The sequence below is a fragment of the Gobio gobio genome, assembly GCF_949357685.1.
Source record: "Gobio gobio genome assembly, chromosome: 19".
NCBI classification, from domain to species: domain Eukaryota; kingdom Metazoa; phylum Chordata; class Actinopteri; order Cypriniformes; family Gobionidae; genus Gobio; species Gobio gobio.
Genome location: NC_137112.1, coordinates 8,861,160 through 8,983,055, shown reverse-complemented (window position 1 = coordinate 8,983,055; position 121,896 = coordinate 8,861,160). Strand labels below are relative to the sequence as shown.

Genomic DNA, 121,896 nt, shown 5'->3' with positions numbered 1-121,896 from the left:
TTACTTACTGATTAGTTAAGCTTGTTTCTATATTAGTTAATAGTAGTAGCTGAAGTGTTAATGTAGTACTACTCATTAGTCCTGCATTACTTCACCTATTAATGACAGACCATTATTCTAAAGTGTTATCGTTTGTATTTCGAAGATGAACGAAGATCTTACGTGTTTGTAACCACGCAAGGGTGAGTAATTCATGACAGATTTTTTTTTTTAAATTAGAAAAAAGGGGCACAAAATCACAAAACATTAATCATTACTTTTTTAATTGTTTTTATTTATATGAAGCATGTTCACTTTTTCTTTATTGTGTAAGTTCTGTTTGTAACAATCGAAAGGTCATGGGCTAAAGCTACAAAAAAATATAAGTAGCCTACTCTTATATTTTCTTATGATTTTGACATGAGAAGTAAACTAACATTGACTACTCATGTAACAAATTGATTGTTGTATTATCCAATGGCTTAAGGGGTCAGAAAAGGCAGTAATTACATATTATTTCAATTTTACTTTGTGCTTTAAAAGCCCAAACAATCTAAAGCAGTTTGGAAACACGACTTGCGTTAAATAAAATTACAAAATAAAACAAATAGTCTGAAAGTGAACGTACAGCACTTCAACCATATCTTTCATCTTTCATAGTGCTTTGTGTTCTATTTTTCATTTGTAAATGTTTGTTTAAACGATCATAAATCAAAGCTGCCCAACTTTTTCTGATACGCAGCCATATTATGGAACATTTTATAAAGATAAGACTATGAACAAAATTCTGTGCAACATACATTGAACCACATTAACAGTCAGAAAGCCCATTCTGTTGCATTACTTAAACAAAGGCACTGGAATAAGCACAAACCAGACAACTTCTCTATTTTTACACAGGTTTAACTCTCTTGTCGAATTAAATAGTTAGCTTCATGTAATGGTGCATCATCATTTTACCCATAATTGTAGTAACAGCTTAAAATCAAGGGTGATGAAGGCCGAAAATAATAGTAGTTTAATTTAAAAGTGACACGTGCTGATAGTTAAAGTACAAGAGACAAAGTTAAAAATTAGGTGGTGAACAAATATTTGGCGGTTTGGTAAGCAATAAGCAATAATTTGTCTATAATACTGATATGTTCATCTAATCGTCGCCTTATAAATGTTCTGCCTTTCGGTTAGAGAGCAATAGACTGTTTATTCACTCTGAAACGACTCCTTGTACCTTGTTTTCCCTTTTTCATCTAATGTGACAGAACCAGAACATAGCTGTCCATCCATGCATACGCACAAACTCATAAGCCGCCTGGACAGTTAATCTTTAACCCATCAGGTCCGATCCGGAGCAGAAAAAACAACACTCTCTTTCTTGCTGCAGTCTCTTTAAACCTCTTGAGCATCAGCCCTCTTCGTGACGTGAAGATGTAGCAGAGGCTCTTTGGGTCCTGTCCTTATCTCTGCCCTCTCTGAACCTGCTACAGAGAGCGGTGAAGGTGTTGTGGGTGTGAGACAGGAAGTAGAGAAGCTCAGTCATGTAGGGGTTGTTTAGGAGCTGCAGCAGGTCTCTATATGTTATGGCTGTGCGCAAACACACACATATGGATCCAGTCTGTGTCCCTACACCTCCTTCTCTCCAGAGCTTGTACATGAGGTTCGTCTCAGGTTCTCCTTCACTTTGATGAACTCCGGGGCGCTGCAGTTGCTGTCCTCCAGTCTGGCTTGCTCCTTCTCCAGCTAATGTACAAAAAAAGACAGATCTGTCAGATATTTAGCGCATATTTGGTTGGTGGTTTGCAGCTTAACAGGATATACATATGAAAGAGGGTTTAGTATGATAAGACCCCTGATATACAAGAAATACTAAAAGAGGATATTGACCCTCATTAGTCCAGGTCCGTATGAAATACTATGGTTTCTACCTCCTCTAGTTTCTGGTGTCTCTTGAGAAGCTCCTGTTCCAGTGGAGAGATCTTCCTCCTGGCTTCCTCCTCCTGCTTTCTCTGTTTTATCATCTGCTCTCTCTTCCTTTGCTCCAACACACGCTGCAGTTCGGGCTTAGTTTCCACACTAACACCTCTGAGTAGAAGTTATGAACAAGAAAGAACAGGGAAAAGAATTAATAGAATATAACAGAATAGAGCACATTTAAAAAGAGAACACAAAAGAAATGAGTACAATAGAAATTTGAGGAATTTTAATAGAATAAAATAAAACAAACAAAAATTAGAATTAGAATAGAAATTTAAATTGGAACAGAATATAAAACAACAGACTGTATCACAGTAGAATGCAAATAACAAAGATTAGAATACAACAAACAGCAAAGGAAAGGAATAACATTGGATAGAATAGAAAACAGCAAATGGAAATAAAAAGCTAATAAAAATAAGAATTAATAGATGGTAAAAAAACAACAAACAATATAATAGCAAATAGAATAAAAAAATAATAGAGTAGACAAAACAAATAGAAACAGAATAGAAAAAGGTTGAAAAACAAGAAAAACAAAACTGAGAATAGAATAGAGTACAATAGAATAGAATAGAATAGAATAGAATAGAATAGAATAGAATAGAATAGAATAGTAAAATAGAACGGAACAGGATGAGCAAAAATAATGAATAGAATACAGTATAATAGAATATCTCACATTTGAAAAGAGAAAACAATACAATACAAGAGAAATAAGAGGAAATTATATAGAATACAAGAATAAAATGAGAACAGAAAAGAAAACAATAGACCACAGTAGAATGTTAAAAAAACAAAGAGAAGAATACAACAAAAAGAGCAAAGGAAAGGTAAGGAAAGGAATAGAATAGAATAGAATAAAAACAGCAAATGATAACAAAGCAAATAAAAATAAGAATTAAAAGATGGTAAAAACAACAACAAACAATAGAATAGCAAATAGAATAAAAAATAATAGATTAGACAAAACAAATAGAAACAGAATAGAAAAAGGTTGAAAATTAAGAAAAACAAAACTGAGAATAGAATACAATAGAATAGAGTAGAATAGAATAGGATAGGATAGAATAGAATAGTATAAAAATAGAAAAAAGAACAGAACAGGAAGAGCAAAAAATAATTTATAGAATATAATAGAATATTTAAAAAGAGAAAACAATACAAGAGAAATCAGAGGCAAATAAAAATAAGAATTAATAGATGGTAAAAACAACAAAAAACAATAGAATAGCAAATAGAATAAAAAATAGAGTTAGAAAAGGAATAGAATTGAAACAGAATAGAAAAGGCAGAAAAACAAGAAAAAGACAACTGAGAATGGAACGGAACAGAATGAGCAAGAAAAACAATAAATAGAATACAACAGAATAGAGCGCATTTGAAAAGAGCACCAAAAAGAAAAGAATACAATAGAAATCAGTGGAAATTAGATTGGGATTAGAATAGAAATGAAAACGAGACCACAGTAGAATGTAAAAAACAGATCACAACAAACAGAGCAAAGGAACGAAATATAATAGAATAGAATAGAAATTAATATAATAGAAAACAGCTAATGAAAATAAGAATTAATAGATAGTAAAAACAGCAAAAAAAACAATAGAATAACAAACAGAGTAAAAAGAATAGAGTACACAAAACAAATAGAAACAGAATTTAGAAACGTAGAAAAAACAAGAAGGACAAAAAGGAGAATAGAATAGAATAGAAAACACATCATTAGCTGGTGCAGTCCATATTCATCCAGCAGGTGGCAGTATTGCCATGTTTAATCAGATTAATAAGCTGTGTAAAACTTGTCTGTATGTTTTTAATAAAAAAAAAGGTGAAAACAAAAATGTATTATTCATGTCTGGAAATCAGTTATAATGTAGCCTGTGAACATATGTAGAGCTGCTTTGACTGTAAAACGTGACAGAACATCCGTTCGTTTCCTGCTGTTCTTACACTTCATGTTGCCAGTGTTGTGACTTTCCATCTTAGTCATCATAGTCAAGGCCAATCCCATTTATAATGGGCTCATTGTGACAGACCTGACATCTGAATTGTGTGCTTGTTAGTCTATGTGAGTCTTCCATCAATTCTGACCAATGCTGCTCTCACAACTGTTTCTCAAGGTGCCAAGCTGCTGCTAACACACGTGATAATTATTAAATTTAGTGCCAGGACACACACACACACACACACACACACACACACACACACACACACACACACACACACACACACACACACACACACACACACACACACACACACACACACACACACACAGACTGATAATTAAATTACGTGTGAGCTTGTTCTCTCCACAGGGAGCTGGCGCCACGGGCGCTGAGAGGAGGGAAAGGGTGTGTGTGTGTGTATGGAGTTCAGCAGATGTGGGAGTCCCAATTAGCATCCGTGTTAATTTAGATGGTGTCCTTCAAGCTGAAGAGACAGCCACACAACAACAAGTAAACACAAGGGACGTTTAATGAAGATAACAAGAGAGACATCAGGCCCCCGGACAGCTCCTGAAAGCCCTCATAATAATAACATGCTGGTCGTTAGTCCTATCTCAGCTCTCAGCTATGAATAGTCACTCGCTGAACCTTGCTCGGATCGTTGGCATCGACCTGTTCCTGAAATGATCCATAGATGGTGTCTTTTTTCCTATCATGGCTAAAGGTGACATATGAGCCGAATTTGTCTCTCCCCTTTTAGTGTCTTCTTTTAGCATCACGTCTCCTGGCTTATTTTTTTCAGTGTTTAGTTTAACTTTTTTGTAAAGAGCTCTTCAACATCACTGCCACATAAAACGCTTATCTAGAGTAGGCTTGAGAAAGGAAGCACTGTTCTGAAAGTGACCTATTTCCTCTGCCACCCTTGCGCGCACTGTGCCACCTCTGATGCCCGCTGTTATCTGTGTGGATGTGAGATCCCCATCCCTTTCTCTCTCTTTTAATGTCCTCTACAGATTGACTGTCTTCTGTAGGGTCTCTCAGCACCAAAGAGGCAAAAGTGCCAACAGTAACTAAAAGATACTTGCTTAATGGCCGACACGGCACTGTGCCAGTAAGCTCTCTGTGGCCTAAAGTGTTTCATAGTGGTACAGAGTGCACACACTAACGAATGTGTCCACACAAACAAAGACTTTTTCTCTGTAATGAAAGCCTCTAATAAATAGGCCCTCCATTTATGCTCTCTGCAACGCCATCGGTTCCTATTAGTCTTAGCTGCATTAGTACTGCATTACATGTTGGTCAAAGTTATTGGTGTCCAATCCTGCGCCTAGAGGGCCTCCTTCCTGAGAATATTAGCGCCGGCAATTATTAAAGTGTTGGGGAAGCTATTCTAAAACTATAGCTTTTTTTGTTGTTGAAAAAATAGCTAAACTACCTTGATGATTCAACATGTTGGACAGACTACAACTCTTCCTCTTTTCCAATGAAAAATTCTGAACGTTACCATTCCGCAATCTGGGGTATGTTTTCCGAAAGCACCGTTAGCCAACTATGGTTGCGAGTTCCGCCATTTTAAGCATAATTCAGTGAGTTTCCCGAAACTATAGTTCCAACGAACATTCACAAACAGCAATGCAAAGTTGTGTGGTTGGAACGACGTCTCTCAAGCTGTGGTTAGAAGAATAGTTTCTTGTTTGCATGACATGTGGACTTATTAAATCCTTATCTTGAGCAAAATAAGCAAGCGGACATTCAGTACAATCGATATCTTTTATTTTGAATACACACAAATATAATTTACATCTTTTAGTTTGTCAAGAGATTTAAAGCACTGTTTGTAAAGGGTGCGCATGTGCGTATGTGCTCCAGTATGTAAGAACGAGCCTATGAATCTGGAAAAAGCTAAATAACTGAGAAAAATGAGAATTAGTTCTCAGATGCCATGTCATATTTATAGCAAAAAGATCTAGTATTAAAGGGATAGTTCAACCAAAAATGAAAATTAGCCCATGATTTACTCATCCTCAACCCATCCTAGGTGTATATTACATTCTTCTATACAATCGAATACACGACGAATACAATCAGAGTTATATAAAAAATGTCCTGGCTCTTCCAAGCTTTATAATGGCAGTGAATGACAGCCCAAAATTGGAAGACAGAAAAGTGCATTCATCCATTATATAAGTGCTTCACACGGCTCCAGGGGTTAATACAAGCCATGTGAAGTGAATCGATGGGATTGTGTAAGAAAAATATCCATATTTAAAACTTTCTATAGTACAATATCTAGCTTCCGCCAGACCGCCTTCCGTATTCAACTTGCGCAGAAAGTGTAACGCCTCTCGCAGTTCAAACCGCTTACACTACTTCCGACGTCATCGTCGCGTCAGTTACATTTTTTTTGCATAAATTGAATACAGGAGGCGGTCAAGGTGGTCGATTCGCTTCAGAAGGCCTTAATTAACCCCCGGAGCCGTGTGGAGCACTTTTATAATGGATGGATGAACTTTTTTGGGCTTCAAATTTTGGACTGCCATTCACTGCCATTATAAAGCTTGGATTAGCCAGGACATTTTTTTTATATAAGTCCCATTGTATTGGTCTGAAAGAAGAATGTTATATACACCTAGGATGGGTTGACGGTGAGTAAATCATGGGCTAATTAAAATTTTTGGCTAAACTATCCCTTTAATTCGATCTCAAACGGATAATTGAGAAATCAATTTTCCCTTGAGCTTTTGATATATAAAAGGTCATGGCAATATAATAATATCCTGTAAGTTCAGAGCTGAAAACTTCCTTGTTAGTCAAAGAAAAGCTTTTATTGACACCAGGCCCAGAAAACGATCAATCTCAGAATATGTCGACCCTTGATGTCATCGTGTGCTCCTGATTCTCCTGAACTCCTGAATCTGTAGCCCCGTGCCACTAACATGACATAGGCCTAACGCTACATAGAGCTAAACCGCATCGAATTTCTAAGCAGTAAACATACCACATAAGCTTCATTCGGATTCCAATATTATGAATGCATGGATGAACTTTAGTTTTAATGAATATCCGGCTCACGTGGGGAAGGCATTGCACGTCTGTTCCTTCATTTAACCATGGATTCGTTTGTAAACAAGAGACTGGATTTGCAGACAGGATGAGATTACATGAATGAATGAAGCAACACTAATGTGAGTAAAAAAGTTTTTTATATGTGACAGTATTGCATTGTTACAGATCGTATTGATTATGTGTACATGTCTAACTGAACATACCTTAGCACGCTGTCAAAGGCGGAAGAATCCTTTATTTGTGGTGTTGGTTCATTGCGATTCGGGATCAGACTCGGACATTTATGGGCCAGTGCTCGCAAAGCCCAACGTCCCGGGACTATGTGTTTTTTAGTCTGGCTACCAAAACGTAATCCTGGCCTGCCGACGGGCTATCTTAAATAGTGAAATTACATTCCTTTCTTGATGTGCGTTGTTCACTCTCTTGACTTGATATTTGAAGGGTACGTGCGGTTCGCGGTTATATTCACCTATCGAGCGGGCCAAGTAACGAAAATAAAAAAATAACATTCCAATTAATCATGGGTGAATGAGAGACGAATCATTGTGTTTGTTTGATAAAGACATTTTGCGAGCCCAGTGGGCGATTCATTCCGGTTGCCATTTCCCCTACCGGGGCGCTGAAGCTCATTAAATATGCAAAGCTTATCCAATCCTACCCGTGGGCGTTTACTTCCAAGTCTTCATTGCGGCACGCCCATAAAAACTGAGCGTTTCTTGAGAGAGCCTCAAAACCAGAGCAGAAAATAGCCTATTAATTATTCATTATGATGTTTTTGAATGTAAAAACCACGCAAACGTCATAAGTTGACCTAAGACAACAGTATAGAAAAATGTAAAAAGCCAGTTCATGACCCCTTTAAAAGAAGTTATTACTCCACCCCCTGTGGACATCATAAATCAACGTAGTTGAATGACAAGTTTGCGACAATACGGTTTCGGGAAACAATCATGACTAGCTGATTTCTTCAAAGATGCATCGTACTATGATAGTTAAGCAACGAGTTACTTCATTGTTTGGGAAACACACCCCTGACTTGTAATGAGGTATGGAATCATAAATCTCACTGTGTTCGTTCATTTGGCCAGAGCCAAACCTCCTGACTTGGGAGCCTGGTTTTTCTTTCTCCATTTCTGTTACTTAATGGAGTTTGGGGTTGCCACTGCCACCTGCTTGGCTTGTTTTGTTTAAAAGACACTTAATATTCAGTTATACTGTATTAGTGAAGTTCCTAAACGTAATTTCGGGTGGAGTGAACCCATATAATCTTTCAATAAACTGCCAGAGCATATAAGCAGCCATTCACCTTGCTCTGGCATCAGCTGTTTTGGCATCCCTCCACCTTCCCAACTCCACCAACATAATTTAGGCACCTTTTTACCATAATCATCATCTGTGCATTAGTAGTCCCATTAAGGGGTATATGTAAGCTTGAGTGGAAGCTGCTTCCTTGAGCTCCTCCCCTGCGGATAGCAAGCCAAATACGCTTAACCTTATTAGCTTAAAGAAGAGTATTCTAGGTTTCAGAAGGGTGCTCAGGAGTGGCCCCTTTGCAGTCCCTATCCGCCCTCAATGCATACAAGCTCCTGGCTTAATCTAAGCCAGGTCTGTGAAACCAGGCCATAGTATTCCCTTCACTTAAGCTTGGTACATACTCCGCAAGAACACAGAAATTTGTTTGTTTTCTCGAGGTGGCAAGAACAAGAACAAAGTTCGTTCTGGCCAGGACATTCCATACTTCACGAGAAAAGCAGGTGCTGAACATTTCCGTTTCTCTGCATTAACCCCACCCACTTTACATTTCTGACCAATCACACAATAGTTCTCGGACACCCACAAGAAAAAAGTTCTGTTCAGATGATGTGTCGAGAACAAGCTGCGAGAACTCCCAAACCAGGGCTGCGAGAGCAAAATGACGTCATTTTGTTCTTGCAGCCCTGGGAGCGAGAACTTTTTTCTCTGTTCTTGGGGAGTATGTAATGGCCTTTAGGGTGTGTTGACACTTGTAGTTTGGTTCGCTTGGTTTGTTTGGTCCAGAAAACATTTAGTCCTGGTCCGATTAGCATTCAGATTGGCATTTTTTTTAAATCACTGAACCAAAAGATACTGAACCTAAAGGCATAGGGATACTTTCACATCCTGATTGGTCGGCTTTCATGTTGTATTGCCTTTTTTTGAGACGGAACTTACAGGAAAAATGTGCTTGTTGTATGTACGTAGCCTGCATATGATGGTATTTTAACCAGCTGACAACTCGTGAAGAGCTACTTTGTAATCCCTTCGTCACACACAAACAAAGATTTGCTGCAAGGAAACACAGTTCTGATGCCTCTACTGAACTGTGATGGGTAAACTCACGACTATGACAAGAAAAACGATATGCGTGAGCATTCGGTCCTTTTAAGGTCTCATCTTCAGGTTTTTGGTTCGTTTACATGTCTTTGGTCAGAATTGCATTCATATATCATTCAAACAGCACCAGAGTTTGTTTGGTCCCGGTCCACTTGTTTTGTGTGCACCAGGGTTTAGATGGCAGCGTTCACACTTATTCAAATGAACCGCACTAACAGAGCAATCGCACCAGGGTTCGTTTTAACCGAACCAAACATGTCAAGTGTGAACACACCCTAAGAGGTCTCCCATCCATGAAATGACCAGGTTGAATCCTGCTTAGCTTCAGTTGGAAACAAGAGAACTGCACAAGGATATGCCACATTTAGTTCCAGTTGAATCAGAATGCCCATCTGCCAAATTCGGAATGTGATGTTTTATCGCAGTACAAATTAGCAATGCTACTTTTAGGCTACATACTGCTATGCACATACCATTTGCATGGATAACCAAAATCTGTGTACAGAACAAGATTAAGAAGAGGAGTGACAACAGTACGTAGCCACAATGTGTACGTGGTCTTAGTTAATTACTCTCAAATTCTGTAGTACACTATAGACCTGTTTCTGTCTAAAATCTCACAGCTGAAATTGACAATGCACTCTAGAGCACTCTAAGTTCTTGGGTTTGCTTTGTCACAGGATCTGCGGCATAAACAACAAAGCTCTATTGTCTTTAGATAAGTACTCATATCCCCTGTGTGAAAACACAGCGTGGGATGAGAACACTATATCTCTAATTGGCTGAGCCTTGCGTTCTTTAAATCTTAAACCTCCTAAAGTGTCTAGGAAAGAGAGGAATGAAAAGAGAGGGAAGGATAAAAGGGGCTCTGTTGCCACTCCTGAGGGCTTTAGACCCCTCTGCTCAGACAGAGAGAGTGTGTTCACCTTTACCACATTTACTGGTATTATAGAAGTGGGGGGTGGCATTGTAGTGTGCTGCTACCAAGCAACTGTGCAATGCTAATCCAAGTGCTAGCACAGACAGCATGGAATCTGAGGGGGGTGGAAAACTGAAGGCCCTCTGATTCAGTACTTGGGGAATTTGGTTTATTTTTTGCTTACCGATTTATTCTCGCTGAAAACATTTTAGATACACAATTGTATGTTAAAAGTTATAAGGGGGACCTATTATGCCCCTTTTCATAAGATGTAATATAAGTCTCAGGTGTCCCCAAAATAACAAAAAAAAAATCTAAATATCAATCAAAACCTGTCCAGATGTGCTGAGAAAGTAAGTAGCTAACTGGTGACCATCATTCCAGGACTGTACATGAATCTTTGTCCTGTCCAAAAACAGTCCATATCCTTGACTGCAAATTTACAAACCCTAAAATCAGAGGGAAAATAAGGTTGATGCGATTGTTGTTCAAACCCTAAGGTATCTCTAAACCTAAACCTAAACCTTTACACTAACTTACACTATCAACATGTCCTAATCTCCAACTCTGGTTGCCCATGGTTGTGCTGGTCTGAAAACGAGGTGTGTTCAGGCACATTGTTGGCGCGTTGCTATTTTGAAGTAACTGAAAATAACTGCACCATTGGCCAACAAAAACCTGGTCTAAAGTAAATGGCGCAACATTTTTTTGTTATTTAAAGAGTGCGTTAGTTATGTGCACCTATAGGCGGGTGCACAACGTACGTACACTCGCTTGTTACACACACAGGGACTATTCCACCATGTAAATCCACTCTGGTGCAAGCGCAGCTGGCTTTTAAAGGGAATGGGAGATGAGACTCTGATTGGTTAATTGCACATTACGCCCAAAACCCACCCATTACTTATTAATAGGATAGGGACAACCCTTTTAGACCAACCATTTGAATTCGGACACGCCCTAAGTGCACCTGCGCCATGCGCTTCAGACCATGCTCTTAGATCGTTAAAATAGGGCCATATCAGTCAAAGCTCAGCTTTAGGAGGATATTGACAAAGCATGTACTGCCCACTGACATGGTTTTGAAAGCTATTTATTAATAATTTTCACAATGCACATATGTAGATCGGAGAAAACGTCTCGGTTACGTATGTAACCCTCGTTCCCTGAGGAGGGAACGGAGACGTACGTTAGTGACTAACGAATGGGGGTTTCGCTTAGAAGCCAATCATCTTCATCGTGTTCAACAGCGCCCAATGGCAGTGCCAATGCCATGGGCATGCGGAATTTGCATGCGTAACTCCGCCCCACCTCGTGGGTATATAAGGAAGTACGCTGCGAACATCGCATTATGTTACTGCTGCAGGAGCCAAGACTGAACTCCTCGCGTTCCAGGCAGCACAGCTGACGTGGCTAAGGAAACGTACGTCTCCGTTCCCTCCTCAGGGAACGAGGGTTACATACGTAACCGAGACGTTCCCTTTCGTTCAGTCACTACGACGTACGTTAGTGACTAACGAATGGGGGATCCTATTCAACAACGCCACTCAGCTGTCATCCAGTGCCCTGCGTAAGTGTGAGATCCTGCCACTTAAGGCCCTAGGACTCCCACTTATCACAGGATTACCAAGGTACACTGGGAAGCATATCCCAGTGAGGGAATGCCAAGATGCCTACCGTAGGGAGGACTTAGAGAATACACATATGACCCGCTGAGGGTTGCATATGGAAGATCTCTAGGGTACCAGCCGAAGGTGGATTTTTAACCCTAGGGGTGGCAGGGACTTGCCAAGGGAAAGACACCTGCTCACTGAGGAGGCTTACGGTGGGAATACTCGTGTGGGGGTCGCCGGAGGGGAACCATGCACACGGAGCACCTGGCCGGACATGAGGGTCTGGGCTCGAAAGGGCAGACTGAACTGATGTCGGCGTCGACAGTGCTGGAGGAGCTCAGGGCTCTCGGGGAGCTCACCTGAGGAAAATATCGCACGTATCCAGTCATGGGAGTGGAATGGCGAGCAAGCGAAGACACCTGAGCCTGGCCCATTACCGGCCACCCGTAGGGGCGAGTACATAGTCGGACACTGGCTCCACTCAGAGATTGTAGAATCTGGCGAATGTGTTGGGTGTCGCCCAGCCTGCAGCTCTGCAGATGTCTGTTAGCGAGGCGCCATGCGCTAGAGCCCAAGAGGAGGCCACACTCCGGGTGGAGTGTGCCCTCACACCAAGGGGACATGGTCGGCCTTGCTGCTGGTATGCCAAAACAATGGTGTCCACTATCCAGTGAGACAGCCTCTGCTTTGAGAGAGCGCTTCCCTTCCGCTCTCCACCATAACAGACAAAGAGCTGGTCTGAGGTCCTGAAACACTGCGTCATGTCTACGTAGGCGCGGAGAGCGCGTACTGGACAGAGCAATGCCAAGGCTGGGTCTGCCTCCTCCAAAGGCAGCGCTTGCAGGTTCACCACCTGATCTCGGAACGGAGTGGTAGGAACCTTGGGCACATATCCGGGCCGGGGTCTCAGGATCACGTGAGAGTTAGCCGGCCCGAACTCAAGGCACGCTTCGTCAACCGAAAATGCTTGCAGGTCCCCGACCCTCTTAAGCGAGGCCAATGCGGTCAGCAGAGCCGTCTTCATAGACAAGAACTTAATCTCGGCCGACCGCAAAGGCTCAAAGGGAGGCCTCTGCAGAGCACTTAAGACTACTGAGAGGTCCCAAGAGGGAACGAGAGGAGAGCGAGGAGGATTCAGTCTCCTCGCCCCCCTCAGGAACCTGATGATCAGGTCGTGCTGACTTACCTTTTTGTCTCCCAGGAGATCGTGGTAGGCAGATATTGCGGCCACGTACACTTTCAGGGTGGAGGGAGACAGCCTTCGCTCCACCCCCTCCTGGAGAAACGATAGCACGGACCCGATCGGGCATTTCCAGGGGTCTTCTTGGCGGGAAGAGCACCATGTGACGAAGAGGTTCCACTTCAACGCGTAGAGACGTCGTGTAGACTCAGCTCTAGCGGAAGTGATGGTAGCGACCACCGCAGGTGGAAGGCTACTCAAACCTGCCGTGTCCCGTCCAGAAGCCACACGTGGAGCTTCCAGAACGCTGGACGCGGGTGCCAAAAGGTGCCCCGTCTCTGAGTCAGGAGGTCTGGTCTCAGAGGGATAGGCCAGGGAGGGGCTGTCGCAAGGAGTAAGAGTTCTGGGAACCAGGTCTGGCCGTGCCAAAGCGGGGCGACCAAGACGACCTGCTCCTTGTCCTCCCTGATCTTGCACAGTACCCGTGCAAGAAGGCTCACTGGGGGAAACGCATACTTGCGTAGCCCGGACGGCCAGCTGTGCGCCAGTGCATCCGTGCCGAGGGTGCCCTCGGTCAGGGAATAATACAGGGAGCAATGGGAAGAGTCCTGGGAGGCAAACAGATCTACCTGTGCGTCGCCGAACCGTTCCCATATCAGCTGGATGGTCTGGGGGTGGAGTCTCCACTCTCCGGGGAGAGGCTGAAACCGTGACAGCTCGTCGGCTGCACAGTTCAGGTCTCCAGGGATGTGGACAGCACGAAGGGACCTCAGGCGCTTCTGACTCCACAAAACGAGATGGCGGGCGAGTTGAGACATACGGTGGGAGCGTAGACCGCCCTGGTGGTTGATGTACGCTACTACGGCCGTGTCGTCTGTCCTGACTAGTACATGTTGACCCTTCAGCAACGCTCGGAAGCGGTGCAGGGCGAACCGTACTGCCAGCAACTCGAGGCAATTGACATGCAGAAGGCGCTGGGGTCCTATCCAGGAGCCCGTGGCTGCTTGTCCATTGCACATGGCACCCCAGCCCGTGGATGATGCATCTGTTGATACAACAAGATGCCTGGAAACTCGTTCTAAGGACACTCCGGTCCGTAGAAAACTGAGGTTCGACCACGGGGAGAGAGTCTGTAAGCAGGCCCGAGTCACTTGTACCCGGAGCGTGCCAGACCGCCATGCCCATCTCGGGACTCGATCGCGTAGCCCGTGCTGAAGCGGTCTCATATGAAGCAATCCGAGCGGCGTTACCGCGGCTGTAGATGCCATATGCCCCAGGAGCCTCTGAAACAGTTTCAGTGGAACCGCACTCTTGCCCTCGACTTGTCGAAGGGAAGTCAGCAGAGACTGCGCGCGCTCGCTCGAAAGCTGCGCGCACATGGCGACCGAGTCGATCCATACCGAGAAAAGAGATCCTCTGCGCGGGGCAAAGTTTGCTCTTCTCCCAGTTGACCCGAAGGCCCAGACGGGCTAGGTGATGGAGCACCAAATCTCTGTGTCCGCAAACCTGCTCTCGAGAGTGACCCAGTATGAGCCAGTCGTCGAGGTAATACAGGATGCGAACCCCGTGCTGCCGAAGGGGCGCAAGGGCTGCCTCGGCAATCTTCGTAAAGACGCGAGGGGACAGAGATAGCCCGAATGGTAGAACTGCGTACTGATATGCCCGCCCCTCGAAAGCAAACCGTAGGAACGGTCTGTGTCGAGGTAGAATGGAGACATGGAAGTAGGCGTCCTTCAGGTCGATCGCTGCAACCAATCGTCTGGACGAACGCATTCGAAAAGGCGTTTCGCTGTCAACATCTTGAACGGAAACCGGTGAAGGTAACGGTTCAAGACGCGCAGGTCCAGGATTGGCCGTAGCCCACCGGTCTTTTTGGGTACAATGAAGTACGGGCTGTAAAACCCGCAATTCATCTCGGCTGGAGGGACAGGTTCGATCGCACCCTTCGCCAGTAGGGTGGCAATCTCCGCTCGCATGACGGGGGCGTTGGCCCCGATCATGGTGGAACGGACTCCCCGGAAGCAGGGAGGAACCTGCGCGAACTGAATCGCGTAGCCGCGCCTGACGGTCCGCTCGACCCAGCGGAACAGCCCTGGAAGCTGAAGCCAGACATCCAGAAACTGCACCAGCGGGGTCATACGGTGTACAGACGTACCCGGTGTGGGCTTGCAGCGATGCAGCGTCACCGGCCCGGACATGGGAGGCTGTGGGGCGTCCCGGTGCGGGGGCACGGTTGACAGCTGCGTCCTGACAGAGGAGACCAGGGAAGGACCAGCGTTCCACTGGGGTCTGCTCTGCCAGGAGGCAGGCGACAGAGTGGGATGCGAGTGGCGGGACCCGTGGGTGGCGCGCACCGTCATCACCGGACTCTGTGGGCTCAGGGATGGGAGTGTTAATTCTTTCTTTGACCAACATAGGGTGCTGCTGACCCGGGGGCCAGCAGCTGAACAAAGGATTCTCCCCCGGCCCTCCACCGGGGGAAGGAGTGGTCCTGCTACCATCTCCTCGAAAGAATTTCCCATCCCTGAGCCGTCCGTCTCAGGAGCGCCGCTTGGCCTGGCGTTTAGCGGGGCGCGGGGCGGCCTGAGGGGACTTGGACGCCTTCCTACGGCTTCCTCCGCGACCCGGCCCGGGTGAAGGCTGCTGCTTGGACCGGGTGGGAGGGGCGGGAGCCTTAGGAGGGCGTCCTCGGCGTGGAGCAGACTGAGTTGACTGTGCCGGCGGCTGGGTGGAGGCAGCAGCTGGCTCAGCCACAGGTGACGCTCCTGGACCACATTTGTGGACATCACTTGACCCAGGGAGCGTGCGGTCACCTTCGTCGCCCGGAGAGCGAGGTCGGTGGCGGCACGCAGCTCATTTAAGAGCCCCGGATCAACTCCACCCTCGTGCATGTCCTTGAGGATCCTGGCCTGGTAGACCTGAAGGATCGCCATGGCATGCAGCGAAGCGGCAGCCTGCCCCGCGGCTCTGTGCGATTTCGACACCAAGGTTGATGTGAATCGACAGGCTTTGGAGGGGTGCTTAGGATCACCACGCCAGGTTGAAGCGCTCTGAGGACACAGTTGCATCGCAACAGAACGTTCAACTGGAGGGACCCCAGTGTACCCTTTAGCTGCCGCCCCATCGAGGACGGAGAAGGCGGAGGAAGTCAGTGAACGGTCACGGGAAGACAACGGGGACTTCCAGGACCGCGTGAGTTCCTCATGCAGCTCGGGAAAGAAAGGTATTGAGGGCAAGGACTGACGGGTGTCAGCGCGAGCCCCCAAAAACCAATCATCGAGCCTTGAGCGTTCGGGACAGGGTGGAGGGTTCCACTCGATCCCTAAACTCGCGGCTGCCCGAGACAACATGGCTGTCAGCTCTGGATCTGACTCGGGCAATGCTGGCACGCCCGAGGGCGGCAGCACAGCCGAGTCATCATCTCCAGAGGACTCGAGCCCACCTTGTGATGCGGTGATCGACATCGCATCCTCCTCCGGAGCGCCAAATGAGATGCGCGGGGGGGCCGGAGCCGGCCCCGCGATCTGCATCTGAACGCTCGCGGGTTGCAATGTGCAAGACGGGGGTGTGGCCCGAGGCATGAGCGTCGGGGCTTTGTTCCACACCGTAACCGTCAAGTCACCCTGACCACCAGCCGAAGTACTGGGCCTCTGGGACTCAGTAGATCGGGGTGTGGTAGAGGGGACTCTCACTTCAGAACGAAGGTCATGGAGTCTTGACCGCAACATTGCGATGGTCATGTTCCCGCAGTGAGAACATGACTCATCCGCGAACGCTGTCTGAGCATGCTGAAAGCCCAAACATACCAGACAGTGTTCGTGCCCATCAGAGGAGGAAAGCAACCGACCACACCCAGAAGTACACGGACGAGACATCCTGAAAAGGACGCGTCACGTGTAAGCTCTTTTATGAGAGGAAAGCCTCGCAGAGAACGCCGAAGCGCCCAGGGACCACACATCAGCTGTCTAGCGGACCACTGCGCAGATCAGCAGGCAGGCAGTATGATGATCACTGGAACGCGCCGTAACACCAACGCCTCTGGAAAGCTGCTCGTCTCGAAAGCTGTCGATGACTCAGATCAGGCTTGTAGGAGTGAAGAGATCCTCTTGGCTCCAAAGCAGAAACATAATGCGATGTTCGCAGCGTACTTCCTTATATACCCACGAGGTGGGGCGGAGTTACGCATGCAAATTCCGCATGCCCATGGCATTGGCACTGCCATTGGGCGCTGTTGAACACGATGAAGATGATTGGCTTCTAAGCGAAACCCCCATTCGTTAGTCACTAACGTACGTCGTAGTGACTGAACGAAAGGGAACTAAATTTTCTCGGGGGAACATGCCCCTGAACCCCCCTAACAACCTCACATTTGGGACCTCTGTGATAATAAAACCCTGCCTATGGCCCTGCCTATTGCTTGTAAGTAGTCAGTTAGCAGACACCTTTATCCAAAGTTACTTACAAAACATGTATTACAGAGACCGCAACCTAAGGTTAAATGTCTTGCTCAGGAGCACATTGATTGGGATCAAACTAATGGATTTCTGGTTATCTGTCTAAAGGGGGAGAGCAGGGCACAACTAACAGGGCTATTTGCAACCAACATGGTTTAAAGGTTTCCATACACATAACTTGTTTAATTATTTACTAGTTTATTTATGTATGTACTACTTGCCATACCCATATCAACACTATATAGAGTGAACATAATTTAAGAATATTTTGAATATATCACTGAACATTTATTTAACCACAGCAAAAGCAAATTTCTTTCTTAAGTCAATTTTTCATCTTAGTTTTTAGTGTTAATTTAATCTATAATATTTTGACTGTTTATTAGCCAGGTTTAAATGCTAGTTGCGCAGGTGGTGGATAAACCCTGCATTACAACATGCTGCTATTAAAACTATGCCATTCCATGAAGTTAATGATGTAACATGTAACTGTTAATGCGGCAGTCGTCCATGAGGAAAAGCTTTACCTTCTTTTGTTGTTTATTGTATTATTAAAGCTATATTGAATGATCGCCAGTTCCCGCCTCCTTCTTCCCTGAGCTTTAAACTTTGTTAAATTGGTGCCGAAACCCGGGAAGAAGGAGGGACTTGCTGTCTTCTGTGGAGGAGGCTCGCGGTGCTGAGGAGGTTGGGCAGCATGAAGGAGTGGAGTCTGCCCGAGGCGGTGGTGCTGCATGGAGCAATGGACGTGCTGCCGTCCGTGAGGGGATGGAGGAGTTGACGCCATTCGCCGGAGGCCAGACCTGCTACCACCCGACATGATGGGGAGGAGCAGGCAGAGCGGTCCTGTAAGTGAAGGAGCTGTTCCCCAGGCGGCGGAGGAGTAGAAAGAGAAGAGAAGCGTCCAGTACCATCACATGGCACCGCGACTGAGGGCCTCTCCACTGGCTGAGGACCATAAAGTGGCATAATTTTTGGTAACTGTAATACAGTTCGTTGTTATGGGAAGAAGGAGGCGGGAACCGGCGAACATTTAAATACTTTAATAAATAAATGAACGAAATGAAAGTAAAAGCAGTAGCCACTCACAGACGACTGCCGCACACACACATATAACAAAATTTAAACAAAACACAACGCAAAGTCCAGGCCTGGTCCTCTCTCGTCCTTCACTGATGTCACTCGTCCTTATATGCCTCCAGGCTCCCTTATGAGAGGTCTTGCTCGCTGCTCACACTTTTCTCGTTCGACATCCTCGCCACATACCCCATCGCCCCTCGCAGGCTGGGGGGTACACCCGAGATGGCGCCTACCCCCCGGGGGGCCAAAATGGAGACGAGACGAGAGGGTGGAGAGAGAGAAAAAAAATAAATAAATTGGTCCGGTTCCCTGACACACTGCCGCTCTGTCCTCAGCCCGCTGAGAGGCTCTTCCTCACGGTGACATGCAATGGTACTGGACGCTGGGTGGACTGCTCGATCCTCCTCCACCCCCTGGCGGCTGGCGGTGGCTCCTCCTGTTGAGGGCAGCCAGCAGCGAGTCCCGTGCTCCCTGCTTCTCCCCAACATGGAGTACGGCAGAAGGCTCCGGCCCACGTCGAACGCCGGCGACTCCTTCGCTCCCTCTAGGGCGGCAGTCACCCCACCTCGACCCAGCGGCAGCAGGGTAGCATGCTCTCCGTCCCACCGGTCTGCACTTGCTCTAGCACCACCACCTCGGGCAGACTCGTGGTCTTCTCTCTTCCGTGCTGCCCGAACTCCTCAGCAGCGAATCCCCCTCAGCAGCGAGGGCTCTCCGACAGCATGTCTCTCCTTCCTCCCGGGCTTCGGCACCAATGTAACACAGTTCGTGGGTATGGGAAGAAGGAGGCGGGAACCGGCGGACATTTAAAGACTTTAATAAATAAATGAACAAAATGAAAGTAAAAGCGACAGCTCCTCACGGACGACTGCCACACACACACACATACAAAACAAAACATAAACAAAACAAAATAAAGTCCAGGCCTTGTCCTCTCTCGTCCTTCACTGATGTCACTCATCCTTATATGCGTCCGGGCTCCCTCATGAGAGGACTCGCAGGTGACGCTCATTCTCAATCACGAACCGGTCTCGCTCGCTCCACCCACGTCTCTCGCTCGCCACAGTAACGCTTTACAATAACAGTGCATGAATAATCACATACTAATACCTGAATTAATGAACTCATGATTAGTGAAGATATTAACTATCCTTAACTACGACTAGGGTCATAAGGATTCGTGCATGAATAACAGCAGCCTTAACATGGTAGTTCATGTTTTATAGTTAATGCCTTAATTGACATTTAGGGTTAAACAAAATCAATCATGCTCCATAAGAATAATTAAGAAGTATTTTAATACCGATTTAATACCGTCGTAATATAAACTGTAATATCAATATCTGGCATCTGCAGTTTTGTGACAAATAATTGGAATAGCACATGATTAGCCATTAATTACACAGATCCATCTAATCAAACATGGAAAATAGACTAATAACTACCACTAATAAATTGAATTTTATCTAAACCGTTTTCTGATTTTTATAGTTTTAGAGTATGTTGTTTAGTCATTAGTTCATATCTTTACAAACCACGAGTACATGTTGATATAACTTAATTCAGATATTAGTACATGATTTTTTTATTACCAATGTTTTCCCCTTCTTTTCCTCTCTCGATACGCAAACCCCAAGTTGATTTAAACTGAGAAAGCCTAAAAGTGTTAGGTTGTGCCCCGCTCTGTCCTACATCACATTCACATACCCCCAGAAACATGTCTCCTCACTCTGTATGTGAGTATTACTTGCCATCTAGCAGATGAATTCACCCAAAGTATAAGTATAAACCCACACCCAAAGACTTAAGTATACTATTTTCACCGGAACATGCACAGGAAACAACCAACTAGTCTATTTTTGGCTTATTATCAGATTGCGAAATATGATCACAGAAGCAATCACCGTCTGGATTTGTCATTCACGCAAGAGTGTATGTACTGTACACTTGTGTATCCGCATACCGTTTATGGTTCATAAGCAACTCCCGATGAAGCTCCTGGTGGCTTTTAGAGGCTTTTACTGGATTAATCAGCTTTTTGGGCTTGATGAGATCATCATCCCCTGTCATGTAATCAGGCTGAGGAGCGTAACTGGCCAATGGGGGGATCTCGCGATGAGGGTAACCAAATGGATCCCTGTCCGGGTTTCTCGGCTGATGAGGCTGTTCCCATTGAATATCGGCATACGCTGAAGCTGAGGACAGAGAGAAAACAAAGTAAGAGGAAGGGTTTTGTTGACAGGAAGTAACTTCCTGACTTCTTTTTACTGGGAGCAGAAAGGATGAGAATGACGTAAAAGAAGAACATAATAAAACAGCAGTAAGTGGGATGGCGCAGCATAAACAACCCACATCAGAGAGCCAGCATTTACATACACTACTGCATACAGCTTGTCTCTGCTCCAGTTTAAACGATTCCTTGTAAGCTGTAGCAGGTTTCCTAAAGTAGCAGGTGGACATTCAGAGTGTTTACGTTCCTGTTTGGAAGGAAATTCCTTACCTTCATTTCCTTTTGCTGAGTCCAGCTATTTGGAGACTTTTTACACCACCAGACCTCTAACACACCATCACACACAGACGAAGCACTGAGAATCTTGACTATCTGTGTTACCACTCATTTTTGTAAAACATTTTAGCACTTGTGTTCATGTCCCTGGGATTGAATAAATGACACACTCTGGCATATTTCACCCTACAAATCAAAATAAAGAAACTTATTTTGCTCAAAGGAAATGTTCAGTTTATTAAGTATGTTTAGAAAAGTATATTTAAGAAATTTTTTCAAAATGCAAAAATGAATTAGATTTTGTGGTGAAATATTATTTGCTACAATAGTTTTGTGAAAAGTCACCAAACGAGTTCCCTGTAATCCATAAATTGTGAAATGAAGAGGTTATTAAATAGCACTGGTTCTGACAGGTTTGTAATTCATCACCACTAAAGGACAAACTTGTATCCAGATCCATAATTCAAGCCAGCCCAACTGCATCATGGGTAGAGACACTCCTCTCAGGATAGGACAGATTAAATGCGCAGTGATCCGTGCTAAAGTGACAGCAGATCAAGTGTCATATGCATTGGAGCTTGCTCAGAACAATGCTATGCTTGGAGGAGGAACCAGAGACAGTCTCCACCATTCAATATTAAAAAAGCTGAGCTCAATTCTTAGCACTTCTCAATCAGAGTGCATGAGAAGAGGACAGGGAGGAAATGATGTGGATGATGACAGGTAAGATGATGAAGGGAATTCATGCATGTGAAAGTATTTGTGGCCCAGGGTTTGGTATCAGAGGTTAGCAAGTTTGCACCAATGTTTTTTTTTTCTCCAACAAGTAAATAAAACTTTTCCTCTTTTTTTTTTTTTTAAATCTATAGTATAAATCTACATATTGCATACACTAAAGACTATTTTGTGATATATATATATATATATATATAAATACACACACACACACACACACACACACACACACACACACACACACACACACACACACACACACACACACACACACACACACACACACACACACACACACACACACTGTAAGGGAAAGCTACAATATGAGTATAAATGAACTAACGAAAACACTTCCTGAATTATACACCCACACTCATGTTAAACGACATCCTAAGATGACGGGGAGAAAAGGAAGGAAGAACCATAAAGTATGGAAGAATCTGCAAGAGCCAGCATCGTCTGTACAAGAGTAACTAAGATGACAAGATATCGACACACTTGATTTCCTTTGCAGACAAAATAGACTTCCTCTTTGGAAAGAACCCAGATTGCTTAACATGTAAACAGTTCGGTATAAATACCCCTGTATTTTTTCTGTCGATGTGCATTCCTTTTCGATTTCTTTTGATTGATGTACCATCATTGAGAATTACTCTCTCTCTGTATTTTTATTTGCATTACTCTGCTGTATCAATCTGACTTGTATTGCTCGGACGAGAACAAGTTACTTTTTTACATCTATTGCTTGAAACTGCATACCAGGTATTTCAAACCTTTATATTGACCCACTCATTCATGATTGTCTGAGATTGGATAAGCTGAAGTATTATAACCTGTAACCTTTTATTATTTTGCTAATTACTTTTGGATCATTGTTTAACCAGTACTTTTATCTTTTGTATAAATAAATTTTCATTTTATAAAGAAAAAGTATTTTTCAGTTTTTTACCTCAGCTTATAAAGTCAATTGCATAAAGAATAGATAGAGCATTTTTATCGCATCTGACACGGCCAAGGGGTCAAGCAACCATCGTTGAGAAAAACCACCGGGTGGTGAGTATGGTCTCATTACAAGGGTTATTGACTGTTTATTGATTTTGTATTGTTCATTAAGGGACGAGATGTTCATATCACTAGATTAATGGTATGAGATAACGAGCTAGTGTAGGCTTAGACCTAATACTGACCTGACAGCACAAGACTGCTTATTTGCAATTAATATAATTGTATCTTAAGGGTTAATCAGGAACTGGGATAAATACCAGATCCCACTACATGGGGGCTATCGTCCGGGATTGTTTAATATTAATATAATTTAATATTGACAAACCTAAAAAGAATCCGAGTGAACAATAATAATTTAAATCAATAAAGCGTTTTTATTCAAATGCTCCATCAGAGTCTCAAAGCACAGAGAGGAAGCTACTAGGAAAGTAACTTCCGCATTTTTTAACTTCAGTAATATATCTCAGGGACGCCTGAGAAAAGATATTTCTGTTGTTAAAACTGGTAATAAAATCTGGAGGACAGCGCTGTGGGACCAAGAGAGTACCCAATACTAGGACCTCAAATGTAAAAGGATAATTACCAAAAGAGAGGAAACAGATACACAGCTAAGGATAATATAACTAATATCAATTTGCTCTCCCAAGATGAATTAACTAAACGACTAAAAAATGCGGGATATGAAGGAAGTGAGGAAATATTAACCACTAGAAACACTTTATACACCGCTAATGTAGAAAGTTTACGAAAACTAGTCAAAAAGGTTGGGGAATCGAGTAAAAGAAAACAAATTATAATAGATATTGAAGACAGTGAAACCACCGTTCCAATTGTTAAAGGAATTAACATACGAGTGATTAAAAACGGTGTTCCCAATACGGAAGCATTGGTCTTAGCAAACTCGCCTACCCCATCAGAATCTGACAGGGAGGGAGCGACGGGTTGAGATGCGGACCATTTAAAAGAAGGAAGTAGAATAATGCCAATGGAGGCAGGGGCGATTCCTAAAAATAGTGCTTTCCTTAAAAGATTCAGGCCTCTGATAACGGGGGGAGGATCATGGGAATTTGGAAAAAATGCGTTTAGACCGTATTAAACATCCACGGAAAGAAAAAGTAAAAGATAATTACAGAATACGGGTAGAAGGTAGATCTGATAAAAGTTCTGGTTCAGAATATAGTGAGGATGAGGAAATACCTCGTAGAAAGAAAATTATTTACAAAAAAATCTAGAAGCCAATCTCGTGAGGGGCTAAGTAGCTCTCATTAAAGAGAACATGACAGTTTGGGAGGAAGAACGTTCTTAACCTGCCCCGGTCTTGTTCTTAAAGCAGGATATTCGAACCTAACAAATATAAAGGGACCAGGCCAAAAAAGTATTAAGTATCTGATTATCATACTGAATAATACTTAAATCGATTCTGTTCAATCGAATTGAACAGGTTCAAAGGCTAAAATAGATATGTTAGCAGAACAATTAGATTGTATGCAGAAATCGTTGTGTTACATGCTGTTAGATGATAACAGAAACGACAGACAAGAACCGACTAACAACGAAATTTGGAAGTTGAGAGAATACACACATCAGGAGCTACCGCCCCGTAAGGGCAAAGCTCCCAGAAAACAATTAAAACCTGATAAAACTAGAAAGCTTATCAGGGAGAGTAGTGAAAGATACTACAGAATAGAAAAATATGAAAGGAAAATAGAGGATGAAGAAGAATCCTCAGAATCTCTGTCTGAATCTGAGTACTCAACTTCTGACAGAGAGGAGACCAGCAGCAAGAAACAGTTACTTCCTCCTAAGCCTCAAATAGATTTGTCACTAATGGCAGCCATCTCTAGGCAGGAAAAGGGAAGAGTAAACTCAGAATCAGATGAGGAAGTAAGGCCTAAACTGAGGCGTGGGCCGAAAAGACAGGCAAAAACTGACAGCGTCACTTCAATTCAGCTACTGCAGAATATGAGATTCCAGGGAGAAGGCGAAAAGAACATGGCCAAAGCTAGGATGGTAGCTGAATTGGGGGAAACGTTAAATGTCACAAAAAGACTGATTGAACAAATGATTAAGTATCATACCGGGTTGTCTCTAAGATTGGAAACATTAAAAGATCATAATTCAAAAGTAATTGGAATAAATGAGGAAGCCGAATTTAGGAAAGAAGTAGAGATAGTAAAAACCACAGGATTGTGGCCATATTTATCTGAAAAGGCTGGAAAAGGCTGGACTGAAACAAAAATGCTAGCCAGATTAAAAAAAAAAAAAAAAAAGATAGTTGTAGACCTACCAGGTTGCAGAGAAATTGCAAGTTGGGGGGCGGAAACTGACTGGTCAGAATTGTCTAAATTTGCAGCAAGATATGACAGAGAAACAAATAGAAGACAAAGAATGAAAGACAGTTCAGGACCAGAAAGGAACAGACCAGCGGAGAGAGCGAGAGACAAACAAAAATCTAACTTTCAAAAAGATAAATTCCGATCAAATGACCGACATAAGCTCAGGCCTAGTGAAAAAGCAAATATAGAGTGTATGGATTTAGTAAGGAAATGGGGCCTGTCAATAGAGATAGATATCTTTGGGAAGGTTTGCATTGCATATTAGGCAGCTCAAATTTAATGTGTTTGAAAGATGTTATTTTCGTTAAAGAAATGACAGAGAAGGTTCCTGAGGAGATCAGGGAAGTTAAGTGGCTTAAAACAGTCGACCTGGGGCAAGAGATAAATAGAGTTGTAAACGAGACTCTACTACCAAAAGACGAGTTAAGAAAATTACTCGAAAAATATAAAAATAACTGCGCAAAAAGTAAAAACGATTGTGGGAAGTTATCAGATAAATATGAGTATACTATAGTGGGAGGAATCCCAACACCACAGAGGCAATAGCCGCTAAATAAAGCTGCATATGCAGAAATAAAACAAACTATAGGGGAATTGCTTCATAAAAAGGTTATAAGTATACAGGAAAATTGTCCCACCAACAGCCCAATTCAAAGCATGGAAAAACCGGATGGGACCTATCGTTTAAATTTCAAAGCATTAAATAAAGTAACAGTACCTGACACCAGGTATTTAATTAATGCGAGAGACGCAACAAATGGCCTACAAGGTGGTAAAATCCTGTCTAAAATAGACTTAGCTAATGGGTTCTGGTCAGTCCCATTGGCTAAAGAAAGCCGACCACATACGGCCTTCACCTTGGAAGGGAAACAGATGATATTTAACCGTTTGCAAGGGTTCTGCAACCCTCCTAAGGTATTCCAGGAAATAATATCGGAAATTTTGGAAGGTTTACCTGTCACAGTGTACATTGATGATGTATTAATTGCCACGGAAACCGTAAAAGATCATATGGAAGTCCTAACGGACACCATTGGCAGATTAGCAGAAGCTGGCTTCCTGTTAAATCTGAAAAAACTAGAGTTGGGGAAGGAGAAGGTCAATTTTCTAGGGTTTGAAATTTCAGGAAATTAAAGGGGAATTGCACAATCAACCCAAGAGAAACTTAAAGAGTTAAAAAATACAGAAATAAAAAACTTGAAACAGTTGCAAAAACTTGCTAGGGAGATTAAATTTCATACGAGATTTAATTCCAGGATATAGTGCTAAAGCAAAAACAATGTATAAAGCCACAGCCGGGGATAGCTTTAAATGGGATGAAAACCTGGAAAAAATAAAATGTGACCTAATAGAAATGGCCTTAAATTCAGGGAGGATTATCAGAAGAGATCCTGATAAGAACCTGGTAGTTAAAGTTAATAACACAAATGAAGAAATGGAAGTTATCCTATATAATGAAGGTAGCTCAAAATCACCAGTGATGTTCATTTCGCATGAAAAACCGGCAAATCAAAGAAAGAATGAAAATATGTCATCAGTTGACATATTAGCGACGTTAGCAAGAAATTTACTGACAATTAAATCCTTAGCTGCAGAGAAACTGATAATAGTAGTAGCTAAAGGCGAAGGTATAGATTTACTGGTAAGAGAAGCCAAAAATCTTGTGAATGAACAAAAGATGATTCACACCTTTACCTGGGCGAAATGGAAAAAATTAATCTTTGATAAACAGATTGAATTTAGAAATGAAAAAAAAAAAAAAAACGCCTAAAAAGGAAAAACAGACTATGATAAACCCGAAACAAATGTGTTACTTTACTGATGGTAGTTCAGAAAAAGGCCAAGAATGGTGGGGTTTCTTAGTCAAGCTAAATGGAAAAATTATCCATAGAGAGAAAGGTAGATAGTAAAAGTGGAGGATAGTAAAAGTGCTCAGGAAGCTGAAGTAACTGCAGTGGACAGAGCAATTTCACATATGAAAGATAACAATCATAAAGATTGTATACTAGTAACGGACAGTGAATATGTATATATGGGTATAGTTCAAAATTTGGACATAGGGCAACAGAATGAATTCCATAATGCAAAAGGGAAACCTTTAGCACAAAGAGAATTATGGATGAATATTAAAGACAACTATGAGATTGCTAAACCAAGAGTATTGAATAAGACAAGCCACAGTGTTCAAAAAACGGAAGCTGCAAGAGGAAAGGTCGATGAATACATTCGAGTGAGAGCAGTTACGGAAGCAAGCGAGGGGACCCTATTGCAAGAACTGCACGATAAACTGAAGCATCCTTCCACAGCGTATATTGCGAAATACTGCCAACAAATGGGTTTGTATGTGCAGAACCTGAAAACCAGCTATCACAAAATCAAGCTTAACTGTCCTGATTGTAGGAAGGTAATGACCAGTGTATATCATGATTTTGGAAAAATCAAAACTGAAAAAGAGAATGTCGAAATAAGCCTCGATTTCGCGGGTCCCTTGAGACCTAAAACGAAGAGAAATAAGGTTTATTTCTTAGTGATAGTGGACAATTGCTCAAATTTCACACAAATATACCCATGTCCACAGGCTACGAGCACAGTGGTTGTGAATAGCTTAAAGGACTGGATAAAATACAGAGGTGCGCCAGAACGTGTTCGTGGAGATAATGCACATAATTTAACAGGGCTAGAGGTTGAAAACTTTTGTGAAGAACAAGGTATCACCTTAATTAAAGCAGTTAAATATCAGCCAAGTTCAAATGGAATAGCTGAGAATTGTGTGAAAAGATGTAAAAATTGGTTTATTAAAAATCAGAGTCTAGGAGACTGGGACCTACTAATTCCAGAATGCCTCCATTTTCTGAATTATAGGGTTTAAAAAACAAATCAAATTACTGAACCGACTGACACAAGCAAAAATCCGTTTAAGGTAGGCCAAAAAGTTTATATCTTATTAAAACAAAAACAGGGACGTTTTCGAAGTAAAACGGGAACTGAAGATAAGGTAGTAGAATTAACTTCAAATACGACCGTTAAACTTGAGGCAAACGGAATTTGGTCAGTTAGAGATCTTGTGGGGAGCAAAGACTAAGAAAACTATAATGAACAAACAGCGAGTGACCTCTCAGCAGGATTTTAAGTATCCGACGGAGGGCGCTGTAGTAGTTGTTAAAGATTTTAGTGAATCCTTTTTGGTGAAAACGTGGAATAGAGAGAGTCGAGAGGGCACTACCTCTATCCGACGGAGACCAACTGACTGTGTGATCTGTGGCAAACAGGAAGTTTGCAAACTCCTCTGGGCAGGAACTCGAGAAATGAGGGAAAGCCACACCTGGCTTAAAGCGCAGGTGGAAACTGTGCCAAAATGGTTCTGTAGTGAAAGAACCGTTGGCCCATGTGCAATCGGAGACATTTCAATCTGTGGAGCATGTCGGATAAAAACGCAGAATTGGATCGTTTGGCAGTACGAACTAACCACTGGGAATTGTGGTTGTAAAAACTGTGTGGATTGTAAGTTAAAATTTAATCTACGAGGCCAAGAGTGTAAGTGTGTTCTGGTTGAACAAGGACAACTTAAAAGGTGTGACAAGTGTGTCATTCTTCTGAAAAAACGCTGGATGGTTGTGACCAGCCAGAAAGGAGTATGGCAAACTAGGAAAAGTAGTACCAGTTTAGGATGTTTCCAACATGGTAAAATTATGGAAAAATGGGAAGTGAACCCATTAGCCTTAATCTCTGACAAAGAAAAGGCATTTTTATGGAACAGGCTGTTTATTTGTGGACAACAAATACCGTTAGATTCCGACCCGTTCCGAAAAGGGGAGGTTCTGGACAAAACCTTGTCTAGAGACACTGACCTGAATCTATGGAAGCAAGTGGTGAAAGAATCATTGCATGACGGGGATGGTCTTGTGAACTATAAAGAAAAGGGAGAGTACAAGGAAAAATTGTTATACGATTTGATGATTGATGTAATTAAAGAAATGTCTTTCCAGGAAGAATTCCCTATTTATATGCCGAGAGAGTATAGTTTTTATGTCTGGGAAACGAACCTTACTATCCAAGCACGTCGTCAGAGGACGTTTACAGGGTCAGAAATAGTAAAGGTCAAGATAGAACCTGGACAGCACAGTATAGAGTGGGAAGTTAAAGTCTCACTAACAACTACCTCAGATTACATGGGGGTTGGAAGATCAATAGAGGGGGTTCATGTGGAACGATCAGTAATCCCTAAACCTAACTCGCTGAGCAAAGTAACCAATTGGTTCAGAAAGCAGTTAGGGAAAGTTTAGGTTGACATGTCTCTCTGTGTCTCTTTTTCTGTTTTGCAGCAACATGAGGCGTAAAGGAACGGAAACGAGACGAAAGCAGAGGACGCTGAGAGGAAAAAGGAGAACCTTAAGTCTGTTCCTGGTTGCGTCACTAATATCGTTGTTAATAAGTTTTTTCATAGTTTGCTTGGGCATATCTGTAGAAAATAAAGAAAGTAAATTAGGAGTAGCCTCGTGTTCTGAAATTGAAAGAATAGTTAGTAAAATTTGTTATAAACAAAATGTAACTTTAAAAGGCGAAATATATGGGCCAAGAATGATAAGGGAAATGTTCAAGGGATTTATTGCTAAAATAGATAAATCTTTTTGGAATTGTAAGGGTACAAAACGAATCAGTGCAACCAAAGGGCCAGTTCTTTATGGGAATAAAGTAATAAAGAATAAAACAAAGTTACAATGGAGTAGTTTAAAAGCCCATAACCAGACACATGTAAAATTGAAGGGTTTGGTTTATAATTTTTCAGATATAACTAACCTTACGTTCAGGTCGCATGTGTACAAAATATGGAATAGTCCTCTTGTGGAAGTATCGCAAAAAGACAAATGGGATTGTTTAACTAAACAGGTCAGTACTACAGTGCAGGAAACCTGGATGGGGAAAAGTGGCATAGAAAGACCCATAACTATGGAAATAAAAAATGACAGTGTAATTGGAGCAAACAAAAAACGAAAAATTAGATCTGCTAGTAAAATTACAATAACTAAGAACACGTGGAATAATGCAGATTTGAGCAACCCAGTGCAGAAAAGTTATTGGCCAATAGGACTGAAGCCACATGTATTAATTTTGGGGGTGTTTAAAAATAGACCCAAACCAGCCTATGCAGAGTTAGACTGGGTGACATGTGAGAAAAAGGTTGTGCCACTTGCATTGTGTGAGAACAGAAAAGATTGCCCATATTTGACTAAAAATACGTTTTTGAGTAATAAACCTGAAAACCAGTTATGGTACAATTTAGATATACATTGTAAAACGGAATATGGTACGACTAGTGCCTGGATCTGCTATTTGGATAGTGAATCCGAATGGGATAACGATAAATTTAAAGAGTATGGCATTGAGGTCATCAAGCTGTGGCATTCTTGGATGAGTTATCAAGACGCAAACAATGAAATGGTTAAGGCCGAGTCAAAGAGAGACACATGGACGATTAACGACACCTTGTGGAAAAACGGAGTAGGGGGTAGTAGACTACACCCATTGACTTTGGATTATGCGCCACGAGCAGGAATATCGTTAGAACTAGCGAATGCATCAGGGATAGTGAGTTATATTCTAACTAATATATCTGATCAACAATATAGATCCGCTATAGTGCTTTATTGTTTGGCAATTGAGGGCCCACTTCGGTGGACTCATACAAATCAAGGTATTTGGAGTAATCATAGTGATGGAATGAATAAAGGTACATTAAGATGGATTGGACTATCCAACTTCCAGTACCGAGTTTGGGATGTGTTCACTGTAGCAATGGGATTGGATGAGATATCTAGCCAAACAGTCACTTGGAGAACGTTCCAAGAGAGCAAAAATAAGAATGTATTCCCAATTTCTATATCTTATAGGAATAATAAATCAAATATAGGACTGAACAAATTAGTGTTGACCCATGGCTATTGGAGTAATAAATACTATTTACCAATGTTGAAACCTAGCGAACATCGGGGTAGCAATGGTAAGGATTATAAAGTATTGATGGCATCATCTAATTTTAATATAAAAAGATCGAGTCCTTTTTCTTGGCATAGTCTACGGTCTGATGACTATTTAAAGGACGTGAATAAAATTACATCAAGCTCATGGAATTTTGGAGTTGGCAAGTTTCAATTTAGAAGGGATGAAGAGGAGAAATATTTGTGGTTTCCGGGTAAAGAACAGGCTTGCGACAAAAAGATGTTCGATGAATGGACTGTTAAAACCCCAGGTGACATGTTCAGCCCTAATATAACATGGATGTATAAAGGGGAACACTTATATTGTACATTTAAAGACTTGATGAAATTGGGCCAAGACAAGATTGGAAGTGAGGAACGATGGGAAGATATAAGTCAAATTACGCCAGGGGCTCCTTTAATGTTGATAGCAAAAAATCAAATAATGAAAAAATGTGCATTTTCATCGATGGTGAAACGTCAACTTGAGCTGGGGGGTATTTTTGATTTAGTCGACGATTACCTGGAAGGCCTTTCAATGGGCCCGCATTTTATGTTTTCTGCAGACTTCTCATCTCAATTAATAAGGCCCAATACAGGGAATCTATTTACGGTTTATTGGAAAGTACAAACTAAAGCGATTCTGTGGGCTTTGGATAATGTTAAGGAGCTTGCTGTCTCCATTTGGGACTTATTCGTAGAATCATGGTTTTACATACAAATAGTGGTAATCTGCCTGGCTGTCATCTTTATAGTGACAGTATCGACAGTTATGATAATTAAATTTTCCAAAATAGGATTGGTTTGCAATCGACTGTCGAAACTGAACGGTTCCTTAAAGGACCGGAAAGCGCTTCTCTCTGCAAGCGAGTTCGACTCTGACATTGAGGATGGAAAAGTTTGAGGACTGCGAGTTACGCAATTTTAAGAGGCCCCTCGAGGCCTTATAAGCATGGCAGGTTGACTAGTGAACTTGACACAGACTGACACTTGGAAGGTGATTGAACATAACTGAATTACAACAGCGGTCATTACGAAAAATAGATAATGGCCTATCCAAATTGCTCAAACACAAGCTCGTCCTGGCCCAGCCAAGAACAAGCGAACCGCGATATAGTGAGTATGGTTATTATAAACTTTTGGTTAATTGTGTATTGGATTTCTGGGCTGTTCTATAATCACCGCCAACAATTTTTTCTAATGTGTTTGAGCCTAGGTCTTTTTAATATTCTGGATGATTTTTCTTTAGTTCTGATTTTAGTATCACAGCTGTTGAGAAGCGCTAGATATGTAAAACTTTTTGGTCAAAGAGGCATTTTTGCGGTAATGATTTTTGCAGGCGCAATTTTTGTATACAATTTCGCTAGATGTTATATTGACATTTTTTGGCTGAAATATGTTGGAATAGTGATTGCTATCCTAACATATATTTTTCTGATCGCATTGAGCTATCAGAGAAATGATATGCTTAGACCCCTTGTGATAAAACTGGCAGTTTTGTGTTTTTTAGTAATTATAATGGCTGCCAGTTCTCGGCACATTGAAGAGCCAAAATTATTCATGCTCTCAATTCTTGTGGGCATTAATGATTACAGCCGATTATTCAAATTTTTAGACAATTGTAAATTTTGGTGTTGTTGAAACACAGTTGAACACAGGAGGAGAATGACTCATGAGAAAAAAAAAAAAAAAATGAGTCATTGCCCTCTTTTTGAAAGGGTCGGGGATATTTTGTTTTCATTTCATTATGTTTTATGACCAAGATGATTTTGTTTATCATTTTTATTTTTATGACCATGATGATTGTTTTCATTTTATTTTTATTATAAATAAGAATGATTACTGTTATAATGTCTTCATTACTTTTTTAGTTTTCCATTGATTTTTCCAAATAGTTTGGTAAATAGGAAGTTAAGACATTTTTTGGAACTTGAATTGTGTTAGTTTGTTATCATTCATGATGTCAGATGAAGAAGACGAATATTCTGTATTTTGATTTTTTCTTTCAAAAAAAAAAAAAAAAATTTTTTTTTTGATTTTATGATCTATTGCTCAATTACTTTTTTGAATTATAGACTAAAGCAGATTTACGAGTAGTTGATAGTAATTTTTTAATAGTATGTTAAAATGTTCTCTGTTTTTATTCTGGCCAAATAAAAGCAGACAACAAAGAGGATTTCACTCTTTATGATTGATAAGTGATTTCTTTTTGTTTTTGTTGATTTTTCTTTCTTTAACATAATCTACCATCATCTAACATTGATTTGGTTTAGAGGTATTAGGTTTTCTGTCATTGAATGAACTATGATTAACGGCAACATTATAAGTTGATTTATTTTTTTTTCTCCCTGCTTCTTTTATTATGATTAATAGAACGATAAGTTGATTTATTTTTGTTTTCTTTTATTTTTGAATTAACTATCCTAGATAGGGCAGGATAAATGATTTATTGTTTTATGATTGTGTGTTACATTAGGTGCCTATAATGAAAAAGACACCGGGCGGGGCAATGCAGAGAAGATGTCACGAATGTGAAAAATATTGTTATCCTTTGAAAATAATAGTTTATAAGAGAGAAATGTTGATGTATGTGAATTTTTGTACAGAATGTGTAATCAAACAGGGTTATTACATGGCTGAAATAAGATCTATTACATTTTATAAAGCGATGGCGGATTTTACTGACCCGAAGAGCACTCATCATCTCGATTATCACGCATTGAGCTTTATTATTGACATGAAATGGATAATTGTAGACCTAGACGAAGCTGTTGAGCTTTTGATTGGACACAGAGAAACTATTTCGAAAGGACGGTGCTGTGCGGAGATTCAAACCTATCTATGGCGGAAAATGGTTGTTCCGGGGTTTTGTACAAGGATGGCGCGTGTTAACGGCCAAATAGTCTTTGTCTATGTGCTCGATCCAACAGCTCTGCTTTGTACGTCTGTCGAGAGCCCACTGGGTTCCAAGGATGGTAGACGAAAGCATATTGGAGAGTGGTGCCGAGTTGGCGTTATCTCCGCAAGTGCTGATGGCAATGGATCGAGCCCCGAGGAGAAGGAACTCATTCCGATGGATGTCCGTGTCGAAGACATGGTACCGGGAGACGGTTAAGAATCTGTCCGCACAGTACGGGACTCTCGTGATTGGTTTCTTCTGGAAAGAGAGTGAGACTAGGTATCGGTTTCATGAGTGTTGTTTGGATTATGTACTTCCTACTGTCTATGTTTTTAATGTTAGATTGGATGAATTGAACGTAATATACCCTGACAAAGTTAATAGTAAAAGTATTTCCGTGAGTGCAAGAGGGGGTGTAAGGGAAAGCTACAATATGAGTATAAATGAACTAACGAAAACACTTCCTGAATTATACACCCACACTCATGTTAAACGACATCCTAAGATGACGGGGAGAAAAGGAAGGAAGAACCATAAAGTATGGAAGAATCTGCAAGAGCCAGCATCGTCTGTACAAGAGTAACTAAGATGACAAGATATCGACACACTTGATTTCCTTTGCAGACAAAATAGACTTCCTCTTTGGAAAGAACCCAGATTGCTTAACATGTAAACAGTTCGGTATAAATACCCCTGTATTTTTTCTGTCGATGTGCATTCCTTTTCGATTTCTTTTGATTGATGTACCATCATTGAGAATTACTCTCTCTCTGTATTTTTATTTGCATTACTCTGCTGTATCAATCTGACTTGTATTGCTCGGACGAGAACAAGTTACTTTTTTACATCTATTGCTTGAAACTGCATACCAGGTATTTCAAACCTTTATATTGACCCACTCATTCATGATTGTCTGAGATTGGATAAGCTGAAGTATTATAACCTGTAACCTTTTATTATTTTGCTAATTACTTTTGGATCATTGTTTAACCAGTACTTTTATCTTTTGTATAAATAAATTTTCATTTTATAAAGAAAAAGTATTTTTCAGTTTTTTACCTCAGCTTATAAAGTCAATTGCATAAAGAATAGATAGAGCATTTTTATCGCATCTGACACGGCCAAGGGGTCAAGCAACCATCGTTGAGAAAAACCACCGGGTGGTGAGTATGGTCTCATTACAAGGGTTATTGACTGTTTATTGATTTTGTATTGTTCATTAAGGGACGAGATGTTCATATCACTAGATTAATGGTATGAGATAACGAGCTAGTGTAGGCTTAGACCTAATACTGACCTGACAGCACAAGACTGCTTATTTGCAATTAATATAATTGTATCTTAAGGGTTAATCAGGAACTGGGATAAATACCAGATCCCACTACAACACACACACACACACACACACACACACACACACACACACACACACACACACACACACACACACACACAGAGATTAGGCATAACATTATGACCTAATATTGTGATGGTCCCCCTTTTGCTGCCAAAACAGTTCTGACCCGTCTGCCTCTGCCCCTGAAGGTGTGCTGTGGTATCTGGCACCAATATGTTAGGAGCAGATCCTTTAAGCCATGTAAGTTACGAGGTGGGGCTTCCATGGATCGGACTTGTTTGTTCAGCACATCCCACAGATGCTCGATTGGATTGAGATCTGGGGAATTCGGTGGCCAAGTCAACACCTCAAACTCGCTGTTGTTCTCCTCAAACCATTCCTGAACAATTTTTGCCACATTCTTCCGTTACTCCGTGGTCCAGTTCTGATGATCACATGTCCACTGTTGGTGCTTACGGCAGTGGACAGGGGTCAGCATGGGCACCCTGACTGGTCTGCAGCTATGCATCTCCATATGCAACAAACTGCGATGCACTGGGTATTCTGACACCTTTCTATCAGAACCAGCATTAACTTCTTGAGCAATTTGAGCTCCAGTTGCTCGTCTGTGATCGGACCACACAGGCCAGCCTTCGCTCCCCACTTGCATCAATGAGCCTTGGCCGCCCATGACCCTGTCGCCAGTTCACCACTGTTCCTTCCTTGGACCACTTTTGATAGATACTGACCACTGCAGACCAGGGACACCCACAAGAGCTGCAGTTTTGGAGATGATCTGACCCAGTCGTCTAGCCATCACAATTTGGCCCTTGTCAAACTCACTCAAATCCTTACGCTTGCCCATTTTTCCTGCTTCTAACACGTCAACTTTGAGGGCAAAATGTTCACTTGCTGCCCAATATATCCCACACACTAACAGGTGCCGTGATAAAGAGACAATCAGTGTTATTCACACCTGTCAGTGGTCATGCCTGATTGGTGTATAAATACAGTATATATTCTAAGTTTATTCTATTGCTATTATTATTGCTCATACTCTGTAAGGGTAAGGGAACAAAACCATCCAAGTACTATACTTTGGCCCACACTCCATGCTTACAGATATGAATGATACCTCAAATAATGCAGCTTGTTGAGAAGTGGTGTCAATGGATTTATGGTGACTTTTGTCACCTGGCAGATGATAAAACAGTGGAAAAGTAATAAAATACCATAGAGTATTACACCAGAATATCACAGAGACTCTGTGGTAGGCTTAGTGGCAACCACCTGCAACATGCTGCTCAGCATGTTGCCCACAATACATTGTGGGATGGCATTTGTTTGGGATTTGTTTTCTTTCAGAAAATCTAGTTTTAGTTCTACAATAGTTTTAAGTATTGCACAGTTGACAACTGTACTCAAAATTATTTTCTCTTCCCCTAAAACCAAAAGATAAACAATATTTTGGTAAAAAATATTAAAATATATACACATACTGTATGAAAATGTCTTATGCATCAGAAAAATAAATCTCACACAGTCCATTGGATTAACATCACTGATATGGACCTTAATTTGTTCATACTGAATGCTGTTAATACATTAACAGATATATTTCATGATTATTAGGATTATGAATACATAATCACATGGTATGTTAGAGAGTTTGTTGGAATCAGAGAGTCTACACAGTATGTGGGCTTATGTAGCTATGGAATAATAAAAAGTAATATAACATATAAATATACTCAATATAATTATATAAAACTACTCAAAATAGTATTTTTTTACATGAAAACAACAAAGTCTACATATCTCTGTGAGACGTATATCTCATATGAAAAGGTAATATAAAATATATATAAATATATATATATATATATATATATATATATATATATATATATATATATATATATATATATATATATATATATATATATATAATATATAAAATATAAATATACTCAATATAATTATATAAAATTACATGAAAACAATAGAGTCTAGATATCTCTATGTTAAGTATATTATAAGTTACATCAGAGCTAAAGTTGGTACCATGACCAGTTTCATTTTATTTCCTTTCATGTTTGTATGTGCATTTTGGTAACACTTTATTTTACAGTGTAACTAACCCAAACCAAACCCTATCCTAACCCTATAGTAAGTACATGTAGTTCATTATTACTACACAGTACTTAAATGCATAATTACACTGTAACACGGACACCTTAAAATACAGTAAAGTGTAACCTGCATTTTAACAGTGATGGCACGTGTTGCAATATCTGCTTGCTGTTAACTGAGTAAACTGTGTGGCCAACTTCAATGATTGTGCAGGGAGAATGTTGCGTCACGGTTATGAAATACAAAAGATTTCTATGTATTTGTTCAGAGCTTACAGATACAATTCAATATGGGATAAAAGTACTTACACACACAAGGTACAAAATGTTTTGTATTGCTACATAATCTGGGGCTCTGGAAGCCTGTCCTTGATCTCATTGATTAGGGATCAGTAACATGGTGAAGAGCAACAGAGGGTGGACTGTGTCTGCTCTGAAAGTGAATATCCCTCTATTATGGGCATAATGTATTTATCAACATCCCCCACAAACCCAGGAGTCACACAGACAGGAAAGTCATGGGCTTCTGCTGATCAGATCTGAGTCTATTTCCAAGAATTGCAGATGATCCATTGTGGGGTTAATTCGATTTTGTGTGGTGTCTGTTGGTGTGTGGCTACCTTATATACCCAGCAAAACCTAAAGTGATTCAGTAGGCCTACTATAATTAAAAGTGTGCAATGAAATACAATGGTCCTAAAAAGTATTTGGACACTTTGGATCAGTATTGCATTGCTTTAGATTACAAAACACAAAAGTAAGGGGCAAATAAATGATTCAGAACTTCACTTTTCTTTGATATTTAGTGGATGTATAGTCATTTTGACTAGAATCACACAGGTGTTCTAGCAGAGGAACCACAGTATATGGGCCATTCTACAGAATTGGTGCAAACTGCTGTCCCACAAACCAAAAAACACATTTAAAAATCATTGAAGTATTTAAATCTTAGATGTTTACTAAGATCCTTCTATTATCTATTGAAATCAATAAGCTTAAAGGGGTGGTAAAACACATTCTTTTGAAGGCTTGACTGTGTTTGTGGGGTGCACTGTAACATGTGTTCATGCTTCGTTTTAAAAAAAATTGCCTTATTTTTCATATATTTGACCTTTATTCTACACTGCTCTGTCCCTCCTTGTAAAACGGTCTGATGCTTTCCGGGTTGTATGAAGCCAGTCCCTCAAAAATACGCGATGGGCTCAGATTGGTTAGCTGGCCCAGTGTGTTGTGATTCGCTAAACGCCTAGTGCACGTATGTCGGAAACGTCACGCCCCTTACCTTTATCGGAGGCTGTGCTTTGGTCAGTGTTAGAAACAACGGCGTCAATAAAACCACACCAATCTGAGCCCGAATCAGACCCAGAACATTTGAGTGAAGATGATCGAGCAGAACCTGTTCAGTCCTCAAGAGTAAAGACTGCGGATCTATAATGATCGCTACTGAATGGCACTTTAACTTTTGTATTTTTAGAACGATTATAGCCAAATATCTGTCACAAGAACTAACCCAAAACAAACACTAAGCACTGGCTTAAACTAGTAAGTTAGCCAAACCACACACAGAACCATGTTTAGCATGCCTGTAGATAAACAATACATAAAAGCTCTAATCAAAGAATCATTTACACTAATGCCAGGTTCGCTGTTGAGATTTTAACGTTAGTGTTTGTAACGATAGGTGTTCATCGGATAACGTAAAGTATGAATGAACATTTAACAGACTGGTTTGCAGAACAGCGTTGTCATCTGTTTACTTCCTTGCTACAACCTATTACAGGAAAACACATCGATGAAAAATAAATCAGACTTACAGGTTGTGGCCCGTGAACTTCTTCTGTTTGTAAATCCAGCTTTCAGGACAAGCCGTTGTGCATATCCTGTATTGAACTCGCGAAGTTTGTGGAAGTTTGTGTTGTCCTCTGTGAAATGTGCGCGCGTCATGCATCCACGCACCGGCAGTGTTTTTTTCACGCAGCTGACGTTGTGCAAATCTGGCATTGAAATCGCGAAGACGGTGGATGTTCTCCTCCGTGGATGTGCTGCAGGGAGCCCTGCGCGTGCCTGATTCCCCGCTGACTCAAACACACGTGCATATAACATGTTTTATTTTAAACGCTCTGCAACGCACCCCCGTCCCTATGAAGGCTGAACAGAGCAAGTACCCCAGACCTGCAATCCGGATGAAAATAACAGCGTTTCCTTGGCATCGCGGCAACAACACTCCAGCCTACTATACCACAACAGCGCCGCGATACAAAATGGCCTCACCCCCCCTTATTTCATATTCCCCGGAGGAGGGGTTTATGTAAATATTGGGCCTGGTGATGTCAGCAAAACCTGGGTGAATGTGTAGTAGTCCCTAGCGGCCGTTTGCTGTAGTCCTTAGAAACTGATTTCTTTAAAAGCAAATATCTCCCTTTGCTTTAAACTTTGAACGTTGTAACTTTGCAGATGTTGTTTATGCTCAAGCAGCAACATTACACGTTAGCTAAAGTTAGAATAGTGAAATCGTGGTTTACCACCCCTTTAATAGTCATTTATTGGGTTATTTCAATCGGGAGGTTTGAAACTTGAATTTCCTTGTAAATCATGAAACTTTATGTTCCGCGTTTTCATGCCACTATTTAAACAGTGTATGTTTTAGTCCACCATCAAAAACGTGGTGAAGTTTCAGTTGTGACATCATTGTTTTTTTGGGTGCTATTCGATAACATTTTGTTTTTATGTATGAGCTAGGTTCAAAAGTATCTAAAATTGTCACTACTGAAACAGTCACGACCGAAACATGTGGTGAAGTTTTGGTTGTGACATCATTGTTTTATTGGGTGTTTCTCGATAAAATTTAGTTTTTGTGTGAGTACAACTGTTCAGAACTGTGCTATCTAACCATGTGCTGATTAGCATCTTTGAGCTAGGCTCAAAAGTATCTAAAACCGTCACTACGGAAACAGTCACGACCGAAACATGTGGTCAAGTTTCGGTTGTGACATCATTGCTTTTTTGGGTGTTATTCGATAAAACATAGTTTTGTGTGTGCTCAACTGTTCAGAACTGTGATAGGAAACCATGTGCTGATTAGCATCTTTGAGCTAGGCTCAAAAGTATCTAAAATTGTCACTACCGAAACAGTCACAACCGAGACATGTGTTGAAGTTTTGGTTGTGACAGTTTTTTTGGGTGTTATTCGATAAAATTTAGTTTTTTGTGTGTGTACAACTATTCAGAACTGTGCTAGCTAACTGATTAGCATCTTTGAGCTAGGCTCAAAAGTATCTAAAATTGTCACTACCAAAACAATCACAACCGAAACGTGGAGAAGTTTCGGGTTGTGACATCTTTGTTTTTGTTTTTTAGGTGTTATTCGATAAAATGTAGTTTTAGTTTTTGTGTGTGTACAACTGTTCAGAACTGTGCTAGCTAACCATGTGCTGATTAGCATCTTTGAGCTAGGCTCAAAAGTATCTAAAATTGTCACTACCGAAAATGTTTTTAGTTGTGACATCATTGTTTTGGTAGTGACAAAAGGGAACATATAATCCTTTATTTGGGGGAAATAAACAAAATTTTTGTACAGTTATGCAGATCATTAGAATTTTAGAATGTTTTAGTATGTTTTAGTATGTGAGTTAAAATTCTGTAGCTATTGTGATGTACCTGCTACCAAAACATTACTGTCGACCGAAACATGGGATGTTTTGTCAAAAATAAAGTATATTGAATTATCAACTAAGATGTTATGATAGCGTTTGGTTCAATGTATATTCAAAATAATGAATCCTTAACTCTGAAATCAGTATGATTAACTTTATAACTGTTACAAAGAAAGATCGGATTCAAAATCTCATAAATTACACTTGAAATATTGTTAAAATTTTAATTGTTATTGAATTACCTGAAATTTTTTTTTAATAAAATATCAAAAAATATATTTACAAGGTAGATGTAAACAAAATCTTAATAGGTCAATATAACCCTTCTTATTCAATTATATGTTATTGTGTTTCAGCATTCACACATTTTTAATTCAGAATTAACTGCAAAATTACTAGAAATGTGTACCTTGGATATTATACAATTTGCATACGTAAAATTGTGGAAAAATATTTTTTTTTTCAAGATGTTTCCAACTCTGACTTTCAGCTGAATGGACCATAAATGAATCATATTATCTAATATTTTGAACAGAATTTGGATTATTTTAGCATTTAAAAATAACTTTAATTTTTCCAGATCAAAGCATTCATTCATTTTTAAATGTGCCTTAAGTATCCAAATTCATTTTGGATTCAAAATAAATAAATACTATGGTAGCACAGTTGAGATTTCGGTGTGTCTCATTGATCACCAGGAATTCAGCATTAAAAATACCATTTTTGTTTATACAAACAAAATTCTCTGTTACATAAGAAGTTTGTTCCCACATTGAATTGTATACAAATAAGATGCTGACAGTTGTCATGGCGATGTCAGCATTCTCAGAGGATGCCCTGGGATCCCATTCTCCCATGGGTGTGTGCGTTTGTGTGGAAGTGCGCCGTTATTTCCCACAAGCCCCGTTGAATACTGGTCCTTGGCAAGCCATAAAATTTAGGCACAGCTCTCAGACAGGGAATTAGCATTATAAAGGTGCCCAGCAAGAAACAACGCAGCAGTCTCTATGGACAATAACACAATATAACCTGTTTCAACCATCTAAATCTAGACTGGAAGAGTAAATAAAACAAGTTTTTATGACTAACATAGGCAACTTTACAAATCTTGGTAACACTTTAGTATGGGGAACACATATTCACTATTACCTACAACTTTTGCCTCAATAATTTAATGCTTATTAATAGTTAGTAAGGTAGTTTTTGTAATGTTTAAGTTTAGATATTGGGTAGGATTAAGGGATATAGAATAAGGTCATACAGAATAAATTGCCGTTCACACCAAGAATGATAACTATATAAAGATAGCTATATTAGCATCCACACCAGCAGACAATATTGTTTTGTTTATTCTAAGCACGTGCCTGTCTGCCGCTTTAAATGCTTGAGCTTGTTACAGCAGAATGGATTCTGATTGGCTGTCAATGTTTTTATCATTCATCAGCTGGATAAAAATCGCTCTGAAAGTGATTCCAACGATATCTTTTCTCTGTGCCTTTATCGTTATTGCTATTCTTTAACATTGAGAATGATTTTTAGAACTATATCTTTATCGTTAACTTTATGGTTAACTTCCTTGGTGTGAACTGGCCTGAAAGGCCCCATTGGCATGTATTTTTATTTTATTTAATAATGTATTCTGAGGTGTACTTATATTGTTAATATGATTTTTACATCATAAAATGTCATAATTTAGAAATAAAAGGCATTTTTTCTATACTGATGTTTGCCCTCTGGCTGAATGCCCTGTTTCAAGGGGCGTGTCTGCTGTGAGACTTCAGTAAAAACGTCCACTGTTGTGATTGGCTGACATTTTTGCATTTGAAATGAGCGGAGGGGGCGTGGTTTAACGAGGTCTACGAGGCACAAGGCTGTGCTAGAGAGACGGATGTCACTTCTCATCAGTTCTCTCAGCACGTCTCAGTTCAGTGAACTGTTTTAGTTACTAGCATATACTTCAGGTTATTAGTTTATTTCTAGTCGGAGAGACTGTCACTCATGTCAGAAAGTTAGTAACTTTAGTAAATGATGGATCAGCGCTGACTCGAGATGCGAACCGTTTAGAACGATTCAGTCCGATTTGGTGAACTGGTTCGACCGGTTCACTAAAAAGAACCGGTTCAAAAGAACAATTCGTTCACGAACAGGACATCACGGACCAGAGACGGAGAGATTGCTAACAAAGTTATATTGTATCTACTGAGTTATGAGAGCGCTGTCAGCGCGAGTTTATTTTGTTTGTATCTGAGAGTTCTGAATTAACACAAGTCCCAGTCACGCCGAGCCCGTCTTCCTCCTTATTACCAACTTTGTAACACATGTAATGTACCATTACAGGAGATGAACGAGTTAAGAGTAAGTGTTGATTATAGCATTATTTTTTAGATATTTTCCTATCATATGAAAAGCGTCAGTGCGCATTGAGTACACAGCGCAAACAAAGACACAACAGCAGTAATCGAATGCAATCCAGTTTATTGTGGGGATAGCTGGCTAGCCTAGCCCGGAGACCCTCACGTTTACCCCCCTTCTGCTTAATCTCGCGCCACGTTTGGTGCCTCCGCTGTGGGCCAGATGCAGTACTGGGGGTCGGTGAAATTGAAGGCCGACCGGTCAGTGCAGCCCGAGCCTCTGCTTGCGTGAAGTTTATCTCTAAAGATGTGGCTCTGCCGATGTTGAGCAGAAACTCACGACTGTATGCACATTTTAGAACAGATAGATGCGACGAGGACGTACAAAAACACTGACTCACAAGATAGAAAACACTGTTCTGTCTGGAGAGAGAGAAGCCGCAGCACGAATAATAAAGTTCTGTGTGAACTTGAATAATTAGCTACAGATCAGAAATCACTGATCACAGATCAGAAGGAACTGAAAAAAGACTTCTGTTTTCATTTGTACATCCAAACACTGAGAAACTGCCAGCATTCACTCGTTCACAAGCCATGATCTCTCGAGGACAAACAAATATGGCGCTCGCATGGGCGTGTCAAATTCTCTGGGCGGAGGAAAGGGAGGAAACCGTTCCTGTTATGACGTCATAACAGGAAAATTCAAGATCAGCTCATCTGAGCTGTCATTTTCTCAAAGGCAGAGAAAGACACCCAGAACTCGATTTACACCGATCAAAATTTCTAGCCACTTGGGGACAATATTCAGGCTAGGGGAACTCATATTAATGTTGAAAAACCTCATAAAAAGCAAAATGTCATGCCATGGGACCTTTAAGGCATTAATATGTGCTTTATAAGTATTAATAAACAGCCAATATCCTAGTAATATGCATGCTAATAAGCAACTAGTTAATAGTGAGAAATGAACCCTAAAATAAAGTGTAAATCTCTCTCTCTCTTTAGATTGTGTAACTTGGATCATTTTCTTTTCCTACGCTATTTTTTTGTCAGTATACTTACAGAATAGAATAGAATAATGAGAAGTGAACAACAGAACATAATTGAATAGACAGACTAAATAGTTCACTCAAAATTCAGTAATTTTTTCACTCTTGTGTAGTTCCAAACCAGCATGCATTTCTTTATTCTGTAGAAAACACAGAAAATATGTTTGGAGGAGAAAAAAACATACAAAGTCAGTGAGGTGCAATGATGTTTTGGACCTCACTGACCTCCATTACATGGGCAATATTATTCATAATATCTTCCTTTGTGTTTCAAACAAGAAATAAAGTCATACAGATTTGGAAGATGACATTCATTTTTGGTTGACTATCCCTTTAAGGTTTAATTCACATATAAATGGCTTAACAGACTTCAAAGATATGTTGGTGAAAGGTGTGTTTGTTTAAAAGCTGGGAATTCTGAGATGGATGATTTAAGATAACTGTTCAAATACACAAAGCAGGGTTTATTGCTGTCGATCACGGTCAGGGAGAAATACATTGTGGACCTTGCGCTTTTCGGCTAAAACAAACATAAAGCATGATACTGCTGGTAAAACATTACAACAACAAAATTGTGAAAGATGATCCTTCTTGTCACTAAGATGCAGGGATATTGATTTAGCCTATGACACCTACAAATTGCCACTAAGATATGTCAAATGGTGCCTTTCTCATGGCTACCAAAGAGTTTTTGAAGCCTGTTGCCTCAAAACGGCATGAGTAGCAAGTTGGGCACTATGCCCAAAGAAAGCATGGCTCCCTGTTTCTCACCAAACACCAAATGTCTAGTCTTTATTTTGCCCTCTTAGTTAGTCTTGTATATACTACAACAGCTTGTTCCCAAAAACATGACACATTTAACCCTGAAAACAGGAATTTCTGGTTGCAAAGCATGCATTAGTGTGAATGTATCTTGAAAGAAAATAGAAATGTTTTTTTATCTGTATTTACTACATTGTTACTACATAGTAATAATCCATTGAAACTACAACTCTATGAATTCCTTCTATGATAAGAGTGGAAAATGTTCTTATCCTTGGTATTCTAATACAGACCCCTGGTAAAGTTTCACTGCACAATACAGCATCATCAGTTCAGCATCCTGTAATCTCAGCCGCAGTCTGTTGTATCTCTCTTACCTGACTTAACAAGCACATCTCTGGGTCTGCTGGGCTGGCCCTCAGGGGGATACAAACTGTGTTCAACTCTCTGGTCCATCCTGCTGTTGCCTGTGTGTGCGTGTATGTGTGTGTATGAGATATCCTACATGTTTATGTGAGGGCCGTTCCTCCTGAGTTTCTGCCGTTCTTCACACACACATGCCTCCTCTCTCACAGTGTAAACAGTCATGTGACCACTGGGCATCAAAGCTACGCCCCTCCTGCTCCTCCCAACTTTATTTTTTTCACACACACACTCTCTCTTTCTCAGGAGTCTGATAGGATTAGCGGAGGGCTTAATCTCTCCCTCTCTCGCTCTTCTGATAAATCTCACATTAACCGTTAGTCTACCAAGAAGCTTTCATCCTTCACAAACTCATGCACTGGGCAATTTAAAATACATACACAAAGAGAGTGAATCATCTTACGATCATGCAATGTTCATGTTTACATTCAAGGTTACATAAAACAACATCTCTGGACATGACCATCAGGTCAGGCTCATCTTAACTTGATAATCCATGGAATGATTCCCCCCGCCCCATTGGAAATAGGGCTTCTGTGAGAGATTTGTTAGTTACATAAGAAAATAATTTCAATATAAAAACTATATTAATATGTTGGGGTTGGATGATAGTAACAAAATTGTATATCATGATATGAGGAATTTCCAACATGTCCTCCAACCAATATGCCTATATAGGTTGTTTGTCACTTCCCTGAAATACGACCCATTGGAGTGTTTACTAAAGTTGCGCCCCTATCGACAACAGGACACTTTCATTTTAATTAATGAAATATGACCCATTGGAGCATTTACTAAAGTTGCGCCCCTATAAACAACAGGACACTTTCATTTTAATTAATGAAATATGACCCATTGGAGCATTTACTAAAGTTGCGCCCCTATAAACAACAGGACACTTTCATTTTAATTAATGAAATATGACCCATTGGAGCATTTACTAAAGTTGCGCCCCTATCAACAACAGGACACTTTCATTTTAATTCATAAAATACGACCCATTGGAGCATTTACTAAAGTTGCGCCCCTATCGACAACAGGACACTTTCATTTTAATTCATGAAATACGACCCATAAGAGCGTTTACTAAAGTTGAGTCCCTATCGACAACAGGAAACTTTCATTTTAATTCATGAAATACGACCCATAAGAGCGTTTACTAAAGTTGAGTCCCTATCGACAACAGGAAACTTTCATTTTAATTCATGAAATACGACCCATAGGAGCGTTTACTAAAGGTGTGCCCCTATCGACAACAGGACACTTTCATTTTAATGCTTTGTTTCCTTTTATTTGCGTAGCTCAATTAAATAGAGCATTGCAAAATACAACATCGTGTAATCATGTGATCATGCAATCGTGGGTTCGATCCCAGGGAACGCATGTGCTCATAAAGTGTATATGCATTATAAATTACTGGGTAGGTTTAGGGGTGGGTGGGTGTAGTTGTTAATAAAATTGAATAAAAAGTAGCTAAATGGAAATATGACAAATGTCCACACATTGCATTTAAATGAACACGCATTTTGATTGGTAACGACAGTCATACGTCATTTCATGACGACAGACGTAACACAACACTGTCATTATTTTGATGCCAACTAGAGGGCGCATGACTTTAAAACGTCAATAAAGGTTGTAATAAGATGCTTGAAAAACGACCTATAGAGTCAGGTTTTTTTTGGAGGACAGTCTGGTCCCTTTAAATGCAAATGAGCTGCTGCTCATGGGGCGGAGCTTCAAGAGCATGTGTTTACCAGCTCTGATAACCTCATGCAGAAAGGCAATGAAACTGTTCAGCCTTTTATGTTCAAACCGGAGTCGGACAATGATGGAGAGACTCAAGAAGAAGTGACAACATGTAGAATGCAACAGGACGTTTCTGAATGGTTAGTTGATTATTTTATGTAGTTTATGTCGAGTTGACTACCTTCAAGTTATTGATTAGCTTGTTCTGTCATGATAATCTCATCCCCTTTGTTGCATGTTCATGGGGGCAGGGTTTATGTAAATTTCAGGGGTTAGTGATGTCACTAACCCGGGAGGAAGCTTGTGAAGTCCCTACCAGCCGTTTGTTGTAGTCCGTAAAAAGCAAATTCTTTCAAAGTAAATATCTCCCTTTGCTTTGAACTTTGAGCGTCGTAACTTTGCAGATGTTGTTTATTCTCAAACAGCAACGTTACACACTAACTAAAGTTAAAAAAGTGAAATCATAATCAACCAACCCTTTAAAATTATACAGGCAAATTATTTCCACAAAAGGACGTTTCGTTATGTACGGACAGCACTTTCTCCCTTGCTCTTACTCTCTCTCCAACTCAAACGCAAACACGTAGCCTACAGTACGGACACACACTCGCACAGAAACGCGATGTCAGTGCTGCTCTGACGATTTTATCAGTAAAGTAGTTTAACGACTTAAAAGGTACATGACATTTTTCACTAGCGCTGTTCTTGGAGCAGATAAACGTACATTTTCGCGATTGGTAGAGGCGCTACGGCCGAACACTGTAGAGAGACGCACAGACTCAGGTAATTCACACACGCTTGATAACTCTCTCTAATAACTACTTTAATAACGGCATTAGTCTGCAATCAATGGCTCAAGTTACTAGCTCTAAAATGACGTTTTGGCATTAGCAATGGAGGCTTGGGATTTGATACGTAAGAAATTTGTCCTGCACACAAGAGCATTTTAAGGACAAAAACCTGACAAATGTCTTGAAATACATCATCTGAACAATGTTTTGAGGTGTGTTAACCGTAGTATAAGCGGAATAATTGACTCCGGGCTGTTGAATTATTGACGCTTCGCGTCGTGACCGCATTTCCACCTCGGGTGTACATTATTTTTCTCATAATTCAATGACCTGAAGTTTTATTAATTATTCCTTACGTATTCATATACATACAGTGCACTAATGTAAAGCAATATAGGCTACAACTCTTAACTGCCTGTTTTTTATTTTGCCTTAAAATATAACTATATCATCACCCAGCTGTTTGGAAGTTGGATATATAAGCTCTGCGTACATAGAGTATACTCACGTTGGGCTACACAAGCCTATTGATTCCTTGTATCGTCACAAAATGAAAACTATGTTATTGGCCAGCTCTAATCTGCCAAATGTGACTACAGTATAAGGCATGATGATATTAAGATTTTATAAACATTAACATCAAGCTCTTTGAAACAATGTGTATTGTGAAAAGCGCTATATAAATAATTTTGACTTGTTCGCAATTCAATATGAATTGCTTTGAACAACTAAACTTTGCATTATGCCTAACATCTATTAAAAATATGTTCTTTCTTGTTTTATCAAGGCTAGTGGCACATGACACATTTAAAAGCCTTTATTATTATTATATGCCAGGAAACATGGCAGGAACTTCGGAAGTCTTTTTGACCCAACTGTGACGTGTCAAGAAACAAGGTCAAAGACATTTGCGTGGAACAGAAGGAGCCGTGGCAACATTGCATTGTTCCTCTGCAGGGCTGTTGGGCGGCTTTCATTGTTCTCAAGGACGCGTGAGTGTAGACTTACCCACTCCATTCAGGTGTTTTCCGTTTTTCACACTCTGCTGCTCAATGTTGTATCCCTTCTGATGCGTGCGAGGGAGAGAGACAGAGAAGAGAGAGAAAAAAGAGGCTTATCAGCTTACAAATATTCACATCACTCTCATCAATCACAGCATTACTGACTCTCTGTCTGCTTGCTCCTTTCTCCAATTGATTTAGGATATATTATGAGAGACTTCAATTGTCATGGATCCAGTAAAGGTGGAGGCACATTAACTATGCTTCTGCCGTTGTAACATGAAACCGGCTGTTCCATTCCTTTTCTCTTGCCCTGCAATTCTAGCAAGGAGTAGCATTTCTATACTCTAGAAAATAAAGGCAGAATCTTAGGGTCAGCAAAGAACCTTCTGAGAACCGTTTTTCACAGGTTTTTGAGTTTAATACAGTGTATGGTTCTTTGAATAGTTTATAGTTGGATCGTTCTTGAATAGTCTAAAATCTAAAAATGATTTACTCATCCTCATGTCGTTCCAAACTTGTATGTTTTTTCTTCTTCCGTAGAACACAAAATGAGATGTTTAGCAGAATGTTAATGCTGCACTTCAAAGGTTCAAGATGAAAATAGGGCCCAAAAATGTCCACAAAACACCACAACAACACAATAAAAGTAGTCTGCATGACTTATGTTATATTAAATGGTTTTGTGTGAGGAAAACACCAACATTTGATTGAAAATGCACCTCTAATTCTCACATCTCATTCAAATTGGTATCATTAGACGCACCAGAATTCAATGATGTCATTTGACATTATTGATGCCAAACCTATTTTCATACAATATTACACAGTTTTTGGAATGCCTTGAGGGTGAATAAATGAACCAATTTTAAGTTGTAAAATAATATTTTATTTTTAGATCAGCATACTGGTTTCTAAGTGTTCTTTCTTAGGGTTTCCTGTTGTATGATACCATAAAACGTCTTGGGGTTACGTAAGTAAGACGTATGCAAGACGTTCCCTTTTTAGGGAACTCTACATTGGGTCAGTTGCAGATGCTATATGGGGACGCCAATATCAACTACTCCATGCAGAACAACGCCTGCCCTCTTTTTTTTCTAAAAAAAAAAAAAATCGAAAAACCCAGGCACTAAAACTCAAAGTGCCTGAGCCCTGAGCCAATAATGTGTCAGCAGACAAGCGGTACACACCTTGCACATCATTGCTCCCAGTAACTAGTATGTAAAAACATGCCCTGAAGCTTCTATGCTCAAATGAGACTCTCAAACTAGTCCTAGCCATGCTCCAAGAGAGTCTAGATCACTTAGAGCAGAGCTACCAGTCAATCGACATAGCCTCGGCTAAGTCCATGACCCACATCTAACAGTCCAACTGTAGGCTGGGGCAATGCGAAGGAGCATAACCTTACTTAACATCCAGACCGGAAGAAGGTAACAGAGAAGAGAGTATAATGATTATTCGATTATTCAACCATCTCAAATGTCTGTCCAGCTCTACTTGTAAGAATCAGGGAGCTGAATAGCAGGCTCATCAGGCCTTAGTAAAGCAAGCTTAGCTTACTTTCTTGAGGATAAGGAGTGGGCCCAACCTCAGTTTAGGCCACCCCTATCCTAAACAATAGACAGGCCACAAGTGCCAGACTCAACCTGATGGCAGTTCCTATCCTCTGTTTTTATCCCCCTTTACTTTGAAAACAAACTCTTCCACCTTTTTGGTGGTGGGGGCCGGGGGGTTGGGTGAGAGCTGGAAGAGACTAGAAGGAAAAGTGGTGCGCTTAGAGCTCTCCTCTTCATTCCTTTTAGCTGCAATCACAGCCCTCAGATCTGTGTGCGGCTTTCTCCTGTTATGGCGCCTCCACTCTCCACTGCTCTGAGGGGGCTCGGGCAGCCACAATTGCCCTTTGCTCCTCCCTCCAGAAATTCGTTCCTGGTGAGGGAGCAGAAAACTCCGGAGGACTAAAGTTAAGAGTATGGCGGAGCCCACGGGAGAGGCGTGAGGAGAGACAGCCAGGAATTGAACTTTTTCACTGAGAAATTAATGCACACTGCTTTTTACAAGTAGCTTCCCGGAGACGAAAACGATGACATGGTTTCAGACGCCCTTCTTCTACGTTAGAGTGCACCCTGTAACGTCATTGCACGGTGTCCTATCCTCTGTTTTTTATCTCCCTTTACTTTGAAAACAACGACCAATGATTTGTGTGATTTTACATGTGCCTCAGACACCGGGTTCCACAAGGATTCATCCCTAGAACGTCAGCAACTGACACAGAGTAGAGTTCCTTCAAAAGGGAACCTATTGAAACCTTTCCTTTTAAAGAGTCTTCTAAAGAGACTGTCAGGGTTATATTTAGTTCCAGAAGGGACAACTGAACAAAGCAAACTGAGGACTTAAATACACAGAGGTAAATGAGGGAACTAAATGAACCACAGGTGAATGTAATAGCTAATTAACTGGCACACAAAAGGAAACAAGCAAGTTCGAAATTACTCCACTAATATAGTCACTTGTAGGAGTGAATGAAAATGAGCGAGTGAATTTGGACACTAATTGCCCCTCAAGGGCTGTTGCTTTCAGGCTACGTTTACACGTGGGCGGCTATTTTAATAAACGGACATTTCAACCTCTCCGCTTTCAAAAATAACATTGTGCACACATGTCAGTTTTCAGAAAAGTTTCATTTACACGTACCGGTGTATATATGCCGTCAAGAGCATGCCAAACCTGTAGGTGGCGGTGTAACTAGAAGCTCAAGCCCATGTAAGCCAATCAGAATCCCGAAAATAGACAGCAGTTCGCCCAGGTCGGACCCAAAACCGGCGGTGCTGGCGGTGACGCGGACTGGTTCTTCGTGTTGGAGGGAGAAATTGTTGCAAAATTGCTGACCTCCGAGCACTCATTCGTCTCTGCTCTTCGACATAATGGAGCAGCTGTATTTGCAAATGCAAACACACGAGAAGAGTTTGCACCAACATAAATGCGACTGCTACTCTGAACGCTTCCATGATCACACGTAAACATAGGTCGCACTTTTGACGTAGGTGCGAGCTCTGGCGCATACTGTGACGTTGGCTGCCTAAACACCCGTTTGTCTCAGTTTACATACAAACGTGCAAACAAAGATTTTCAAAATCTTCACTCTGTCCGGAGTTTTTAGAAAGACTCGTTTTCAGAGGCGAATTCTCCGTTTGCATGTAAACGAAGGGCGCAAACGAAGGGAAATGTCTCCATTTGTCAAAATAATAATGTACGTGTAAACGGGGCCTTAAAGGACAACTCCGGTGAAAAATGAACCTAGGGCTAATTAACACATCTTACCGAGTAGATCGTTCTCTGGGATGCGTTTTCATGAAAATCGAATGTAAAGAGTTTTATCTCTAAAAACAGATTAGCTTATGACGCTAGTATATGGGGCACAGAATAAGTAAAATTAAGTCGCTAGTCAATACCACTAACAAGGCTCAAAATAGCCTCACACTAACACAGTAGCATAATGAGGGTCCCTACATGCAAACCGAAGCATTGAGAACTTTGTAAGTGTACAAACAGTTTAATAAGAAGATACTTTATAAAGACAGTACATTACGCGTTTACAGACAGGAGCTATCTTGGAAAACAGTCTCGACAAGTCGAGCCACGAACGCTGTGCTAAGTGATGAACTGTGACTTGGAATCTCATATGGTCCATTGATTCCGAAAGAAAGCACTGAACGCAACAGAGAAAATAAATAAATAAAAATAAAAAAACTGAACGCAACAGAGACTAGTGCTTCCAAAGGATACACACTAAAGAGATGGCGGATTATTCAACCGTGGCTCGACTTGTCGAGACTGTTTTCCAAGATGGCTCCTGTCTGTATATGCGTAATGTACTGTCTTTATAAAGTATCTTCTTATTAAACTGTTTGTACACTTACAAAGTTCTCAATGCTTCAGTTTGCATGTAGGGACCCTCATTATGCTACCGTGTCAGTGTGAGGCTATTTTGAGCCTTGTTAGTGGTATTAACTAGTGATTTAATTTGACTTATTCTATGCCCCATGTACTAGCATTATTAGCTAATCTGTTTTTAGAGATAAAACTCTTTACATTCGATTTTAATGAAAACGCATCCCAGAGAACGATCTACTCGGTAACCAAGTGTTAATTACCCCTAGGTTCATTTTTCACCGGAGTTGTCCTCTAAATAGTTTGTGCTTGCCGTTTAATAATCATTTGAATCTTAGCAAACAGCTCCAGTAGTATACATTTTTTTTATCTTGAACTCTGTCATGGAAACTATGTATAAACCTTGATGAAACAATTTAGTTATCAATTAAAAAGGAATTTATACCTGTATGATATTACGCTGTAGCCACATTGGACCAGTGGCTTGGAAAATGTATGGATGGATGATTAAGCTGCGGGCACCAACTTCTGGCGAGACACAGGAATTCTTTCGGCACGACCGTACATTTACATTTATGCATTTAGCAGACGCTTTTATCCAAAGCGACTTACAACTTGGGGGTACAATAAGCGATTGGTCGTGAAGAGTCGAGTGAGCGCAAAAAGTGCCTGAAATACTTGGTCCGTGTACATTTCTCAGTGTAGCACAGGCTAGAGTAGGGCGGGAAAGAGGAGGAAAGGAAAGTTTTTTTTTTTTTTAGGAGGTTAAGTGCTCACGGAAGAGATGAGTTTTTAGTTGATTTTTGAATGTTGTCAATGAATCCGCATTTCGGATGGCGGTGGGCAGATCATTCCACCAGCTGGGAACGTTGAATGAAAATGTTCTGGAGAGGGATTTTTTGCCTCTCTGTGATGGTACCACAAGCCTTCGCTCCTTAGCTGAACGAAGGCTTCTGGTGGGGGTGTGACGACGTAAAATCGAGTCAAAGTATGCAGGAGCTGAGTGCGTGGTGGCTCTGTAGGCAAGCATCAGCGACTTAAACTTGATGCGAGCAGCGAGTGGTAGCCAGTGCAGAGAGATGAAGAGTGGTGTGACGTGAGTCCTTTTGGGCTCGTTGAAGACCAGACGTGCCGCTGCATTCTGGATCATTCGAAGTGTTTGGATCGCACAAGAGGGGAGTCCAGCCAGAAGCGCATTGCAGTAGTCAAGTCTAGAAATAACCAGGGCCTGGATAAGAAGCTGTGTTGCGTGTTCTGTTAGGAACGGTCTGATCTTCCTGATGTTGTAGAGCGCAAACCTGCAAGAGCGAGCTGTCTTAGCAATGTGATCTCTGAAGGACAACTGGTCATCAAATGTAACTCCAAGATTTCTGACTGATTTCTGACCGTAACTGTGCATTATGGGTATTCTCTAGCCGTTGAGCTTACATTGGCTGCACACTCGTTATTGCTGTGCATTGTGGGATTGAATGAGTGCACTCGATAACGTCTATGGTTTCGGACACCACTATAAATGGCTATCCCCTCAAATAGTTACCTATTTAAGGAAATTTCGGACACAGCCTTGGTCAACTTATGATGACAATGAACAGAGCAAACTATAAAAAATATAACTGAACCAAACAAAAAAATATTCATATTCAACCCAGTAATTACACTCAGCAAAATCGCTTGATCTCAGTTTTGAAATCCAGCAGTCGGAGCACAACCCCCCTCCCCCCCCCCAGCCTCCCCCCCCCATCCTTTTGAGTGGACCTCACATCACCCAGCTTTTCTACAGCCAGCAGTTACAAATTAATGCCTGAGGACTCTTTTCCGGCTCTTTCCTGAGCTCTACTCAATGCAGAACGCTCTAGCTGAGTGAATGGATACTGTTGCTGCAGTTGCTAGGAGAAGCCTGCTCAGGCTTGGTGTCTTCACAAGGGCCTCACTGTCTTATCATTCACAGTAAGGACATGGCAATTGGGATAAAAGAGAGTGACATTCTGAGGAAAGAACAAATGTCTTTAATTTCAGGCTTACAGACCTCTTACAACCTAGAGGGAAAATTCAGTGTGTGCAATAATTTCTGTTTAGCTGTTCCTTACACACCCTTTGCAAACAAAACCAACAGAGGATTTTTATTCACCTGCACAAATATCAATGTCTTTCCTCCGAGCGAGCTCTCAGGCCTGACATAAAAAGCAATCTTTATTGAGATGTAATTAATTTCTTATATTTAAAGGGGATTTGTGTGTGGAAGAGAGGCTTTAAACAGTATTATAATCAACAAAGACCTACTAAGAGGCTGAAAGATGCAAAGCCTCCTCAAGTAACAATGGAATCAGGTTGAAATAAGCTTATGCTCACTAAGAGTCAATCCATATTTGGAGCAGTGTTCCGTGAATTGTAGAGTGGTGTTTAATAGTATCAATGAGATCTGAATTGGATTTATTCAGCACTGAATGCTCTCCTTTAATTGTGGATTGGCCTTCAGTCCATTAAGTGTGGAATTGGGCTAGATATATCTTGATTCACTAGTGAAATGTTTCTTAAGCCAGTCGATATGTGTCAGTGTGACTGCGATTATTCAGACAGCACAGCCACAAATGAACCAATTAAACGTTAAACAATACAGGCCATCTCTACAATTGTGAATGAACAACAAGCATATTCTGTAAAGTACAGTATAGCAGAGTATAATAGATGCAAATGAGAGGAGACAGACCACTATTTAAAAAATGAATGGTAGAAATCATAATACTTGGCAACAGTAAGAATGGAAGCCATGCCTTTCATCTAAAGGACCAATCACCTTTTTGATAGGAACACCATGTGATTAGTCTGGGTAAACCCAGCCTGATCTGCCGGCGATTTGATTTCGCCCTGCAAAAAAAACTGTACATTAATATCTACTGCTTCTGTTACACTTTTGCAGGAACCAATTACAGACTGGCTTATCCACCTGGCGCGCTATTGGCGGGTTTAACGCGATGCCGGATAGAGAAGCGATGGGTCGTTGCCTGTTGATCACGCCTCTTGTCGTCTGATTGGTTGAAGGATTATCCAATTGCACACAGAGTCATTTAATTTATGCTCGTTTTTTCACAAAGGATCTAAAGGATTATTAGGAACACCTGTTCAAGTTCTCATTAATGCAATTATCTAATCAACCAATCACATGGCAGTTGCTTCAATGCATTTAGGGGTGTGGTCCTGGTCAAGACAATCTCCTGAACTCCAAACTGAATATCAGAATGGGAAAGAAAGGTGATTTAAGCAATTTTGAGCATGGCATGGTTGTTGGTGCCAGACGGGCCGGTCTGAGTATTTCACAATCTGCTCAGTTACTGGGATTTTCACGCACAACCATTTCTAGGGTTTACAAAGAATGGTGTGAAAAGGGAAAAACATCCAGTATGCGGCAGTCCTGTGGGCGAAAATGCCTTGTTGATGCTAGAGGTCAGAGGAGAATGGGCCGACTGATTCAAGCTGATAGAAGAGCAACTTTGACTGAAATAACCACTCGTTACAACTGAGGAATGCAGCAAAGCATTTGTGAAGCCACAACATGCAAAACCTTGAGGCGGATGGGCTACAACAGCAGAAGACCCCACCGGGTACCACTCATCTCCACTACAAATAGGAAAAAGAGGCTAAAATTTGCACGAGCTCCCCAAAATTGGACAGTTGAAGACTGGAAAAATGTTGCCTGGTCTGATGAGTCTCGATTCCTGTTGAGACATTCAGATGGTACTCTGATGGAGTCAGAATTTGGTGTAAACAGAATGAGAACATGGATCCATCATGTCTTGTTACCACTGTGCAGGCTGGTGGTGGTGGTGTAATGGTGTGGGGGATGTTTTCTTGGCACACTTTAGGCCCCTAAGTTGGGCATCGTTTAAATGCCACAGCCTACCTGAGCATTGTTTCTGACCATGTCCATCCCATTATGACCACCATGTACCCATCCTCTGATGGCTACTTCCAGCAGGATAATGCACCATGTCACAAAGCTCAAATCATTTCAAATTGGTTTCTTGAACATGACAATGAGTTCACTGTACTAAAATGGCCCCCACAGTCACCAGATCTCAACCCAATAGAGCATCTTTGGGATGTGGTGGAACGGGAGCTTCGTGCCCTGGATGTGCATCCCACAAATCTCCATCAACTGCAAGATGCTATCCTATCAATATGGGCCAACATTTCTAAAGAATGCTTTCAGCACCTTGTTGAATCAATGCCACGTAGAATTAAGGCAGTTCTGAAGGCGAAAGGGGGTCAAACACAGTATTAGTATGGTGTTCCTAATAATCCTTTAGGTGAGTGTATATATATATATATATATATATATATATATATATATATATATATATATATATGTTTTTTTGTTTTTTTTTAATGATAGCATAATGAAGCATAGTATAGGTAAGTGTATTATGGTACAGGGTTTCACTTTATTTTGATGGTCCTTTTAACATATTCTGTTTACTATAAGTAATGTTGCACCTACATGTCTACTACCTCTCATTGGAGTGTTAGTAGGCTGGTAGGGCTAGGGTTAGAATTAGCTGACGTAGTTGCGAAGTTACTTACAGTCTTTAGAATGTCTGGAGCATCAGAATAAATAGTAAGATATTAAGCACACAGTCTACTACTCTAATGAGAGTTAGTTGACGTAGTTATAAAGTTACTTATAGTTAATAGAATATTATAGTTACCTAGTACAGTACTATAGTTTCATCTAGTGCAGTATAATGTAGTAGCCTAATGAAGAAAAGAACATCAACCTCTCTGAAATCAAAGTTGTCCTCTCGTCTATCACAAGGGACAGAATATAGGCCACAGCCAAAGCAATCTGGCATCACTAAACCTTGAGGAGAGCCAAGCGTGACCTCCTCTAGAATGCACCATTGTGCTCCAAGATGGGCTGAATGCCACAGCGCCTCACCTGTAGTGTCCGGTTACTGGCCGAAGTGATAGTTTGACCTTTCTACTTGTGGCCCGTTCTGATCTCTCATGTTTTATTTACGCTGTTCAGAACGTGTCTCTGTACCCATATACTGCAAAGTGATATCGCATCCTCACGCATAAGCCACAAACAAAAAGGGTGTTTTTAATAGATTTTGGCCCTGCTTTGCTGCTCTGGTTTCAAGCTGATGGTTCTCAGGTTTCCTAGACAACACAAACAATTAGCGGAGGCCACGGAGGGGAGAGTCAGCCTGCTAATTATCCACGGAACCTACTAGAGAACACGGGCACGGATCAACGCTCCAGTCTTCTGCAGGGACCCGCTGCGGCAAACAGACAAAGACTGATAAGGAAATTATTTTATGTATGATAACATATTGTTTAACAGTTTATCATTCTGTTAGCTACACGTGACACCGTTTTGCAGATTCCCATGGTCCTGATCCGCTGCCCGGTCCTGAATCTAAATGTTGCAATTAAACAGACATTTAGAGACCCCTAAAGGCTTCTTTCCTTACACAGTTAAACATTTTTCCATCCCCCTAATGGTCATTATGTGTTTTAATGGCAGCTAAGACCTGGTAAACTACAAAAGATTAGAGTCCATCTTCTGGTTTCCCGTTGAGATGAAAGTAAGAGGAAATGGTGATAAATCTTGGGCTGCTTTGAGCCAGTCTATTTAACAATTGTACATGTGTGTAGTCAAGTGTGTGCACAAATAAGTGCAAACCAACTTGTTATCTCCCCAAGCAGGTATTTTACAGCAATACAAGTATATTGAAAGACTAACATCTACATCGCAAACACACAAATCACTTTTAAAAAAGTATTTTTCAAGCTTGTCCAGCGGGTGTAAACGGACAAGCGTTTGATTCTTTTAACTGTAATGTGAGACTTTTTTTCATCATGACTTCAAATGTGGCTCATCTAATGGAGAACATATCTGTACTGTAATAGGAGTCCAACAACAGACTTTTTCAATTAGTGAGGTCAACTTTTTTCTTTTTTTTGCATTAATATTTGTTTGTGTCTTTGCCTAAAAGGGGTGAATTTAGAAATGTAACTTCTCAGAGGGGGCTTTAGGGTACTGCGCTTCAGCAGACTACGACTGTTGTTGGACTATGAACAAGCTAAAACCTTTATAGAATTTGCATCTTTAAATTCATCCCCTCCAGTACAAAAATAAGTAAATAAAATAAAAACAACTACTCTAAACGCATGGATGAAAGGGTTAGTTCACCAAAAATTAAAATTCTGTCATTAATTCCTTACCCTCAAGTCGTTCCAAACATGTAAGATCTTTGTTAATCTTTGGAACACAAATTAAGGTATTCTTGATGAAATCTGAGAGCTTTCTGACCTGCTGCAACTGCAACATAATGGCCACTTTCAATGCCCAGAAAGGAAGTAAAGACGTTGTTACAGCGTTTCAATCTTAATTTTATGAAGCAACGCAAATACTTTTTGTGGGCCAAAATAGCGACTTCATTCAACAGTTTCTTCTCTTCCATGTGAATCTCTGACGCTGTTTACATGGGCACCACGACGCATGCGTGTGATGAGGACGCAGGAGCTAGCCAATAATGAGCCAGCGTTTTGACTTTGTACCCGGAAGTGCTGCACTGCATTTACAATGTTAACAGCATCAGAAACTGACAAGGAAGATAAGAAACTGTTGAATAAAGTCGTTATTTTTTTGTTTGTTTCTATGCGCACAAAAAGTATTCTCGTCGGTCAGAGAGATCTCGTATTTCATCAAAAATATTTTAAAGCGGTCATGAACTGGCTGTTTTCTGAGGTCAACTTATGGCGTTTGAGTGATTTTTACATTCAAAAACATCATAATGAATAAGTAATAGGCCCTGGTTTTGAGGCTCTCTCAAGAAACGCCCAGTTTTTATGGGCGTGCCGCACTGAAGACTTGGAAGTAAACGCCCACGGCTAGGATTGGATAAGATTTGCATATTTAATGAGCTTCAGCTCCCCTGTCAGTACATGTGGGAATTGTTTTGAAAGCGTGTGGGAAACAGCAACCGGAATGATTCGCCCACAGGGCTCGCAAAATGTCTTTATCAAACAAACACAATGATTTATATCTCGCATCCACCTGCGATTGATTGGAATGTTATTTTTTTTATTACTTGGCCCGCCCCGATCGGTGAATATAACTGCGAACCGTATACACATACACATACACACACACACACACACACACACACACACACACACACACACACACACACACACACACACACACACACACACACACACACACACACACACACACACACACACACACACACACACACACACACACACACACACACACACACACACACACACACACGCGCACTCCCTTCAAATATCAAGTCAAGAGAGTGAACAACGCACATCAAGAAAGGAATGTTATTTCACTATTTAAGATAGCCCATCAGCAGGCCGGGCTTACGTTTTGGTAGCCTGACTGCGAGCCCTAGCCCATAAATGTCCGAGTCTGATCCCGAATCGCAATGAACCAACAAAACACAAATAAAGGATTATTCAGCCTTTGACAGCGTGCTAAGGTATGTTCAGTTAGACATGTACACATAATCAATATGATCTGTGACAATGCAATACTATCACATATAAAAACATTTTTTACTCACATTAGTGTGTTGCTTCATTCATTCATGTAATCTCGTCCTGTCTGCTAATCCAGTCTCTTGTTTACAAACAAATCTGTGGTTAAATGAAGGAGCAGGCGTGCAATGTCTTCCCCATGTGAGCCGGATATTCATTAAAAATAAAGTTCATCCATGCATTCATAATATTTGAAAATCCGAATGAAGCTTATGTGGTTTGTTTACTGCTTAGAAGTTCGACACGGTTTAGCTCTATGTAGGCCTATATCATCTCAGGCACGAGTCGGTGGGCGGGGCTACAGAAGCAGGCGTACATATTTATCTGTTGAGGCGGCTTTTCAGCATACGATGATGTCAAGGGTCGTCATATTCTGAGATTGATCGTTTTCTGGGCCTGGTGTCAATAAAAGCTTTTCTTTGACTAACACGGAAGTTTTCAGCTCCGAAACTTACAGGATATTCTTATATCAGGATGAACTTTTATATATCAAAGGCTCAAGGGAAAGTTGATTTCTCAATTCATCACCCCTTTAATTTGTGTTCTGAAGATGAACGAAGGTCTTACAGGTTTGGAACGACATGAATTTGAGGAATTAATGGATTAATGGAAATTTGAATTTTTGGATGAACTAACCCTTAAAGTACAGATTTTTCTCTCACTTGATCATAAAACCGTGCATTGTTGTAGACATTCATTTTCTGGTCATATGTAAAATATTTAAAAGTTTTGCCCTCTAGTTGTAAAATTAGCACCACTGATGTTTAGCATCATGCTGTAGGAGACAGAGCCTAAAATATACACTGAAAAAGTCTGTTGGATTTACATGATTTAATTGTGTACATCGTCACAATTGTACATCGGAATCAATTAAGTTAAAAAAATATATATAATTTGATCATGTAACTTCAACATCATAGACTGAATACATTTTAAGTGACCGAATTAAGTAGTCTCAAAGTGAATTTGATATGGCTCCCTGACATGATTAATTCATTCAATATCATATGTTCATTCATTCACTAAAATTTCATATATTTTAATGTTACACAACTGAATTATAATACTGCGCTAGTTGACAAACTTGCTTGTAACAGCAAACATTAGCATCTTAAATGCTAAGCATTAAAAGCTCCTTCAGTAAATCCGTTATGAAATTGTTTTAGTCCACAGCCTAAACAAATGCTCAACACTTCTCCACAATCATAACCCACTGTAATTTAAATTATTCTAATAATTCCAACATATTTGAATATTAAACACTATTAAAACCACATTTAACCTCTCTTGATTTAGCCATATGCAAAGCATGCTGGGAACTAACAAGCCCCTCCCAGTTTCAGTTAATGTAACACAAATCATTCAGGTAATCGCAACACAAACGGATTAAGTAAACTTCAATTTGACTTATATTTAAATGAATTTAACACAATCAAATTAAGTAAGGACAAAATGTATGCTTTAGCTCATTTTAATTAAGCAATTTGAACAAGCATTAAAATATTTTTTTTTTCAGTGTACTGTCTGCAGGGTTTATTAATATGCATATTACTTAGATTTAATTTCTTGAAATATTGAGTAATTAAATTTCTATGAACATTATAATGCCAAACAAATCTGCTAAAAAAAGATCTACCTTTGTTTTTAGTTGCATAATATGCCTTATGTTTTTACACACAATTGTTTTATAGTAGACCAAAGCTTTTAAATTCAGTTAAGAAGTGTGTTTCCAGTTTGTCATAGCTGATAATACTCAAAGGCATTTTAACATTTGGAGCAATTGTGCCACCTGGTGGGGAATACATTACTAAAAAATGGGCAGTACATTTCCACACATGCTCAGTTTACTGCACATCATGGCCCAAACAGATTCATTCAATTATGTACTGGTAAATGCTCTACCAAAAGATATAAATATAACCTGAGCTGCGTCAAACGGCAACAAATATTTTTGTACAGCTCATATATCTCGTTTCAAATGCCAAAGGATAAATCAGCCACATGCAGCTGTGCTTTTTAAGCTCTCAATGAATCATAACGTGTCTGTTACAAATCTCTGGGGATTTCATAGCGACAATTAATGACTTTTAGACTACTCATTGACTTGCAATGCATGCAATCCTTCATGGATCAACAGTTGATCAGCTGCAGTGGGTCAGCTGTAAGATTCCCATAGTATACGTGATTCTTTTCCAGCAAATGAGAAAAATATCCTTCAAAAAATTATATTTAAAACCCAATATTTTAGAGCTGTTTTCACACTTTATGGAAAAAAGGCAATTGCAGTATATTCAGACCAGACCCATCCCCTCCACTCCTGGTTTGAGGTCATCCCTTCAGGGCGCAGGCTACATATACCACTGGGCGCTGCATGGCAAAAGAACACGCTCAAAAAAATAACTCATTGGACAAACTCAATTTAATTGAGGGCAGGTTTTCCATCTGATAAATATGTGTAGCCCCAACTCATAAAAAATTAATTCATGCAATGAAATGTAATTTGGTTAGCCTGGATGCCAGCCAAATTTAGCCCCGCCCACAACATTTGAGGTCGGGAAGTTCGGTCTGGACTCGATCCGTTGTGGAGCAACTATGCTATGGTTCGGACCAATCAAATTGTCAGGGCGGGCTTTATACGATGATGGACAGATGATCAACAGTAACGTCATCATCCACGTCACCAAAGAGCGCTTGGGTTGAATTAATTCTAATCCTAAACGGAGAACTTGTTCGTATATGCATTCACCTTTACTATTTCTCTCAAAAATGATGATCGTGTTGGTAAGTACTCCGAGTATCCTTAAATTCTTTTTACAACACTGGCAAATCGTTTAAACTCGTCTTCTTCTTCTACTTCTTCCAGCGTGCTTGCAGTTGAGTTCTGTTGACAACTATGCGTCACTCAACATACATCCCTTACTCCGTTGCTCTGATTGGTTGTAGGTCTATCCAATTGAGTGCAGAGGTATTTTCTTTCCTAGTTCGGTTGAAACACGCCTCATAATCACAGCCCAAAGGAGCAGGAGCAGACTCATATTCTGACTAGAATCTGAGTATGTCAACGTCAGGCTATAATTTGGTGGTACAACTCAATTTTATCAAATAGAGTTTTAATTACATTACTTACAACATGACTTTTTATACTTGTCAAACTTAAATTAAAACATTTTTAATTGGAAAATCTATTAAAAGCAGTTTAATTTATCATCACAAATAATGAAAACATAAGAAAACACTGGTATCACTCCAGACATTAGCATAGATCACTGAGTGCCCATCCTAAACACAGGCGCCACTCTTCAGCATAATGATAACCACAAAATTCAAAAACATTACAGAAACTCAGATGTCCAACATAACTGAACATTAAACTCTAACATTAACTAACAACATCGTTCCCTTTACCGAAAAAAAACCTTAAAATAACACATTAATACCTAAATGTACCCTCCTAATGCAGTCAATTGCAAAGCATGCTGGGAACTAAAGATCCACTGCCCAGTTAGTTATGTCAACAAAAATGATTAATGTAGTTTTAACACTTATGAATTGAGTAAACTTCAGTTTTAAATATATTAGGTTGATTGAACACAATTAAATTAAGTTGTGACAAAATGAGATTAATAGTTGAGATTAAAAATGAGATGTTTAAGTAAAGTGAACAGAATTTAACTGTGTGATATCTATAAAGGGCCTGAATAATTTCTTTAGTGCATAAAATATAATTTCTTCCACTGGCTAGGACTGTTTTAAATCAAATTGAGGTACCATATATTGGGTATAGGGTGTGTATGCGTGTTTGCATGTGACAGGTGAAGTGAATAACACTGATTATCTCTTCATTACTGCACCTGTTAGTGGGTGGATATATTAGGCAGCAAGTGAAAAATTTTTCCTCAAAGTTGATGTGTTAGAAGCAGGAAAAATGGGCAAGCGTAAGGATTTGAGCGAGTTTGACAAGGGCCAAATTGTGATGGCTAGACGACTGGGTCAGAGCATCTCCAAAACTGCAGCTCTTGTGGGGTGTTCCCGCTCTGCAGTGGTCAGTATCTATCAAAAGTGCTCCAAGGAAGGAACAGTGATGAACCGGCGACAGGGTCATTGATGCACGTGGGGAACGAAGGCTGGCCCGTGGGGAGCTGATCAAACAGACGAGCTACTGGAGCTCAACTTGCTCATGAAGTTAATGCTGGTTCTGATAGAAAGTTGTCAGAATACACAGTGCATCACAGTTTGTTGTGTATGGGGCGGCATAGCTGCAGACCAGTCAGGGTGCCCATGCTGACCCCTGTCCACTGCCGAAAGCACCAACAGTGGGCACGTGAGCATCAGAACTGGACCACGGAGCAATGAAAGAATGTGGTCTGGTCTGATGAATCACGTTTTCTTTTACATCAAGTGGATGGCCGGGTGTGTGTGCGTTGCTTACCTGGGGAACACATGACACCAGGTCTGTATATGTACATATGGTATATAAACAAGCTGATGTATATTAAAAATTGAAAATGCATGTTTTTTTTTTATTGAAAAAGAGTAAATGTTCCATTACAATTTAAAAAAGAACACTTACAATGTATTTAATATTAAATTCAACATTTCAAGTTTAAGTTTAGCTGTCTAATACGGATACAGAGATGCAATTTTAAATGTTTATGTATGTTTATTAAAAAGTGAAAGTGCTTCTAATATAAAGATTTGAAATTATAATATTTATTCAAATATTTTTGTATAATACATTTAATACATTTAAACTTTTTTAATTGTTTGGATTGGTTATATTTTCTCATTAAATAATAAATAACTCTTAATAATAAAGAACCATCTAACTTGGATTCAAAGAACCATTTTGGGGTTCCATATATGAAGCAGGTGATAGAACCATTTCTGGTTCTAAATAGAACCATTTCTTTTAAGAGTGTACAACTGCAGGTTTACATTTGTGTTTTAGGCCTGTAGTAAACTGTGTGGGAGGAAAACATTAGTATTAATATTTAAGGTCAAGCCAAAATAATGAAAGAGATAATTGATGTGTAGGCTGGAATTATTAATTTGCAGACAAACATGCTCTTTATCGGTACAGATTTAGGTGGTCAAAACAACTTACAGTGTTATAGGATTAAGCAAATACATCTTTCTAGAACATTTGCCACAGTAAAAAGTCATAAAAATCATATTCAAAGTTATATTCATAAACGCTGTAGACATTCAGCAATATTTCATATTTTATGTAAACAGTGTGCCACACTATTATTAATAAGCTGGTTAAATTTTTTCCCCTTTCTATTTTTGGCTCTCTTGCTCCTGATTTTTCTGTGCTTATGCATGGGATTTTTAAATTGGCAGTTCAGAAAACGTGTATGTTATTTTCCCCTGTCAAATTAAATCACTTCCAGTTCCTGTGACCTACTGAATTCCTCTGGTTTAATGGAATGGCAAGAATTCTAAGGTTTTATGATGAGTGGTGAACTTTTTAGCTCATTGTTTGTATAAATTCCATAATTTGACCTAGTTTAATGGACATGTTGAAATACTTGGTTATTCAATCTGTCTATTACATACATTTTCAAGAATGAAAGTATTTAAAAGGATTTTATTAAAACTAAGGAAAACTAAGGCTAATTTAATGAAACAAAATATCCGAGCAGTCATTTTGTAACTCCAACATTCCAGAGTCTCAGATCATCCTCTATCTCTGCCTACAACCCACAATTTAGCCTTCAAAACGAAGTGTTGTTTCTTATTTCAGAGAGTTTTTTTTCTCTTAATGGAGTGAAATGAGACCTGTGCTAATGCTGAAAGAGAGAGAAAGAGAGGGGATTTCTGCTTTAAGAGTCCTGTGTAAAGATCATTGATCAGATACTCATTTGTTGCAGAGGCTGAAGTGCACCACGGACAGGTTCAGTTACTCGTCTCCAGGGTTCTTATACATTCTGGTGTCTGGACCCATCTTACTTTAAATCTGACCCAATTTTACTCGTACACATTCACTGTCCGACATCAGCCAACCAGAAGCTGCTAAACTTCAGCTAGCACAGTTAACTATTTAGGATTCATCTTTTTATAACATAATCAATGTTCAAACAACTGTGCAAACACAAATGTGATCAAATTTACATTCTTTTTTTACATTCATTTACCTCTTAAATTCTGCAGACCCTGTACAGGTGTGACATCAAGTATATACTTTCAATTTGAAATGTCTGTGGAGGAGCTCTGACCTCATGTGGTACCATTTGAAAGCTTAGAGTCTCTTCTTTCTGGGGACATGCATCACTTTGGCATTTGTTTTACACAAAGTAACTTATTTACACTAAATTACTCAGGGACCATTTCCGCCTGGATTTGGCCTATCCAAATTGAAAAGCTTCCCATACACACATACAGTGGTCTAAATACAAAATTTTGGTGTCATTTTACTAGAAACTCTTTGAAGTTACAAAAACCACCGCTAAAATTGATAAACAAATACAGTAAGTATATGCTGTCTGAGCTGTAATAACCTAAAAAAAAAGAGGTGCTATTTGATTTTGTTGGTTATAAATTCATTTTTGAAAGTGTGAAACCCAGGTCCTGTGTGCTCTAGCACCCTGCAGACATTTTGGGCTGTTTCCACTAGATTCCAGAAAATACTGGAAAATGCATGCAAATACAAAAATATCAGGATCATGTATGCAAGATTTATTCAAATGAATCTAAATGGAGGAATATTACGCCCCCCCCCCATCCCCATATACAGTGGTATAAATGCAACATTCAATGTCATTTTACAGAAAACCCTGAAATTAAACACTTCTGAAAGTGATAAATATTATAGTATATGTTGTGTGTCATATAATAAACATGTTCAATATTTTAAACAGACAAACAAAATAGGCGTTTAGATTTTTTGGTTATAAATACATTTTTGAAAGTGTAAAGCTCAGGCCCAGGGGTTCCTCCCTTCAGACCCATTTGAATACATCTTGCATACAACATGATACAGACAAAGTTATTTTTTCCAGTATTTTCTGGAATCTAGTGGAAACAGCCCAAACTGTCTGCAGGGTGCTAGAGCTTTTTTGTGTATTTAGACCACTGTTTGTGGGTATGGGAAGCTTTTCAATTGGGTTGGCCAAATCCAGGCGAAAATCCCCAGAAATGGTCCCAGAGCTTAAGTGGTTAAAACAAAAAGCTAATATTAATGCTCTCTTTTATTAATAAAAGTTCATATTTGGAGTATAACAGAATAGCAACACAACAAATAAAACAAACTTTTAAACAGCTATATCAGGGGAGTTTCATTTATCACAAAATATTACAAGCTGTCCACCAGCAAAGCATGTTGTACAATAACACTCGATAATATCATAAACTATATATGGCATAAACTATGATATAATATAATGTCTTTATTTAGTTAATTATAACTAGTTATAATAATTATAACTTTTAATTATAAAATCAAGCCACACTGTAAAAAAATTCAGTAAAAATAGGGCACAATGTACTGTATAAATATGAAGGAATTTTGCTTATAGTTTTTTTTTTTTTCAGGTGTTTTACCTGTATTTCGAATTACACATTGCATTAGTTTGTGTTTTAAGGGTTAACGGAAATTGCCATACAATTACTGGATAATGTCCTGGCAGAAAATGACCAGTACATTTTCCGTTTTTATTTTGACAGTGCAGTGTATCATATCAGTAGCCTATAAAAGTATTACATAAAGCGGGTGGCAGCCATGTTGAGATCACATGACCACCCTCAGTTTTAATTGTGGAATAAATGAATCATGGGTGAAAAATATGGCTGTCATTATATTACAATTGCAATGAAAACCTGCATTTGTGTGATGCTTCATCCACACCACTAGATGTCAGTATAAAGTCCAAGATCACTGATGACTCAGTGAGTGGAAGACACACAAGCAAATGTATAGGGTTGTGCACCTTTAAAATATAAGGCTACTTCAGTCCATTGATAAAAAAAAAAGTAAAAATGTAATTAAACTTTTGAACGGATTAGACATTTGTACTGTCTTTTATATAAACCAGGAACTGTCAATTTAGAACATAAACACCTGTTCTTTCAGAGTTAAATTCCTTCCCATAGCGTGATTATTTTTAGGATCATTTAGAAAGGATTTTGTCTGATTGGTCTAATCTTCCTCAGTAGGTCTCTGGCACAGGAAGCATTAGCACAACTTGACATCCCATTTAGCAGTAGGGCAATCACATGCGAGTGCTCTGCTCAGGAGTTGGCTGATGTAGCCGTATTAATCCTGATCCTAGACCAGCTTTGTTGTTACTCATTATAATTTAGGAGCAGAGATGCTCATCCAAGAACAGCCTGAGCATTGTTGTTCCTAAAAGGTTTCCACCCAAAGCACGTACAATGCCAAAACAGAGGCTATGCTTGGAATGGAACTGAATATGCTGTTAACTGCATAATGCTCAGTATACAAACAGTGTGCAATATATAATACATTTTAAAGGGATAGTTCACCCAAAAATAATTGACTCACCCTCAAGTAGGGTGGCCATTTCCATAACACCAAAAAGGAGGACACTTTTCGGCATTCAGTGAGGCAAGAATAATTGCATAGGACTCTGGTGTACTCCCAATTACAATACAATTTTGTCCATCGTATCGATTCTGCAATAGCCTACTCTATTCATTGCCAGACAATTTGATCTACGATATATCTTGATGTAGACGTATGTGTAACAGAAGAGGCAAAAAAGTGTTTGTTCACAGTATTGGTATTTATTCAAGACATTGTGATGTCTGTTTCAAAAACTGACCATGGAGATGAACCTTTCTGGCAAAGTGCACAGTGCCTGAAAACATAAAATTTCTGGACTTCTGGAAATAACAGAAATTCATAAATAAACAAATAATGAATTTGAAAAATAAATAAATAACACATTTCAGTCCTTAACAAAAAAGTTCACCCTCTGCAGCAGCTATATCAGATATTTATTTGACACCGCTTTCAGCCAATCATTTGTTTGACCAGATATCTTACGGCATTAGACGCTATGCTGCTGCGTCCTAATAAAGATTATAGAGTGGGTTTTTTTTAGGCAGATTCAGCTTCCAAAAAGGAGGACAAATGAGTGTCCGACTTGAGGCTGCGCCGGACAGGGGGCTTAAAATTCGGACTGTCTGGCCAAAATCCGGAAGTATGGCCACCCTACCCTCAAGCCATCTTAGGTGTATATGACTTTCTTCTTTCGACCAAACACAACCGGTTTTATAATGGAAGTTTTATAATGGAAGTGGAAGGTACCATTTTATTTGAAGCCCATAAAAGTGCATTCAAAAACTCTAAAAAATGCTGGGTTAAAAACAACCCAATTTGGGTTGAAAATTTGGGCTGTTTTAACCCAGTGAATGGGTCATTTTAACCCAGCGGTTGGGCTAAATGTTTGCTTAAAACAACCCAATTGCTGGGTTAGTTCATTTTCAACCCAACTTGTTTTTTTTTTAACCCAGCATTTTTTAGAGAAAGTAATCCATACGACTCCAGTGGGTTAATGAAGACCTTCTAAAGTGAAGCAATCCCTTTTTTAATTTAAAAGATAATTAAATGCTATTTACACTACGTGTAAATAGCGATAGATGCTAGTTACACCAAGTGAAAATAACATATTTTCTTGGCGATAGATGATACACTCTAAAAAATGCTGGGTTAAAAATAACCCAAGTTGGGTTGAAAATGGACTAACCCAGCAACTGGGTTGTTTTAACCCAATGATTGGGTTGTTTTAAACAAACATTTAACCCAACCGCTGGGTTAAAACAACCCAATCGCTGGGTTAAAACAGCACAATTGCAGGGTTAAAACAATTCAATTGCTGGGTTAAAACAGCCCAATTGCTGGGTTAGTCCATTTTCAACCCAACTTGGGTTGTTTTTAACCCGGCATTTTTTAGAGTGTATTTACACTAAGTGCAAATAGTGATAGATGCTATTTACTAAGTGAAATAGCATATTAAGGGAAAATAATTATATATTCTATTTATACCATATAAAAGTAGATCTTTGCAGTATGTGTAAACAGTAATTAGATGCTATTTATACTTTATTTTAACAGATACATACTATTTGCACCTCAGTATTGTTGTACAGGATGCAATAATAACAACAGTGTAAATGATTATATTTATTACATTTTTTAAATGAATGCACTTTAATGGGACAATAAAGGCCCCTACACCTATCCCTAACCCTACCCAATACATGCTTTTATTATTATTAAACATTTTATTAGGCACTTTATTTCCATTTTTAGAACATTTTCTTAATTTTTATTTCCAATGTTATATGTGATAGGAAAAGAGAGAAGAGCGAGCTCTGCAAAAGGCGGATCCGAACCCGGGTTGATCGCGTCAAAAACTAGATCTTTAAGCCTTATGCTTTACTGACTACACCATTGAAAACATTGAAATATGCCTGTAATTTTTTATCCTTGTTTCTCCAAAACAGGTATTGTTAGGCGGAGCTAGTGCGAATAGCACTTGCCAACAAGGCACGCTATTTGCACTTGGTGTAAATAGACACTCCGTTTTCATTTTAGGGGGACTCAGCTCCCAGTGAGGGTATGAAAAAAATGGTAACACCTCAGTTTAGGGTCCAATTCTCACTATTAACTAGTAGCTTATTAGCATGCATATTACTAGGATATTGGCTGTTTATTAGTACTTATAAAGGGAAATATTAATGCCTTATTTGGAATGACCATTTTTTGCATCCCTTAATCATACCCTGGAATGTAGGCAGGGTTTTATAATCACTGAGATCCCAAATGTAAGGAAGTTAGGGTGGTTGGGGGGCATGCTTTATGATCTACATATGTGCATATTAAGATGTTCTGAAGGCCCAAAAATTAGATAACAATAGCGTGAAAACCATGTCAGTGGGCAGTAGATTATTCGTCTTTCTTCTTATCTCCACATTTTTCTCTTTGTTTTTATCTTGCCCTTTCTCTTCCCCTCCTATGAGCTTTGACTAATATAGTTTTTCCACTTTTGTCATATAAACTGTCACAATTCACCAGTGTGAGTGCCTGTGATTACCACCTGAGGGCACTCCACCCCGGACTGTCACTCCATCAAGGACTACATTTCCCATAACTCTTTGCCTGGACCACCTGTGTCTCATTACCCTGTTTACCTCACCCTACACTCTAAAAAAAAAGGCTCGTAATCATAGGGGAACCTTTTTTAGTGCTATATAGCACCAATTTTGGTTCTTCAGCGGTTCTTCAGAGGTGCTATATAGCACCTTAGTCAAAGAACCAGTGAAGAACCTCTGAAGAACTGCTGAAGAACCTCTGAAGAACCGCTGAAGAACCACTGAAGCACCAAAATTGGTGCTATATAGCACTAAAAAAGGTTCCCCTATGATTACGAGCCAAGAACCATTTTTGGTGCAATATAGAACCTTTTTTTTTTAGAGTGTATATAAGCCTGGTTATCTCAGTCATTCATTGCAAAGTCTTGTTTAGTGTTCACTGCATTTCTGAGCGTTCTTTCCGGGTTTCATGTCTTTCAGTTTTTTTGTTTACTTGCCTGTTTCTGGATTACTCTCCTCCCCGTGTTCCCTACCTTGTTGTGTTTGTTTGTTTCAACTGCCCGCCTGTGTTTTGACCTTGCCTGTACCATTGACTACGATTGTAATTTACAAGTGATGGCAAAAGGAGGCTTCCTGAACCACTGAGACCTCGCAGCCCATTGCTTCACCAAAAGGTTCATTACCTGAAGCTTCATTCATCATTGCTCACTAGCGACACCTAGCTACTGTACAAAGAAATCGCAGACAAATCCATTAATCCTGAGCCAGTGACCTGAGGAGACATTTGTCCATTGCCTGGGTATAAAATAAAATATGTATCTTTCTCTGCCGGACTTTACTTGCACAAAGACAACTGTCAGACACACTGTTTATTAATTATTCATAAATTGTTTGGATAGTGACAGTATGAACAACAAAAGTTTGAGTGCAGTGCTTATGGTGGAGGGAATGTACTAACTGAAACAGAGCAGTCTGGGGTGGGACAAGTGAATAATTGTCACTGTTTTTTGTGTGTGCAGTGTGCACAGTTTATTGTGTAGTTTTAGTATGTAGTGTATTGTGTAGGGCTCATGGGACTGGGGATGTAGCAAACTGCAGCACAGCAGTTTGGGGTGGGTGAAGGAAGTATTATAATTGATTTTTATTGAGGAACATAATTCTGTTTAGTGTGTTGGGGTTGAGACGATTCCTCTTCATGGACAAAACCTCTTCAGCCTTGGAAAAGATCTTTTCACAAGGAACAAAGAATGCAGTTGAACATAAAAATGCCAGTGCCAGCTGGTATAAGTGAGGATATTGATGATTCTGTTGAGCCCATATAGTGGATCCTCAGATCTTGTGAGATTTACTTCTGATAAATACCGGTCCACTTCAACCTATAGCATCTGTTGCACTTGAGCTCCTTCTACTGTGATCAACTGTGTTAATCAGCAGACGCCAAAGGACACCTAATAATAGAGGAAAACTCTATTAGAGAAAAACTATCAAACCTAATAGTAATAATGTAGTATACTGTAGTATAATGTAACCAAACACATATGAACCACAATAACGACAATGACACAACTCTCTTACTCTCTGACACTCACACTTCTACTACTCCTGACACTTCTCTGAAATGCCACAACAACCACAACATGGCGAGAGTTTCGAACCTGAAGCGACACTCAGACCGAACCGATGACATATTCCACACAAACCGAGGCCTCTTTTGTCATTGGTCACGTGATTTCTCCGTTAACAACACAAGCCTCGAATTCATGGTTCAAACAAATAGGGATGGGCAACAAACTCAAGGTTCCCTTTCGAAAGGGAACTCGCGCTGCGTCAGTTTGACGCTACGGGGAACGCCTCCAGCGTGACTGGTGCCTGAAATCACAATCAAAAAACGTCAATCCTATTGACCGGCGACAGCCTATGATGTCATCAAGGTGCGACCAGGAAGTATATAAGGGCACCTTGCCAACATGACAGTATCTTTTCGTCTTCAGGGACTGTTTTGCCTGTCTTCACGTGAAACGTCTACAAAGAGGATAGCAATGAAGTGTGCTGAGAAGCAACGCCACTTCTGCAGGTGTGTTTTGAATGTGTACCAGGTAGCTTTCGCTTTGGATACACACACACTTTGCTTTTACTGTCTGGGAGAAGAGCATGCACGAGAGGTTCGCGAACCTCTTGTGGAAAGTTTTGCGAGCGTTTTCCTCTGGAACGCTCTGCTCTCGTCTGGACCTCTTCTCGAGGGGAGAGGTTTTCAGCATCTGGGAACGACCCTGCTCGAGCTGAGGCTGAGCGGCGTCTAAACATAAGCATGTGGTTCCTAGATGGATCTGGCTCGTCGCTTGGAGACAGACGTGGTTCTCGAGGACGATCAAGATCGCGAGAGGCGGACTTCGGAGGAGGAAAAATAGGATTTATGTGTCTCCTCCTCGTCTGCTGCTCTTCCACGCGAGCAGAGGATGGGTGAGTCAGTTTAAGATGCTGAAGCTTCTCAAACCATCCTGTCCCATGTATGGGGAGTTGCTGGAGGTCATGGAATGCGCGGCGGGTAGACTGCAGCTGCCTTGGCGGCGCGTAGGAGAGAGGCTGAGCGTCCAAACAGTTCGGACGATCGGTTTCTCTCCGCCCATGACCTCCCAACTCCTGGGAGTCTTCCATCCCTTCCAGATCTCCGTCTGCAGATCTCGAGGGGATGGAAGAAACCATACTCGGCCCCGCATTTGTCGACATCTTCTAGCGAAGTGTCGCTGATGTCGGGGGACTGCCTAGGCTGAGTATGTGTCGGTGCCGCCCGTGGACGAGATGTTATTTTTTCGCCTCTGGGCGGCCGGCGGCACTGAGAGCTCCCACCCTGCCGGTCTCTGATTGACACGGCGTACATGTCAATGGGTCACGCTGCAGCGGCTTCGCACACCACAGCGGTGTTGCAGGCTTACTAGGCGGACCTGTTGAGGGACCTCGATCAGGGGGAGGGACCCCCTGAGGCGGTAGTCGAGTCGCGCCGGACCACGGTTTTTCTCTCTCCGGGCCACCGTACAGTATAGCGCCGATGGTGGCGACGGTGGCCACGGAGAGACATCTCTGGTTTAACCGTTTGGGCATCGGGGAGAAAAATAAGTCCTTTCTCCTTGATGCCCCGGTTTCGCCATCTGAACTTTTCGGCACCTCCGTGGAGGTGGTGATGGGAAAGTTCGGAGAGGTGGAGGCGCGCTCGGCGGCATTCAGAACATGCATCCCGCTGAGGTCCGGGACCGCGCACAGGCAGTCGGGTGTCCCCGGCCCATCCCAGTCTGAGGGCTGGAGACGGGAATAGCGAGCCAGCGTCGCCTCTCGAGCGCCCCCCGCGGAGGACTGGGGTGCAGGGGAGGCGGGACACCCGCAACAGGAAGAGGAAGGAAGCCGGGGCTGGTAACCGACACCAGCGCAGGCAGCGGACTCCACCCCCCGAGGAGCGCGGAGATGAACGCTGCCTTTTTCCCTTCCTCTGGTTTTTCCCCCGGGCGCTTTACATCAGGCCGGTGGACCTCTGATGAGCAGAAAATGTGAAAGATTCTGCCGGCCCGCCTGGCTTGTTTTGTTGAGAGCGCACCCCTCAGGGTGGCGGGCGGATACTAGCCCTATGGCTGGCTTGAAGCACCGCGAGGAGCGATTGGTGAGTCCCCCTCTGTGAGGGCGAAACATTTTCAAAACTATGTTTTTCAGAACTCTTATACATTCGCTCGCCTGAGAGGTTTTCTGGGGAAATTTGGATCGCTGCTGGATCTTCGCAGGGCCTGCAGCTCCCCGTGAGTAAGCTAAGAACGATCTTCTTTGCAACATTATGTGGTTGTGTATGAATACCTCACTTTCTGCTAGTAGAGTTTGCTGCCTCTCCGTGCTATGTTTTCCCCACTATGTGGGTAACTGAATCGCGCTCTCGCCCGAGGGCTTGTTGCGTAGGGGGCGAGCTGTGTTTTTCCTAGCGTAAAAGTGGGAAGTAGCTGAAGACCGGGTATGCACTAATGCACGAGCTGTAGTGAGATCTGCGCCCAGCTCTGCGGGGCTTGTGGAAAAGGTTTTTTGGGGCCTCATTGTGTAATATTAGAGGTGATAATATTTCTTTCCCGAGCCCTGAGTAGATCTAGTGCGGACTTATTTTCGCACCATTTGGCCTAGGCTTTGTCAAGGATGGGGGCGTTCCCTTTTAATGAAAGTGGTTCGCCCCTGGCCTGTCTTTGATAAGAATATGGCGGTGTTTATTCATCCTTGTTTCAGCCTCCTCTTGTTACAGAGTCGTCCGGCCAAGGCCCGCCCCCTTCTCTGCGTTCTGGGGTCACGAGTAATGCAGACGAGGTGTTACAGGAGACAGCGACTTCGCCAGTGGTCGTGGGGTGGAATTAAGCGTCTTTCGCCGGTTTGCGATTAGACTGTATCTGCTGTTTCCACCTTTCGGAGCTTGGTGGCCGCCATCTGCGAGAGTGAGACGGTTAGCGAAGCACGACGGACGGCATGCTCTGCTACCAGGTGGAGGCATTGCGCCTCCCTGGAATCGTTCCCCGGTCCCCAGTTTCAGTAACGGATCGTAGCATGGGCTGCTATCAGGCAAAGCTGCACGGGCTTCCCTGAGGGGATTCGCTTTGGAGTAGTAGGCCCACGTGGCCTCCTCTGAGGGCACGCTCTGGTCTCGCGGTTCCTGGATAAGTCCAGTCACTGAGCAGAGGCCGGCTCCCCGGCCGCTGTGGTGAGCGTAAAGTGCTATGAGTGGCACGTTCTGCTATCAGGTGGTAGGCATGGTACCTCCCTGAAAGCGAGCTCCCGGTCCCCAGCCGCTGTGGTGAGCTTGAAGTGCTATGAGTAGCACATTCAGCTTGGCTGTGAGTGCCCGATGTCTTGCAGTTGGTAGGCCCGCTTGGCCTTCCTGATTAAGCGAGTCCCTGGTCTTCCCAGCTACCTCGAGGGCTAGCATGACTGCGATCAGGTATCAGGCCCGTTTGGCCTTCCTGAGGACGAGCGCTGCTGTTGGATGCGCAAGCGGTCTATCAGGTTACCAGGTGGAGGCCTCTCTCGGCCTCCCTGGGGGACGAGTTCCCCAGGCGGGAACACACAACTGTCTTTATGCTGACAGCTAGTGGCCACCCGCTATCAGGCGCCGGTCTCTGGCCATTTGCGAGACCTGAAGGCGGTGTTCTTACCCAAGCACGACGAGGTGTCACTGCGGCTATGCGGTCCCGACAGGACGGGACCTTCATAGTGTGCCTACGGCATGGTTGCCTACCGGGCAGGCTTATGAGCTCCTCTCAAGCGAGGGTCTGTTGTGAGCTTACAGCCTCCTGGAGCTGATCTATTGGTGGTAGGTCCCGAGGGGCCCCTCCCGATATATTCAGCCTATAAGGCCTTTGGCCTCCTAAGCACGTTTTAAAGTAAGTGCTTGGTAGATCCGAGGATCGAGCGGCTTGACTCCCCTCGCTAGCAAGGGTTTGAAAGCACTTCGCTGAGCGCTGCTCTCCGGGATAACCCGTCTCTGAGGTCCGGCTAGTCGGTGACGCTGCCCTTTCTTGCAGCACCCTAGCGGGATGTCTCTTCGGAGGCGAGTACCAGAGGCTCTGTACTGTACAGACAGGGTTGACCGTATTACGTGTCCCATACTAGACTGGGTCACCTGGTCAGGTCTCCCTGGTGGCATTCGGTGATAATCTCCCGAATAGTTACTGGCATAGGGTTCCCTCGTAGTTCCCTTGCCACGCTCCCTTAAAGGAACCCCTTCTAAGTCGAATGGGTTGGTTCCAGGCCTTCGAGCAAGGCCTGGGAAGGACCTCATGTGTGTGAAGGTTTCCTTCTCAGGTGATAGCTTGGGCTATGACCGTAGGGAGCGCTGTCACTGACAGCCTAATGTGACCAGAAGGGGAGTGGTTCAGGCATTTCAGCAGAATTTGCTTGTCTTGACAGTTGTCACTGCCATTGGTCATGCACTCCCGTCGGCATGGCGGCGTGGGTATATCGTTCCCCGTAGCGTCAAACTGACGCAGCGCGAGTTCCCTTTCGAAAGGGAACGTCTCAGGTTACGAATGTAACCATTGTTCCATGAGAACAGGGAACGAGACGCTGCGTCGCTTTGCCATGCCGCAGGGCCTGCCTGCCGAAAACAGTCCCTTCAGACGATGAGATACTGTCATGTTGGCAAGGTGCCCTTATATACTTCCTGGTCGCACCTTGATGACATCATAGGCTGTCGCCGGTCAATAGGATTGACGTTTTTTGATTGTGATTTCAGGCACCAGTCACGCTGGAGGCGTTCCCCGTAGCGTCAAACTGACGCAGCGTCTCGTTCCCTGTTCTCAGGGAACAATGGTTACATTCGTAACCTGAGACGTTCTTCCGACGTTTCTCTTAAAAAAATCTCATTTTAGACTTCTAATTCGTGACCGGTGTTTTGTTTTGCTGTATCCTCTGCGCTTCCGCATTCGTCAATACGTCATGTGTCGGGTCAGAGGTCACTCTTCTGCCGGAACTGGACTCACGTAAGGCAGATACCGGAAGCCAGTGATAATAGTTTACAAAGTTACAAATATGGATATTTTTCTTGCAAAAATTCTTCGCTTCAATTTAGAAGGCCTTTATTAACCCCCTGGAGCCATATGGATTACTTTTTTGATGGATGGATGCACTTTTTGGAGCTTCAAAACCTTATAATTATTATGCCTATATATTATAACCTATATATTATAATGCTTGGAAGAGCCAGGATATCTGAAAGAAGGATGTCATATACACCTAGGATTGCTTGAGGGTGAGTAAATTATGGGATCATTTAAAATTTTGGGTGAACTATCCCAACCCTTCTAGGGTCTTCGGGGTCTTTTCTGACCCCAATGGCCGTTGCTCAAATATTTTTGTTTTCCCCTTTTTCCAAATGGCATGAGACTTTGTACGGTTGTCAACACTTATTCTAGATCTACAAATAAAAAATTTAATTGGATTGATATCTGTTTTTATGTTCGTGTGACAAAAAAAATGTCACACTCAGGGTCTTGAGACCCCACTTAGAAAATGGACAAAATTAATCCTCAAAAACAGAAACAGCACAGAACACGCATACAGAAATGAAGTGGCACACTTCCAACAATGCATAAAGCATCCACAATGCAAAATTATCATGCTCACACACACACACACACACACACACACACACACACACGCACGCACGCACGCACGCACGCACGCACACACACACACACACACCGGAATACATTTGTTATTGCTTGTTATTGCTGTTCAGTTCATTGCATTTTGCATATTCATGTTGTATATTTTTTTTATCATTTCTGTTAATTTTTGTTCTGTTACAGTTAATTACTGAAGTGTAGATTAAATTTGTAGAATTATAAGAAAATCAGATGTTTGAAATAAATGATAAACTCTAAAGACTCCGACTTTTCTCTTGTTCAGGTTTGATTCTAATCATAATGTAACATCAAAAAAATGCTAAACTTTGACAAAATTAATTAATTTGAATTGTTATAATTGTGATTTCATAACATTTAGATATGAATCCAACTGAAAAATACTTGTGAAAAGATGTCTTTCAGTCAGTCAAATAGCACACAGCAAATAGTGGAGCTCTGCAGCCATTTACTCGTAAAAGTCTTTTTTTTATTTTTTATTTTAAAACTGTATTTTCCAAAAGATGGGCAAAAATCTTACACTAAACCATGTCAAATTATCCATGTTATCCCCACGAATGAAAGTTAGAAATTTGGGTCTTTTATAAAGTTAATTTTACATAAAAAACTGATTTAGTGTGAAAATGCATTAAAATATATATATATTTTTATTTATTTATATACATTTTAAACTTATTATAAAAACTCCAAAAACTGCACAGATGTTGAGTAAAAACATTAATAAAAAAAAAAAAAATGTTTTGTTACAAAATTACATTTTGTTGCCTGGGGTCTGTGGAGACCCCAAAGACACTGAGTGTAATTCCCAAACGAAGACCGTACAAGGGTTAAGTGCGCTCTGCAGTTATGTCATCTGCCACTTTAAATGCTCAAGCTCCTTAAAGTCGAGTGGATTCTCATTAGTTGTCAATGTTTTTATCGCACATCATCTGGGGGAAAAAAACAAACATTCTGAAAGTGATTCCAAAGATATTGTTCCTCGTTATCGTTAAAGTTGGTGTGGACTTCCCTATTATCATAGAGCTAGAATGTTCCTTGGGCCTTAATCATTTTCATTTTTGAAAACTTTTTTAGTACATTTAATGTTTCCGATTAAATAGCAAGTCATTGCACTGGAATGCTGAGTGTTCTTTGTTGAATACTGGCTGTTTTGGAAAATGAAACAGGCAACTAGATTTTCTATGCATAAATACCTATGGCAGAAATACTAGTGCTACTAGTGCGGTAGTAAACTATAATGAACAATGCCAATTGAGTAGATTTAATTTGCTTGGATTTCAACCAGTTTCCCAATCATTCCATATTCACTCGTGATTGAGTGAGCTTTGTGCAGGTGCGTCTCATCTCACCCATGCATGAAATGCCACAGTGGAGATACACGCTCCAGTGGAATAAAGCTTTTAACAGGATGAACACAGAACAGAGTTTTAATTAAATCAATTGCGTTAACCAGACACAAGAATACAGAGCATGTCGCCGCATTAGGTTATATTAATAATCGCAAATGTTTGCATGATCTCTCTTACAGTTAAGCCTCAGCTCAACAGCCTACTTGAAAAAGGGAAAGAGGGGTCTTGTAATGTGAGGGTCTATAACTGTGAGGTCCTGTCGAGGTATTCAGCTAATGCCAAGTGGCCCGGAAGCTGGCAGAGAGGGTGAAATTACAGCTCTGACAAGCTGACATTTTCAGCTCTCACTGAGCACTGGTTTCTCTGCTGCACCTTAGACATTACTGAAGAACTCACATTCCAATAACTGCTGGACTATCAAAACAACAATCTGCTCAAGGGGGGCACTATTCTTGTTTTACTTACATTTATGCGTTTGGCAGACACTCTTATTCAAAGCAACTTACATTGCATTCAAGGTACACAAGCGCCACGCTCTATTGTTTGAACTACAGGAAAGCTTTTCCGAAATACTGTAAGTTTCATGCATGCTGGTTGAACAGAATGAGATGGCTGTGAACCTTAAGTCAATATTTGCGGTGATTATGGTATGCTGAATCGGTCTGGTACCAATTTGCATTTGGGACTTTCCTTGACCTGGAGAGGAATTTGCAAGGTCATTGCTTGACAATGATTGGCTGCTTTTTAGCGTGTCTTGCAAGAAAATCAGCTTAACTCCATGACCTCTGCCCCGCTGCTAGACTGAAGGGAAAAATATTGGGATGTTTCTTTAAGAGAATACATTTCTTAAAACGCACTTTCTGTCACTTTGAATCTGTCAGTTTATTATTATTATTATTGAAGTTCTATACATTTTTACCACAGTATCATTTCCACCTCATCTCATATTATGTATTTTCATTCTGATTCTGCAATAAAAAATATTTTTTTGGAATAAATCTCCCCCCCATGCTAAGGCTAACTCTAGCATTTTTTGTATCCTAAATACACAAAAGTACACATTAACTTCATAGCTAGCTTTTTTATGTATCCAAAATGCACAAAATCTCATATACACTTTTTTGCCAAATGTGACAAAATGACTTAAAAGGGTCTGCCAATCTAATCTATAGTTTAGTATTGCATCCTCCATATCTCCGAAGAGTCTTTAGTTTTAGCATATTTATAAAAGACAGATACCGATTCTTTCTGAAAACAGCCGAGCTCGTGGAGGCATGCAGTGGGCGGAGCTAAAGAGTCACACACATACACAATACATCTTGCCATTATACCTGGATAACTTTCGATTCACTATACATCCTTAATGTATAGGATAGATCTCTCACCCCCAACCGGTGGGAGATGCATCTGTCGTTAGCGTAAAGCGACGACCCTGAGCTCCTAACACAGGCCCCTGGGACAGAAACCAAGGATCTTTCCACATGACTAAAGGCTTGTGACTTTGATCATGCAAAGTGGATTTCCCCTCTGGGAGAATCCTTTGGTTCTGAGGCACCACTGCAACGGTCTCATGTTCAGCAGGCCAAAAGGTATCACGTTGGATGCAGCTGCGATGAGACCTAGAAGTTTCTGGAACTACTTGACAGTGAGTGATCGGCCTAGCTTTGGTTCTTTTACTGCTGAGAGATTTAATGCTATGCGTGCAGGCCTGCATCGCCACCGAATCCCAGACCATGCCCAGATAAGTGGTCATCTGTACTGGAGAAAACACACTTTTCTTTGCGTTTAGTCTCAACCCCAACTTTTTCATATGAGCGAGAACAACATCTCGATGTTGAACCAGCATCTGCTCTGACTGAGCTAAAATCGACCAATCGTCGATGTAATTGAGTATGCGGATGCCCTGTAGACGCAACAATGGCGGTGCAGCATCCACACACTTCGTGAAAGTGCGGGGTGACAGTGCAAGACTGAAGGGAAGTACCCGATATTGGTATTCTTCTCCCCCGAAAGCAAAACTCGGGAACCTCCTGTGTTGTGGAAGGATGGATACATGGAAGTATGCGTCTTTGAGATCTGTGGTGACAAACCATTCCTCGGACCTAATCTGTGACACAATCTGTCTGAGTGTAAGCATCTTGAACTTGAGTTTCCCTACAGAGCGATTCAATAGGCTCAGATCTAATTTTGGGCACAACCCTGCATCCTTTATAGCACAATGAAGTAATGGCTGTAAAACCCTGACTCCCTGCTGGGAGAAGGAACCCTTTCTATAGCCTCCTTTCGCAAAAGAGTCTCTACTTCCTGTGACATAACCAGAGCCTGCTCGGGGCTTACTACTGTGGGTAGGACCCCACTGAAAGGTGGTGGCCGCTTGCTGAATTGAATTGCATACCCCTTTTCTACTGTCTGCAGGACCCAACAAGATACATTTGGTAGACGTTTCCAATCTTCCAGAAAATCGACTAAGGGTACCAGCTTCTCGAGACTGGCCTCTGGTATACTTTGAACAGCAAGTGCAGCACCCTGAAGCGGCAAACCGGCAGGGAACAACTGACTTGACTGTTCTGAGACCCTCCGAAGAGGGGGCAGACCACCCTCGGGTGGCTCACGAGGACCATCTGCGCCCCAGCATTGCGGCAGGGATGGCAGCGTGGCCCCCTGAGGGCACCGTATAATGAGATGAACAACGCCTTCGTTTGGCGGGGACTACCCTCACAGTCCTGACGTTGCTGGCGTCAGGACTTCCTCTACGAAGCCTTCTTGGCGATAATGACTCTCCTCAGATCAGTCCTACCCCTCGAAGACTTCGCCTGCAAGCGTATGGGAAGCATGAGAAGCGACACTGCTTCTGTTGCGCCCGATGTGAGGAGCTGGTACCCGACTTGGGCTACTGAGCAGCCGCCCCAGAGACCTGGACACGGAGAGGGAGAAGCTGCTTGAGCACCGCCACCTGCTTTTTAGACTCCTGAAACCTCTCAGTGACAGTCCGGACTGTGTTACCGAAGAGGCCAGCAAGAGAAACCGGGGCGTCAAGCAAGAAACGTTTGTCTCTCTCCTTGCCTCTGTCTCTCCGTGCCCACCAGAGCTGCCATAGAACGGCCCACACATCTGGCAGTCTCCTTGGTGGCCCGGAGAGCTAAATCAGCTGACTGACGAAGTTCTCTTATGACGTCATCCTCCACCTCATCACTACTACCCAGGTCCCTTAGCAGGTCGGTCTGGTATGCCTGCACGATGGACATAGTGTGCAGACACGCAGCGGCCCGACTTGCCGCAGAGTACACTTTACCCACCAGTGCTGAAGTTGTTTTTAGTGGTTTGGTGGGTAGCGTCGGAGCTCTAAGGGACGATGCAGCTGAGGGAGAGAGATGGCTCGCAAGCATCTCTTCAACCCTAGGCATCTACCCATAACCATACTGTTTTAGCCCTACGATGTTGCTATATGTTGACGTTTGAGGGCTAAAAACACGATACGATGTCGGTTTCTTCCAGGACCTCGACACCTTGGATTAAACCAATGTTTAATCTGGCCACGGCCCTCGTCAGCACCTCTAATAGCTCCTCACTAGCAGGGGACTGAAGTGGCGAGACTTCAGTAGCGATACTAACAATATCCAACTCCTCAGAGCTGGAGAATTGCAGCACCGGTGTCCCACCCGGGGAGGAAGAAACCGCAGGGCAGGCTTCCAAACCCAGAGATGAGGCACTGGATCTAACAGGTGAGGGTTGAGATAGGGCTGGGCCCATCTCAAACCCCTCTGTAAGATCCATCTGTGAACCCCACGACTGAAGCCTGCCGCCCTGGCGAGGCAGAAGTGGGACCTGAGCTGCGAGGAATGCGAGCCGAAGTACCCTCCTCAAAGAATGCCCGGCGAGAGCTGCTCACAGTGCTCACAACCAGCCCCCTCAAGGGCTGCCTGAGCGTGCTGCGCTCCCAAACAGGCAACACACATAGAATGTGTATCCCCACCTGTGATGAAACGAGGGCAGGAATGAACACATCTAGTGAATTGCTGTTCACTCACATATTTTCGTTTTTCTTTTATGTTTTACTTTTACAAACAAAGGTGGAAAACCCCTGCCTAGCTTTCTTCTAAGGACAGACAAAACACCAAATATCACAGACAAGATTCACACAGAATGCTTACTGAAGGCACAGAAGCTAGTATCTGTTTGTGTTCACGGATGCTTTATAGTTTCCGGATCTATGACGTCACCCGCCTATGACGTTCCGTCGTTCCATTGGACTGATTCCACACATGCTTCATAACGCAATCACGCAGGGGCGACTTTTTAATCTCACAATTCTGGCATTTTTTCTTACAATTGCGAGTTTATATCAATTGTGAGTTATAAAGTCAGAATTGTAAGTTATAAAGTCAGAATTGTGTGACATATAATGTCAGAATTGCGAGTTATAAAGTCAGAATTGTGTGATATAAATTCAGAATTGTGTGATATGAAGTCAGAATTGTGTGATAAAAAAGTTAGAATTGCGAGATATAAAGTCACAATTGTGTAGCCTGACGTCGTCATACTCAGATTCTAGTCAGAATATGAGTCTGATACTGCTCCATTGGGTTGTGATTATGGGGCATTTCAACCGAACCAGGAAATAAAATGCCTCTGCACTCAATCAGAGTAACAGAGTAAGTGACGTGTTGAGCGACGCATAGCTACCAACAGAACTCAAATGCACGCACACTGGAAGAAGTAGAAGATGATGAGTGTAAACAATCTTTGCCGGTGTTGCAATCGCAAGTTATATCGCGCAATTTTGAATTCAGAAAAAAAACACACACAAAAAACAGCGTTGCGAGATATAAACTTGCAATTGCGAGAAAAATTGTGAAATAAAAAGTCGCAATTACTTTTTTTTTTATTATGTGGTGGAAACAAGCTTCCATATATAACAAAAAGAAAAATGTTGGGGAGATTAAATAAATTCATTTGAGTAAAAATCAACTGGTCACATAAAAGTGCAATACACCTAGAACTGTTTTCTCAATTAGACAATTAGTCCAGGGCTGCGTCTCCCAAAAGCATTGTAAGCCTAAATAGATCGTAGATTCACCAGTGGTCTCTAATATGATCAACTTAGCTCACAGTGCTTTTGAGAAATACCGCTCTGGTCTGGATGACGATTGCTCAATAACCTGCTAACTTACAAAACATTGTTTCATTTAGTCACATGCCTATACAATACAGCACAGTTCCTTATCCGTGATATGGATCAATATTTATTTAACTCTGACTGTGACTCTTCACCCTAATAAATCTGACACTTGATACAATCAAATGGCTCAGACATAGGTAATCAGAAGAGGCTCTAGTATCCTATAATCCCCTAGTAACCCTCTCTACAGCAGCTGTCAGCTGTCACTTGCAGCACTGAGCAATGAGTCAACTTCAGTCACCACCACACCCTCCATCCACACCTCCCCAGCATGCAGCCCTCCCCATAGCTCAAATGTTTGTCAGTGTTACTACTCCAATACTTCATTGGAAAAGGCCCAAACATTCAAAACACCAACAATGGGATCTTGGGTTAATCCGAAACCCGTGGAAACTAGACCAATTCCGTTTTATATGTTGTAAAACTGCTATGTAATGTCAACAGCACTCACCGTCCTGGACTCAAATCCATCTTTTAGGCCTCCCCCAATATCAAAGCATTATCATGAATGTTGACTTCTATAACTATATTTATATTGAAAAAAGATATTGCTTTAGATATTGCAATTGTTCAATATAAATAATTAAAGACACAATAGCAGTGCCTTGAATGCTTGGTGACTATTCTGATGTAAACAATCCATAAGACTCTCTTAAAACACGTCAAGTGTTCAAAACAAGCCATGGCCTGTGTCATCCACTCACCAGTACCTCAATTACCAAAACTGCTTGACAAAAAATGACAAAGCATACTTACTTTTTTGCCATAGGACGCCCCCATGCTGAGACTTTGGGGTGGGATGAGGTTCCTGCCTGTTCGCTAGGCCCAGATTTCAGAGATTTCCTTGCGAGTCCAAACTCTACTCCTCTCCTCGACTTGATCTGTGTCCACTTCGGCTCCACCAGGGAGGGAAGGAGGAAGGGAGGGGGTGCAGACAGAAAAGCCCTCTGGCTCTCCCTGGCAGCTCAGCAGTGGGGTAGCCTGGCAAAAGTGGCTAGTTAGGTTAGATTATAATGACTAAGACTCTTTGACATCAGTTGGCTTCATAAAAAGGACCAGCTTGTAAGCTTGAGGTAGCTATTTTGTCATCTTGGGTTTCTTAGCTCTAAACAAACTGGAATCAAACTGAGCGTGTGAGTCAGAGTAAACCAGACCGTCCGTTGCACCTGTTACTCCGCTTTCCTTACAGGATTTATCCACTGCACCAAGATTATGCTAATTGTCGGTGACAGAAGCAAGTCTTGGGAAAGGCTCATGGTGGGATGGCCTCAGAATACTGTAACTGTCAGAATTCAAGGAAAGGGGGTCTGGTTTTTGCTGGGATTATCAAGGCATGGGTGGTCTGCTTTGTTTACATATGAAGAAATGCTCAATGTCCCCTACTTTGGGTATCCAGTCATGGCCCAGGCAAGTGACCCAGTCTAATCAGAGAGGCATTCTGAGCTGATCATTAATGTCAAGTGGCACAATTTAATTTTATATGAGCTGTTATTTTCAATTTCTAGATGAAAATGTATCAGTATAATGTGGGATGTGCCGTACATTTTAAAAGACTTGTGACTTTTTATGCAATAAACATTAACCCATTTAATCCCAAATTGTCCCCAGACAGGAAAATATTCAAATTATGCCATTAGTAACCCCTTGAAATAATCAATAATTATTTTTTGACATTTTTATCGGAAAATGTGTAAAAAAGAAAAGAAAAGAGTGCTTTATGTCATAATTGTGACCGGTGGGATAATGTGTATACTGAATTAACATATTTATCAAAATTGTTATCTATCTATCTATCTATCTATCTATCTATCTATCTATCTATCTATCTATCTATCTATCTATCTATCTATCTATCTATCTATCTATCTATCTATCTATCTATCTATCTATCTATCTATCTATCTATCTATCTATCTATCTATCTATCTATAGTCCGTCCGTCCGTCCGTCCGTCCGTCCGTCCGTCCATCTATCTATCTATCTATCTATCTATCTATCTATCTATCTATCTATCTATCTATCTATCTATCTATCTATCTATCTATCTATCTATCTATCTATCTATCTATCTATCTATCTATCTATCTATCTATCTATCTATCTATCTATCTATCTATCTATCTATCTATCTATCTATCTATCTATCTATCTATCTATCTATCTATCTATCTATCTATCTATCTATCTATCTATCTATCTATCTATCTGACCAAGTACAAAAAAAACAAACAGAGCAGTACTGCCATCTGCTGGGGATAAACTGATTTTTTTTTTAGATGAAACACTCATGCTTCTGGAAATCAACCTACTCATTCAGAGTTTACACACCCTAATCAAACACAGCAAAACTGGCTAATTAAATGAGTAGTTCACTCCAGAATGAAAATTTCCTGATAATTTCCTCACCCCCATGTCATACAAAATGTTCATATCGTTCTTTTTTCAGTTGAAAAGAAATTAAGTTTTTTTGAGGAAAACCTTCCAGGATTTTTCTCCATATAGTGGACTTCAGTGGCAACCAACGGGTTGAAGGTCCAAATTGCAGTTTCAATGCAGCTTCAAAGGGCTCTACACGATCCCAGCCAAGGAGTAAGGGTCTTATCTAGCAAAATGATCTGTCATTTTCTAAAAAAAAAAAAAAAAAAAAAAAAAAAAAAAAATATTGCCACAAATGCTTGTCTTGCACTAGCTCTCCGATGCACATCCACGAATTCACACATTGTGTAATCACAGTGGAAAGGTGTGTTTTTCCCCCATCTACTTTGAATAGCATACTTAAGAAATGGTGTTGGTAAAAGTGGCAAATCATTCTCATCACAAAATATAATTTAACTTTTATCTATCGAAAATGGCTGCAAATTGATTGTATTATATAATGAGTGAAGTTAAGGACACGAGTGTGTGTTGAACATTGAAATTTTTTTTTTTTTTCTATGGCTATATAGTCCATTCTGTACCCAATCAATCATTCATAGCGCCAATTTACACAGATCAGGCGTTACATTAAGACCACTGACAGGTGAAGTAAATAACACTGATTATCTCTTCATCTCGGCTCCTGTTAGTGGGTGGGATAGGCTATATTAGGCAGCAAGTGAACATTTTGTCCTCAAAGTTGAAAAATGGGCAAGTGTAAGGATTTGAGCGAGTTTGACAAGGGCCAAATTGTGATGACTAGATGACTGGGTCAGAGCATCTCCAAAACTGCAGCTTTTGTGGGTGAAGGCTGCAGACGAGCTACTGTAAATCAAATTGCTCAAGAAGTTAATGCTGGTTCTGATAGAAAGGTGTCAGAATACACAGTGCATCACAGTTTGTTGCGTAAGGGGCTGTATAGTCGCAGACCAATCAGGGTGCCCATGCTGACCCCTGTCCACAGCCGAAAGCACTAACAGTGGGCACTTGAGCATCAGAACTGGACCATGGAGCAATGGAAGAAGGTGGCTTTGTCTGATGAATCATGTTTTCTTTTACATCACGTGTAGGGTTGCCAGCCGTTCCGTGAAATACGGACTCGTCCGGTATTTACATGCAAAATGACTTTCATTTTTTTTCCGTATTTTACAGAGATCCACACATACTTCAATAAACACATAAGGATTTTGGAGAATACTGATAGCAAATATAAAGAAATCAATTTTCAAGTAGTAGAGAAGCTCCTTTGCGCGTGATTGCGTTTTAGCAGCTTTGTTGCCATAGCGGCGGAGTCTTGAGAACATGCGCTGTAAACTTGCACGGTTTTTTAAAAACATGACGAGCTCGAGTCTACCGTTGAACGCAAGATGATCTCCAGATATAGGGCTGAATGGAAAAAAGGGTATCAATTGGTCTGTAACTCATGATGAACCTCAGACGAACTGCACACTTTGCAGAGAAGCATTTCAGTTGCTCAGACTGACTTAAAGCAGCATGCGGTGACAGACTATTGTTTAGTTTTTTTTTTAATGAAAAAATAAATAAATAATATTCCATACATTATCAGAGCTTGGCAGACAGAATTATTATATATTTCTAGACAGGTTAATTAATAGATTATAGCCAATCGAGCATCTGTGGGATGTGCTGAACAAACAAGTCCGATCCGTGGAGGCCCAACCTCGCAACTTACAGGACTTAAAGGATCTGCTGCTAACATCTTGGTGCCAGATACCACAGCACACCTTCAGGGGTCTAGTGGAGTCCATTCCTCAACGGGTCAAGGCTGAATATATACACAGAAAATAAGCACAAGTAATAGTTAAGACATTTTTAATTTATTATTGAATAATGTCAAAGTGGAAATGTTGCTGTTTCCAAAACTGATGCCAGGTCAAACTTTGGGACCTGTTTTGTCAAGTTTAGGCGTATTAGAGCACCATGGATTTTAGTAGATGTTAAGTCACCTTTTTTTCTTAACCTCTTTTCTCGCATCCCTTCTGCTTCTCGGATGCATTTACAAAGCGACACAGTCCATAATTGGCTCTAACATGCCTTTGCATCACTGATGAGGACAAAAATTGTGTTCTTGCCTTTGCTTTGCCACTTGTGCCTGTGTTAAGAGACCTCTTTTGTTTGGTCCTTTGGGGAAGAAGGATTTAAGAACATACTGTTATTTTTACCAAACCAAAATACTTTTTTAATTGCAGCATGGAAAAAAGCAAAGCAAATGCATATGCATTGAGTCTCTGTCTTTGCCAGTGAAAATGACACAAATTCGATTTTTTTCTCCCTATGCAATACTGCAGTTATTCATACAAGGGGCTTTTGGGACAGAAATCAAGCTAATTTATTACTCAGGGAAAAGCACAAGCATATGAAATGCACTGAGAACATGAACATTTAAAAAAATTTAAAGGCCACAAGGAACATCATTCATTAATCCGTAATAAATGTGAATCCTTCAGCCGCATTACGCAGTCTGTCTCTCAGTTTAAACAGATGTTGGCACATCTCACCATAATAAAGATAGTTCATATCGTTTTGTTTTGCACTGAAAGTTAGTTTTTGAGAGTCAACAGACATTAACTTTGTCAGACATCGGAAAGGCTGTGACATTATTCTGATTTAATCTGGACACTGTTGCTTTTCCTTTCAGAACAAATGTAAAATTGCGACTGTTCATTACAAGTAAATTGGCCCCACTTTATATTAGGTGGCCTTAAGTACTATGTACTTACATCAAAAAATAAGTACAATGTACTTACTGTGTTCAAATTGTATTGCAAAACACTTTTGCTGATATTGAGGTGGGATACGGGTAGGGTTAGGGACATGTGTGGTGGTATGGGTAGGGGTAGGTTTAGGTGTAAGGGAAGTGTCAACTGTGTAATTACAAATGTAACTACAGAAATTAATTACAGATGTAATTACATGCAGGTATTTTTTTAAATGGAAGTACAATGTAAAAACATGTATGTACGCAATAAGTGCATTGTATCAAATGATTAATTAAAATGTTAGTACATAGTAGTTAAGGCCACCTAATATAAAGTGGGTCCAGTAAATTCTGTTCACTGAGATTTATTTGATGTTCCTTGTCCTTGACCTAGCAGAAGGACAAAAAAAAAATCTCTCTTTACTTATTATATGTTTCAGCAGTCATCAACATATAGGCTACTTACCTATTACACTGAAAAATGAAACATTGGGACATACATTTTAGGTACTATCCCTCATCAGATCCAGGTACATTAGCAATTCAATCTAGCTGTCTTTTTGAATTTGCCTGAGAATATCTGCAGTGAAACCCCTTTCTCTGTTGACTTGCTGAAATAATCAGTTCCCGTGGTACTAGCGGTGTCAGACTCACCTGCCCCTTTGAGACCATCTTAAACCTTGTACCACTAGCAAGGCTATATTTAACCCACTAGATAAATCCTTCAGGGCTTTAAGGAAAGGCAGTGTACACTCAGTAGCCGAACAATACAATAAAACATAAGCTTTTTTGTCAGACAAATGAGCACATGCACTCTAGTTAATTCAGGATATTGTATTAGCATGAGTTTGTGGACACCTAAAAATGGAATGCTATTGCATTAGAAAATAAAATATCAAAACAAATGTCATTTATTTCAAAGAAAAATCCCAAGCACAGTTTTTGATTGAACAAAAAGATAGGGTAGGACTAGATTTTATCCATCTGGAAATTGATTGACTGAAATTGAATTGAATGTCTTTTTTTTTTTTACAGTGGCAGCTAAATTACATTAATGGAAAGTTATTTTAAAAGTCAAGCAAGTTATCATATTTTGATAAAATATTACAACAACAACAAAAAAACAACAACACATTTTTTTTTTCCTTTTGATGTATGCTGATTAACCATGCACAATAAGACCAGGAACATGCAACAAGAGTTTATAGAATATATCTTCAGTGATTTCAAAAGCAGAGGTGAAGAAATCAGATTCTTGTGTAAAGAATCCAAATATGACTAGCTAAATAGCTATATATTCTAGTCTCGCTGTGAAGAACAATCTCCATTGTTTTCCCTCTCAGTCTCAGTGGTGCCTTTCTTTGAACAAAGACAAGGGACTGATGAAACAACTACATTCCTTTTGGTCTTTCAGTACAGACATCAAAAAGTAAATGGGTTAGTTCACCCAAAAGTTATAATTCTTTTATTATTTACTCACACTTATGTCATTACAAATCCTGTAATCCTTCTTCTATAAAACAGAAAAGTCGTTATTTTGAAGAATGTCAGAGCTGCTAATTTCCATGCAATGCAAGTGAATGGGGACCGGAGATGTCAAGCAGCAAAAATGTATTATAAAATGTAGGGCTGCCTTCTAATAGTCGATGTCAGTCGATGAGAAGGAGCTTGGTTGACCAATATTGTATTAGTCGAAGAAAAACTCCACAGGAAGTGGTGAAGTCACGCACGACATGCAGTCCGCAATCCTATCATTCTTTGACATAAAATAAGGCTTCATTTGAAACATGTTAGTATAATTTTTCAACTTGAGAAATCAACTTTTCATTCAGCCTTTGATATATAAAAGTTCATTGTGATATGCTGATCAGCACTGAAGGTGAGTATATGAAAAAAGGAACTTTCCCTTTAACTCAAATCTGTAAAACATTATCGTAATTTAAAAAAAATGTAAATCTTTTTTTTTTTTTGCAACCGTATTGGCTTTTCTCACTACAACCTCAACTCTAGACCGCAAATACACCACATCAAATCCAAATAATCCATTTAGCAAAAAATAGAGATCAGTTAAAGTGAAAAGATGGGATTATTGATTATTGAAGAATAGGATAGGGGAAGTTTCATAGTACAACAGGCCATTAATAGCCTGACAAACATGAATGTTTTGATGGATGCTCTCCAGATGTAATGGAAAACATCCAGTCTTGAGAGGAAGTAATGAGAACCCCTGTGATGTGTAATTCAACTAACAAAGGCTCTTTGCCACATCTAATGGGAGAGACAGATATGACACACACGAGAACAATATGATCTTCACACATTTTTGTAGCATTACAGCGAATCAAAAGGAAGGAGAAATCAGGTGAGGGTTACTGGGTTCAATGTGAAATCCAATGAAATGTAAACGGATAATTTAAGGGCACTAACCTGCCCTGCCAAGCATTGTGTGCTGAATGACTTATCAGCTGGCTTAAAATGTTTGACTGAAAATGGTTCTCAGTATTTTTGCTCAGAGCTGGACACGGGCCCAATTTAATCTAGCGTACCCACAGTAATTACGTGAAGATCCTCTTAGGACTCAAGTGTGTGTGTGTGTGTGTGCTGGTATAATGGATGGACCCTCATCACACAGGCAGTGTGGGTAAATTAGACCATTCCCCTCACACTCTCTTTCTCTTCACAGAGATAGAATTTTTTTCTTCTTCTCACAATCAGTGTTTGCTAAACGAGCATTATAGTTCCTAGAACAGGAACATTTTGACAAGTCCGCCACTTTGCTGTGCAAATCTCACTGAATCAATACTCTCCATCTACGGGCAAGGTCCAGAAGCGTCCTGATATTAACCTAAAGTGACAGGAAACTGATATGAGGACAGCAGGCTCCCAAGGTCATTACTTTACCACTTCCTTCTTCTGGGAGCTGACATATGTTTTGAGGTCAGCCTCTCAGAAACTGAGAACTGATGCACTCTCACTTCATTTGAAATGAATAGAGAACATCTCACATTTTTAGGGCTGTCATGCCTTTTTTTTATGGAGGGCAATAGGATATTCCAATAATAATAATAATAATAAAAGAGCAGAACAAATTTCCCAGGGACAGTGTGATTGGATCCTGGCACCGCAAGAACGAACACAGTTCTAGACACTTTTTTCACCACACACATGCATAATATATTTTAAAATGTAATTTATTATTGTGATGGCAAAGCCATTAGCCATTATTCAGTTTTCAGTGTCACATGATCTTTTAGAAATCATTCTAATATGCTGATGTTGGTGCTCAAGGAACATTTCTTATAATTATCGAAGTTAACAACAGCTGCTTAATATTTTTGTGGATTTATTTCAGGATTCTTTAGTTTAGTTCAGTAAAACATTGTTGTCTGTTCAGTTTCCTGGACAGAAATTCATCTTTGACTCCGGCAATACTATACAACCAAAATCACATTAATCACATTAGTCCCTATAAAAAACAAACAAACACATAGACCAAGTAAATGCCATACCATTACAATTTATATCTGTATATACATGTAACACATGCATTCTCTCATATGTATACAAGCACCTACCCATATAAATATATACCTCAGTACCTTAATTAAGAATTTGGTTTAACACAGTCACAGTTTTGTATATATTCTTGTAGGCTTGTGGTACGCGCAGCCTGCGCCCCGATGGGAGGGCCTCAAAGCAAAAATGGAGCAGATGGGTTTGGTCAGAATATACTGCAATTGCCTTTTTTCCCCATAAAATGTGATAACAGCTCTTGTATTGTACTCTGTTTCTGGCCGGTAATCTTACTTGCTTCATTTATTACTTGTGTAAATTAATTTTTCCATACCATGAAATTGTTATACCGGTATGTTAAAATACTTTCAATAATTGATCTATAAACAATAGTTCAAATCCTTAGTTGCCTATAAGTAGACCTAAACGCTGTCTTTTTTGTGTATATGGTCCACATTTTCCTGGAATGAAAGTTTATCATCAATAATGGTACCTAAATATTTAAGCTTTGAAACTTGTTCTATACCTTTACACCCTTTATAGTAATTTGTTCATATGAAGTACCAGCCGTATAGCCTGGCTCCGCCCTCCTACGTACTTCCGCTCATTTTTCCTTTTCCTTCAGTACTCTGTCTGGGATTGCGGTATATTCTCTTGTTTTCTCCGGTCAAGTTTTAACCTGTCCAATCAGCGAACAGAGGGAGTGGCTGAGAACGATGACGTTGATGTCATGCGCTAGTTTGAGTTGTAGTTCAGTAATAGCGGCGGAGAAAAGATGCGAGCGTAGCCATTCATTCTGTTGTGGTACCGCTGCCGAATATCCAGAAGTTAAAGCCGGAGCAAGAACAATCTTTGCTGAGTTTTGTTGGTGGCCATGATGTTGTGTCCCGGGAAAAGTTAGATTTTCCAGCTCGCTCCGTTAGTGGTGAAGGAGTTGGCTGAAGCCCCAGTAATTGTTTCTTGTGCGGTATTGCGGTATTGAAGGTATTGTCATCATTTACAGGGGCTAGTCAGTGATTTTATTGTCTGGGTGTGCTGGTCTGAAAACAAGGTGTGTTTAGGTGCATTTTTGGTGTGTTGCTATTTTGAGGAACTGAAAACGACTGCACCATTGACCAACAAAAACCTGCTCTAAAGTCAATTGCGCAGTATTTTTTGTGTTATTTAAAGGGCGTGTTAGTAATATGCTCCTATAGGCGGGTGCACGACGTGTTAGTTAGTGTTAGTTCGGTTCTCAAAAAGAACCGAAAGAGCCGGTTCAAACATCTGTCGAAGTTTGCTGAGGATTACCGAGGACTCAAAAAGAACCGAAAGAGCCGCTTCAAACATCTGTCGAAGTTTGCAGAGGATTAGAGAGGACTCAAAAAGAACCGGAAGAGCCGCTTCAGACATCTGTCGAAGTTTGCAGAGGATTACAGAGGACTCAAAAAGAACCGAAAGAGCCGCTTCAAACATCTGTCGAAGTTTGCAGAGGATTACCGAGGACTCAAAAAGAACCGGAAGAGCCGGTTCAAACATCTGTCGAAGTTTGCAAAGGATTACAGAGGACTCAAAAAGAACCAAAAGAGCCGGTTCAAACATTTGTCGAAGTTTGCAGGGGATTACCGAGGACTTAAAAAGAACCAAAAGAGACGGTTCAAACATCTGTCAAAGTTTGCAGAGGATTACAGAGGACTCAAAAAGAACTGAAAGAGCCAGTTCAAACATCTGTGAAGTTTGCAGAGGATTACAGAAGACTCAAAAAGAACCGGAAGAGACGGTTCAAACATATGTTGAAGTTTGCAGAGGATTACAGAGGACTCAAAAAGAACCGAAAGAGCCGGTTCAAACTTCTGTCGAAGTTTGTAGAGGATTTCAGAGGACTCAAAAAGAACCGAAAGAGCCGCTTCAAACATCTGTCAAAGTTTGCAGAGGATTACCGAGGACTCAAAAAGAACCGGAAGAGCCGGTTCAAACATCTGTCGAAGTTTGCAGAGGATTACCGAGGACTCAAAAAGAACTGAAAGAGCCGGTTCAAACTTCTATCGAAGTTTGCAGAGGATTACAGAGGACTCAAAAAGAACCGGAAGAGCCGCTTCAAACATCTGTTGAAGTTTGCAGAGGATTTCAGAGGACTCAAAAAGAACCGAAAGAGCCACTTCAAACATCTGTTGAAGTTTGCAGAGGATTACAGAGGACTCAAAAAGAACCGGAAGAGCCCGTTCAAACATCTGTCGAAGTTTGCAGAGGATTACAGAGGACTCAAAAAGAACTGAAAGAGCCGGTTCAAACATCTGTCGAAGTTTGCAGAGGATTACAGAGGACTCAAAAAGAACTGAAAGAGCCAGTTCAAACTTCTGTCGAAGTTTGCAGAGGATTTCAGAGGACTCAAAAAGAACCGAAAGAGCCGCGTCAAACATCTGTCGAAGTTTGCAGAGGATTACCAAGGACTCGAAAAGAACCGGAAGAGCCGGTTCAAACATCTGTCGAAGTTTGCAGAGGATTACAGAGGACTCAGAAAGAACCGAAAGAGCCGCTTCAAACATCTGTCGAAGTTTGCAGAGGATTACCGAGGACTCAAAAAGAACAGGAAGAGCCAGTTCAAACATCTGTCGAAGTTTGCAGAGGATTGCAGAGGACTCAAAAAGAACTGAAAGAGCTGGTTCAAACATCTGTTGAAGTTTGCAGAGGATTACAGAGGACTCAAAAAGAACCGGAAGAGCCGGTTCAAACATCTGTCGAAGTTTACAGAGGATTACAGAGGACTCCAAAAAGAACTGAAAGAGCCAGTTCAAACTTCTGTCGAAGTTTGCAGAGGATTTCAGAGGACTCAAAAAGAACCGAAAGAGCCGCTTCAAACATCTGTCGAAGTTTGCAGAGGATTACAGAGGACTCCAAAAAGAACTGAAAGAGCCAGTTCAAACTTCTGTCGAAGTTTGCAGAGGATTTCAGAGGACTCAAAAAGAACCGAAAGAGCCGCGTCAAACATCTGTCGAAGTTTGCAGAGGATTACCAAGGACTCGAAAAGAACCGGAAGAGCCGGTTCAAACATCTGTCGAAGTTTGCAGAGGATTACAGAGGACTCAGAAAGAACTGAAAGAGCCGCTTCAAACATCTGTCGAAGTTTGCAGAGGATTACCGAGGACTCAAAAAGAACAGGAAGAGCCAGTTCAAACATCTGTCGAAGTTTGCAGAGGATTGCAGAGGACTCAAAAAGAACTGAAAGAGCTGGTTCAAACATCTGTTGAAGTTTGCAGAGGATTACAGAGGACTCAAAAAGAACTGAAAGAGTCGGTTCAAACAGTTTATTGTGCCTGCAAATTATATTTTAAGTTAAGCGAAATGTATACGTGACTGGTTTATTCTTTCTATATAGGCTACTTTAGACATGTAACTTTTCCGCAAAAGAAAAATTGCTATGGTTTTGCATGTGCAGATTATATTTAAAATCAAGGAGTTAATAAGGACAATAAACAAGGAGTTGATAAGTTTGGTTTACTCGTTCTAGTATACTTTAGACATAAAGAACATATCCGCCTTTGTTGATCAGTGCCTGTAATGTGTGCTGTAGTTGCTCAATTTTCAGTTAAATCCGACGTGAAGAATAAGTGAATTAAATGTGAACACAAACACCATCAACTTAAGTGAATGAAAGGCAATATTCGATTGACACTGATTACTTTATTTGAATGTTTACTTGATATAACATGACACTGTGCCATCATTGCATGATGACGTCAGGCACCTATAAATCGGCTTTTTGAACCAGTTCATTGAGCCAAACTGTACGAAAAGAACCGGTTCACGGAAATGAATCTGACTTTGCATCACTACAATGTGCGTACAGTCTGCTTATTTACAGGGCAGCAACACACAAACATTTTTGAAAATATTAAAAGGATTCGTCTCTGGAGAAGCGTTCAGTCTTTCAGCTCGCAAATTCTTCCATGTAAATAGGGAATCCGCCATGGTGCAAGCGCAGCTGGCTTTTAAAGGGAACGGGAGATCAGACTCTGATTGGTTTTTTGCACGTTATGCCCAAAACACACCCATGACTCAATAAGAGACCACACTCTAAAAAATAATTCAGTGGCTTAGTAAATATCACAGTAATAATTAACTTTATTAACTTAATAACATTTCTAAATATAATTTACTTGATGTTTTGAGTTGAACAAAATAATTGACTAAAAATCCAACAGTTAATTTTGTCTCAAATTTACAGTTATATTTAATTTTTTTTCAGTAAAAGAATTTAGTGTTCGAATAACCAATTAGTTATTTCAAATATACTTAATATATTTGTGAAATTTCTATCAAAATATTTGAGAAAGGAGAATTAAATCGATCTGTTTCAAGAACCACTGATATTACTTAATTAAAATCAAGATTATTAATATTTAACACGCACTGAAGAATTTTAGTAAGTTTACTTTATTAAAACACTGCACCTCTCCCCCGCCCCTTGACGTGACGACAGCTCGACGGTTGAGTGACCAGAGGCTGTTTGAATTCTCTTCAGTCTCCAGAGAAGTTCCTTCTTCTCAGCGTCGCAGAATTGGAACATTTCCTCTGTGGAATTCAGGTTTGTGTGTTTTATTTCATCTATAAAATCATTACTGAGCTTAAAATGTTTTTATTTAATGTAAAACAACATACAGGGACGCAATGTGAGTAAACGAGTGCTGCATCTGTCTTCGAAGCCCCTGGTGCTACTGCCTTGCTCAAAACACACGACTTTATTCCTTAAGATAATGAATATAATTAATTTGGATGATAAAATGTTCTTAAAACTGTGCACTGTTTGTTTTTTGGCAGGTTATGGAGTCAGGCGCGTTGCAGCATCTTTTGTCTACGAGTGAAATGCAGGACTGCGGTCTGAAGTTCAAAGTCCACCCGCAGACCCGTGAGTCCATCTCAGGCTCGAGAAACGGCGCTGACACGGTGGAAATTGGATAACAGACAGGTTGATTACACTTGAATTACTTTTAAATGTTTCATTTTTACTTCTAAAATGTTTGTTACATGAGTTTAAATGTTGTAAATAAGTTGTAAAATATTGTATACATGTCAAAACTGTAATATATGCTGTGTTGCTTTACTCATCGACAATAAAGGCCAATGTCATGTATAAGTGTGGTGTGGAGTATTTTACAAAGGTTTAGAGGAAATTAAAGTTAATATTAAAGTTATACTATAAGAGTTAATATTACTCATAAATAAAAACAGTTAATTTTACTCATAAATATTGGATTTTAAATGTTTCCCCCCCATTTTTTTCTACTCAATTTTATTTGTAAATGTACCAAATGTAGTTACACAGATCTACTTAATTTTTTTTACTTGCATTTGCTCAGCTCATACGGTGTATGTAATTGATTTCACTGCTTTAAAATGTACAAGTGTAAAAATGTTTCACCAAAATTTTTTTGTAAATCATAGTAAACGTTTTTAGAGTGACAACCCTTTTAGACCATGCGCTTGGCTTTTTCCATCGTAAACTAGCAAAAGTGGATTCAGGCACGCTTTAAGAGCACCTGTGCAATGCGCTTCAGAACATGCGCTCAGATCGTCAAAATAGGGCCCATTGCATGTTAAATATATGCTACTTGCAAAATCATTTAATAGGAATAAATACATTTTGAATGGCCAAGATAGAGAAAGATAAAATAAAAAAAAGATGCAACTGCAAACCTTGACCCTTTAATAAAAATGATCACACCTTTTGCAAACATGACAGACTATTCAGCAAGTAAGATTCAATCGATTAAAAATGTGTTCTTTCTGCATTGAAAAAAAGTGAGAACTATGCTGAGTTTAATATGTTGAATTGTAAAAGTTTAGTCCTACCTTCAGATGATGAATAAGTATAGAGTGAAGTAATAATAAATAGAAAAGACAAAGCAGAATGAAAACAGAATGCTGAAGACAGACACATTTTTCCTATGTTGTTGTATCATGGCTCTTTGTAGCCGCTGAAAGACTGTTCTAGCGGCCTACACATGAAAAAAGAAATGACATAGCCTCTCACTCTGCTAAGTTGAATCTTTAGATAGACCTTCAGATAAATACAGAAAGAACTAACCTTTTGTTTTCAAAAGCACATTGTGTGGGAAGTTTGGCACTGCATGGTCTGTGTAATTGCACCGATTTCGGTTTTCTGAAGCTGGCTGAAGTTCACTTGCTTTCAGAGATAGTGATTATTAGATATTTCTCATGTGCCTGGAGCTCAGAGCGGCGGCTCCCAGCAATATCCTCTTTGCTTTGATGTGAAGGTTGTTCTTTCTCCATCTCCTCAGTATGCATTTCAGTCCCTGTTTCCAACATCTGAAAACATGTTGAATACGTGCATGCCTATGGGCTTTACAACTCGCTCGGAAATGGGCCAACGATTTGAATGATCCAAATGGAAATCGCTTAGATTAGTCTCGCAATTGTGATCAAATGTGTAATTAAAAGATAAAACTAATAAGATAAATATAAAATCTAATTTCTCACCTCCTGTTATGCAATGGGTTGAGGAGGTATTTGCGGAGATGTAATTATGGAAGTTGCAATTTTATATCAGCAATTTGGTTCTGTGCATTAATCTGAGAGAGTGCTGGCACTTTTGATATGCCTCAGCATTTTCTAATATATCTCTTGCTTGAAAGGCAAACACATTTCCCCTGGCAAACATCGCTTTGATGATGTGTAATTTCTCACTGTCTCCTTCCCATCATGCACTCTGTCAAAGAGAATCATTCACACAGTCAGACATTGAAAATTCTCAGACAGAAACTCACATCACAAAAATGAAGGTTTGACTCGTCGTTCAAAATTAATGTCATGCACTGAATGTTGTTAGAAACCTTTTTTTAATATACCACAAGCTTATAATTTGAGATATGCAAATATTAAGATGTAGTAAGTTAAAATGCGGTTAGAGAAGTGTACAAAAGTATTTCCCAGACCCGTCGCCAAGAGGGTGCATCGAAGGGGGCAATGACAAAATGTGCCCCCTAATAGTATGGTCATTTAGCAAACTTCGTAGAACTAATTTCTACAACGGTAACTTTAAATAACAAATTGTCTTTAGAAATATGAATCAGATTCCGAAAAATCATATTTAACACAATATTATACAGAAATGGAACTTTATTAAATTATTTCAATGGTGAGTATGCTCAAAGTCTTTGCTTTGGTACACTTCAATATGCTACATATTTTTATTGCCATATGGTATGTATTGTTTTTATTATTATTATTGTGTTGATTACGATAGACATGGGTTGCAAATGCAAATGGGTTTTGCTGTAGTTGTAGGATGGACTATCTTGTGTTTTGGTTTTGTTTTAATATAGAACATAGTCTATTTCAGTAATAATAAATACGGGTTATTGTTTTGGTGAATTTTTGGTGAGTTTCTCAGGTCATAAAAAAGTGTTCTGACGACGGTTCTGCAATGTACACTACATAACCAAAAGTGGTAAGGACACAATAAAATGGACATTTTAATTAATGTTTGTTTAGGCAGCTTAAATGTGATTAAATAGCATTATTATTATCATTATTCATCATCATTAACCCTGCTGAAAGAGCCACAGCCACCAGGGAATACCGTTTCCATGAAAGGGTGTACATGGTCTGCAACAATGCTTAGGTAGGTGGTACTTGTCAAAGTAACATTCACATGGATGGCAGGACCCAAGGTTTCCCAGCAGAACATTGCGCAAAGCATCACACTGCCTCCGCCGGCTTGCCTTCTTCCCATAGTGCATCCTGGTGCCATGTGTTCCCCAGGTAAGCAGCGCATACGCACCCGGTCATCCATGTGGAGTAAAAGAAAACGTGATTCACCACACCAGGCCACCTTCTTCCATTGCTCCGTGGTCCAGTTCTGATGCTCACGTGCCCACTGTTGGCACTTTCGGCAGTGGACAGGGGTCAGCATGGGCACCCTGACTGTTCTGCGGTTATGCAGCCCCATACGCACCAAACTGTGATGCACTGTGTATTCTGACACCTTTCCATCAGAACCAGCAATTTCCTGAGCAATTTGAGCTCCAGTAGCTCGTCTGTTTGATCGGACCACACAGGCCAGCCTTTGCTCCCCACATGCATCAATGAGCCTTGGCCGCCCATGACCCTGTTGCCGGTTCACCACTGTTCCTTCCTTTGACCACTTTTAATAGATACTGACCACTGCAGAAAGGGAACACCCCACAAGAGCTGCAGTTTTGAAGATGCTCTGACCCAGTCGTCTAGCCATCACAATTTGGCCCTGGTCAAAGTGGTCATAATGTTATGCCTGATCAGTGTATATATTAGTGTATAATGTACAGTTAGTTGGTCATTGTCAAAAAATGCATGCAAAAACTTGAGAGTGTATTGTGCCTTGGAGACAACTTTTCTGCCTGTATGTCTCTATCCATTCAGCAGGGGGAACCAGTGAGCCTTAATTCTCAATGCACAGCTGGAACGAGAACAAGCTTTGGCACAATACAAAATGATGCTTTTTGTTTCAGTTGCACCGCTGTGCTGCTCTCTCCGGTCATTCATTGAAAGCAAGGACATTAAGATGCAAAGAGTGCTTTCACAACTCAGCGGCCCTTGTGGAGACACCCACACTCCTGTTCCTATGCACAAACACTATGCTAAACAACAATAAGCTGAAGAGAAGGAGAATGAATAGCAATAAGAGCGTTTGAGTTTTTTCAGACCTCTGTGACAAGTTTATTAAACAAGGTAACAGTAAGTGGAAGTGCTAGTGTGAGTTTACACTGATACACGTCTCACACGAACACGCTCAGGTAGCTTCAGAGGAGGGCTTCTCTCAGAATTAGGCATCGTAAGGCGATAACAGAGTTCCCGCCTCAGATAACAGAGTTCCTGCCACAGCATTTTTGGGACATTTGAACCCTTACGTATCAGCCAGAGGCAGATTCGAATTCATGGCAGACTGAAAGCACTTGAGAGTTGTTTCTGCCTCGTAGACACAAGTAAAAGTAGGCTCCTCATAAAGCTGCAAATGGGGTATTTATATCACGTAGCAACTGAAGCCTCCAGTGAAGCGCTGAAAGAGGCAGGTATTGGGTTTGTCATGGTAGACTAACATGGAAGCGAAGCAGACCTCTGATGATAAAATAAGTTGAAATGTTCGCTACGCTGGTTGAAACACTCAGCAAGCGTCATATAGTTTGTAAAGCGTTCAGTTGTGCCATTTTGGGATCTTCTTTGAATAGTTGTGCATAAAAATAAATAAATATGTTTCGTATTTAGTTACTCATAATGATGAATTAGGCTGAAGGAAATTTGTCACATTTTGTCATTTCGGTTCGTTCCACATAGCTGTGGAGTTTATATAGGCCTAAAGGGATTTGATGTTCGAGCGACAAAAGCATTTTTTATCAGCCTGGGGCATGAATATTAATTAGTGAATAGTGAAGTAATGAATCACTAATGTTAATCTGTACAACCAAATTTTTTATTAAATAGAAAATACAATTTATATTTATATATTCTGTGATAAAAAGCTTTTTTGTTGTTAGAACAATATCACAGCTCTGTCAGTTGAAAAAAAAAAACGTTTTTAAACATCACACAGAATCTCTTATCCAACAAAATGGTGGCTCATGCAAACTATTTTACATTTTGGGGTTTGTACATTTAAAATGGAAAATCTTTGTTTTATTTTTTTATAAGATGGTTGCTACCCTATTTGGTAGTAAAATGTTTAGGTTACTGCAATGTTTGAAGAGTATACCAACACAAATGTTTAGGCACAAAATGTGGCTAGATTTTTGCATGTAATTACAAATTAATGCATAAAATCGGCAGTCAGGCTGAATGAAAATGCAAATTCACTCTCTGAGAGTATAGGTGCTGCTTATAGAAAAGCAGAAATACCTTTGCTATTCATTATTGCTTAACAAAATACTGTTTGTGAGCACCACAAAGTCGTGGGTTTATGTAACAGCAGCAGCTCTGGGCATGTGACCAAACATATGAATCTTATTGAAGTTATTAAACATAAGTTTGAGATGAGTATGCCCATCTAATCAACAAATTATTACCAGGATATAAAAGCAGCCTCTTACTTCTTCCTGGCTTCAGTTCTTTTTGCGTTTGTAAATTGAGCTTTTCCACTCCCAACGACAAACTCTCTAACCTTCCAGAAACACCAACTCTTCCTTCCTCAAACAACCCCACTGAAGCACTGAAGCGATCCGTCACACGGACTAGATGTTTCACCCCCAACCCTCCACAGCCTCAGCCTACGACCGCTACCATTGCTTCCTTGTTCGCCGCTCATCCCAACCGTCAGTCTATCGCGGCCGCCCCAAACAGGAATTTCACCCCTTGTCCAGCCCCCCTTAAACTTATCTTGGTTAAGTGTGGGCTCTCCCATTCGAATGCAGTGTGTGAGCTTTGACAATCCAATCGTGTGGTCCATCATTCAAATCGCAGTGTGAGCTCTCCCATCCAGATGCCACGCTGGCCTCCCGTTCGAGTTGCAGTGAGAGCCTATACCTTTCAGATGCAGTAGGGACTCTTCCCATTCATGATACCTCGTGTTTCTAATCATGGAGGCTCTCCCATTCGAATTGCAGTGTGAGCCCTTCTGTCCAAGCGCTTTATGACTGGAGGAGGGTCTCCCCACCTGGAAGGGATGGACCCTAGCATCCCCTCATAGTTCAAACCCTCACAGGCCTTGTGAGTCATTTTATGGTTTCCTTTTTCCACCATCTGCGGAGGCCTGCTCCGAGGGTCATTGGGCCTATATTTCTTGGGTTAGAAGCTCCTGCCCCTTCTGTGACATTGGCAAGTCTCATGTTCTGTAATTCGTAGGCTCCGTGTCATGGATGCAACGATGGGGAACTCTCCAACCTCAGTGGCAAACCTCCAGTCTGAATACAGCTCCTGCAAGAGCTTGATACTCCCCCTGCAGTGCCCCACCATGGCTCCCACAGGAGCTGCACTAACATTATATCTTCTAAATGCATGTTCTCTCCAAGGGCCCTATTTTAATGATCTGAGGGCATGGTCTGAAGCGCATGGTGCAGGTGCACTTTGGGCGTGTCCGAATCCACTTTTGCTAGTTTAACAACGAAAAAAACTGTCAGTACGCCAGGCGCATGGTCCAAAAGGGTTGTACCTAGTCTCTTAATGAGTCATGGGTGTGTTTTGGGCGTAACATGCAATAAACCAATCAGAGTCTCATCTCCCATTCCCTGCACGTATCATAACCCGGACTCCATCTGTTCAACATATTACTCCATCACTTCAGCAGCTTCACTGGCTTCTTATCAAATTCCGGATTGAATTTAAAATTCTGGATGAACTGGATGTTGTGGGGCTGTCTTGGCTGACACGCCTCTGCAGCATCGTGTGGCGGTTGGGGACAGTACCTCTGAACTGGCAGACCGGGGTGGTGGTCCCTCTTTTCAAGAAGGGGGACCGGAGAGTGTGTTCCAACTACAGGGGGATCACATTTCTCAGCCTCCCCGGGAAAGTCTATGCCAGGATACTGGAGAGGAGAATTTGGCAGATAGTGGAACCTCGGATTCAGGAGGAACAGTGTGGTTTTCGTCCTGGTCGTGGAACACTGGACCAGCTCTACACCCTTTCCAGGGTGCTGGAGGGTTAATGGGAGTTTGCCCAACCAATCCACATGTGTTTTGTGGATTTGGAGAAGGCATCCGACTGTGTTCCTCGTGGCACCCTGTGGAGGGCGCTCTGGGAGTATGGGGTCTGGGGCCCCCTGCTTAGGGCTGTTCGGTCCCTGTACGAACGGAGCAGGAGCTTGGTCCGCATTGCCGGCAGTAAGTCAGACTTGTTCCCGGTGCATGTTGGACTCCGGCAGGGCTGCCCTTTGTCACCGGTTCTGTTCATAATTTTTATGGACAGAATTTTTAGGCACAGCAAAGGGCCGGAAAGTGTCCGGTTTGGGGGCCACGCGATTTCATCGCTGCTTTTTGCAAATTATGTTGTCGTGTTGGCAACCTCAGACCAGGACCTTCAGCGTGCACTGGGATGGTTTACAGCCGAGTGTGAAGCGGCTGGAATGAGAATCCGCACCTCCAAGTCCGAGGCCATGGTTCTCAGTCAGAAAGGGGGGTTGTCTACTTCAGGTTGGTGGAGAGTTCCTGCCTCAAGTGGAGGAGTTCAAGTATCTTGGGGTCTTGTTCACGAGTGAGGGAAGGATGGAACGGGAGATTGACAGATGGATCGGTGCAGCTTCTGCAGTAATGCGGTCGATGTACCGGTCTGTCGTGGTGAAAAAGGAGCTGAGCTGTAAGGCAAAGCTCTCAATTTACCGGTTGATCTACGTTCCTTCTCTCACCTATGGTCATGACATGTGGGTCATGACCGAAAGGACAAGATCCTGGATACAGGCAGACGAAATGAGCTTTCTCCGCAGGGTGGCTGGGTGCTCCCTTAGAGATAGGGTGAGAAGCTTGGTCAGTCGGGAGGAGCTCAGAGTAGAGGCGTTGCTTCTCCACATCGAGAGGAGCCATCTGAGGTGGCTCGGGCATCTATTTCGGATGCCTCCCCAGGGAGGTGTTCCGGGCACGTCCCACCGGGAAGAGACCCCGGGGAAGACCTAGGACACGCAGGAAGTGGCTAGGGAGAGGGAAGTCTGGGCATCTCTGCTTAGACTGTTGCCCCCGCGACCCGGTCCCGGATAAGCGGCAGATGATGGATGGATGGAATTTAAAATTCTCCTCCTCACTTACAAATCTCGTCATAAATTTGCCCCACCTTACCCTTCAGCTCTCTTACAGCCCTACACCCCTTCTTGAACTCTTCGCTCTTCTTCAGTGGGTCTTCTCCATACACCCCCCGCTCGTTTAACCACCATGGGTCATAGGGCTTTTAGCCGTGCTTCTCCTCGCCTTTGGAATTCTGTCCCAGTCAACATCTGTAATTCAGATTCGTTATCTCAATTTAAAATCAGACTTAAAACTCATTTATTCAGACTAGCCATCCTTTCATGATTACTGAGTGCACTCAAATCTATCACTTTGTTTTTGTGATAGTCATGTTTGTAAATGTTGTTTTCTTTTTTATGGTTTATTGGCATTGCTATTTACTGTTATTATTTTTTTATTGTTGCTACTTTGATTTATGGTGACCTTGAGTGATCTGAAAGGCGCTTTAAATAAATTGAATTATTATTATTATTAATTTAAAAGCCAGTTGTGCTTGCACCATGGCAGATTCACTATTTACATGGAAGAATTTGCAAGTGAAAAAACTGAACGCTTCTCCAGAGAGGAATCCTTTTATTTTTTTATATTTGGCATGTTTGTGTGCAGCTGCGCGTCCCTGTGTGTATAATAAGCAGAGTGTACACGCATTGTGCACCCGCCTATAGGCGCACATTACTAACACGTACCTTTAAATAACACAAAAAATACTGCACTATTGACTTTAGAGCAGGTTTTTGTTGGTCAATGGTGCAGTCATTTTCAGTTCCTCAAAATGTGCCAACAATGCGCCTGAACACACCTGGTTTTCAGACCAGCACACCCATGAGAGAACAGATGGGCACGAGTGCATTTGCTATTTAAACAACATGGCGCTGGACATGAAAATGATAACTGCGTTACTTGCGTTGTGCCTGCTGTCGCATTGCGCCGGGTGTATGATAGGGCCCCAAGTGTTTTGGGGAGCCTAATGACACATGCCAATTTTACTTAAATAGATATGAGCATTTCGATCCAGTAAATCCAGCATGCTGTCCAAATTTTACTTTGCAGTTTTGAGAGGCAAATCAAACATCCTCCCTGAGCCTCTCCATAGCAGAGAGCATGCCAAATCTGTTTACCATGCAAGCTATTTATTATTTGGGCACACAAACTTGTGAATTTTAGTTATTAAACATAAGTTCACAAGGAGTTCACCCATTTAATATTCTAATTATTACCAGGAGATAAAAGCAGCCTCTTATTTCTTTACGGCATCAGTTCTTTCAACATCCCTCCTCCTCCCCTTCTCCTCCTTTATGTATTTTGTAATCATCAGTAGTAGTCCGGAGAGCAAATCGAAGCTCGAGTGGAAAATCCTACCCAAGACCCTCCATAGCAGATGACAGCAAGTCAAAACTGTTTACCATGTACGCCTCTCAGTGAAATATTTCTGTTGCATTGATGCCATTCAAATATTAGCGTCATTCTGAACAGACACATTAACAGCTGTTCATTCAAATTAAAATGTTTATTGCACAAATTGTCACCCCAAACATTTGTCTTGGTGTGAACAGGCCTTAACACTGCATTTATTGGAAATTATTGTTGCAATAATTGCAGTCGTTGGCCTAATAAAAACCATAGTCACATCTTTTACACTGTGATGCTTTTACACATACTTGTGATGCGATCGACCAAAACACATCTTAATACCAGGTGTAAACTGGGCCTAAGTTGCTTGTTTCAATGTAAACCCTTTACAAAAATAAATAAATTCAAGTTCACTTTATTAAGGATACTTAAGTAAAATTCAAGTATATTTTAAGTATACTTTATGTAGTAAGTATACTAAACAGTGTACTGTAAGTATACTTTTTTCTCCCTAGAATGAATTTAAAAATCAAAATTCAGAAAGATCTGATCTGTGGCAAGAACGTATTGTTGGTGAATATGAGTTTAATCAAACATTTTTCTTCATGACAATTTTTGTTAATGGCTTCTTTTGATTTGAACATGTTATGTGGTTTGTTAACACTGTAACAAAAACCACAAACTTGCATAAAAAGCCAAGAGTCAAAATGCCCAACTAAATGAAACACTGATATTTTCAATAAAAACAACATCTAAACCTCTGTTAATTCTCAATAAGAGCTTCTATAGATGTCTTTCAGGATTGGAGCCAAACGCTGCAGGACAGCGACTCACTAGGACCGAACTTGCCTGCCAATGGTTTAATTGTACCCTAAAGACCAATTGTGTACATTTAAAGGTACAGTTATACGTTTTGTTCCCCAAGGAACAAAATTGTACCTCCACTATACCTTTTTTCTGAGAGTGTATGTGAAAAAGTAATTAATAGGCTACTCAAATCAAAAGAGTAAACACTACTACAAGTGTACTTAGAATACTTAATTATACTTTTAAGTATATCTTGATCAAAAGTGAGTACAGGTATAGGCCAAAAATACTTCAACTTTTTCTGACAGTCAAGTCAAGTATACTTAAGTGCGATTTTAAGTATATTTCGTGGAAGTACATAAAGTATATTTCTGAGAAGTGCATAAAATGTAGACTGAAAGTATACTTTCTTATTTTTTTGTTTAAAAGAAGCATACTAATAGCACACTTAGGGCCCTATTTTAACGATCTGAAACGCAAGTGTCAAAGCGCGAAGCGCAAGTAACTTTGTGGGCGGGTCTCGGCGCTGTTGCTATTTTCCCGGCGGGATAAATGGCTCTTGCGCCCGGCGCAAATCTAAAATGGGTTGGTCTGAAGTAGCTTCATTATTCATAGGTGTGGTTTGGGCGTAACGTGAATAAACCAATCCGAGCGTCATCCAACATTCCCTGTAAAAGCAGGTGCGCAAGTTCCATTATGGATTGCTATTATTATGGCGTATTTACCAGGCGCACGCCAGGAGCGGTTCACAGCCGAGGAGACTGATGTTCTTGTAAGAGCAGTGAAAGACAGAGAAGTTGTGTTGTATGGGGATGGGAGAAACCCACCCAAAATAGCGTCGGTTAAACAGGCGTGGGAGGAAATAGCCACAATTGTTTCATCAGCTGGCATCCCCAGGACGTCGCACCAGTGCCGCAAGCGCTACAATGACATCAGAAGACGGGGAAAGTCCAAGCTTGCCAGCATCAATCGGGCACGCCGTGTAACGGGAGGTGGATCTGCCTCTACTCAGAACCTGACGCCAGCAGAGGACATCGCTGCGTCCACCCTCACCGATTTTTTTTCCTGGTTCTTGACGGACAAACCAATTTGTTAGATGTCCTTATATACATATATGTCTTGCCAGAGGTTGCCACTGTTGGGCAAACAGGTCTCCTTAATTATTAGACTACAATTAGCCTGAATAATTTGTAAGCTAGATTTATGCTATTTTTCACATCTTCGTGGCACACCACAATGATTTCCGTCATCTCATGTGTTAATATTTTTTAGTGTAACAATTTATGATTTGCAAAAATATCTGTTGCATCTGTGTAGATTACATGAGCAAAGTGTAAGCGCGTTGTGCACGCTATACATTATGGTCAAGCATGCGCCCTTAAAATAGCATAATGAACAACGCGCAACGTGCCACTGACTTTAGACTAGGTTTTTTCTGGTCAGTGGCGCAATTGTTTAATGGAACAGCAAAATAGCACCAGGGATTGTTTGCGCCGGAACACGCCTCCTTTTTTGCGCTGAACCAGTGTTAATTTTGACAGCATATTTTGATTTAGTTTTAGTCATAGTCTTTTGACTAAAATGCCATTTAGTTTTAGTCATATTTTAGTCACCTGAATTGTTTTTAGTTTTAGTCTAGTTTTAGTCGACTAAATATCATAAGATTTTAGTCGACTAAATATCATAAGCTTTTAGTCGACTAAATCTACAGTAGAGTTAGTCTCCTAAAATCTAATGAGTTTAGTTAAATTGTAATACATTAAGCATTTATTACAGTATTACATAACCGACTGTCACTTGAACTGATATTTTGACATAATTTTGTTTTTAACATTAAAAATTCACAAAAGAGAGCTCAATTCACTTTTTTTTTTTTTTTTAAAAACATCTATATAGTTTGTATCTAAAACAGAAAAATTTTGTATTTCTGTTTTAGTTAGTAGCCTATATCATGTTAAGCTAAAGATTCAAATAACTTTTTTATTTATTTTTTTTAATTTCAGTTAACATTTATTTAATTTTAAGTAACAAAGATTTTTTTAATGGTTTTAGTGAACTATTATAACCCTGATACTTTATTGAATATGTGTTAAATACTGGTCTTTCCTCCTGACTATGAATTAAATGGGAATTAAACTAAATACAGTTTAATGTGTAAGCAAAAACGAATATATAATGCGTGACTTTTAATTATAAACCAGCTGGAAATACACCGGGACTCTTATTTTGAAATGTCAGAGCCTCTATTGTAGTTGTAGGAGCTCATTCAAGTTCAGATGAGGGCGATAAAATATGCTACAACCGTCTAAAACACATTACTATATAAACATCGTAAAGTAAACATTGTCCTTATTCATCAGCATTAGTTCATAAACAATTGCCTGGCATAAATGTGTGTTATTCATTGATTGTGAGCCGCTCTGGAGCGCTGGATTGGGGATGCTTGCGTGAGCCTGTAGAACGTGCAACAGCGCCGTGTTCTCCAGCGGTTAGATCAGCACGTCCAAATCAAATGTGCGCGGACATCAGTTCTGACTGGATCTCTTCCCTAATCGTCCCTCCCTAACATTTTCGTCTCGTTTTTATTTGTTGACGAAAATGAGAGTTGATTTTCGTTATAGTTTTAGTCATCTAACACTATTTTTTATTTAGTTATCGTCTCGTTTTCGTCAGGGAAAAAAGGTCGTTGACGAAAATTATGACGAAAATTATTCGTCAACGAAATTAACACTGCGCTGAACCGCCCAGGTAGCGCAAGTTCATTCACTAGTTTAGCGACGTGCTTCTGTGGAGGGAAAAGCGCGCTTTGCGCGGGTGCAAAATAGGAATGACACATGCGTCGGTGTACAAAGTCAATTGCGCTGGGTGCAAGATAGGGCCCCTAAACTTATTTCACGTAAGGAAATGCAGGTGTCAGAATCGTAAACAATCAAACTTTGTGTGTTGTGTACACATCAAGATTAAGCACTTAAAAGAGTGACAAATATACTTACAGTGCATTCCTTATAAAAATACATTCAATTTTAAAGGCCTGATTGAATTTGTACAGCCATACTTACTCTCTTCTATAAAGTTTCATATTGCGCCTACACCATTGGCGTTTTTCTGTATCTGCCTGCTCTTTCTTTGTCTGTTTTTTTTTCTTTCTGCTCCTCTGCCAGTGCTGCTGCCAGTCTGTTTGCCTACTTTAAAATGAATAGAAACAACTTAATGGACTTTGTGGCAAGACTGCACAAAACAGTGATGCAGTATGCCATTAAAACCAGCCACAACTCCAAACAAATGAAGATTCACAATGATTGAAGAGTCATTTGATCGTTCCAGAAATCACAATGTTTTCTTTAATGATCTTTTATTTTGTGTTATTTGAGATAATTTGAGATAGCAATGTTTACATCACAATTCTTCCTTTTTTTTAAATAAATATATTGCAGCCTTTCTTTTTACTTGGAATTCATTACTAATAACTTGTGATTTATGATGTAGATAAGGACAACTGTAGAACATCATCTACACATACTGGCACAAGTATAAGTGTAAGTATAAGTGGTTATTTTCATCAGATCAGCGATGTACGTGGTAGGGAGTAATGAGGCTGGGTGGTGCTCAGAGAATGGACAGGGTAAGGTTATTAAGATAGCAACACAGATACAGGCAAGAGGATCTTTTATGTCCCATCCGCGTGACAAACAACACCACCAAACAAGCTCAAGAAATGAACCTACTGTAGCAACATCTATTGAATATATTAATCGCTGTAGATAAAGCAACAGCCGTTGAATGGTTAACGTGGTGAACAGGTTTGTCTCACAAAAACTGTCAAGATACGTCCGAGTCATAGTTAATCTCCTAATTTAAACAAACAAACAAATTACATTTACTTAGTAGTTTACTTAAGTAAAGCCTATTTTCTGCCGAATTCACATTTTACTTTATTTATTTATTTATTATTATTTATTTATCAATCAATTAAGTAATTTACAGTAAAAAAACTGTATGACATGAATGGGAATCTAATGAGAATCACTACTGAAACATTGCAATAATAATTAATAATATGCTTAATTTCCATAATGTAAGAAATATAATTTCTAACCTTGACAATTGCATGTTAGATTCAAACTTAAAGGGAAACAAAAAGAAGAAGGAGAAGAAAATAAAATTCTGTCAACATTTCAATAAAGTTATTCAGGTTTGGAAGGACATGAGGTGAAGTGAATAACACTGATTATCTCTTCATCACGGCACCTGTTAGTGGGTGGGATATATTAGGCAGCAAGTGAACATTTTGTCCTCAAAGTTGATGTGTTTTGTGATGGATTTGAGTGAGTTTGACAAGGGCCAAATTGTGATGGCTAGACGACTGGGTCAGAGCATCTCCAAAACTGCAGCTCTTGTGTGTGTTCCCGGTCTGCAGTGGTCCGTCTCTATCAAAAGTAGTCCAAGGAAGGTGGCCAAGGCTTTTGATGCACATGGGGAGCGAATGCTCAAATTGCATATCAGACGAGCTACTGTAGCTCAAATTGCTCAAGAAGTTAATGCTGGTTCTGATAGAAAGATGTCAGAATACACAGTGCATCGCAGTTCGTTGCGTATGGGGCTGCATAGCCGCAGACCCGTTAGGGTGCATAGCTGACCCCTGTCCACCGCCGAAAGCACCAACAGTGGGCACTTGAGCATCAGAACTGGACCACGGAGAAGAATCACGTTTTCTTTTACATCACGTGGATGGCCGGGTGCGTGAGCGTCACTTACCTGGGGAACACATGGCACCAGGATGCACAATGGGAAGAAGGCAAGCCGGCTGGGGCAGTGTAATGCTTTGGGCAATGTTCTGCTGGGAAGCCTTGGGTCCAGCCATCCATGTGGATGTTACTTTGACACATACCACCTACCTAAGGATTAGTGCAGACCATGTACACCCGTTCATGGAAACGGTATTCCCTGGTGGCTGTGGCTCTTTCAGCAGACAATGCGCCTGCCATAAAGCAAAAATGGTTCAGGAATGGTTTGAGGAGCACAACAACGAGTTTGAGGTGTTGACTTGTGTTCCAAATTCCACTGATCTCAGTCCAATCGAGGGATGTGCTGAACAAACAAGTCCGATCCATGGAGGCCCCACCTCGCAACTTACAGGACTTAAAGGATCTGCTGCGAACATCTTGGTGCCAGATACCACAGTACACCTTCAGGGGTCTAGTGGAGTCCATGCCAGCAAAATGGAACCAACACAATATTAGCAAATGGTAATAATTATATGCCTGATCGGTGTGTATACTGGTATATATATATTTAATGATGTTGATGAATATATATTTACCTTGACATAAGGTAAATCAAATCAGAAATTGTATACATTTTCCAATTAATTTTTGAGCACACTAGATAAACACTCATTGACTCTGTGAATACCAAACTACAGCGCCCCCCCCCCCCCCCCTCTTCAGGGCGCTGGACTCAGATAATCAAGTAAAGGTCACTAACAGATCGGCCATGATGCTGGGAAGGTCGTTGGCTACGGTTTATTCATCAAGCGTGGTGAATGGTGGCTAATTAGCAAGGATAAAGACTTCAGCGGAGGTGCTTTGACAGAACCGGATACTCAAGGTAGAGAAGGTGAAGTAATTAGGTGTGTAGATGCTCCTAAGAATGAAATGGTTTAGGGCTGCCGTCCTTCAGAGCCTGAAGTGAATGCAGGGTTACCCAAGCATTGCATGCTTGGAACGCAGTAGATCAGCTCCCGTAGAGTAAATGAATGCTTGGCTGGAGTTGAATCTAAACAAGCGTGTTTACAGCCATATCCCTTGATATCTTGAGCAAAGCCACTTGGGATGCGAGAGGCGAATGCCTCGTAATACAACTCCTAAGGCAAGCGACTGTTCTTCATATCTGAGCGAGATAAAGGCAGACAGGGTGAAGAGGTCTGCTGTCCGATATCTGAGTGGTGTCCTCCAGATATGACTGAGTGTCTTTTAGCTTCAAAACTCTGTGACCTCATATGGTGTTGTTGTGCAATGCCTCCAGCTCTGGGCCTCTCGGAGCTGGATGAGGCTTTGAGCGTTTGAGCCAGTGTCTGGCATTTGGTGTCGTTTTCCTTCCTGCGGTTCAGCGAACTCTTGTTTGTCTGTCTTTTTGTTTTCAAAGCATTCCCTCTCGTCTGATTTTGGCCTGCTCTCTAAATTATGGATCAGTGCGCGTTCCTCTCGCCTCGTCGGAAGCACCGGAAAACAGTGGGCTCCACAGCCAGCTCATCAGAGAAAGGTCAGGCGCGTTTGGAAGGCACAGATTTCCTCAACCACATTAATTTGAGCAGGAAAAAATATTTGAAAGAAATCCTCCTGCAAAATGGCATATTCATTAAGTCTTAGCTATCTCTCATATGTTTCTACGTCTCTTTCAAGTATTACTGGTGCTTGAAAAGACATGAATCACTGTTATTTGTCCTAATTCAGTAAGTACTTTTAATAAGATACATGAATACTAGAAGAATGCATGAATAGTAATACCCACACATAATGTGTAGTCCACAAATTCGGCAAATGGACGGTGATCCTCCCCAAACAACAGCATCTGGCCAAGGATGTCATCCATCCCGCTTCAGAAGAGATGTTTGAGCATTTCATCATCCCATCGCGCCTGATTGTACAAATCCAAATAGCCCTCCACATATTCCTCCAGTGTCTGGTTTTGGAAGTAACAGTTCTTTAATAATTGCGGTTTGTTCGTCTGTCACGTACTGGTTCTAATAAGATACATGACACCAGCAATAACAAACACATGAAACGTTAATAAATGCAAGAAGAAAGCACGAATATTAGTAATAACCACACTACATTTAAACAGACAAGAGTTTGATCAGAACAAGGAGATTATACTGTATGCACATGCTTAACAAGACTTGAATATGCTAAGCGTGTTGTTATTGGACCCTGATTTGTTGTTGAGAGTATTTTTTATGTTTTTGTGTATGTGATAATAAAGGGAACACCGGTAAGTGTAATCAGTAACCAAGGAGACTAACTGGGGCACGAAACTGGGAAGACTAAACTGAAAGGATAAACATGGAACCAAGATATGTGAACAAAAACACAACTAAACAAGAAAAATTCCTGACATAGCCTAGTTATGGATTTGAACAAGCCTCTAAACCTAAGGACGAAACTGCAATATTAACTCTACAATGACACCCAACATATTTCAGTTTTGCATTTGATGCCAAGGACCCCCAAATATGACATCCTAGCAATCCGTTTAGATATTGTAGCGTCTATTTAAAACTGATAGAAAAATTGTGCTTGACTGATATTTGCCTTTTTTAAATTAACACATCGGCCGATACGTTTTTCTGTTTGGCCGTCAAGTGTCAGAAGTGGGACTTACATTTTGACAGAGCTGAGAACGCCATGCATTACCTTGTCTTCATTAGTTTACTCTTTGTTCAAACTACAATCCCACCCTGTCCCTGAAATCGTCGCCCTTCGACAGGTTCCCGACTGGAGTGGGTGTGAGAGAGAGGAGGGGCTCTGAAATAACGAGAAATGGCGGCGAGTGATGAGGCACACCTGAAGATAATGAAGCCTCATCACCGCCGCTGTTAACTGCCAAGCGTGCCTCTCCTCAGGAGACTAGTCTCTCTCTCCCCGTGCATGCACGCTGGTGTCCTTGTGGGTCCAGGAAGGGGGTGCGGAGGAACCTGCGGTCCGGAATGGAGATGCACACATAACGCTGCTGACAGGCTAGGATGCCAGGCCGCTATTCCCCACAGTTACCGTGGAGGATGACCCGTTGTGTCAAAGCCGCTGCCCCTTGCACCTCAGACAGAAGAGAGAAGCGAGTGTGGCCGTCGGACCCCACCCCTTATCTAGACCCATCCTATCTGATCACTACCCTTCCTTCACGATTGCCACCGAGGACACCAGATCCCCTGGTACCTATATATATATATTTCTATTTGATGTCATTCAACTATTCCTTCATCCATCCATTCATTCACTTGTTTTATCGACTGATTTTTCAGTCTATTGAACCAAACCAGACTTACACAGACAGGACTCCATTTTTCAGCTTGTAGCACTGTGACATTTAAATTTCAGCAACTCTAAGTCGCTGGCAACAAAGAAAGAGACACACAGAGAAAGATGGGCATTTGCTGTCTATCAATCAGTCTCTTCATGACTGACTGAATGAACATGTCCTTTAATGTGAAGCTCTTTCCAGGCTTGAAACCACCAAACACATTCCTCACTCCGGTTTCTGTTATTGGATCACTGTTTCACACCAAACTTAACCTGACGCACTTGTTATTCTGGCCTGATAAAAACACCACACTGTTGTTATTAATCAACTTATTGTTTTGGACTTGACATGCATGCAGTGTTTTTGTGTGTATATCCAAGAAGAATCTGTGTATTGTTTTATTTGAGAATTCAATACCAGAATCGCTTTGCTTTGCTGCTTATGATCAGTCAAATAGTTTGAAATTATTTATGATGCAGTTATCCCCACATTGGTATCTATATGTTCTCTATAGTAACTCTATGTTTATGTTATCCATAACACAGGATACACAAGTCAGGGTGCACAGACTTTCATCAGTCCACTGGGAAACGGAACTGTTTTGAAAAGTTTGAAGCTGATATTATTCTGATGAAGAAATAAGAATAACTAATGTACTAAAATAGCATTGCAGAATTAAGCATTTTACTTTTGGATGGATGTAAATTTGGATCATTTTAGCGTCACAGAATCTTGAATTCATGATTGTATTTTATTTAATGCCGCCACACATTAGTAATATATACGATATTGCCAAAAGTATTGGGACACCCCTTCAAATCATTGATTTCAGGTGTTCCATCCCTTCCACAGGTGTATAAATCAAGCACTAGGCATGCAGACGCTTCTACAAACATTTGTGAAAGGATGGGTCGCTCTCAGGAGCTCAGTGAACTCAAGCGTGGTACCGTGATCGGTTGCCACCTGTGCAATAAGTCCATTTGTGAAATTTCCTCACTACTAAATTTTCCACTCTCAACTATTAGTGGTATTATAACACGTGGAAGCAATTGGGAACAACAGCAACTTAGTCACGAAGAGGTAGGCCGTGTGAAATCACAGAGCAGGGTCAGCGCATGCTGAGGCGCACAGTGCGCAGAAGTCGCCAACTTTCTGTCAATAGCTACAGACCTCCAAACTTCAACAAATGCTTCAAGTAAAAAAAAAAATCGCAAAAACACACTCCTTAACCTTGTGGAAAGCCTTCCCAGAAGAGTTGAAGCTGTTATAGCTGAAAGGGTGGGCCAACTCCATATTAAACACTACGGATTAAAAATGGGATGTCATTAAAGTTCATGTGCATGTAAAGGCAGGCGTCCCAAAACCTTTGGCAATATAGTGTATTTACCTAATTTTACATTATTGTTTCATTCTGTTCTTGTTTCAAAACCTGCAAATATGTAAATAATTATGTTTTCACGCTGTTAGCACATCCATATTGTTTCAGTGTATATCCAAACGTACAAAAGACACATTACAACAAAACAAACTCAGGTTGGTTGCGATAAATGTCAGCTCCTTATCAAAAGCTACTCTGTCATACGCTATGGGAAAACCTCTTTGTTTGACCGGTTGTGAAGCAAGTGTTGAAACACGCAAAGAATTTGGCTTTGAATATCCTTTGGAATGCCCTTGGAATGCACACTTGTGAGAGGCTTTGAATAGACGTGAAACAGGTGTGCCTTCAGGTTTCTTTGTCTTCAGAGACTGCATTGTGTGTATGTTTGCTACACTCTCTACCGGTCCACTTTGTTAGGAGTTCCAGTTGTCAGTGTGCAGAATTATCTCAGTGAGAAAAAGAGAACATCATGTCACAAACAATCAGGAGATGCGTACCTCTGTGTTAACAACCCATCCCTAATTATGATACGCATGAGTTCTGCTTTGAGTGTTTGGGGAAAGAGCATGCTGCGAGCAAGCAAGATACTAATGTCAGACGCCTCCCGTAAGGACTGGGGTGTGGTCTAAGATGGCCGTCCAGCCCAAGGGATCTGAAGAGGTTATCATCTTGATTGGCACATCAGTTGCCTCAAATTGATGCCTGTATTTCCGACCCTGAAGTATTTCCTCCAGTATAAGAGGCTACTATGTCCTAGTGTGGGTGGACAACAGTTGTCGCCTACATAAATCGCCAAGGAATGCGTTCACGCCGTCTGAACAGGCTACAAGTTCCTGTCCCCCAGGGCAGTTTACATCCCTGGGCATTTGAAATTGCCGCCATGCGGGGGCGTTGGTTTTCTCGTGCCCATAGCTCCCCATTCTCCCTATCCCTGAAAAAGCAGGGATAGAGATGCTGCGCCTCAATGCTTTACTGGGGCATCCAGACGTCTCTTCAGAAAAAAATATACCTGAATGTACACCTTTTTCATGTCTATTCATAGTCTTTTACAAGCGCAAACTTTATGCCAACAGTGCAAAGTCTGGCTAGCCAAGTCACTACACTCTTTCCTTCCTCTCTCTTTCTCCTTTTAAGTGTTTATCAAATATTTTTGAGTGTGTCATCTAATGCTTAAAGTAGTGTATTATCTATCCCACCAAACCTCCAAACTCTCACTGGAGGAAGGAGAATGAGCAGCATAGATCCTGGTTTACTCCGTTTGCACGCATGGTAGAGGAGATCAATAATTGTAATTATAATCATTATTTTCTCTTGGCCTTGGCTAATCCCCAGTTGTGGCAGGAGTTCGATTTTCGCATTGCATCAGGGGAGAGAGATTACACCATACAGTCCCTGAATTTGATGTACTGCATTTGTTCCCATTTCAGTGACACTCCCACGGTGCCAGACTACCAACAAATAAACAACAATGACATGCTTATTTATTTCTATGTCATTGCGTGGACAGAAATCCAAAAATTAAAAGAGCACATTAATAATATGGAATTTAAACAGTTTAGTTTAATATTTCACATATTAAAGGAGATGTTATATCTACCGAAGTGGTGTTAATGAGTAGGCAAAGTTAAATTAATTTTATATATATATATATATATATATATATATATATATATATATATATATATATATATATATATATATATATATATATATATATATATATATATATATATATATATATATATATATATATATATATCATCAATTTTATAAATATATATATATATATATATATATATATATATATATATATATATATATATCATCAATTTTATAAATATATATATATATATATATATATATATATATATATATATATATATATATATATCATCAATTTTATAAATATATATATATATATATATATATATATATATATATATATATCATCAATTTTATAAATATATATATATATATATATATATATATATATATATATATATATATATATATATATATATATATATATATATATATCATCAATTTTATAAATATATATATATATATATATATATATATATATATATATATATATATATATATATATGTACCTTAAGGAGCCATTTACACAACACCATTTTCGACTAAAAATGTGTTTTTGTCGTTAATTTAACAATAACGGCCTTTTGGAAACATGTAAATGCAAACTTTTGAAACCAGATTTCAAAGTGCACATTTTGGAAAACGTCACCATTATCGTCTGAGTGTAAACTACAAAAATCTAATTTGTGACGTCATGTGCATGCGTGTTCAGCATAGACTGTAAAAAAATATGGACGTAGTGTCGGTGATGTCACCCATAGGATTCTGAAGAGCAGTTTTGAAGCGTAAAGTAGGGTCGAGCTGGCCGTTGCCATCTTGGCAGCGCGTCATTGCGCGTCACTCCCGGATAACAGAAAATGGGCAAAGAGGCGGGACGTGGGCGGAGCTGAGGTGACGCGATGACTAACAGACAGCAGACAAACGGCAATCCACCTGTTACTCAAAGTGGCCACGCCCTTAATTATGCAGAACTTTAAGGCTTTATATAATGTAAACGAATGAGTTATAAAAAAATTCACCCCCCTCACAGTTGTCATGAAGGGCAACATTAGCCTTATAGACCAAACCCACAATTTGTACCAGGCTGTAAACATGTTTTTTTCTGTTGTAAAGTTGGGGATTTTAACATGGGGCTCAATGAGATTCTGCTCTTCTTCTGGAGCCTGTCTCTAGTGGCCAGTCGATGAATTGCAGTTTAAGTCACTTCCGTATTGGCTTCAAGAGAAACTGCGGGAGGTTGCCGCTTGGTGTTCAGTCTATAGGCGCGTAGTGTTTCTTTACAAAGTGACATTGCCAACTACTCGCCTTGCAGTGTAATACAGTGTTTTTAGTCCGTGTGAACGGGGATAATTTTGACAACGTTGTCGTCAGTAGGCGATAAACGCAAAGGAAAAACGTTATACATTTTAAGCACATCATTGTTGAGTGAGTAGTTTATATATGTTTTAATGAGTCTTCACAGTTACGGCATTATTTATTCATTCAGACCAAAACTTTAATTTTGTAAAAAAGTACAACAAATCTAATTTAAACACTATTGCATATTGACAGGATGCCTGTGGGCAATTGAAACACTGCATTTCCTCTTAAACTATAATGCTGCTTCACACGATTTGGATAAACAGATAGACCTGAATCTTCAACCGCTCTGACAGTTAAAATGAGTGCAGAAGCTAATTAGAGCCGTCTTTATTTTGCTGAGACTGGATGGTGAACTTTAATTCATGCCGGCTGGAAAGAGAGCAGATTCATTTATTTGGGTAATTGAAGGTGCTGATTAGCTGTCTATGAGAGAAAGGGAAAGGAGAATGATTGCTCACAGACTCTAGCTGAGTAACAAACCTAATCTACCTTTCGCAGTTACCTCAGATAGCTCTTTAAATCTTGGCCAGACACCGCATTTAAGAAGAGAAAGACAGAGATAGCAAAGGCCACCTGTTGGAAACGGGT

At 40.7% G+C, this 121,896-nt stretch overlaps 1 protein-coding gene and 1 long non-coding RNA gene across 4 annotated transcripts; one reads left to right on the top strand and one right to left on the bottom strand.

Annotated features, from left to right (window-relative positions):
• Window positions 1-237: 237 nt before the first annotated feature.
• LOC307143101 (actin-associated protein FAM107A) lies at window positions 238-86,678 on the bottom strand. Of its 3 annotated transcripts, XM_079844387.1 has the most exons (5): window positions 86,229-86,678; window positions 49,274-49,331; window positions 20,527-20,758; window positions 1,902-2,058; window positions 245-1,716 (listed from the first exon to the last, which is right to left on the bottom strand). In XM_079844387.1, exons 1-5 carry the CDS (start codon window positions 86,250-86,252, stop codon window positions 1,600-1,602), a joined length of 588 nt encoding a protein of 195 aa, XP_079700513.1. In that variant the 5' UTR covers window positions 86,253-86,678; the 3' UTR covers window positions 245-1,599. The 3 variants fall into 3 exon arrangements, with proteins under 3 accessions (XP_079700514.1, XP_079700513.1, XP_079700515.1); XM_079844388.1 differs by lacking the exons at window positions 49,274-49,331; window positions 86,229-86,678 and adding an exon at window positions 45,680-45,957 and having other exon boundaries at window positions 238-1,716; XM_079844389.1 differs by lacking the exons at window positions 49,274-49,331; window positions 86,229-86,678 and adding an exon at window positions 28,994-29,161 and having other exon boundaries at window positions 278-1,716.
• LOC307143103 lies at window positions 22,407-31,975 on the top strand. Its single transcript, XR_013818559.1, has 2 exons — window positions 22,407-22,857; window positions 29,468-31,975. It is a non-coding gene; the product is annotated as an uncharacterized lncRNA (long non-coding RNA).
• Window positions 86,679-121,896: the final 35,218 nt, after the last annotated feature.

Coding starts and splice junctions, on each gene's coding strand:
- LOC307143101 (XM_079844387.1), bottom strand. CDS start 86,252: ATGGGGGCGTCCTATGGCAAAAAA. Junction 49,332..86,228: donor GGGCGTCCTATGGCAAAAAA/GTAAGTATGCTT, acceptor CGCACGCATCAG/AAGGGATACAACATTGAGCA. Junction 20,759..49,273: donor AAAACACCTGAATGGAGTGG/GTAAGTCTACAC, acceptor CTCTGTCCTCAG/CTTCAGCGTATGCCGATATT.